Genomic DNA, 144,179 nt, shown 5'->3' with positions numbered 1-144,179 from the left:
GTGACTTTCCCTCGACGAGGAATCCCCACCTAGTGGTTGGGTCTCCTCCGCGAAATGATCTGATGATCTCATCCATCCTATGTGTGAGGAAGGCGAGAGAGAGAGAGAGAGAGAGAGAGAGAGAGAGAGAGAGAGAGAGAGAGAGAGAGAGAGCTCTTAAAGGCCTCACAGGCATATGAGACAAAGTATACTAAAAAATAGTCTCATATAGCCACCATGGGCTAATGCAAGGGAGAGAAAACAAGAGATTAGTCAACTATGATCCTTGTGCCTCAATAGTCCTTGGATGGGATATATCTCGTATCTGCCTCAATTGGGTCATCCCTTGCTGTAGTGCGAGGTGTGGCCTCTACAATCTCTGTATCTAGTGGGCCATATCAAAAGTGACACCTTGACTTTGGCAGTCCCCTCTGAGTAGAGCTAGGATAGGCTAGACTATGGTCTGTCTCTTCAATATGTGTTGTGTCTCTAGCAACACTATGTTTGCCCCCATGACCAACTCTTCTTATGTATATTTTCCTTTGCTAGAAGATTAAACATATTTTGTTTCTTGTTTGTCATCGCCGCCATGTCAATGCTTCGAGAATCTTTCATAATCTACTAGCTCTAATTCTTGCATGCAAGTGGCAGCCAAAATGAGTGCGCACATGCATGAAATATCATGGGTTTCATAAGGGAAGCCTCAGAACTAGAATGAACCAACTAGCTGACCCTATTGGCTATTCAACTAGATGTGAGCACTCATTGACACATTGTGGGAAACCGAGAGTGCACACACTCATTGACACATCGTGGAAGACCCAGAGTGAACCACTCGAGTAGCTCCAGCTCACCTTACCAACTCCTTACTGTCATGTGGACACCCACGGTCACCTTTATACCACGGGCCAAACATGACCCTGCCTACTTTTAAGGAAACATGTGCATTCATTAATATAGCATAAACTGTATAGCAGCAGAGCAAGATCGAACCAGCCAGACAAGCCACATCTTCTACTTCATTTAGTTTGAGCAAAAACGAGTTCACGATGCTTATTCAAGCAACAGTTTGTAATCCCAGTTAGCATTTTACACCCCTGATCCCTGCCTTCTAATTTCTTTGACCACCCCGATGATCGGTAGTCCTCAAGTTGTACAACCCCTTTCCTCTGTATTTTAATAATACATCCTACTTTGCAGCTTACACCCGTCCCATCTCCCTCTCTCCAAACTTTTAACTTCTGCAAGACTTTTGACAAATTGCAAAGGATTAATGACATGTAACAAATTTAGGGTGCTTTAAAGGCACCAAATAAAAAATAATGTGTTATATTACATTGCCCACAGCCTATTAATAATGTTTCAAGGGCTGAACCATAATACAAAACAAGGCCTGATAAATGTACTCATGTGGCTAGTTAAGAACTTCCACTTATCTTGGAAATTGAAGTTGCAACACTGTTAAAAAATTTCCCTTGGCATTGTTATGCTTGACTTTATGGAATGTACACACATGTTTACAGCACACATTGGTATTCTTTCCAACCCTTCGAGAACAATCATTTGTACCACTTGAAACACAGGTCATACAAAATTTCAATACATATCTCAAGCTTGACTGAGGTGTATTTACATTTGCAAGTAAAACACCTTGTTCACATGGTCTGTAAATTCTCCCTTGGAAATGTTCAGCCCATAGATTCACTTGCATTTGCAATACCAACCATATTGAGCATATGGCGGTCTTCTTTAAAGCGCTGCAATACTGTACCCTGAGAAGCAGGAATTGCCTTTGAGTCATCGTCTGTTTTTATAAGGGCTCCCCAGCATTCTATGACATCTGGCACAAACTCTGTGGTAGTAGACAGAAGTGGGCTATTATATGTCACAGAAGGAAATGTATATCCATGATCGAAACTGGCAGGGATGAATATCCCGAAATGGCCTATCTGCCCTCCAAAACCTATGCCATTGGGGATGCTCTCAGATGTGAAATTGATAGCACACTGAACACCCACAAGCAAGGATAATCAATTCAGGTGATCTGTGCAAAGATATGATAATGCCCATCAAATTGATAAAATTTCTCACTTCACCATTGCAAATTTCCATTGACTTCATGGTCGATCAACAGCAGGTAACATACAATGCGGCATGATGCAGTAAATCAAGAAATACACCATGCATGTAACTTACCCATTGCATGTTGCCATTTGCACCTGAAGGTCGATAGATAGCAGTTCGAGGTTGAAGAGTAAATAGGAAGGATTTCATATCTCCATAGAATTCATGATGTCTCTCCCATGGATGGCTTGCATATCCACCAAATATGTTTCCTCCTTGATCTTTTATGAGAACAACACTGGGCCCTCCTGCAGATCTGCCAGTTCTAAAATCAGCTAAAACTTGTCAAGCCCAATGTCAACCCAAACAAAAAAGATGAGTTACAATAAATATATAAACAAGTAAATATGATGACATACACTCAAGATTTAAATAGTAATACTAGAGTTTATACATTGGATGGCCGACCTGAAACAAACAACCAAAAAAAGAAACATAGAAAAAAACTGCGTAAGCCCATAAGCAGGCTCAAAACAGCACAGGTTTATATGAAGACTTTATGTAAATAATAAAAATTTCAATAGAACTGTTTAGCCCATCTTCTATCAAACAGCACCCCTGCTAGGAATAGCAGCAACGTTACTGAATGGTCAGCTTAAAACAGTTTATATCTGCTTAATCTTCAAGATTTTCCACATACATAGCAACATATATGATCACTGGCTTCATGTCTCTAATGCTGCTTCAATGTGAACTATTAACTCAAGTAATTCAATATACATGGCTAGACATGATCACTAGCCCCATCTCTAAAACCAAGCCCGGAGAAGAAAAGGCAAAGCAACTGAGATAATCAAAAGTTTCAGTGGTAATATAACCTAAGCCTTCTTCCGAGGTAAAATCTATGAATTGCTCTCGGAGAGAACTTACGATAGCTTATTAAGGAGTGTGTTGAAACTGAATCCATGAAGCGAGCTGTGGTATGAAAGAATCCACTCTTGTGCATCCTGCTGTTGGAGAACTCCAGCAATATGCCATGCAAACTCCTTCCTAAGAACTGGATTCAGGATTTCAGAACATCTGAGTTCAGGAACTTGCCTACCCATGATATCTGCTCTGCAAAGACCCCATTCAGAAGTTAAATTTGTAATGCTAAGACATCAAACCTATCGATCAAATTTGACCAACTTTTAGTTATAGCAACAAACAGAGAAGCTTCATATCCCTTGCATCACAGGATTCAAAGTTTACTTGTCAGTTTTGGGGGTACACAGCTGCACTGCTCCTTTCACGAATCCACAGTCAAAAGCATTTGATATTCTCAAGTGTTATGTCAATGATCAGTAGCATCAGTGGGAGGTTTATCTTCCCTTGGTCCAGGTCATCTTGAATGATTCCTTTCATCTAGTACTGGGCGAACATTACATGAAACAGCCTTTGGCAGGCAGTTCAAGTCTCTTCTCACACAGGCCACTGAGAAAGATTATGAATCAGATTGGGTTGTGGAATCTTATGCTGAGATTCTGGAGTCTGATGCCAAGACACGAATCCCAGGTGAACAAGCATCATCAAAATGTGCATCATGAAGAAGGTGATTGGGTGCAAGCCTATCTCATGTCTATATATTTGTAGTTAGCTATGCATTTCATGACTGTATTATATGGCCCAGCATTGTGAACCCTTGTTCATGGTTGGGGACTAAAGAGGCCAGTAGACTAGAGCTTTGATAGGATGCATCTGGAGCACTAATGGAGCTCTGGATCCGGGAGCCAGGAGATTTTTACATGGCCCATTTGGACCCTAACAGGGTGGAGCTCCCAATCACCACATGGCAGCTCCACAGGCTGCCACAACAGCAGCAAATTGGCTGGCTGGTCAGCCAGCCTGCTGGAGCCTCTTTGGTTCTATAAAAGGGCTGGGAAGGGAGCCTATTTGCTCATTAGTCCTCCCCACCTTTGAGATAGCATCAATACTCAGCAGTTCAGCCTGTAGCACCAGAGCAGCCTGCAGCCCTGGAATTCCCTTGGCCATCTGGCGGTACTCTACAGGTGTATGTACAGCAGCATTGTACTTCCAGCACATGTAATAAAGCAGCAGTTTAGGAAGGCTGTTCTCACTGTGCATTGTGGTGGGTTCTTTATCTTTGCAGTTTATGATCTATGTGCAAGTGTGTGACACGTAACCATAGGTCACAATGCTTGATAGAAGCTCCAAAGAGAAGGATGAAATGAACAGTGACCTGTAGGAGACTTTTCCCTAGTTTGGTGGTAGCTCAACGGGACATAAAAGCGTCTTTTTTAGGGGCCCAAAAATCCTTTTTTTTGGTGTGCTTTTAAGCTCTATTCAATGTAAGTATCCTCTAAGATGTATATTGTCGACTTGTTCAAGGACATGGGAAAAATACTCCTATAGACTAAATGCTGTGACAAAGTCTCCATTTTCTTCACAACAATTACATGGTTGCTACATGGACTCGTAGAAATGGTTGGTTGAACAAAATTCAATCATATATCTCTATTAAGAAATATACTTCTATTGGTAGCAATTTTTCCGAACCTTGTATTAGTACAGAAAATAAGATTGGGTGGAGCTTAAGATCTAATGTTCTTTAAATTGAACAAATATGCGTATGTGATCGTTGGATATAGTCTACTCAAAGTTGTATACCTAAAACATTTCACACGCGTAATTAAAGTCTAAACCTTAAACTTTTGTTTCACATGATATAATATAACATCAATACGTGAGTAATCATTTTTCGACCATTCAATGATGGGCCAAAAGATCGTCGTCTACTATAATAGGTTGCTTATGCTACCGAAACTTTCTCATCTAGTGCTCTTATATTAATATAATAGTGCCGGAAAAAATCTTATATATCCCATATTATCATGTATAATCATGCATGACTCAAAACTTCGAGGAATACCTTATCTTAGGTTTACACTAGACTACTCTATGGGCACACTACCCATAATTCATCATTTGGATAGACCTAGAAAAAGGTATTACGACTCCCACATTCAATTGATTTCAAGATTTGAAAAAATGAACATTATCTTTGAGATGCAAAGACCTTTGCATCCATATATAGAAATCTCCAAATAAGGACACTCATTTTGATAGAAAACTAGAAATAGAATTCAAAACCTACATACATTCCTAAATTTTGGACTTTTTTATTCAAAAAAGCTAGTTTTGACCATATACCAATGATTCTGATTTATAGATCCAAAAAATTGTGCCACTTTTATATATCTAGATGAATCCAGGAACGCGCCCAAACTCATCCTCTAAAACACACATAGTGCAGTTTCAATCTCATGATAGTCACTCATGAGGTTGAAACCATAAACTCCATCACACATAGCAGAGATTAGCTACTATGCCATCCCCACTAACATCATCAATGCCCAACATTGAGTGTAGACCATAGTATAAAGATATGCTCTCATACACACTCACACATACTTGAGCGTCCATTTAGCTTGAATGAAGAGAATGTGGACTACTTTTTGATTAGCCTTCTCCTTTAGTGCTAGTTTCCCTTCACCTCCAAGAGTGCCGACAAAAACTCAGTACGAAGACCTTTGTACACAACTGCTTGTGAAGACTATATAATTTCATTTTAGTTTCTCCCAAATGAGCATCCAAGCAAAAAAATGCTTAGACCATCTAGCTGATAAGGCAACACACCCTTAAGATGGAAAGAACTTATAGCAATATCAGCAGACCGCAACATGGACGAAGGCTTCACAAGGTGAAATTTGCTTGTAAGACCACTTTTAACCAAAACCTGAGGCTGCTATTTTTGGGTGCTGTTTTAAAAGAAAAAGTGATATATTCCATTCAAAACGAATCATACAATAGGTGGGAGAGAAAGTACTCTATCCCTAGCCTCAACAATGTGGCAAAAAAGCCATGGTGGTGGTCTAAAATGCCACGACATCCCAAAAGGGGTCAAATGAAAAAATAATGAGCAGTCCCATGTCCTCATGAAGGATAAAAGTCTCCCACGAGCTGCCAAAGAGGTGCATGTACACCGCTCCCACTGACTCCTGAGAGTGAAGATAATCTCTGCCCAAATGGAAGCGAGAGTGTCAGCCTCCGTGCATAAATGGCCCCCAAGGACAAAAGAACATCGCGAACACCATATCCGCCATAGGGTAATGCTGGAAATCACCTCCCAGGCTGACCCTGCAGGTGAAGTAGGCATGGAATCCTGAGCTGGTACAGGTACCAAAAAGTAAATCCTGCGGCTCCATGATGTTGACATTTGTGGGACCCCGTCTCTGGCGACGCTGCATGAAGAAACCGTGGTCTCCTGGCTCTAACTCAAAGAGAGCAAAGGCTCCAGATCCTCTCCCCCAAAGGGCAGCGCCCCATGTCATCAAAAAGGACTCGGATGTAACATATGAGAACAACCTAAAGATACCTGTCCATACCACTCTAGAGCTGGGGCAGTTTCATAAACAATGCTTACTAGATTCCTCTGCAATCTGACAACGCATACACAAGGAGGGTCTACCCATCTGCTGAAGCCAAGTACCCACAAGTATACCCCTATGTATAGTGAGCCAAAGAAAGTAGGAGACTTTCCTAGCTCTACTGATGCCCCAAAAGTGAGTCCAGTAGCTCAACAAGAGCTCTGCAGTAAGTCCCTGTGCGTGCCAATGCTGTGAGGCAGATGGTAGGTGATGAGAGTCTCTCTGCTGAAGCCTGTAACCTGCCCTCGTCGAGTACTGGAAAAAAGAAAGAGGATGAACGCCTGCCACCAGAGCAGGCCACGCCCACTCACCTGGGTCCCGGTCGAGCTCCGCAAGAGGTAGACCCTGAAAAATCCAAAGTCTCCATCTAGGATCCTCTGGAATGGTAAACCTGGAAGGATCTGTGGCCCATTCCTTACCCAGGCAACCAATGACCCTGACTCTCTGCCAAAGGAGCTCCCGTCGATCTAGGGGTTGAGTGGGATACAATCTGTCAGAGGAGTCCGTCTCAAAATAAGTAAACGATGCCGGTCCTAAACGAACTCCAATGCATAGCCCAGCCTCACTAAAACAACCTAACCAAGTAGAGATGGGATGAACATAGGCTGACTCTGTAAGCATATCCCTCCACTCCTGAGGAATAGCTCTCATGATCAGTAATCTGGTGGCAGCAATCTGTCCAAGTGGCCCGTGTCTATCTCTGATCTCCTCCTCTGACATCTCCACACCTCCTCTGAACCAATCTCTGACTGTCACAACCCCCTGAGCATGCCATCTGGCCAAGGGAGTCCTGAGTTCTGTACCAGGGGAAGATTCCTGATACCGAACCAGGGGGTTATGATAGAGTGGCTGTCGGGCAATTTCCTCTTTGGAGGAGGGAACTGCTCTGATGAGGTGTTGTCGAAAGTGATCCCTAGTTTCGAGCACTAGTTTATTAACATGTACAAAAAGTTACAAAATTTAATCGGAGGACTAATTTTTGAATGAAATTTAGACCATAAGAAAGGAACATGGTGAAGATAGCATATGAAAATTCGTTGTATGCAGCTTGTGAAAATTCCTCAAACATGGCCATTTAGTAGGACATTTTTATGTTTGAAGACATATTAATGTCATGTTACCAAACTAGTATTTAAAACAATTTCTAGAGATGAACATACAAAGTAATGAAGCTGCTAGAGCATTTGTTTGTAAACACTGTTTACCTCTTCTCAAGAGATAAGAAGGAATTATGAACATTCAGAATACCATTCCAAGCATGGGTAAACGATCTGAAGAATGATACCCACCAGCAGCTGGTTCTGCCATCAAGCCACATAAAAACTTCTTTAAGGATGGTACAAGAAGGCACCATTTGCGGAAATCTTCTAGAGACATGCATCTTTCACCATCAGTTTTTATAGAAAAGTCTGCAGCTTTTAAAAATCCCTGTATACTACTCTCAGGCAAACTAGCGCCAGGGATAGACTCTTCTGGACCCAGCACTGTCTCAAGTGTTGAAAGCACAATAGCCTCCACTTCACTCCTGATATCAAGCAACAAGAATACACCTTGTTCAGTAAGGAAACAAGCTGCTTCACTGGTATTTTCAACAAATAAAATTATAGACAGAACAACAAAAGCATCTGCTATATGTAAAAGAAAGCAAAAGAAACACTGATCATTGCATTTAGCAAAAGAATGTATGCCAAAAATAAAAGAACGCTACACAGTTTTAGATATACATTCAAATCCAGAGGATAGGTGGGAAGATACGCGCATTGGTGTTTCAACAAACAAAATTAGAAACTGGACAACAAAAGCATCTCAAAACAGAAGGAAATGAGCAAAAGAAAGCATGCCCAAAAAGTGAAGGACAGCTACACAGCTTTAGAATCCATAGGATAGGTGGGAAGATATAGGCCTGCCACACATTCCCCCCCAAAGACCCCCCCCCCACAAACCCCACCCAAGCTTGCTTTGGGAATGATGATGAGCCTTGGAAGCAATATGATTCTGTTCAGCTTGTGCGAGAAAAGCTTTAGATGTGCATCCGAATCCATAGGATAGGTGGGAAGATATATGCCCGCCATGTTGGGTAGAGTGAGCAACGGAAGCCACATAGATGGAAGAAAGAGCTGAAATCTGGCTGTAAGCTCTATCAGCCCCGCACGGGCAAGTGTTTTTGACAGTCCAGCAAAGGCATAGTGGTAGATTCATCAAACACAACATCCCGACTGACAAAACACTTGCCCGTGCAGGGCTGATAGAGCTTATAGCCCTTGCTTCCATCTGTGTGGCTTCCGTTGCTCACTCTACCCAACAGTGGTATCAGAGCTATACCCAATAAAAATGCACTTGACAACTTTATCATCCAACTTTTGGATGCTTGGCCTATGCTCATGTGCCTTCACAGACACGCACCAAGTTGGATTATAAAGCTGTCAAGTGCATTTTTATTGGGTATGGCTCCTGGGTATGGCTCCGATACCACTGTTGGGTAGAGTGAGCAACGGAAGCCACACAAATGGAAGCAAGGGCTATAAGCTCTATCAGCCCCGCACGGGCAAGTCTTTTGTCAGTCAGGATGTTGTGTTTGATGAATCTACCACTATGCTTTTGCTGGACATAAGCCTGGTTTTCACTTCTCTTCTGAGGATGGCAGCGGTACATGTGATGTCACTCTCTATCAGCAGGCAGTTGGTTGTTTGAATTACATATGCTATACGAAACCTGATCTACAGTATGCTATCTCACAGTTGAATAGATATATGCACAGCCCATCTATGCACCATTGGCATGCCGTGAAGCGTGTTTTCAGATATCTCAAAGGCACTAAGCATTTAGGCCTTCTTTATGGGGCTGATACTTCACTTGTCATGCATGGATTCACTGATAGTGATTGGGCTGGTTGTTCGGACACTCATGTATCACATAGTGGCAACTATTTTATGCTTGGTACTTCCTGTGTTTCTTGGTTCAGCAAGAAGCAGAGTACAGCTGCTACCTCTAGCTGTGAAGCTGCGTACAGAGCAGCTTTTACAACTATAGTGGAATGTGTTTGGCTTCGGAAGCTACTTGTAGATCTTTATGCATGTCCGACTTCTCCTACCGTCATCTTCACTGATAGTTAGAGTGCTGTAGCTGTTGCACGGAATCTTGTTTTCCATGCTCGCACAAAGCATATTGAGGTTCACTATCACTATGTCAGAGAGCGATTATCAACAGGTGATATTCAGTTGTCTTATGTTCCCACTGAAGACAACTTGGCAGATCTTTTTACCTCGAAGGCTCTACCTCGACCTAAGTTTGAGGCTTTTCGACAAGCTTTAAACTTGGTACCTTTTGTAACTTGTTCTATTGTACTCTGTACAGTCATAGGTTGCTATATCCCTACGGGACAAACATATGCAACCATGACATTAGATATTCAGGTATCTTGAGCCATGTCCATGATACTTCAGCCCATACCATGGAGGGTGTTTGTAGGCCATTCTATGGGCTATCCATAGGTGCCACTTATTCCTTGGTATGTGTATTGTAGGCCGAGTTATAGTCAGTTAGGACTATCGGTACAGTTAGTACATGTACCACCTAGGTCAATTGGGCAACGATCATGTTTGCAGGGCTTGCTTGGAGGGCCAGCAACACAGGGACAAGTGCCCACAAGAGGCCTCATCATGGGCCAAGAAGCCGCTCAAGTTGGTCCAAAGAATGTTCTGGCGACCGGAGGAATGAGTAGAACCCTACGAGAGGCTCACCCAGCCATTGCGGTAGATTAGGGAACTCCACCCGCACAGAACACTCATGAAGAGAAATGTATCCACACTAAACGTCGGGGTCTAGGGCATAACGAGCACAGCCGTGCCACTGAACCAAGAGGATCTCCCCACCAGTTCATTACGAACTATTTATGAAACACATTGCAACACGAAGAAGCCTTTTCCAAGGAATTTGGCCTCAAAACCACAACACACAAGCAGATGCACTCATAATCCAGAAACTCCTCTAGTTCCTTCGTTGTCGGCAACCTAGCCTGCCCGGAAGACGTGTATCGTTCAAGAATTGTTACGAAACCACAAGCTACAAGCTTTGTACTCAGCAATCTTTCAATGGGAAATAGATAAACCTTGGGGAGGGGCTAGCCAATTTGTGATTCTGTGCCCTGGCGTGAGTCGTGAGCATGAAATTTTCTTTGTGAATGCTTTGCTTTAGCCATAGCGTGAAATCTGCTCGTGAAACGTGGACATTAGCTGCATAGCTTCTGATTTCATGAGATTATCTGTAAAGGTTTTGATTAAGCAGGCTCACGCCCCTTTCTCAAGGGGCAACGATCTAGATAGAGGGGCACAACCCAGATCCTGGTGCAAGGGATGATCTACAATCCACGTTTGGGAGCAGTGGGAAGCGCAATGCCAAGCCTGCACGGTGGTTCATGTTTAAGCTTACACTGTGTAACAACACGTTGAGCTTGATCACGTGCGAGCCAACACCAACAACGATCGGTGCATCTACCTGATGGGAGCAATGACCTACATCAAATCTCTTAGTGCAACTATCCGCCACACTCGTACCTTGCACGGACTCCAATATGTGGTGCAAGAAATTGAAGTTGGGTTGTTCAAGTGTGTAGATGAGTCAACCTTTGATACCGGTGTATAGTGCATGGGATTGTCAGTCCATGGGTGCTCCAATCTCGTGTGACACTGTTCACTCTTTGACACCACAACACTCGAGGTACACGGTAGACAGATAACACTCGAGGTACACAGTAGATAGATACGCCGCCCTCTCCCGATCAAGTTTCTCCACATGGAGTGGGCAATGCTAACCAAGGCCAAGCAAGACATGCAGTCGAAAGCAGGAAATATTGAAATGAAGATTCATACTGAGTTGTACCAGCAGAGCTCACCAAGGCACGCAAAGATCCTTTCCTCTACAAGCTTGAGGGGGCTGCTCACATGGAGGAATTGGGTACACATATGGTTGTTCCCCATGGGAGGCAGAGATTCCACTCTATCTCTCCTTCCTCTGCAAAAGAATCCACTCAGAAACGTGGCCGATCTCTCCACAAAGATAAATCTAGGAAGCGACATAAGAAGACTCTAAGTTTTTCCCCTTCACATTCATCTTCCAGCCCCAGAACATTGTCTTCTTCATTTAAATCTTCCCGAAAACATATGAGAAAGGGAAAGAAACTTCTAGTACTTCCTCTTCCAATTCCTCTTCTTCAAGTCACCTATACCTAAGTCCACACGGAAGAGGTCATCCAAAGGAAAACATGCAGCAACCAAGGCAGTAGAGCCCTGGGAATTTAAAGAAGGTGGTAAGTCTCTGAAATTTGTCAAGTATAATGGCCAATATGGTCGAAAGAAAAGGCCTATGCAATTCATAAGGTAATTTGATACTGCCTTTGGCTAACAGATTGCGTATGGTCAGTCTGCATCTCACAAGAAAAACTATTGCATGGTGGAGTGCACAGACCACAGATGGCTCAACTCCAAAAGATTGGAAGGGCTTCAAGAAAGCCTTTTACAGGCAGTTTATGCCGAAGCAATTCAAAGACTATGTCCTCCTCAGCTGGGAGAGTTTGCATATAGATGCAAGAGATACAGTAGAGACCCGTAATCAAAAAAATTGGGATGCTTATTTGCACTTTGCACCTTTCAAGAAGGTATCTAAAAAGACCCAGCTCAGGAAGTACAGGGCTGGTCTGAGTCCCAAGATACAGGCTGTGTAATACCCAACATATCAAAGGCATACAAGATATTATGCATTCGGCCTCGATGGCTAGTCTTATGCACATGCAGGACCCTGCTACTGTGCCATCACTTCAAGTAGGCATAACAGAGGAAAAAAAGCCAGCCCCACCCAAGTTTGAGAAAAGAGGGTTTCCCGAGGTTGAGAAAAGGGAAGTTCGGCCTTAGAAGCCGAGGGGAAATCAGATGCCAACAGCTAATGAGGGAAGATCCACTTTCGCCCCGAACAGATTGCCATTCTCATAAAGAGGGAAAATGTTTCAGGTGTGGTAATGAATGGCATGTGGCTACCCAACGCCCTGAGAGACCTACAACCTCGAAGGAGCGAAAGAAGCCCCAAGTACTGCCCAGGCCAGTGGCAAGAAGAATCCCAAATATATTGGGACGAGTCAAAATCCCAAATATATTGGGACAAGTCAGTAATCTCGAAGAAAGGGAAGTATTCCTTGCATGTGGAAAAGCTAGAGACAAGCAAGCACTGATACCATTTGACCCAGCGGCTACAGATAATTTTATATAAGAAGATCTAGCTCTAAGACTAGGTATCAGAACTAAAGTGTTGGGCAGGGCTCTTGATAACGATAAAATGTTTCATGGGAACCCGGTGCTTATTACTCCCTTGATTGCAAAGCTCTGTTTGCATGTACAGAACTATGCAGACCAGGAAGACTTTTTCATTTCGCCTCTCAAGATCATGATGTTGTACTTGGTATGCCTTGTTTCGTCATAGGAGAGTGAAGTTATCCCTCCCAAAGAGGGTGTTGGATCTTGTATAAAAAGGAAAAGCCCATCGGATTGTTGCAAAGAACAGAGGGAAAACTATTCCCATTGGATCTGATACTTCTGCTAGAAAAATAATAAAGTCCGTCGTTTCGCATACAGAGTTTTTGTTAAAGAAAAAGACCTAGAAATGCATGCTGAGATAAATGTTTCTGATAAAGAAAAAATCCAGTTTCTTGTGAGCTTTAAAGATTGTTTCTCAAATGCCTACCTCTTGAGAGACTAGAAGATCATCAGAGGAACTTATGCCAGGCAGTGAGCCACTTAATAAACCACCCTGTAGGGTTAGTGCTACACAAAGAGAGGAGAGCATGGCCCAGGTGCAGTATTTGCCGTCCAAAGGGTTAATTCAGCCCAGCTCCTCTCCTCTCTATGCCCCTATACATCTAGTTCAGAAGAAGAATGGTTCCTTCTGCATCTACATTGATTACCACGCAATTAATAAAATGACTATCAAGAATAGATTCCCTGTTCCATGCATAGATGATGTGTTAGATGAGTTAAGTGGAGCTTCAATATTTAGCAAGATAGATCTAAAAAGTAGCAATCATCAAGTCCGCATACAACCACAAGATGTGCAAAAGATCGCATTCTGCACTCTTTGGTTTATATGAGTATTTGGTGATGTCATTTGGTTTGACATGCTCCTGCCACTTTCAACAGAACGATGGATCTTTTCTTCCACCTTTTAGGCACTTCACAAGTGTTTTCTTCGATGATAATATAATCTTTTCAAAGTTTGAAGAAGAGCACAGGAAACATCTTGCTTCTTGCCTTTCAAGAGCTGCGTAATAATATCAAAACGAGTGAAATTTTCCTGGAAGAGATTTATTATTTGGGGCATATCTTTTTCAAGAATGGGATACAGATGGATCCTGCTAAGAAACAAGCCATTCAAGAATGGCCTGAACTGAAAACTATACATGAAGTACACAGCTTCTTGGGCCTCTGTTCTTATTATAGGAGATTTATCAAGGACTTTGTTGACATTGCTGCTTCACTTCATAATCTAACAAAGAACAATGGACCACAAAAGACAGTATTTCATGCTCTCAAAGGAAGCTGACTACAAGATTAATTCTTGTTGTCCCTAACCTGTACAAGCCCTTTGATGTGGATTGTGATGCTTGTGGAGAGTGTGTTGGTGCTGCTCTTCATCAGGATAGAACCCTTGCATTCTGTGCACCAAAGACCACTTCGAGTCTGGGCCTCAAAGGACGACTGTCCATCCACCTTTATTCTATCCTTCAGGCCTACTCTTTCTTGAGTTGCGGCCATGCGGATGATCCCTCCTCTCTTGGGAGCTGGGTGGTCGTAGTCGATGCTGAGGTTGAGTTAAGTTTGTTAATGGTTCTCTGGCACGTAATAATACGAGTCATTGGCCACCACCTCATCTCGTCAAGTAGGGGCTTATGGAAGCCGAAGACTACGAGATGCTGAAAGGCATATGGGAATTTATGAGAAAGAGTTACTAGCTGCAAACACATGGAAGCATTATCTTTTGGGTGCTGATTTTACTGTTAAAACGGAGCATGAAAGTTTGAGATATTTCTTAACATAGACTAAGCTCTCAGAAAAGCACATGAAATCGGCAAATCTGTTGTCCATGTTTCACTTTCAGATTGTCCATATAGCAAGAGCTCAAAATAGGGTGGTAGAGGCTCTATCTCGAAGACCCCATGTCAATAATGTCACCATTGCTTACCACATGGATCTTGAAAAGATGAGAGAGCAGTCTACTAGCCAATATCCCATGAAATATGGGTATCTAATGAAGGATGACTACCTATGCATTAGCGAAAACATGAGACATAAAATTTTGGAGTAATGCCATGCACCCCCGTATGCTGGACATAGAGGTATTGCAGCTACTGCTCAACCCTTGGAGAGAGTTTTACTAGCCAGCCATGCGCAAGGATATACAAAAGATTGTTACAGAATGCCTTATTTGTGAGAAAGTTAAGTATGACAGACGGAAGGGACTTAGCCTTCTGATGCCTCTTCCTATGCCTCAGGCACCATGGGAAGGTATAGCAATGGAATTTATCTTTGATTTGCCATGATCAAAGACAAGGAATCATGGGATATGGACTATAATAGACAGATTCAACAAAAAAGCCCATTTAATTCCAATACAGAAGACTATTAAGGCAGACCATATGGTCAAAGCTTTCTTGGCTCAGATCTTCAAGCACCATAGTATGCCAAAGTCCATTGTCAATGACCAAGATTCCAGAATGACCAGTCTATTTTGGAGAAATTTAATTGACAATATGGGGACGAGCCTGATTTTTTCTTCTTCTTTCCAGGTCAAAGTGAGGCAGCAAATTCAACTGTGTTAGACCTTTTGAAATAACATTTTGTAGGAAGTGAAGGCTGTAATGAAGGTGGGAAACAGCAGGGAATTAGGTGGGAAATAGGTGGGAAAAAGAAGGGAAATTGGTGGCAAGATAGGAGAAAGAAGGGGGGGACTATATAAGTCAGCCCCTAATGATTTGTATGGTACCTTTTTGATGTGACATCTAATCCTATCTACCCTCCCTCCTCCTTCCTGCTTCCTACTGCCTACGCTCACACTCTCTCTCCTCCCTCTCGATCTCTCTATCCCCTCATCCTTCTCTCTCTTCCTCTCTCTTTCCCCCTCTCCTCTCTTCTCCTCCCTTCCTTCTGCTATTCACTCCCCATCTCCAAATCTGTCCATATGCACCCTTACATCAGGATATCCCAAACCTTTCAGCCCACGGGGAAGTTCTCCTCGTTGGGGACTTCAACGCCAGGACGAGCACGCGCCAGGCACCACTCTTGGACTTCCGAGACGACTCTATCATGCTACCAGACATGGACCTAGACGGAGCAGGTATGACCAGGACCTCATCGGACCGACACGGGCCTGTTACACCATATGGGCACGCGCTCCTTGATCTGGGCAGGATGCATGATCTCATCATCTACAACGGGCTCGACCTATGGCCCTCCTCAGGTGGTTTTACTTGCTTCCCACACGGGGGGGGCACTAGTATAGTAGATTACATCATGGGATCCCCTACCTTCACTTCATGTATCACCGACTTCACCATAGCACCACTCCCTCCAAGAGCTGATCACACATACCTATTCTTCACTATCGCCACCCCACGCTTAGCCACACCACACACACCACATAGGAAACACGACACCTACCACAACATACACTTTGATCACAGCCTCTCACCGGCCTACTCTGGACGCCTAAATAGACTCCTAACCTACATCGATCACATACCACTCATAGAGGACCGTGCTGCCCTGATTAGTCGCACACTCCACGAGGCTGCCCTCCAAATCTTTCCCCACACCACACGGTCCACTAGACCACCACCTCTTGGTTCTGTACCCTGCAACAATTGGTACGATGCGCAGTGCAAGGCTTATCACCGACAGCTCTGATTTGAAACCAGATGTCACCTCCCGAACACACCAGACACAGTACGCAAGTACCGACGTCTCGTACGTCGAAAGAAGCAAGCATTTCTTCGTCGAAATGAGGAGGAGCTGCTGCACATCTTGTATAGCAGCAACTCTAAGGATTTTTTACGGAGATTCCTTGAGCGTAGGTCCCCATCACCCCTCACCAACACGAGAGTCTGGCACACGTATGCACACCATCTTTATGATGTCCCACACCAGCCCACTCCAGATCTCATACACACACCTCGCCCCACCACTTGCACGTTGTTCACCAGAGGGGGAGTCAAGGACGCAACATTGAAACTGCACAACGGCTGAGCGAAGGATCACGAGGGTCTATGCACTGAGTTTATCGCATATGGGATCGACACGTTAGCCTTGATCCTAGCAAATCTATTCAATGACGCTGTTTGCCTTAGCTTCCCCCGCACCTGGACACTCAACACCATCACCCCCATCCACAAGGCAAGGGATCCCATGGACCCGAGTAACTACAGGACTATCATGATTGGACATGTGATGTCCAAGATCTATGCAGCTGTATTGGATGCATCGGTCAGCCTATTCGCAGAGATGAGAGGGCTCAGAGCAGAGGGTTAGGCCGGTTTCAGGCGAGACCATGGGACTATGTATCACATACTCACACTCAGGAGTGTCGTTAAGGAGGCCGGATCACGGAAGGAGAGGGTATATTGTTGCTTTGTGGATTTTCGCAAAGCCTTTGACACAGTACCTCAAGCTCGTCTCATCACACGCCTACAAACACTAGGATTTGATCAGGAGATCATCTGGGTAGTCATGGCACTGTATGAGAGAGTCTTAAGCCAAGTTCGGACAGGCACAGGTTGGACAGATGAGATCCTGAGTACCATAGGGGTCAAACAAGGTTGTCCCTTATCACCGACCCTGTTTGGCCTCTACATCGATGAGCTTGAGACTTTCATGGGGGCGTCCTGAGGGACCGGTTGCTCACTTGCCGGGATCATCATCAAGATTCTTCTTTATGCAGATGACGTGGCACTCTTGTCGTCCACACCCGAGGGGCTCCAGCGACACCTGGATGCACTGCAGGCTTTTCGTTTATCCCATGATTTGGAGGTCAACCTTGGCAAGACCAAGGTCATGATCTTTAACACCTCTCGAGCAAACATGCAACAGAAGCAGGTTACTTTTACTTTCAGTGGGTCACCAGTTGAGATCGTATCCTCATACACTTACCTAGGGGTCATCAGAAGCCTTAAAAGCCTTTGCTTTACTAAAGGAAGCAACTACCACCTAGCATAAGCACAGTGGGACCAGCAGTTTGGTGTGAGGACCGATGCCAGTGACTATGCAATCAGGGCATTATTGGATCAGCATGGTGACCCCATCACATTTGAAAGACGCAATCTGATTCCAGCCAAGACCCGGTACTCAGCCTACGACAAGGAGCTGTTGGCAGTCATCCATGGCTTGAAGACTTGGAAGCACTTTCTCTTTGGACTGGTGTTCACAATTCGCACGGATCACCAGGCATTGTGAGCAATCCAATGGTCTAATAGCCAGTTCATTTAGAATCAGAGCTTCCAACAGTTCGAGATGGCATGATGGAGTATGTCCTTGGAGCGGACCATGTGGTTTCAGATGCTCTTAGCAAGAAGGGCATGGTCACTTCCATTTCCCTTGTCCAAGAAGCCATGCTTGAGATGCAAAATCATTATCACGATGCACCTGAGTTTCAGAATCATTGATACAAAGTGGTGCTCCATTGTCACCCCAATGATTACTCCATACATGACGGGTGGTTTTTTTACAAAGGACGCTTATGTGTTCTTTCCCCATTCCGACCTACATTGTTGAATGTGGTAGATGACTCAACATTGGGCCGACATAGAGGGGTGCACGACACCCTTGAAAAGTTGGAAAGAAAGTTCTTTTGGAGGCAGTGACGTATACAACTACGTTTACGCAGTCCCAAGTATACCAAGGTTCCTTATGGGAAGTTTGTCCAGCCCGTACAGAATCCTTTTTCTTTTTTTAGGGGCAGAAAAAGTAATTTTATATTAGCTTGAGTAAACTTTGTACATCATCAGAGTTCATCCAAAACAAGTGAGCTGACCTCACATAAGCTTGCTCTCTTGTGATAACAACAAAAAACAGTAGATTCCTCAATAAATATTGAGAGATGCTTCATGAACATGGAAGGAGAAGCTGGTGGATTCCTCATTGGAGTCAGTAGTATGAGCTGTGACAGCAGGGACAACAGGAACAGCAGCCATTAGAGCAGATCAGCATGGATTTCATGACAGAACTTCCACTGGCCATTGGTTCCAGGACACGATGCGTTTGAACATTTCAATGCATAGGACATTGCCCATTTATTCCTCAGACAGTGATACCCAATGTGCAGCCTTTCCAGGTCCATTGTTTCAAACAAAGACTGCAAGTTCGCCAGTCAGTTATAGAGGGCCCTATTTGATAACTTTGGGGCAAACTCAGTTTTTCAGATGGCCACATGAATATATACAATCAGATCGCCTTCAATGTTCTGAAGTACTATGTCGCCAATTCCAAGAGCAGTTCCTTCCTTTAGTCGAATGACACCCATTCCACCAGTGTCATCAAGACACCCTATTAGGCAACCTTCTCACACGAACATCCAAGAAGCTATACAAAGCCCTATGAGCAAATCACGGAGCTTATCAAGGAGTGATGCCAATTGCAAGCCAAAGCTCAGGAGCAGTACCAATCACAAGCCAACAAACATAGAAGCAATGCAGGGTACAAGTAAGGGCATTGGGTATAACTTCGCATCACGAAGAAGCCCCTTAAACAGATTGGGAAGAAATGCCCTACCCAAGACATGGACCATGCACCCTGTTACAGTCCATCCCGATGTGGGGCAGCCAATAATCGTAGATGAGGCCGAGGTCATGGAACTTGAGCAGATCCTTTTCCATTGGCTTTAGAAGTGCATGGGCAACCGTCAACGTCACTATGAAGTCAAATTCAAGCATCACAACTCACATGGACTGACGAGGATTTCATCTCCAAATATCCTCACCTCGCTTCAGCTTAAAAGGAGGCAACACGTTTCCCTTGTTTAAGCTTCAACAGAAGGGGATGTCATGGGTATTTGTAAGCCTATTGCATGATTGCCTTGCTGACAGCAGCCCCAAACAGCAGATGCAGCAGACACAATGAGGCTGTACAGCCTGTACACGCTGCTGACACTATCTGCATGCTGCTGATGTCACTTGTAGGTACAGATGTAGGTACACGCAGGTTCCCAGACAGTGGTAGAGGCTGGTATAGGTCGGCAGGCAGGCCAGACCTGCCACGAAATGTGTAGAAGACAGTCCAGGTGCAGAAGCACCCGGCCTGCCATGTAGTAAGATGGGGTAGGTGGCTACAGCACCATCCCCAGTGATAGTAATTAGCCAACAGGAAGTGGCAATAACTAGTTTATGAATCTCATGCCAGCAGAACAGTCAAGTCCACCAGTAGGAGGCTGCAGGAGGGACCCAAACCTATACAACGGCTCCCCCTCCCCCTCATTCCAGGACCAGTTAGAGCAACCTAGACACCAGCTCCAGACGCAGTTCAGCACCAGGCCCCTGGAGGGGAGGACCAGTCTGCCTCATTTCCATTCTCCATCCTCACAGGAAGGGTGACCTCCAACAGTTGTTCTCGCCTACGAGTGACAGTTGTACTCAGCCTTCTGGCTTAGTGGTAGACAACAAATACTCTCTGCGAAGGAGGGAGCTATTGCAACCCAATCCCGCCTCATTCTCACACTCGCTGACAGCAAAGCACATGCTTCTTTACAGTTCATGCATTCCACACAGTAGAGAGATAATAGACTAGAGTGAGAGCAAGGTCGATATCTCGTCTATTACACATGTACACCTGATGGCCAGGAGTTATGGCTTAGTGGAAGGGACATGAGGCATAGAATGCATGCTTTGACTATCAAGTGGACTAGCTTCCCTTATGGTCTAGATATCAAGCTTGGAGGTGAATGGAAATCTTGAATCTAGGTCGTAGGAGCATGAGGGAGCTTCACACACATACGCTTGTATTTGTGTATTCATTTGCCTACTTTATATCCCTTGCATATCATAAATGAGAGGAGAGAGAAAGAGAGAGAGAGAGAGACCTCTGCACAAGACCATCCCCTAGTAAATCCATGAGCTGGTATATGAAATTTTCGACTTCACTTGGCGACCCCTTCTCGTAAACTGCCTGAAAATAATGCAAGAGTGAAAATAGAGGCGACAAGCAAGACCCAACAAAATTCTGCCCTTGCACAAGGCCTTAAAAGTAATGAAACACAAGCACTATTCTAAACACACTCAATCTCTTGATAAAAGTATTGCCAACCTTCGAAATAACTAGATCTTCATAAAGAATACGCTGATCTCTTCTCATCGAGGAGACTACATCAAACAGCCTAGACCCAAGAGATCCATGAATTCTGTAGTAAGCCTGCACATGCAGGAAAGAAAATAGCTTTATCAGATAAATGTAGATTTACAAATACGATACAAATTCAAGATAACGGTGATAGACTTAAACATAATAAAACAAAAAGATGAATACGCATCAATGTGCAAAGAATCTTCTGCAAGCAATTCAAGCTAAATTATATTGCATAGATTCAATTCAACAAGACAAAATTGAGATTGGCAGCACAGGAAGAGAAGAGGAGCTCAGATCTGCCCCCTATTTTGGCAAAAGTTAGCCCAGCCTTGGCTGGAGGCTTGTTGCTCACCTGCCTTGGAAAACGTGGCCGCATGCCACGTGTCACCATCGGGATGCACCACCGGGTACAGGGGTCCCAAACCCTGCCCCATAGCCATGCAGAGCCTCTCCCACATCCAACAAAAGGCCGGCGGGATAGTGGGAGAGGGGCTCATTATGTTTTTATATTCAAGGATACTTGTGTCCCCATATAGCTTATGGGATTTTTTTTCCTTCATCTTCCACGTGTCAACCACACATCAAGGGGCTCCAATACCCCTCCAGTACATTCATATTACCAAGGTACCACTAGGGGGGTTAGGACCACACACAAAGGCCCCACAATTTCCAACACCCCCCCATGGGCCTAACACCACGAGAGAGAACTAGCCGGCCAAATATTGCTGACCACCCACACAGGGCACGGTCAGACACACATGGCAACCACCCACACGGCACAGCTGCCCTAATCAAACGCCGCCCAGTTCACGAACCATTCAGCCGCCATCTATGAAATTCTGCTGCAGCAACTGTCCAACAGAGGAGACACACCATCCGCAATCATAGCGCACACGGGAGCGCCACTTCCCGCACACGCACAGTTGGACAGTCCACCAGGCCATAGAGCACACAGTACACACAGTGTGTGCCACCACAGACAAGCAGTTATCAAATCAGAGATATCGCTCGTAACCTGCTCTGATACCATCTTGGACAACGTGGCCGGATGCCTCGTGTCACCATCGGGATGCACCGGGTACAAGGGTCCCACACCCCGCCGCCCCATAGCCATACAGAGCCTCTCCCACATCCAACAAAAGGCCGGCGCGATAGTGGGAGAGGGGCTCATTATGTTTTTATATTCAAGGATACTTGTGTCCCCATATAGCTTATGGGATTTCTTTTTCTTCATCTTCCACGTGTCAACTGCACATCAAGGGGCTCCAATACCCCTCTAATATATTCATATTACCAAGGTACCACTAGGGGGTGAGGACCACACACAAAGGCCCCACAATTTCCAACAACCTGAGCATTGTTTTGATCACAATTGTGGATGGATATATCTGAGTCTACTTCCATACATTCCCAGCTGTACTTTGCTTAGTTTGTATGCATCTAATTTGGTTTTCATCATGAAGAGGTTTCTAGATCCATCCCGCTGATGTGAGGTTGAAGTTTCATAACTTCTGTTTCTAACATTGAGATCGTGTTCAAGCAGATGAAGCACAGTCTGGCAACGGGGGATTAAAATGAGCAGGAACCATAAAGGTTTACTTACAAATGCCGGTTAAATCATCATGACCAATGCTGTCTACTACTATGGATAAAACAGGTGCATAAGCCTAGCCCATATTGGAGCAACGGCTTTTTAAAAAGAAGCATATGAATGCAGGGGCCAATTGCTTGAACCTAAAAAAGAACTGTTCAGATCGTCAATCAAAAGCTATGACAAAACCTTCAACAGAAACCGACCTGAAAAACAGATGCACTGACATATTCTCCATTGCTCCTAGATTGCGAAGCTAGAGACACAAATAACGCCTTCAGATTCTGGAGCTCAGATTGAGAAAATCTTTTGGTGGCTGAAATGAATTCAGGACTGGAAGAGCGACCATGCTTGTTGCCCATACTCTCTCTCTCTCTCTTAACTGCAAGTCGCCCGCTCCCTCCTCCTCTCTCCTCTAACTGCCACCCACATGCCCACTGTCGCTCCGCCCCTTCTCGCTCCCTCTCTCTACTATTTGAATAGTTGGACAAATCAGACCCGTTGCGCGAAATCGCTTGTGGTGCAGAGCCTGCAATAGAGACTTCAGCGCCACTGTACACCTCATCCACGTTGTTATCGAAGACACGTCAGCTTTTCTGACGATTAATACAGTTTTTAGCACTCTCTTTTTTTAAAGGCACGAGTAGCTTGATTAGACACCCGCTCCTCGGGGTCTCGAGCTGGTAAAATGTCTTTAATTTCCAGAAATACAATTTCAACCCGAGGCATCGCTTGGCTTGGGTCACTCAATTTTGGTTATAGTAAAGGTTAAGTATAGACGGTCAAATTTCCAATTTAAAAAGATGGCCTTTCCATATTTATATGCAATCCCATGTGTCAATTAATGGGAATATGTATGACATGAATCTCCAATTTACCACCTAGGCCAAGAGGAGAAGGTGAACACACACACACACATAGTGTGAGAGAGAGAGAGACGTTTGTTATGCCCAATGGCAAGAGTTAAAATTGTACCAACATCACTAGATCTATCAAATGTGTCATGGTCAATGCTAGTGTTGTTGGCAAGGCTTGTATGCTAATCTCTCACACCACTAACACAACTCTTTTTAAACACAATAAAATAATATTTAAATGCAAGCAACATACTTTAACAAAAATCCACTCTATGAATGAGTGTATGTCAAAATGATACATTCGAGAACAATATCATATATGGGAGGATACAATATGTACAAAAGCTCCCTGGGTGAAAAACCACATAGCCCACACAGTCCTTGTATCCCAAAAGGAACATACAGGTGCTATCTGGTCTAGTGATCTCAACAACTCCCCGAGTAATCATACTACAAAATCCTAGGTGTATCAGTCCCTCAAAAAGCAGGTCAAGGATATGGAAAGATACATCAAAGAACATAGCATATACTCAACTTACATACATATAGAAGTAAGAAAAAGATGCATAAACACTATTTTGTCTTCACAATGAAGGGCACCAAGGTGCTTGATTTGTTGCATGGGTGGAAGTCCCCCTCTTTGCAACTCATTTCAATGCACAAAGATTTTGTTATTCATGGAAGGATGACATCACAGTATGTATCAATCCAATTTCTCAATTGCATGGCACATATTCATCCAATGATTAGTGATTTAAAAGTAGACTCCCTTGGTAAGCCTAGGAGAGATGGCTCAAGAGAGCAGATTTCCACTAGGGCAAAAGACCTAGAGTTTGGAGATGCGGGAGAGTTAGGGGGGGAGGGAGCCAAAGAGGAGGTTAGAGAAGAGGATTAGGGAGGACAGGGAAGAGGGTTTGAAGGAGGAGGGGGGGATCTAGGCCTAAAGAGTGAGTTATCAAAGAGGCTAAGGGAGGTGAGGGAGGTGAGGTTGGGGAACATCATAAAAAGAAACCAAAGTCTAAAACTATGTATTATACTTGACCCATCATGGGAATTTTGAACTCAAATCTCAACTATTGGAAAGCATACATCGTATATCTTTGAGTGTATCAAGCTCAGAATGGGACTTTATGAAACTTAGCAATCCATAGAGCTCCTATGTGTTCTTGTTATGGTAATGTTAAACTAATTGTTTGCCTTGCTTGTCCAAATATCTTACACACATATTCACTTCTCCATCTCATGATTCCAATCACCACATGTATTGAAACATACAAGAATTGAATTATATATGTATCAAACCATATGCAGAGAGGAGTTTAGAGAAGAGGATGAGGGAGGAGAGGGAATAGAGGTTGGAGAAGGAGGGAGAGATCTAGGCCTAGAGTATGAGTTAACAGAGAGGTTGAGAGAGGTGAGGTTGAAAAACATCACAAAAAGAAACTAAAGTCTGAAAAAATGGGTTATAGATGACCCACCATGGGAATTTTTAACTCAAATCTCAACTTATGGAAAGCATATGCTACATATCTCTTAGCTTATCAGGCTCACAATAGGACTTTATGGAAAGGAGCAACCCATACAACTCATGTGTATCCTTTTTATGATAATGTTCAACTAATTGTTTCCCTTGTTTGCATGCATGTCCACTTCTCCATCTCATGAGTCCAATCACCAAATGTATTGAAACATATATGCATTGAATTACATATGTGTTTAACCATATGCACAAAAACAAGAGTTTTTACAAATGCCATGAACATCACCTACCTGACAAATATCAATGGTGAAGTGGAATCCCAAGTAAAACAATCCAATACCAGAATATGTGATATTGCTTTTCAAAATTGTAGATTCTAATGACACCTTTCTATCTTCATAATGAGAATGCATATAAGAGAGCTAAAAAGTCCTCTATCCCATCTCCTCTATTCATTGAATCATCATATGTTGTTGAAACAAAAATGCATTGAATCATACGTGCATTGAACCATATTAAAAATTTCCAATTATCAATGGTGCAATGCAATCTCAAGTAGAACAAAATAATACCAAAATCTATGATATAACTTTTCTAAATTGACAACTTTCTATTTTTAAAATCAAAATGCATATAAGAGAGCTAAAAATTCCCTCCAAACCAACTCCTTTATTCATTGAGTCAGTCAATATGTGTTGAAACATACAAGCATTGAATCGTATATGTGAACCATATGCAAAAAAATGAAAGCATCTACAAATGGCAAGGAACAAAGATCACCTACCAACAACCTATTATCTTTTTTATTGGCAAAGAGGCTGTTGCATCAATTCAACTTCTCTTTTCCTATGCTCTTCGTCTTGCGATTCTTTTTCGAAGGATCCTCCTAGAGCGCATGCTCTTAGGGGAGATTTCCATGCATCAAATGCAACTATGGTGTGGATGAGTAGAATCTATTCCGTCTACTAGAAACTTTGGCGTGCAAAACGCTAATAAAGAAACTTTGTTCGAAGTGAAATGCAACGCTTTTAGCTTAGAGGCTGGAGGCTTGGTAAACACTGGCCACTCCAAAGGGCCTAATAGGGAGTAATTTTTGTTGAACGTTATCGAATGAAACACTTTTTGCTTGGGAGGCACTCCTACAGGCAACATGCAACTCCTACATGCAACTTCATGTAGAGAGAGAATGTCTTACAATTCCTACATGCAAAGAGAGAAGCTCTCCAACTTGTATGAATACCCCATAATGGAATGAAGCCCACACTCTTTGGGGCATTATATTGAGTTCTACTTTGGTATTCCAAGCAATTGTCTCAAGTGTCCATGCTTCCTTGCACTCCACGTCCAAAAGCATGTCCTAACCTTACAACTCCTCCTCCCCTCTCCTCCAACCTTGCAACCCATCCTCTCCCTCTGCTCCTCCCTTCTCCTTCTCCTCCTCCCTCCTCCTCCCTTCTCCTCCTCCATCCTCCCCCTCCTCCTCCCTGCTTCTCCTCCTCCTCCTCCCTTCTCCTCCTCCCTCCTCCTCCTCCTCTCCTCTCTCTTCTTTCCCCCATGCTCTTACACCTTCTTCCTCTCCCACTCCTATGCTCCCCCTAAACCCTTAGTTCCTCAACCCTTAACCTCCATGATCTACGAGGGAGACGAGTTCTCCACCATATACTCTGCCCTGAACCTTGGATCCTCCTTCTAACCCTTGAACCTCTTCTAAACTCTGAAACCTCCTTCTAAACTCTGAAACCTCCTTCTAAACCCTGAACTTCCCTCTAACCCTTGGACTCTTACTAAAGCCTGCAACCTCCAATGAAGGCAAAAGCCTTCATTACCTCAACCATGATGATACACGTTTCTTTTACACATGCATGCACTATGTTTGCTTACCACACTTAAGCCTACATCTCTCACCGGAATACGACTCGAGGTCCTAAGCTACACGTATACTACAAATGACAACCCCGATATATCTGTAGGTGACGAAAAGCCTCGGAACCCTGCATACGGAAAATACCCTGCTCTTCCTATGAAAGCCGTCGGAAAGAGCCAACATTGAGGAGAAGGGAGAAGGAGAAGGAGCAGGGAGGAGGAGGGAGGAGGAGGAGGAGAGGATGGATTGCAAGGTTGGAGGAGAGGGGAGGAGGAGTTGCAAGGTTAGGACATGCTTTTGGACGTGGAGTGCAAGGAAGCATGGACACTTGAGACAATTGCTTGGAATACCAAAGTAGAACTCAACACAATGCCCCAAAGAGTGTGGGCTTCATTCCATTATGGGATATTTATACAAGTTGGACAGCTTCTCTCTCTGTATGTAGGAATTGTAGGACATTCTCTCTCTACATGAAGAACTTGCATATAGAAGTTGCATGTTGAACTCGCATGTTGCATGTAGGAGTCGCATGTAGGACTTGCATGTAGGAGTTGCATGTAGAACTCGCATGTAGGACTTGCATGTAGAACTCACATGTAGGAGTTGTATGTAGGATGACTTGCATGTAGGAGTTGCAAGTAGGACTTGCATGTAGAACTCACATGTAGGAGTTGTATGTAGGAGTTGCATGTAGGAGTTGCAAGTAGAACTTGCATGTAGGATTCCTAAGAGAGATTATTCCTAGCCTTATGCAAGTACAAGTGGAGATTTGCTGCTACTCTACACACATATTCTATACTACCTAAGTCCATGTTGGCACAGAGACAATAGGCACAAAGGTAGCTCTTCAGTGGGCTGCAAAGACATCCCGATTTTGCATCTATCAGGTTGTCTCTTGGGTGTGGTCTCCTTGACCTTTGATCTAAAGAGAAATATCAAGAGTGACACCTGCTCCTTTCTAAGGAGGATAGAGACGGGTTGTGGACCTTGATAATGTGTGCTCTAGTTGCTCTCTATGTCAATGCATGGACTCTACATCCCTTGCTCGATTGTACTGTGTCACCCCTCTCTTATCCATGCTACTTGCATGTCTATTAACTCCTCATCCTCCACTCCTCTGGCCCAGAGTTGACTTGAATACATAGAAGTCCGTGACATATCACTGTGATTGGTCTCGCTCAACAGCCTTTGGTGATGTCAATGCATGCTATTGTTTGATCTCTCATAACAGCGTCTCTTTGTGTTGTTGCATCTCGATTAGATAGAGTCCAATACAGAGCTAATTATGGAAGTGGATCAGTCGGGGGAGTGGGACCAAAGCCATGCCCCTGCTAAAGAGGTAGTGATAGCATCCCCAAATCTCACAATAGCTTGGGCACACACATGCAAAATGCTCCTTTGTATCAACTATCTCCAATATGCATAATCTGTAGATCTGCTGCTCTCTAGGTATACTTGCATCTCTACTTACCTTGATGCCTAGCTGATGTGATGAGAACCACATTTGACCAATAGCAATCCTCAGTGCATGTGAGACTCCTCTATCCTCAAGCTACTGGGGTCTAATGTGATGAATCCATCCTCTGATACTCTCAAGAAATGATCGTGGTAGAACTAAATCTTGCTGGGGAACTCCTAGTCTCCTTTCAAAGTTTGAGATGTATAGATCTAGAGGAGATCTAACCGTATGATACAATTAATCTCATCATCAGGGAGTGACTCAGGTGATGCATCCATGTTGTACTCAAAGAGGGTAGCTGCTCCATTTAGATATGTGGTTGGCATAGCATGTGGAGAAGCGTGCATACAATGTATCAGCCATGCTCTTTGCTAGTCATATGGAAGACTCTAGTGCCAACCTCGATCGATAGTCGCTCATGAGGTAAGGCCCATACTCTGTGGCAGTAATTCATTGCTTGGAAGATGGAATTGACTTGGAGAGGTGTCATGGCAAAGCCTTCCTGTACTATCTGATGTGGGACTAAGGGCTTACTCCGAATCATGTTGAAATCCATAACCACTTGTCACCGCTTAAACCTCTTCCACTCTACTACTACTACTGAGAATTCACTCCCCTAGAAAGGTGTTGTGTACATGGCAATTGGCCTCACTAAGGTGTCAAAAAGCCAGCCCTTCGTTTGGCAGGTCTTGAAAGTGAGTGTGAAAGCACTGCCTCTCTGGTCGGCGGGCCAAGGCTCTCAACCACACATGTCATGCTTTGGCTGCATGTGTCTTCTTGAAAATTGGCCCTTTGAAGATTTCTACCACGTATTTGTAGAACTGCACTATCTCTACTATCTCATAATTTAGTCTATTTACATACATAGATTTGAAAATGATTGTTAAGTTGCACATTTGTTTGTAGGATTAAAAGAATTAGTGATCTATGTTCCATATATATAATTTAGTCTATTTACATAGATTTGAATTGATGGGCCATGGGCTCCAATGGTTGTACAAGCTCCCTTCATGGTTTGGAATTGGATGCAAATCACAGCATGGTCGCTCAAGCTATGCTGATGATTCTTTCTTTACCTGAAGAATGGTCTTTCTGCTTTGATGCAAGCTCTCTCTATTTATGGTTTGGCAGCTGGTCTTCATGTAAATTTTCAAAAGTCTAAGCTTTCCGATTACATTCTCAAAGATTGGCATAGTCTTTTGTGGCCCGGGGAAATCATTCTACCCACTCAGATTGTTTGTCATCCACTGTAGTGGTCCCTCCACCATGTGGGAAGCAAGTGAGCCCACTAGATAATGGCCATCTCTAGCGACCATTATATATAATCAATTTAGGAACAACTCCCAGCTCAAGTAGATGACACCCATACCCTATCACATGTGGTGCATTTGCCGAGTGTCTCACTATCCCAAGCTTAGCTAGGTCTAGCTCTGGTACCATAAGAATGTCATCATCCTCAAAATTCAGTAATCCCACCTACCAATCTCCTGTGCGTGCATTGTAGTCACCAAGAAGGAGGATATCTCCCTACCTAGAGAACTTGTGATGTCATCATATATCATCTCATGTGGGTTGGTCCCTCAGTGGTGACCTCATGTGCATAGGATGATGTATCTGGGGCGAAGTAGTACACTGCAATGAAGATCAAACATGCCTCTAGTGATCGGACTCGTATCCATATCTGTCATTCATGCTTATCTCTCCGTACTACAGATATGAATGGCATCACATGTGATCTGAAGAGAATAGCTACACCTCCAAAGCCCCATATTCTACTATCTCTCCTCTCTCTCTCCTATGAGCTAACTCCTAGGTGTACCCTGTCAATGTGGGTAGGCCTCTCTTTGGGCTGTCATGTGTTCTCAGTGTAAAAGATCATCTCTTTATCAATGTATGTCTCTAAGAACACTCTCAAATCGGACGAAAGGGTACCATTGCAATTCCACACTGCCATTTTTAGCTCAATTTGTGCACTCATCCTATGGGTCTGACACTGTCATAGCTCCTCGTCTTCCTTCTCTTCTCTATCCAATGATCACTTCACCATCCGTATGGGCAGCCCATTTCCCTACTTCCCTTGCTACCATTACATGCACTTTCCTTCCCTCCAGTGCTCTTGCTGTTGGAGAGTGAGGTCATCATCCAAATAAACATGGGTTGTTCTCAAGGTCACCCTCATACTCATGAGGGTAGTCCTATCCATAGCTATCCAGGGCTTCATCACTAGTGGCCTTATCGGCGCCTCGAAGCTGCCCACTCTCCAAGCTATTTTCCACGTGAGGTTCACACACATTTTGGTGAATAAGGCCTTGGCATTCACCATATGAGTGTGCCCACTGCAAGACCTTGGAACAAAACATTTACTGCCTTGCTTTTCCACCTTTTTTCCTCCTCCAAAGTGTCTAAAATGATATCTTTCTTGGGGGCACGTGTGGCTTTCTTGACCATATCCTTCCCTTCTAGAATGTGTGTGTGTGTAGATATGCTTTCTTTTGAAAATACTAACATCTCAAAGTTAATTTTTAATAGATTCGTTCATTAATTTTTTTAATTTCTTTTGGGCGAAAAAGTAATGTGTCTTTATTGCTTTATATCATGTGATACATCAAAAAGATAGAGCCAGCGCTGTATGTTGTGGCTAAAAGAGCCCTTACATCCTGAAGAACAACAAAGTTATAAACTCCTAAAAAGGTCCAGAGTGTCTTTTCAAAGATGAAATGAAAAGATAGAAGTTTCTTCCTTGGAATCTAAGGCAACAGTAGTAGAAGTGTCTGTGGAGTGTCCTTGAGCAACAGTGAGCCAAGGCCCTGGAGAGGGTCAATAGACATAAAGAACACGTGGGTGAGATCAGCAAGGAAAGGAGTGAGCTGAGTAGAAAATCCACAACCAGGGATCTGAGTGTTGGCTTCAGGAGAGGCATCTTGAGGCTGTTTTGATGGGTCCACAGCCACATAGGGGGAATTGATGGAGAGGCGACCAATAGTAGAGGTAGAGTGAATGGGACCAGCAACAACAAGGTAGATTGTACTGGCATACTTTGGAAGGACATTAAGAACTTGGTGTCTAAGGATGAGGTTTTATCTATCTAGACACTAGAAGTAGAGGAGCTATTTGACATAGAGGGAAGCAAGGAAGGCAAAGGCACTCAACCTTAAATTTGCAGCCAACACAAAGGCATTAGAGATGAAAGATCATCGTATTTTATCACCAACAGGTTTAAGCTCGAGCACAACATATGCATCGATTTATATGGCCAAAATCCCCACCATCAGTCATGGCCCTATACTTTGCAAAGATGTTGTTTTGACACTTTGTGAAGGGACTCTAGAGCCTCACACAAATGTTGACATAAGAAATGCTCTCAAATGCATTAGTGGGAGTATGAAAGACATTGGAAGAGCAGGTCAAGAATCAACAATATAAGAATGTAGCCCATTTTGAGGAGATTAGATTGTGGCACAGCATAATGATAAACAAAGATACATGAAACATTGTTATGGATCTACAAGAAGAGTTGAGAACCTTGGACAACATGAACTCACATTTAAGGCAAGAGTAAATTTTTTAAAGTAATTGTGTATGGAAGCAACCCATTGAAGAAAACCCATTTAAACAATCCATTCAAGAAGGCATGCAGACATTGGAGCAACCCATTAACACAAACATGCAAACATTAAGTCAATGCACACACAATGCATAGAAGCACACACCCATAATAATATAATATCTTGAGATATTACCAGGACCTTACACAAGAATATACATAATACCATAAAAAATTGTGCAAATTGAAAGAATTAATTTTTTGGGATTTTTTCTTAATCCCTAAAAATAAAGCCTAAGCCTAATAAACCATAACAAAAATTGATTAACCCTAAAGCCTAAGCCTAAGCCTAATAAACAATAACAAAAAGTGTGCAATTGCAAGAGTTAATTTTTTGGGAATTTTTCTTAATCCCTAAAAATAAAGCCTAAAGCCTAAGCCTAATAAACCATAACAAAAATTGATTAACCCTAACCCATAATTTTGACTCTAACATTGGTCTAGTGCACGTCATTGTTAGAGCAATGCTTATCCTTGAAAATATTAACATTTGGATTGTTGCTTACACATCAAAAGGTCAACTCTAGTGATAATGTGTAGAACTTCAAAGAATGTATAAGACAACATGCTACATTAAGACAACATGCTTACACATCAAAAGGTAAACTCTAGTGACAATGTGTAGAACTTCAAAGAATGTATAAGACAACATGCTACATTAAGAAAAGACTGACCCAAAGGAGCTAGGTCTAGTTGTAATGGGTGTTTTGATAAATTATTTGCAACTCTAAGATGACAAATTCTTGTGGACGATACTAGAGTACCCACCACTGGCATGCCTAAAATCACGAATCACACTTAATTAGCCAGGTGAATACACTACTTGAAGAGGAATGGCCCCTTGTTCTAGCCATGCTTGGCTCAATCACTCAAGCATCAACCTCATTCTAGCTATTCCTAGCCCAATTAGTCAAGCACTTACCTCAATTTGCTACATAATTCACCATGTATAAAGTCAACCAAATGGGCTATGCCCAATACCACATAGGAATGCTATTAAGAATAATGGGATTTAGTGACCAAGGCCAATGCCTAGATTTATTCTTTTTTGTGCTCTTCAAAGGGCAAAAGCTACAATTTTGAATTCACAATGATTCCCTCAACTCAAGAATGATTATGTCCAATGCCCAACTTCAATTCAAGAAGGCAAAGCAATGAAGGCTACTGAGGAGCTCAACCCAACTTAGAAGATGGCAATGTAGATTAAGCAAGAGTTAAGAAAGGTAATGAGGGGGGGGGGGGGGGGGGGAACACACAAGTAGGGATAAGCCTTTATGCCAAAATAGGTCAAACTCTTTCCCCTCCTCCTTACAATCAACAATATTTGAGCGGTGACAAGCCAATGAGTTTGAAGGAAAATGGAGATATTCCCCTAAAAAGCTAAGCCAAGTTCAAGATCTTTTTCTAGTCAAACTCTCAATTTTCAAGCCCATGACTTGAGCCACTATGGTATTGATGAGTTGGTCCATTCAAATCCCTACCCCAATACAGATATCCCAAAGGATGATATTCATGGGTTAGTCCATTCACATCCCTACCCCAGTACAATTCTCATAAAGGATGATACTCTAGAGAATCTACCTTATCCCATCAATTTTTTGAAAATGTGAGTTAAAATCATGGTATCAATAGCATGAAGCTGACACTTGGAGGTACATCAGGCCTCAAAAAAATGTAGAAGCAATAGCCACCAATGTGCACATGGGCCTTCAATCAAACTAGCATAAGCCATTTTTTGTATGATTGCAAGAATTTGATTATGTATGATGACTCACCACTAAAGAAAAGGATTAAACCTAGTTTCTTACCTTTCCCAAGGAGTTATACAATATTATAGATCGAGAAAAAATGCATACAATTCAATCGGCCACTATTTTAAATTCCCAACGTGTCCATAAGAAGGATTGATATTCATTGTAGGCATAGTTATTAGAAGCAATGGACTTAGACATGAGAAGGCCATTATTTCAAAATTCCCAAAGCTTTTCATCAAATGGATTGGTATTGGTTGTAGGCACAGTTAATGGAATCCATGGAATTAGGTCCCAGATACTATATTGATGCTCTTGACTTGACCTTAGTACAGTAACATGCCGACCTATATTGATGCTCTTGATTTGTTAGTGTAGACCTTAGTGTAACATATGCCCACCTACTTGTCACATTGCTCTTGACTTGATAGTGTCTTAGTGTAACATGCACACCTACTTCTCACATTGCTCTTGCTAATAGTGTAAACCTTTGTGGAACATGCCTTCCTACTTATCACATTCCTCAACTATCCCTCTTTTGTTGAAAAAATGATTTCCTAGCTCAATCTTGACCCCCACAACAAAGTGTTGGACCATTGTTGGGTAAGACCTTATTTTGAAGCTATAAACTTGTTAGAATTAATTTGTACATAGGGTAAGGCATGATTGAATTTTAAATGCACTTTTCATTGCTAAAACAACAACCAAATTCCTATGCTTCTCAACACATAAAGTACCCACACTTCAAGAATGCACTTGCACACCTAAGGGATGAGACTCAATCAAACAATGGGGGTTGTAACATTGCTAATGCTTCAAGCACATTCTATAGCCATGTTAACAAGATCAACTAAGGATAATTGTTCTATATTTGAAACCACTTATTTTATGAAACTGCATTCAAATGTTTCAAGGCTTGGAGGTATACCAAGGATGAGCCAATCATATTTGGATTAATTTTGCAAAAGGATAGAAGGGAAAAAAAGGACAAAATCAAGGTATGGTTGAACCCTAAAACCATTCTGTACATATGTTTGTCCTTTGATAGAGAACTACATTATTTTTCCCCCAATCTTGAATGTTTTGGATTGTCTTTACCACATTCGCATGTTTGTCAGAGAGAGAGAGAGAGAGAGAGAGAGAGAGAGAGAGAGAGAGAGAGTTGTATTTACTTCTTCAGAAGGCCTCATGGGTCTATGAGACAAAGTACAATCAACAAAGTAACTCATACAAGCCATTGTGTGTTGAACCAAAGGGTTCATTAAGGCCCTTATTGAGTGCTAAGCTAGTAATCTTAAAACTCAAACATGCAAAGCTAGTGCTCCAAATACATCTCGTGATCTCTATATGAAATGGGCTATATCAAGAGTGATACCTCGACTCAAACGGTTTCGTTTGAGAAGGGAAATGATGGGCTAGACCTCTATCGTGCATGCTCTGGTCATGTGTGGTTTTTGTGTCTCTGGATCCAATGCTTTGTGTCATCTCTTCCTACTAATCCATGCTGCCTTGATGTCAATTATCTCCATCTTCCTTGACCCCATTATGTCTTGGGGCTGTCCTGAAGCATAAAAGTCAGTAACATGTTGCTGTGCTTGATTTGTCTCCTGTGGCATTGTGACCTCCTAATGTCTGATCTACTGCAAGAAGGTCTCTCTATGTCACTGCATCTCCATCAAATAGAGGCCAACATGGATCGCATCATGGATGTGGATCAGGAGAGTGGTGTGAGCCCATGTCCCTCCGGAAAGAGACAATGGTACCATCCTTGGATCTCATAGTAGGTAGGGCAAGTACATAGGATATGCTCCTCTATCTCCACCTTTGCCAATGTACAAAACCTACAGATCCGCTACTCTCTAGGTGTACCTATGGCTCTCCCTACCTTGATCCTCATGTGATGGCATGAGAGTCACATCTATCTATTGGAATCTTTAATGCATGTGAAACCCATCTGTCCTCTTGATACTTGGGCCTCATAGTCACTCCATCCTCTGATACTCTTAAGAAGTGGTCATGGTAGAATGGTATCTTGGTGGAAAACACTTGTCCCCTCCCCAAGTTTGTGCTATATAGAGCTACAGTAGGTTTAACCGTGAGATACGATTGATCCCATCTCACGAGATCTGCAAGGATGGGGCATCCAAGCTATACTAAAAGGGGGGAGATGGTCCATCTGAATGGCCTAATTGTCAAACCATGTGGATATGTATGCATACTAGGCCATGCAAACCCCTCTCAATTAGTCTACTGGATGACTCTAGTGACAACCTTGGTATTCTTCAGCTAGGCAAGGCCCAAACCTATGAGATATGTCACTATCTGGAAGTGGCATTAATCTGGAGGGGTGTCATAGCAAAATCTGTGTGTATGATCTTATGGGTGATCAAGGGATTACTCCAAAGAGAGAGAGAGAGAGAGAGAGAGAGAGAGAGAGAGAGAGAGAGAGAGAGAGGGAGGGAGGGAGGGAGGGAGGGAGGGAGAAAGGGAGGGAGGGAGGGAGAGAGAGAGAGAGAGAGAGAGAGAGAGAGAGAGAGAGAGAGAGAGAGAGAAGGAGAGAGAAATAAATAAATAAATGAAGAAAGTGATTTTAAGAGGATAGAATGGCCTACGAGACCAAAGTGTTACGATGATAGCCATAGCATGTCTGCTCATGGAAAGAAGAGAGAGAGAGTGTGTGTGTGAGAGAGAGAGAGAGAGAGAGAGAGAGAGAGAGTTTCAATGCCTAAACTTTCTTGTGGTTCTTTTCATGCATCTTGTGTGTTCACATTGATAAAGCAATATTAGAGGTAGCTTCCAAAGCCATTAGCTTCCAAATCAAAGCCTAGGAATAGGCAGTTGAAACAAGAAGGGGTCTCCCATTTCTAACTTCTATTTCCAACCTATTTTATCAACCTCTATAAATTGGGACTCTCCAAGGAAAAAACTTGAGGTGCATCATGAGCACCTTGTGTTGTGGAAGCGTTCTTGTAGTGTGGATTTCCATAACTTCCTTTTGATGGTGAAAGCACTAGAGAGATGTGTGAATGAAGTAAGGGAGCCTCAATGGAGGTTATCTAGCCTATCAAGAAGTCCCTCAATTAAAGGATAACAAGAGCTTGTTGATTGGGACAACAAATACACTTCAAATTTTGCAAATAGTGGAGAATCTACAAAGACTTGGCTTAGTTGCTCCAATAGGTTGATGATAACAAGAGCTTGTTGATTCGGACAACAAGTACGCCTCAAATTTTGCACATAGTGGAGAATCCACAAAGAGTTGGCTTAGTTGCTCCAATAGGTTACCCATGAATGCTTTATGAGATATAGTTTTTGGGTTAGCAATGTATGTTCATGTGCCAAAGACAATTGGTCAATGAATGCCAAATTAAAAAGTGCATAATGCTTGGGTATGTAGAAGTGCATAATGGTTGGGTATGTAGAAGAGCACATGTCCTGGTTTCCATGGGGGAGGATGTAATACATCTTATTCATGGATGCAAGGATCCAGCAATATGATTGATTGTTGTAGCCTTCTTCAAAGGGCTTTGAACATGTAGATAGCCTAGATTCATAAGTACAACATTTAAGAGGCAGCAAGAGTATGTCCTTTACAAAAGCAGATAATAGCAATCTTTCAAACAAATACTTACTTTAAGATGACAAAGAACGATATGATACAGGGATGTGCACTAAAAAAAAAAGAGATAGTTACACTACCACATTGTAGAATTTCCTTAGTATTTAAAAGAAGAAATTGAAATGCAGAAGGGTGCAATATGTGGGATACAATTTTCTCATTGGCTTTATGTTGTGGCCCATGCTGCCTGCATGTCATCTATTTTTTGCATAAAGAATACATTCTTATTTGCAACCGAGGAACCCCTATAAGAGGAAAAATGATGCATATTTTCAATTATCCTTCATTAAAGTTTTTTATTGAAGCTATACATACATACATACAGATATACATAAGTATATATATAAATCTTACTCAATATGTCTTCCACAACTAACAGGGTAGGTTTTGAAACAACTTTGCTAATGCAAGGATGGAAGGAGGCCAGAGGGCTAATGATATCTTAAATGATACCAAAATAGGGGTCTAATGGATTGAAAGGGTTGTGTGACATATTAGCCATGCCTAAGATCGTATACTAGCATGAGGCCTTGAGCAATGGGAATTCAAGAATATTGGAATTCAATCAAGGATCATCTTATATAAACCATCCATGAGGTTATATACGAGCATGAGACCCTCAAGAGGCTTGGAAGGCTAGCAAGCTAATTTAGAGCATCCTTGGTGGAGAGGGCATTTGTGGTATGCAATGCTTTGTGCCTAATGGCTAGAGCTAGGCCATGGACCTTATTTGTAATCTCTATGTGACTAAGGGTGAGGTAGCGATCATGATAGGTTTTGCTCGTTCTTTCTTGTGTTGGCATCTTAGATTTTTACTGATGGAGTTGTACCTGTGTTAGACCCCAAGCTCAAAAGGTTGTCTCAATACTATGTAATGCTCAATCTAGGGTCCACAACCCAATCACAAATCCCTCAATCAAAGACCACCATAAGAACTTAAAAGAGCACCATTTAAAACTCATCATTATGAACTAACCGAGCACTATTTAATACTCTCCATGCAAAATCCATAGAAGTCTCCAAAGCTTAACCCTAAGGGCATAGAGGTCATGTTTAAGGGTCCATGGCATCATCCTAGCCTAGTCAATGAATGTGTCCCATGTCATAGATTCTCCTTGCACCAAGGAGGCTTCAAAATAGCTCTCTAGTCTTTATAAAGGGCCTATATCTAGCCAAGTAGGTTTCTTAAGGTAAGAGGGGCCAACACTATGGCACCCAAGGATTTTTCAGTGGGAGGCTGCCATGTCCAATTTTGCAAATTGTTGAAATTTCAGTGTCATGTGCATAGTGAGTTGATTCCAAGGAGTTTAAACCTCGTTCTTAAAGTTGATGCAATGTCTAAGTGGGTAGTCTTGTGTTGCCAAAAATGATTTGGGGGTAGACTTGAAGCTCAGTGCCTATGATGGTTTTCTAGCAAATCACAAAGCTCCACATCACAAACTTTGTCATAATACTAGACCTTGAGCATCAAAACATGGAAGACTTAATATCAAACAATCAAGGAGACTCGTGGAGGTGTTTAGGCACCCGTCCTACTACTTACCCCACTATCTTCTGAGCAAAAATCTATGATGCAATAATGGTTAATACCCTTGCTCTTGATCAAGAACTAATGAATATGGAAATTTTCAAACCTTTTTAAAAGGTGTGTACCTAACCAAATGGGCTTATTACAAATAAAAATCCACAATGCAATTACGAGACATGCTCATCCTTCATAGGTGAGGGGGCCATTTTGAGCAAATATTGATGATTCATAGGAACAAAAATACTAATGTTGCAAGTAATTTTGCAAAGAAGAAAATTCAAAGCATGTAATGTGATACTTTTATATATCCCAATGTTGTAATATTTGTTGAAAGCTAGAATGCATCAAAAGGACCGAAGGCCAAGGCAAGAGAAACAAAAGAAAATCCCACATCCTCTAACCTTCAAGGAGGACATCATGTCATTTAGAAAGAACTTCAACTAAATACATATGGCCTTCGCTCAAAAAAAGCTCTACATATTCTAAGCTACATTTATAATAAATTGACTTAATTAGTGTTCTATCCTCTAACTCAATGGGGCCTAAATGTGAAAGCACTTTAGTGCTATAGCAAAAGTTGTGATGATGTTCTAATACATTGGAAGCTCTTAGTTCTTTTTGAATCCAAAGGATCACACTTACAATAGTTGCATGTTTTGTGTACAATAATTAAATTGTTTATATATGAGTCAACTTCAGCATTGATACCCTTTCAAATGACTACGTAGAGACAATGTCCAAGAATGTAAAAATACATGTAAATTAGTATGACTTTGTTACCATCACGTAAATTAGTATTATACGATTCAATGTTAGCATTGATACCCTTCCTAAAATACAAATGAGTACATAGAGACAATGTCCAAATGTCCAAATGTAAAAATACATGTAAATTCGTATCAATTATACACATTGCATACGCAATGCTAAATAGCCACCATATATCGTCTCACTCCTAACTGATGGAACTCAAGTACGTATTTGACATATACTAAGGCACTCCTCCTCCACACTAAAAAGGTGAAAGCCATACAATAACATGATTGGATAATAACAAGTACGCAATCATGACGGCAATACTTTGAGCGGCGTGTGAGAACGTGTCCTTAATTTTCAACCATCTTTCATGTAAAACCTAGATTGAACAATTCACTTGTCCCAAGCATCAATCTCTCGTTTTGGCTTCTTTTATAGTTAGCCGAATAAAACAATATAAACTTCATATTCGTTTGAATATTCTATGAAAATTTTATCGACTAATATTCCATGCAACGTCACAATTACTTTCTTATAAAATGGTTATTCTAATGTTTGAAAATTGGCGTTGGTTCAATTTACACACAGACGCATGCACACACGCACACGTGCGCACGCAAACACATTCTAAGAGTCAAATCGGCCTTGTATCAATTTGACAATTGTTATCATGTGGTGTTGAACACACCCACCCACCCACTCACCCCTACCTTTTTTTTTGGGGTCACACAAACACACACACACACACACACACATTCTAAGAGTATGCAAATCGACCTTGGGTTGATTTGAAAACTGATGCTATAAAATTCGTCTTTCTAGATTCCATGCAAATTTACAAAAGCTGCTATATATCAACGCAAGCTATGCTATTCTTTTAAAAAATGTAGTATTACTAATTTGATTTTGAGACACACACACCACTCTCACATGCATATCCTTATAACACTTCAACTGATACTATTCAATAAACTGTTACGGTAGTGGCCAATGTTTCTTATAGATGTCTTTCATTTACAAAAAGCTTTTAAATGACTGCTTGCAGAAGCTTACAAATTTCTATTTAGTGGTCTCTTTACCACAATACTTGAATATAATAATTAACATCAAAATCAAGAGGCAGTCCGAAAAACAGCAGCAGTAACTAGAATAATCTCAACAAAGGATGAAGATTAAAAATCTTTATGGACTAGAGTGCTTGCACTAATCCTACTCAAACAATGACAATTTGAGGCAGTTGAGACGTCACGTATTCCAGGTATTTCAATCATATAGGCTCACTAGCCAAACCATGTAATATATGATTTTCACTAGCATTCTAGAAAGCACAGGGTCTTGGGTCTTTTAAAATTGGCTTCTTGTAAAACTTTGCAGCTTTTTCATTGATGGAACAGAAGCACAAAGATCTTGGAACCTTTTCAGGGGTCATCAATATGAAATGATAAATATTAAACATACCCCGTTAAGACCCTGTATTCATAGACGAGTTACGATCTTTATCCTCTTCTTTACTCAGGGGACGCAATATTTTATATGGCTTCATCAAACATCACACATTTTAACTTCCAGGTAAATATTTTGGTTTCAATCGCTACACAAAGTAAATCATCCCCACCTCAATAAGGCAAATATGAGGGATGCTAAGAGCGACAGCTGGTCCCCTGCAGTTTTTTCGGAGAAAGGAGTAGCCAACATCAATTGCCAGCCTTTTAAAGAAAGAAGATGTTCTTTTGGCCTTCACATAGGAATGCCCTAAAATATATGCGACACCAGCCTCTTTAGCCTCAATGAGTTCAATCATCTCATCCCTAACTGCAGGATTGATTTCTGGGTTCTTTGGCAGCTCAAATCTGACTCTTCTCCTTCTCAGCTGAGGAGATTCTATCTCCGATACAGCTTGGAAGCTCTGCAATGTAGCTGACTTGCTGCTTGCAATGCTTAGTGCCTGTAGCTCATCATTTTCTGTACCAGAAAGAACCAGCTTCATGGCAGTTAGACCAGAAGTGCCAACAACAGCCAGTCGACCATCCACAGAACCATCTGAATATGAGTTAACTGAATTCTGTTCCCCTTCCCGTTGTATAAACTCTCCTATGTTCAAAATCAATTGGTTTTCAAAATCATCATCATCTTTATGGATATCCTTGTATCCATACCTCACAATACATCTATACATGCGATACTCTTTTGGACCAATCCGTCCAATCAAATACCGCTCTTCTAACGGAATGTAAGGCACGTGAACTGATTTTATACAAACAAACACCAAGATTTGATGAAACGCTGGCAAATTTGTTACAAAGTGAGAAAAGATGGCAGGTACACCAGTCACCAGCTCAGTGTAAATAAGACCAATCCCAGGAACACGGACAATCCCTAGACTTGGACCCAACGTGAGTATCCATTTCATAGAGACCTTGTTCTGCAAATCAAATTCATACTTCTTTGATGTACCGTACTGCCAGACATACATGACCAGCATAAACAAAATTGCCAAGACCAAGGGAACCCAGCCACCCTCAGGCACTTTGATTATGGAGGCAGAAAAATATAGCCCTTCCATCGAACCAAAGAAGATGAAAAAACATGCTGCCAAAAATATACTCCTCTGCCACACGATCATGATAACAAGAGTCATGAGGCATGTTGTCACCAACATTACTGTGATTGCAGTAAACCCTGTAGGCAGATCAAAGCTTGTCTTCAGTATGATGCAGAGCAGTTAAGAAGTTAATGCATTGGAACTATGTAAGGAAGTCTCAAAGGTGATAATCTGCATATGTTTGAGCTACCTCTTTTTGTCCCATCTGGCTTCAGAAAACACATACAGAAAAGAATGGACACTGAACCTACCATATGCATTTCCAATGGCTGTTGTGTCCCTAAATCCGAGAGTCACTGCCAGGCAAAGGACCATAAGAATCCAATTAATCTCAGGGATATAGATCCGGCCCAAAATCTGTTTTGATGTGTGCACAATTTTCACTCGAGGGAAGCAATTGAGTGCATGACATTGTTTAATTATTGAGAAAGTTGCACTTATTACAGCCTGACTTCCAACTATCGAAGCTAACGTACCCACCACAAACACAGGCCAGTACACAGGACCTGCAATACAAAAGAGACCACTTGGTCAGCTCTCTCTCTCTCTCTCTCTCTCTCACACACACACACACACTTTTTTTTTTGTGAAACCAGTAACTATATTATTAACATGAGATCAATGTACATGACATTAGACTCCAAAAGAGAGCCTAATGGAAGAACTCAAAAACAGTCAGAAAACACTTCAAGGCTAGTAGCATCCAAGTCCCTCGCAGCATAACTATCATATAAAGATTGCTTGAGGGACATTCTGAAGAAAGCATATGCCTGAGGAAACTGTTGTCCCATCCGAGAATGCAATCTCTGTGTCCAAATAGTCCAGAGTACCCAAAAACGAGTCCAATGAAAGAAAAGGAGGAATGGAGACATCTGGGATGAGAAGCATCCAAACATCCAGAAGAGTTTCCCAAATCTGATAGAGGGAAACCGAAGCCGCAGCAAATGAGAAACATGAGTGATCAATAACCGAGAGTGCGGGCAAGACCATAACAAATGGGGAACTGTCTCACGGTGATGAGAGCAACGGGGGCAAGAAGGGGAAGCAATGCGACGTGCTGTCAATTTCACCCCAATGGAAAAAGCTCCCACTATACATCTCCAAAAGAAAAGCCTCTGTTTCAATGGCAATTTGGCTTTCCAAATTTTCTTGAGTCGTGATTGCCACCAAGATAAAGGCCTATCCAAATTCCAAAGAGTGTTGACATGCTTATCAATTTATGGCGGTGGAAGAAGAAATCTACAAACCATCGAGGAGGCCAGATTATGCATTGAAAGCGAACAGGTAGCAAGGGATAAGGAAGTCAGATTCCAGTCCAGCAATCTGTCCTGTACAAACAGTGGAGGAACATGAACAAATGGCTGCAACATAGTTGTAAGTATTCTCCAAATGGGCCGATGATGCAGACCCAAGGGGAATGTCCTGCAAGCTTGTGGGAATAAAAGCACATAACCATGTTGATCCACAACATCTCCGACAAATCTTATGCCCAGTTTCATAAGATTATATGCTTTAATAGGTGCATGTAAAGCGAGAGGCGATTCAAACACCTTGCTCCAATGGATGCTTTCCAAGCGAAAAGAATTACCATGATGGAAAGAAGCACCTGTCCATTTAGCATAAGAGAGAATTCTCTTCCAATCATGAATAAAAGCAATAGAGACAGGACAATCAGAAATTTCCCCCTGAAATGTGGTCATGACTGCTTCCCAGTGATCTGTAATCCAATGCCCATATGCATGGGACGTCATGTTTCCACACATAGCTGCTAACATAATAGCCCATGGCTGTTTTTGCTGAAAAAAATCAGCAATCATAGTGCTCTTTCTTGCCAGCATATGAAACTGAAGATTGAGAATATTCAGTCCCCCATGAGTCTTAGGACAACAAACAGCCTGCATGGGAAGAAGTCTCAATGCCTTTTTGTGAGATTTGCTTTTCCAAAATATCTCCATAGCCTGGGACATATAGGAAGCCAAATGCTTAAAAGACCAGGGAAGAAGAGGCAAATAAAATTGCACGTATGCCATAATGATAGACTGTACTATCCGAAGTCGAACATGTAGAGGCCAAGTGGACAAATGCCAATATTCCAGCTTCTTGTTGATCTTTTGAAGCACCCATTTGAGCTGTTGTTGAGGGGTAATATTCCAGCCAATGGGATATCCTAGATGCCTCACAAGAGTATGGGGAGGAAGGATGTGGCCTGGCCAGAGAAGTGCATGCCAATCAGCTTCTTTCAATGCTAAAAGATTCGATTTCTGAAAGTTAATATGCAGTCCAGCAGCTATGCCAAAATCATTCAAAGTATGCATCAAGTGAGAGAGGTCACTTTGAGAATTCCTGGGCATGAAATATGAATCATCAGCATATGCCTGTGCAAGAAACCTCTGTGCCCCTGGAATTTGCAAGCCATGAAGCTGCCCTGTAGCTGCAAGATGGTCCATATGCAACAATAACGGATGAGTAGCAATGGCATATAGTAGCGAGCTAAGAGGGCAACCCTGTCTCACTGAGCGGGCCATAGTCCATGCTCTTGACAACCCACCACCAAGCAAACACTGCGCAGTGGCATGAGAATAGAGCCAGTAAATAATATGGACCAGCCGAGGGCCAAATCCCAATTTATGCATAGTCTGAGAAATAAAATCCCAATGGACAGTATCAAATGCTTTGGCAATGTCCACTTGCAGAATGAGAACATCTTGTTTAGAATATTTGGCATACTCAAATGCAAGCAAAGCATTGGAGATATTGTTAGTTATCTGTCTTCTGGGAACAAACCCATACTGCCTAGGATAGAGTCCTGCTTGCAAGATAAATCGAGCCCTGAGGACAATCATTTTGGCAATGAGTTTGTAAATGACTGGCATAAGAGATATGGGCCGCCAATCAGCCATTGTCTCACACAACCTTTTTTTGGGGATCAATTTGACAAGGCCATGTTTCCAAGAAGGAGGAAGAGATTGTTCTGCCCAAGCATGATTGATCATAAGAAGCAGAGTGTTCTTGAGATCACCCCAAAATGCACGGAAGAATTCTACAGTCAATCCATCCCAACCAGGAGAGCTGCCTTTACGTAAATGACTCAGAGCAACATCCAGTTCATTAAGCATAAAGGGCTGCTCCAGTGCACGAGCCCGTTCCAGGGACAATATGGGCTGAACATGCATCAGAAAATGAGACCTAGCTGCATTCACTTGCATTGAATGATCAGGCTGAGGAGAAAAGAGATGCTGGAAATGACTAGAGCATTGCGATTCCAATTCTGATTTGGATGTGGTCCAGGTGCCATCATCTTGCCTGATTCTACAAATATCCTCCTTTCGCCTATCCGCATGCAGGCTTTTAAAGAAGGCTTTGGAGGAGCAGCCCTTATCCAAAAGGTTTTTCATGCGAGCTCGGATTTGCCACTTCTTTAATTTGCGAAGATCATTTTGATGGATGATGTGAACCGCATAAGCACAGGAATCCTGTTCAGAGGAAGTGAGCTGCCTATGAGAGCTGATTAAATCCATTTGTTGCTTATGAGATTGAGCCTATTTTAGCTTAAGCCTGAGGTTTCCCATGTAACTTCGTCCATAATCTTGAATGACAGCCTTCAAACGATGGGCAAGACTGATCCAAGCGAAATCCATGTCCTCCTGAGCATGTGAAAGGAGGGGGCGGACAGCCACTCTCACCATGTTCTGAAATTGTTGATGCAGCAAATAAGCACCATTAACATGGAGTAGGCGACGACCAAAAAAAGGCATATCATCTGTCAAACGTGCTATAGATAATGTCAAGCATACTGGAAAGTGATCAGATAGCAAGAGGGAATGATCAACCCATAGTGCACATGTGAAACTAGCATACTGCTGAGCATGCAACAAATACCATCTGTCAAGTCGAGCCCAGTAATGAGTAAAGGCATTGTGATGGTATGTGTAACCCATATCTCTAGAGCCATAAGTCTTCTGCATGCAAGAAAGAAAGCATATCTTCCCAATGTCGAAGCTCAGTCGGGATCATGTGAGAACGATGAGTGGTGTTGTCTTGGATGGCTGGCGAGTTATTAAAGTCTCCACACAAAAAGGCATTGGACAGCCATGGATATTGTTTAAGGGAGGCCCACATTCAAGCTCTTGTCGCAGAAGTTTGAGAGGCATAAACAGATGCTATTTCATAAAGATCAGCATGACAGATGCATCTGATCACCATCCATCGACCCTGGGGGTCATTGTAAGCCACCGTGGGCTGCATATCATGTTTCACCAGCATGCATACCCCCGAAAAGTGCATTGTACCAGCATAAAAGATGTCGTAACCAGCAAAATGGCCTTGCTGGCCAGCCAAGAAGTGTTGGTTGTGTTCTTGTAAAGAAATTACATCGGGGTGCATTCTATGTACATAGTGCCAAAAAAGTCTCCACTTGTTGACATTGCAAAGACCTTGAACGTTGTATGTAATGCAAGTAATTAAAGTAGACATAGAAGGTATGTACAGCCGAACCAAAAAGCATAGTGAAGGTGTAAGTTGTCAGGCCTCAGCCATGACATCAACATCCACTTGGCCTCCTGGATCAATAGCTCTATAATCCTCATCATTGTCACATATAGGGATGCCCCTTTTGAGCACATCAACCCACAATTGAGAAGTGAGGCTATCAGCAGGGGTAGAGGCCTGACCAGGGGTGGAAGTAGAGGCATCCCAATGGCGAGATTGTAACGGTTGTGGCTTGAGCGCAAATACCTTTTTGGATTGCTGCCAGGTACCCTGAGGAGCGGCATGAGATTCTGAAATTTTGCCCTTTCCCTTATCCTTTTGCTTGGCTGGAACCTGAACCACATTTTCTTTGGGTGGGGCAGATTTAGATGCCATATCCCTGGACTTGCTAGGCATAGCCTTAGGCCCCGGACCATAAGTTGTAGGGGAAATATTTTCTGGAGCAATAGCTGTAGATGGGAGCTGATGCAGGACTGCAGGACACTGTGAAGCTAGGTGGCCAAACTTATGACATGTGAAGCAAGCACCTGTAAATACTCCCCATTTCAAGTCAAAATATTTTTCGCCCAAGGGGACATCCTCCACCTCTACCGCAATAGAAGGAGGGGTTGGGTGATCTGTATCCCAAAGAACACAAAACCGATTTCGATTACCCGAAGGACGGGGTGGGCATACAACTTGCCCCAAAGTAGCTACCAGGCTTGGTAACTCAGCCCTCATATAGTCCGGAAAATCCACAACCTCAACCCATACAGGGCAGTGATGTCGAATGAGACCATGATAATCCTTATTTGGTGACCATGGCATGACATGGACCATTTGTCTGCCATAGGATAGAGGGGACATCTCCAATATCTGCTGACGATATGAGGCATCCAAAAAGTGCACTTCATAAAAACCTCGAGAAGCAAAATATACTCCTTCAACAAAGCAACCTCCCAACAAAGCCTGAACCCACTGAGCTACATCATTTGCTGAAGGTAGCTTCCCTGGAAAGAAAATGATGACTGCTTGCTGAGAAAACTTTCGGAGAGGAGCGACCAAAGAGGGCAGCTTCAGCTTATATTTAAGGGCCGGGGGAGGTTTGGCCCACTCCTTCCGGCTGTGATGAAATTCATCCTTGAGCATGTCGAAAACATAGTGAGCATCTACAGAGGCTGAAGTAGAAAAATCAACTTGCTGTCTTTTGGAGTTCCGGGACAGGTCCTTCCGGGAATAGCTTTTGAGGTGGTCCTCCATGGAGTTAAGCAGGGCAAGATTGATGAAAAGGCAGAAAGAACCAGAGCTGTACAGCAGGGTTTGAACAGAGCAAACAGCACGGGAGAAATAGGGAAAAAAGTACAGACAGGAGGAAACTGTACGGACAATACGGATAGACAGGACCGTACGGACTGTACGGAGTGCTGACAGGGCAGACAGAAGCTGTACGGAACAAAACGAATAGGACAGAGATGCTGACGGAGGGCCAGGGGGCTAGACTGTATGGAGAAGGCGGGGGTGTACAGACGCACGGAAGGGGCTTCAGAAGGGAACAGCGATGGCGATGCACACACACACAATTCGAACGGGATCGCATAGGATTGCGCAAGAAGGAGCGGGCCTGTTCGTACGGCCGTACGGCACCTGTACGGCGACCGTACACATGTACGGACAGATGGGGGAGCTGTACGGGACCTCCTCTGTCTCGTGACCTGCTCTCTCTCTCTCACACACACACACAGTTTATCCTAATCTTCCTACCTCCCAAGAGAGAAGGACCTCAACAAGAAGAAATTGCAAAGCAACGAACTTCCACAACAAGATGTTCATCACAGCATAGTTTGCAACAATCAACCTAGAGTAATAATGCAAGAAAAACATATACAAGACCTTGTGTCTCGAAGAAGACTCCATCCAAGAGTGATGCTCACTTATCCCTCTCAAGGCATGGATGGAGAAGTACCCTAGCAAAACCGGCAAAATTGAAGTGGAGGCCTTTTCAAGCTCCAAAACAAGGCCCTGTAAGCCATGCCCACTACACAAATACCTGCACGGAAGTGGGAAGCAGGAGTGGCACTAGATGGAAAGTATATATGAAGGGTCGCCCATGCAAAGGTAAACATGCCAGAAAGGCAGGCAAGTGGACAGTCAATCTAGATGGAAAAGCACTCATAAAGGATTTCAAAGCCAAATCCAGCAAACACTGTCTAGATAGGATAGGAGATGCTTAGGTTGTATTCGGCCTCCAGTTGACGCTAATAAGGATGATCCCTTTGTGTCGTGTATGTACAGTTTTTTTTTGGGGCAGGAAGGGGGGATCCATTTGTCACTATATTACATAGAACAGTCCCATGAAAGGGAACAGCCAGTTGCAAATCATCAAAAGATATCATCGTATGACAAGAAGGCAGGATATCTAAAATCATAAAATGATTGCCGTAAGGATGCCTGGAGAGGGATCACCAAAGACTCAATGGTTACGGTCTTTCCATAGAGTTCATAGTGCCCAATAAAAGAGAAGATCTTAGCCCTGCTTACTGGATGAAAACCAAACAGCCAGAAACCAACTGAAAAAACAAGCCTGAAGCCCTTTCCCTAGCAACAACAAGCAATCATGAGATTCAGGGCAATGCCAAAAGATATGGGGCACAGACTCCTGTTGACGCACACGTGCACACACACACACACACACATTTTATTTTTTTGGTGAAATATATGTGTGTTTATATTACATTCCCAGAGAGGAGACATGCAAATACAGCATCAAAAGATAGCATTATATGACAAATATGCAGGAAAATCCAGATCAGGGGCACAGAGTCAATCAAAGAACGATTGAAGCAGAGACGCCCTAGAAGAAGTGAAACTATGCGAGAGAGGGATCAGCAAAGACTCTATGATTCCATAGAGCCCAATCGGAGAGAGCCGTTGTTTAGCGTTTGAAAAATCTACAGGGGGCTACATTGAATGTAGCGATAGAACATCGTTCGCTGAAACATATATATAAACAGCTTGACCTTGAAGGCTACATGGATTGAATTCATGCAAGAGATTGACTTCAAATTGGTGATGGGAAGATAACCGGACTCTCAACTTCCGTCGTTCCATCGACACTGACCTTTTTCCGTTGAAAAAACAGCAAGCTTCACGGATTTTTTTGCAAGATAAAGTCTCCGTTTTGGCCTCTCTATTCTACTTTTTTTGGGGAGCACCTCCTTGGACTGCAGAAGTGTTAAAGGGGGGGAGGGGCCATAAAGGCATTGTTGGCTCTTCTACTGCAGTGCAGATCTGCCTCTTTGTGAGCTCCTGAAAGGTCCAAAACATAGCAGACGGAACTGCTGAATGCCCCTTCCCCCCCCCAAGGGGGCCCTTTTCTAGGGCATGGTGCCCCCTGATCTGGCCGCCCAGCATGCTGATCTAGACGACCAGACTGACAAGCTCAACTGAGCTGATCAAGACTGGACTAAACCAGTCTGTGCAGATCTGCTGGTGTTTGGCTCACTCTTTTCCCGCATGCCTAGACATCAGCATCTTCTTCCTCCGCAAGGGGGCGGAGGGTAAGGTGTCCATTCTGGCTCCGCACGATGGTCCTAGCTATTGCTTCACTATCTCCAGTGAAGGGAGTGAGCAATGGACAAATGAAAATGTTTGGGAGACGATACGTGACCAGACCCAGGAGCAGGTGCAGGACTGGATTGGTAGCAGAGCAGCGGAGCTTCTTCAGCAGTAGTGGCAGGAGGGTGATGTTCGTCTGCGTTGGCGCCACAGCGCCAAACGTTTCCGACTCCTGGTCATTATTAGGCCACCACTGGAGTGGGCCTACGCGGAAGGGCTTCGCCCCTGGAGGACCTCAGAGATTGCAAGCTTCTACGGCATTTCCTTGGCAGAGGCGTCGAACTGGTTAGAGAGAGCTTACCACCACGGGACGAAGGGCCTTTCCCCTCTGCTAAAGGTTTTAGAGGATGGGTCCGATGATCCGACCTCTCCTTCGAAACCTTCACAGAAGCGCCTTTGTCTCCACACAGGACATCCTCCGACCACTTCGACTTCGACCGCAAGCAGACAGCTGTTTGTGGCCCACCTTCCCTCCTCATGAGTCTACGCATTATCTCTTGGAATGTTAACGGGTTCCACTCATCAGGCACCCGTGGCCCCAGGAAGATGGTGCTCAGACAGGAGCTCCAGCCAGCTTTGGTGGGAAAGGTAGATGTGCTCCTACTACAGGAACACAAGCTTTCGGCGTCACAAATCAGTATTTGTGGGAAGGTCCTCACAGGACGCTCCCACACCTACTGGGAACCTCGATTGGTGAGCAGGGGAGAAGCGGGGGTGTCTGCACCTCCATCGACGCTTCTCTAGTTCAGCATGTGTTTGGTTTTGGCACTTTGATCCCAGGACGTGCACTTTGGGTGGGCCAGCATATTGAGGGATCCTGCATCGGTATCCTCAATATCTACGCACCGACTGATCTCAGACGTAGATCGATTTTTTGGAGATCCTTAACAGACCTGTTGCCAGAGATGGACTCTTGGATTGTAGGAGGGGACTTCAACAACCTTGAGACCTTAGAGGATCAGCAGGGAAGGGGCCCAGAGTTCCTCGGTATAGCTCAGGCAGAGCAGGCAGATTGGGACTCCTTCATCTTTGCAGTGGGAGGTCGGGATAGCTGGAGGGAGCCGTCCTTTCGTAGATGGCCTGGGAGTTTGGACTTCTCTTGGGGCTACAGGAGGGAGGGAGGCAGACTCCCGGAGCGGCTGGACCGTTTCTATGTTAGTGATTGGGCGCTTGGCAGAGGAGGAGAGTCAGGAGTGGTTCCAGGGACGACACTCTCAGACCATGCCCCATTCATCCTAGTCCTAGACTCGGCCTCTCAGTCCTCACCTCCACGTTCATGCCGGATCCCAGATTCCATCTACACCAGAGCAGCGGTTCACAGCAGGATAGTGGACCTTTGGGAGCAGGAGTGGGACCCCACCAGGGATATGGCAGCACAGGTAGCTCAGGCGCTTGTTGAGTCTAGCCGCATTTGCCAGCAGGAGGCGATTCAGGTCAGACAGTGGTGTTGGGCACGGGAGAGGGGTCTCAGACGTGATCTCGCCTCGATTCAGAGGATGCATCAGTCTTCTCCAGGCTCTGAGGAGCTCAGACAACAGGAGGTTCGGGCTCGAGCCATGCTAGAGGAGATCACCCAGCGTCGCTCAGAGTTTTCATTTCATGCTTCCAAGTCCTTCTGGGCTAGGAAAGGCGACAGGATGTGCAGAGAGTTCTTCAGGACTCATGGACAGAGGTCAGCAGGGGAGCAGCTCCGTTCTCTTAGGACGCAGGATGGTAGTGTCAGGACAGATCCAGATGAGGTCCGGGACTTGGCGACAGACTTCTACAGATCATTATTCCAGCAGGAGCCCCCAGACCCTCGTGGCCGCATTTGCAGGGAGGAGGTGTGGAGATCTACACCGAGACTCGTGCAGCCCAGCATGAGCGACACCCTTCTCGCACCTTCAACTGTTGCGGAGATGCAGGATGCGGTGAGTGCTATTGATGGGCAGAAATGCCCAGGTGACGATGGCCTCTCTAGAGCTTTCTTCACCACCTTTTGGGAGCAGATCCACTGACCCTTTCTCGCAGCCTTCCAGCACATCTTCTCCAGTGGGCAGATGCCAGAGAGCCTTGCGACAGGCCTGATTTGCCTCATCCCCAAAGGGGGGGACCGCCAGGAGATCAGACAGTGGTGCCCCATCACCCTCCTCTCGACCGCCTACAAAATCCTCGCCAAGATGATCAGCAGTCGCATCCGCCCCCTGCTACACGACTTGATTCATGACACCCAGACTGGTTTTGTCCAAGATCGCAGCATCTTGGACAACATCTTCACTTTCTCAGAGGCGACGGAATGGGCCCAGCACAGTGGTCAGCACCTTGCCATACTCCTTCTTGACTTTGAGAAGGCGTACGACAGGGTAGACTGGTCCTTCTTGGAAGGTACACTCGCTCGGTTCGGTTTCCCGGACGAGTGGATCAGAGGTATTGCTAGCCTTTACAGATCGGCCTCCAGTTGGGTTATCATTAGCGGCAGGATGGGGGAGAGATTCACACTCGAGCGCTCGGTGCGTCAGGGCTGTCCATTAGCGCCTTACCTCTTCCTATTTTTTGTGAAGGCCATGACACACTTCCTTCGATCTCGTACCACAGGTCTTCGCGGGATGCGTCTCCCTATTCGAGAGGATGCTGAGCTGCTGGACTCCGAGTATGCAGGCGACGTAGCCCTATATGTGCAGGATGATGTCGAGTCACTGGAGCGAGTGAGACTATCCCTAGAGATTTTTTACCTTGCGGCTGGGGCGAAAATTAACTGGCATAAGTCAGTTGGTTTTCTTACAGATCCGGGAGCCAGCCTCTTTGTAGCTAGTTTATCTCAGCTATGCACCCCTTTCACTTTCTATAGGCCATTTCTCAGGTTAGAGAGCATCGCCTCTTAGGCATGCATCTCCCGAGATGTTGGTAGGGTTGTTACTCTACAAACTTTAGGGTGCAAGCTAAAGCTTGTGAAGACTCAAGATTGATAATCACCAGAATGGCCTGATGTTGCTGCCTCGAGTGCTCCCACCAATCGTGACACACAGCTCGTGTTCTTCGCTCCGATGGCAATGATCAAATGCATGCATCTACAACCACTTCTTGTTGTTGCTCTACAAGGAGTCTTATTTCTTCTCTTTGTTTCTTCCTCTGCAGATGTTGCAAAAGTGTCTTTCGTTGCCGATTTGATACCATGCCAATGCTTTCCTCAACCCAGACTCTATTCCTTGTGCCTTGACCTGGCTTTTCAACTTACTGGGGTATTTTCTTGGGGTTTTGCTGGATCCCCAGAGGACAGACGACACGTTACCTGGGATTCCAGGTAGGCCTGGACATCACACCGGCTCAGCAGTTCTTGCCGGTCCTAGCCTCCATACGACGGAAGCTTGCTTTCTGGAGCACGGCTCGGCTTTCCTTAGCAGGCAGGGCCCTTGTGGTCAACCAGGTCCTTCTTGCCACTGCTTGGTATGTGGCCTTTTGTTGGTGTTTTTCGAGGTCTTGTGTAGCCCAGCTGAGGAGACTGGTGCAGAACTTCCTATGGTCTGGTTCAGACGGTTCCGGCACCACCAGAGCTAGGGTCGCCTGGCAGACGGTCATTCTCCCCCAGGCAGAGGGCAGCCTTGGCATCATAGATCCAGAGCTGCAGAGTCAGGCACTTCTTGGCAAGCTAGTCATCCGCGGTCTGACCCCAGGAGGATAGACGTGGAAGCTCTTGCTACAGCATGGTCTCAGTGGGTGTACTCCCCAGAGAGGGGGTGTTTGGCAGCCTTCTATTCGATGGATCTTCACTTCAGCTCCTTTGACTCAGCCCCGTTCCCCCTTCCTCCGTAGCCTCATTTCGGTCTGGAGGAAGTTGCGACACAGCCTTTCCCAGGTTCCCCCTAGCTGCCGAGAGGAGACATACAGACAGCCCTTGATCTGGAGCAGCGAGGTGACAGATGATACAGGTCGTTAGCTTGGAGAGAGATCCCATATCCCTTGGGCGCTCTGGGCGCATGGGCCCGCGCCGCTCATTCCGGGTTTGAAGGGACGTCTACAGTCGGATGAGCCCAAGCGAGCTGGCAGCAGCAGTAGGTACGGCACGTGGGATCCAGGCTCGGCGAGCGGAGATTGATGCTGCCATCCCTGCAGGTTGGAGGATTCCCGTAGGCACCGGACAGCTCTTCCCGGGAGATGAGAGGTGGCTAGGACAGTTCACTCCACGAGGCATTCCTTTGGTGGTGGCAGGCCTCTTCTCGGATTCTTCGGTACATTTCTTCTCCATCACTGATGACAGTTGCCTACAGAGCAGAGAGGCTGTGATCGACCCCCAGCTTCCCTGGCAGCGCCTTCGCATTGTAGGGTTGCAAGGGAAGACTTGGCATATAGACCCCCTTATTACGCAGGACCAGGATTGGAGACTCTGGATATGGGAGGGCCGTTCCTTGTTAGAGGTGGAGTGGGACCCAGGGGAGTGGCTTTGGCCACCGTTGGAAACCTCAGAGAACCCTACCCCCTTCTTTTCTTACAGTGCACGCACGGGTCGGCGTGCTCTTGGGGCTCTCGAGCGTGGGCTACCCACACAGGTACATAGGTGGTATGCCCAGGGGATATCCTTGGTCTTTCTTCGCACTTTCTGGAAGACTCTTTGGGCTAGTTGGCGTCCAAGGAAGAACTCCTACTTCCTTTGGATGGTGGCACACAAGGGGCTTCCAGTTGGTAGCTGGCTGAGACAGATGGGGCAGGAGGGGCATTGCCAGATGTGTCTTCTAGAGGAGGAGTCCCTGAAGCATTGCCTTCGGAGCTGCTCGTACGCGCAGACGGTTTGGAAGGGAATCATGGGGATCTTAGCTAGGGCTACACCCGAGCTAGGTCCGATCACTTGGGGAGCCGTTTGTTGGTGCAGCACTGAGCCGGGACATCACTTGGCCTATGAGTTCTCTAGACAGGATCCCGTCTTTTTCATCACGCAGGCCACTTGGGCATACATGGACAGCTTCCCATGGCATTTGACAGAGACAGATGCAGGAGCGATGCCTCGGCACCCAGTTTGGGAGATCATAGGGAGCATCACAGACTGGCATATCTGGACTTCCAGATGCACGCAGACTGTAGGAGCTCAGACTTCTTCTACCACCCAGACCCTCGCAGATATCTGGAGCACGATCATTCACACGCTCAAGGGTCAGTGGGATCAGATTCAGGGAGAGTCCCGGGCAGGGAAGGAAAAGAGACGATGTTTCCTTCGCGACTGGGACCACCGGGAGTTATTCTTCCAGCACTCCACTCAGAGTCTTCAGTGGCATTACGCCCCTCCACCGTGGCTGTTTGTCCACTCTCCGACAATTATGCCCTAGGAGGCTTGTATTTAGCATTTTGACTTCTCGGGCTGAATCCGTTTTGTGATTACAGCCCGCTGGCCTTCAGGCCTTCTTGTACTCTCGCTTTCAAGTAATATAACTAGCACTACTTTTTGCGCAAAAAAAAAAGAAATTGAGCTTAATGATCTGAAATTCACCACGGGGAGCATGAATATAGGTTCACACACAAAGGTGTTGACCTGAACCGGAGGGAGGGGTGCTGGCCACCTGTGGGGAAGGGCCTCTCCCCACCGTCGGGCCCGAAGGGATGGACGAGGGTGAGGTCTGTGCTGGCTTCGGGGCTGCAAGTGGTGCACGTGGAGGAGGGGGGGATTCCTTCTGTATCATGCGCGCGGAAACCACTGGTGCGGGGGGGAACCTGGAGGGGGTGGGGGTCGGAGAATCGAGGAGGAGGGGGGAGGGGGGGGAAGGCGAGATGAGGGCTGAGGGGGAGGCTGGCTGACCTTCTCCTTTCCCTTCCCCTTCCCCTTACCGGGCTGCTGATGAGTAGGGATCATCTGAGGGGGCTCTTGCTGTGGCTGGGAAGGTTTTTTGGGGCCTGCTTTGTTGCCCTTCCGTATTCGTTTGACTTCCGTCCAGCCTTCCCCTTCGGGAGGGGATGTCGTTGACTGGAGCGGAGTATCCTGAGCTGCCTGACTGGGGGTCTTCTGAGGTTCCGTACCCGTGAAGCGAGGACATGAGCGAGCCTGGTGCCCGAAGTCGTGGCATCTCAAACACTGGTTTGGACGACCAGTGACCAGAATGCGCTGCGTCACCACACCTGTGTCTGTCTCTATCTCGAACTCCAAGGGGATGCTCTGTGGATCAAGGACTGCCACTTTGATACAAGGCACCCCTTGGGCTGCCGCCGCATCAATGTAGGTGTCCTGCATAGGCCAACCAAAGTGCGCCCCTAGGTCCTTGATGATCGGGCGAAGCTCGGTTGCGAGACCTGGGAAGATAAGGATAACTGGGTGTCAAGGAATACGAAAGCGGGCGTCGAAGTCCGCTACACTGAAGCCCCAGTACCAAGGGACCATGAGAATGATCTTCCCACCCACAGAAGTAGGGGATCGTCTGACCATGTCACTCGCAGCCTGTGCTGAGGAGAGCTTAAGCCAAAAAATGCCACGTCCCATGAGTGCAACCTCCTCAATGTGACTGTCCTCGAGGTAGAGGGTAGACTGCAACCAGTCCCTGATGTCTGCTCGTGAAGGGGAGTAGCCAATGACCCTCCCATAAACTGATGTATGGGAGAAGTCCGTGGCGGCCTGCTTCACCAAGGAGACCTGGTGCTCTGTCAATGTGATGCGATAGGCTGATGGAGGGGGGGTCCGCCGTCTAGGCCATCGGTTCCGAGCATGTAGCCGCCATATCGCTTGACTAACTGTGAACTCCCAAGGTGGGGAAGGAAAAGGAAAGGAAGGGGGGAGGAATGGGAAGCGAAGCAGGGAAGGTGAGGTGAGCCAGTGATGAAATGGGCTTCACGGGCTTGCTCTTATATAGCCACCAGTCATAGTCGGTTGGGCTCAATTGGGTGACCGACCCAGTCCGCCCAAAACGGTCGACTAGGGGTCGGTCTCGAAATAGGCCACTGACCACACGATAGAACCGGTGCGCAAAATAGAGCAACCAACCTACGGTATCCGTTCCGCCCACAGCCATCCAGGATCATCTAGGACTCCAAACGGGCCCTGCAACCCGAGAGTGGGTTGCCCCGGGAAATGCTCCGTCTACCCTCAATGCGGTCAGTCATGGGATGCCTTCCCGCACTTGCATGTAGCCTAGTTGACAGTGTGCCAACTCCGTCCAGCCATCAGGCCACACATGGCTCCCATCTGGTGTCCAAACTAGAACCTACCGGATAACCGAGCTACTCAAATGCCTTCTCCTCATATGGGGGACTTACAAGTAGAGTTAGCTGGTTCCCGCGTAGTTACGTGAGAGTGGAGCATTGATATCTAGCACCCCCCCTCAATGTCCACCCGCAAGTGAACTTACTTTTTCGATCCAATGCCAAGTCGATGAAGATGCCTCTCCAGCAAGTCTCTTCCAAGAGCCTTTGTGAAGATGTCCGCAACATTTTCTGTAGTCGGACAGTACACCAAGTCGACCTCTCCATCCATGATGAGCTCGCGTACAAAGTGATATTGAATCTCAATGTGTTTTGTGCGAGCGTGGAAAACAGGGTTCTTTGCAATCGCCATGCAACTCTGATTGTCACATGATAACTGCATAGGCTTGTTCTGCACTGCACCCATGTCTCCCAGAATCCTCCTCAACCACACTGCCTCGCAAGAAGCAAAGCATGCTGATTTGTACTCTGTCTCGGTAGAAGAAAGAGCAATTGTGGGTTGCTTCTTGCTGACCCATGACACAGCTCCAGATCCAAGTGAGAAACAGTAACCTGTCACTGATCTCCTACTGTCCACATCTCCTGCCCAATCCGAGTCACAGAATCCGGTCAAGATGTTGCCCTTGGTATAGGTGATGCCATAATCAAGTGTGCCTTTGATGTATTTCAGCACCCGCATCCCTGCCCTCCAATGGTTCTCCCAGGGCTTATTGGAAAACCTGCTTAGTACACCAGTCGCAAAGCTGATGTCCGGCCATGTGTTGCACAAGTAAATCAAACTGCCCACAAGCCTTCTGTACTTCGCTTCGTCCACCAATGTTGATGAATCCTCGTTTGAGAGCTTCACGTCAACCTCCATAGGGGTCCCAACTATCTTGCACTCAGCCATGCCTAATGCCTTCAGTATCTCTCCAGCATACTTCAGCTGTGAAATGAAGATCTGTTTCGGCTCTTGCCAAACTTCAATCCCCAAACAGAAATGCATCAGTCCGAGGTCTGTCATTTCAAACTCTCTTCCTAGCAAATGCTTTGTCTGTGAGATCTTCTCTTCATGGTTCCCTGTTATGACAAGGTCGTTCACATAAAGCACCACGATCATACACATGTCTCCTTCTCTAAAGATATGCAAATTTGCATCTGATGGGCTCCTCCTGAACCCGTTTTGCAAAAAGTAGGCATCAATTCACTGGTACCACGCTCGTGGGGCCTGTTTCAGCCCGTAAAGTGCCTTCTTTAGTTTACAGACTTTACCTTCTGAACCGGGGATCACAAAACCTGGTGGTTGTTCCACGTATACCTCCGGAGTCCTTGAGATCCCCATTCAGAAAGGTGGATTTTACATCCATCTGAAACACGGGCCAACTTCCCTGGGCAGCTAAAGCCAAAACACTGCGAATTGTGGTTAGTCGAGCTGTGGGAGCAAAAGTATCCTGATAATCAAAATCATGTACCTGTGCAAATCCTTTTGCCACGAGCCGAGCCTTGTACTTATCCAACGTACTGTCGAACTTGTACTTGATCTTATACGCCCACTTGGTGTCGATTACCTTGCGTTTTGATGGACGATCCACAAGGTCCCAAGTGTTGTTCTTCATTATAAAGCCATACTCCGACTGCATAGCCTCCATCCACCTATCATCACCATGTGCCTCTTCAAGCCACTTGGGTTCATCAGCACAGATCACTTCTGTCATCAAAGCATAGTTGACCAAGTGTTCCTGCGCTCTTCTTTGCTCCTCTAATCTCTTGGACCGGCGGTGTTCGGATGGTTCCTCCTCAATGACTAGAGATTCTCTATCGTCCAAAAGCTGCTTTACCCACTTCGGGAATGGCTTTTGCCGTTGTGGTTCTACAGGCTCTTCTTCATCTTCTTTATCTTGAATCCTCCTAAGCACCGTTGGGTGAGTTCGGTCTGCTGTTGGTAGTGGTACTGAATGGATATCCTAGTCCTGGTTGTCTGGGAAGGAAGCATCCTCCTCCAATTGATGCGGCTGTTCTGAGAAGACCACATCGCGACTTACTATTACCTTCTTGGTAACAGGGTTATAGAGACGGTAACCCTTCGCCTCTTCACTGTAGCCCAAGAAAATACACTTCCGGCTCTTCGATTCCCATTTGATCCTGTTAGCATCAGGGACATGCACAAAACAGTCACATCCAAAAACTCTGAAATGTGCAGCTAAAGGTTTTTGGCCTGCAGTGGAGTCATCCCATTCATAGCTTTCGTGTAGCTACGATTCAAAATGTAAACTGCAGTGTTACATGCTTCAGCCCAGAAAGTCTTTGGCAAATCTTTCCCTTTCATCATACTCCTGCCCATTTCACAGATGACGCACATCTTGCGTTTTGCTACTCCATTTTGTTGTGATGTATGTGGTGGGGGTTTCTGCCTCTTGATCCCGTGACTTTTGCAATAACTCTCGAATTCAGTTGATGTAAACTCTCCACCTCTGTCTGATATCAATTTCTTCACCTTCTTCCCCGTTTCTTTCTCGACCATTACATGCCATTCCTTGAACTTACTAAAAGCCTCGTCTTTAGTCTTCAAGAAGTATATCCATATCCTTCTACTGTAGTCGTCAATCAGCGTCATGAAGTAGTAGGAACCACCCAAAGCTTCCGTCTCCATCTTTCCACAGAGGTCCATGTGAACGAGCTCTAGAGGAGCCTTTGCCATGCTGGCCTCTTAGGAAAGGGCTGCCGATGCTGGTTGCCCATCATGCAAGCTTCACATACATCGAGCAGATCTAAAATTTCTGATAGGTCTGCAATCATTTCACTTTTATGCATCTCCTTCAAAGAACTAAGGTTTAGATGAACAAACCTCTCATGCCACAACTTAGTGTTCTTCACATCGGCTCGAGCACTGAAAGCTGAGAGTTCGTAGATATTACGCCGTATAACTTTACCAACGACCTTTCCTTGAAGATCCACGATCTGTGCACAATTCTTATCGAATTGAACTTTAAGGTCCCTATCCGTAATCGCAGAAACGGACAACAAGTTCCTCTTGATATCTAGCACATAAAGAACATTGGACAACTGTTTTACGACTCCATCTGACTTGAGAGCAATCGTACCTTTTCCTTTTGCTGGACATTTTGCATCATTGCCGACTGCTACCAGGATGTCATTCCCTACCGGCTGTAAAGAGGTATACCAATCCTTCCGACTGGTCATGTGGCGCGATGCGCCATTGTCAATGATCCAAGGTTCATCCACAAGTACATAAACTGCATCCGTGCAAATCTCCTCAATCGCTACGAACAGCTCTACTAGTGCTGCCTGCGCGCTGTTGCTGGACTCTTTCTTTACTCCGTTCTTCTCATCTGCAATCTTCTTTCGGCACTCATTCTGCTTGTGCCCTGCCTTATTGCAATAAAAGCACTTAATCTTCTTCTTTCTTTTTTTATCATCAGAAGAATATGGGTTACCAGAGTCCTTATCCTTACCTTTCTTTGATCCAGCGTAGAAAGCCGAATCTTCTCCAGTCCTCGTCTTTTGACACATCTCCTCCTCCAGAAGCATCGCGCTGAAATCCTCAAAGTTGAGGGACGGATTTCTGTTCTGCGTATTCAGCGCCGTAACAAGACCGTCGTACTTTGATGGGAGAATCCGTATACACCTTCGTGCTAGATTCTCGCTGGTGATGGTGATGCCAATCGCAGTCATATGATCGCGCAGATTCTTCACCCTGGTGATGAACTTCTCTGCCGCTTCAGACTCAGACAATTTCTCGTTCGCGAGTTGAGTCTCCAGATTCTGAATCCGCATTTGATTCGTGGTCTCGTACTGATTTTTCAAGACCATCCATGCCTCCTCCGCTGTGGTGACATGTTGAATTAACGCCATGACGAAATCACTTACACTGCAGACAATAGAACACAGTGCATCTGCATTTCTTCTTGTCCACGCGAGAATCTCATCCGCAGTTGATACTATCTATTGTCCTGCATTGGTTGGATCCGGTCTCGCAACCGGCCTCACGTCCACCCCAATAGTAGTGTCCCAAAGCTCATATGCGCTTAGGATGGTCTTCATCTTCAACTTCCAGAGTGGATAGTTAGAGCCGTCCAACTTTCCGCTTTCGCCGAACGGTGGAATTCGCAGTCTTAAGGACTGGGCCATCTCTCACAATCTGCTCGCAAACAAAAATACACTACCAAATCTTCTTACTAGAGTCCAGGCTCTTATACCATGTAAGAAAACAATACAACGTCTGTGCTCAACAGATAACAGGATCTCGTACGCAAGAGAGAAAACAGATAGTATGGAGAATCAAAAATTTGATTACTGTAGAACTGATACAATAGATGACGCTGCCTCCCAACCGTGCGCTCCTGTGAAAGAAGCTTCGATGGCGAGCTGAAAACAGTAGAGGACGGAGGCTGGATGCTAAGGAATCAGGGTTGCTGTAGCCAGTGATGAAATGGGCTTCACGGGCTTGCTCTTATATAGCCACCAGTCGTAGTCGGTCGGTGCGCAAAATAGAGCAACCGACCTACGGTTTTCATTCGGCCCACAGCCATCCGGTATCATCTGGGACTCCAAACGGGCCCCACAACCCGAGAGTGGGCTGCTCCGAAAAATGCTCTCAATGCGGTCAGTCATGGGATGCCTTCCCGCACTTGCATGTAGCCTAGTTGACAGTGTGCCAACTCCGTCCAGCCATCAGGCCACACATGGCCCCCATCTGGTGTCCAAACCAAGACCTACCGGATAACCGAGCTACTCAAATGCCTTCTCCTCATATGGGGGGCTTACAAGTAAAGTTAGCTGGTTCCCGCGTAGTTACATGAGAGTGGAGCATTGATATCTAACAGGGGGGTGGTCTATGGATAGGTAGTAACACCACAAATTGTCTCACGTGTCTTGTGTCATTCAGAGATGGTCAAATAGTTGAGAGGTTCTTACACAATAGTAAAATGCTTGTGCAAGTAAAGATAACTAGGATATTATATCCCCCTTATCAAATCTTCATAGCAAATAAAAGCTTTAAAGACATTTGTTCTATCTCAACTTTGCTCTTCACGTCGTACAAGGTATTATTAGCGATATTGTGCCAGTGCTTACCTGGAATGGAATGGTAGAAGCTGGATTCGATCTGCTGCAAATTCTTTGACAGGTAAGCAGCATGGCCTGTATATGCAACAACCAAGCAAGGATAAACCACACACAAGAATGCAACCTGCATTGACAAAAACAAAGGTGCTAATCAGCTTTGTGTGGTATCCCAAAATCTCGCATGAGATAACTCCTGAGCCTTCAGAAAGCTCAGCTTATATAGAAGACACACCCGAATAGATGATTGAGTAAAATGTCCAAGGTCTGCAAACATTGCCTCAGTGCCTGCGTGCACAGGAAAAAATAATGACCTTTCACAATAAGGTAATTTATGAGATTGGAAGGAGGTGCATCGAAATTGTCATGAGAAGGTCACAATTTATTGCAATAACTTCAACAACTAATAGGATTCTACAAGGAGTATATAGTTTAATCAGGGTAGAGTCGTACCTGTGATGCAGAGAACAATGCCACCAAGGGAAATCCAGCCTTCTCTTCCAGTTATTTGAAAAAACTTGTACAAGTAATAAGGTGAAAGAGCTTGCAGCACACTTGGATTCCAGTGTGCTATGTTGTAAACACCAACAGCAGCTATACACAGAAGCCATGCAAGGACTACTGGAGCGAACAGGAAGGCAACTCTGTGTGTGCCAAAATGTTGCAGAGTGAACAGGCCCACCAAGATAACACATGCCAGGATGACAGTTACATCTGTGCACAAAAACCTATGATAAGGATGACAAGATACTTGCAAAGGTTCAACATCCAAACACTTACCTACTTGAGACAGGACTGTTCATTTTACTTTCCTCAATTGATTCAACTATCAGTAATGTGGTTGCAAGAAAACATGCCAAGGTCTTGTGTCTCGGGCCATTCCACTTAACATTGTCCCACCTTAAAACACAGGACTGTTGATTATATTTTACCATATCTAGTCAAGATGCAATAGATCTGATTCCAATTCATGCACTCCAATCAGGGCATGCTAAAAGCTTGCTTTTCAAGTCATTGGATTTATCAATATTCACAAAGGATGCTAATTAATGGCTGTTATGTTGCCTTTGCTTTCAAAAAATAAACATACAAGAAGACTTCATTATGCATCATTGCATCAGATATGTTAAGTTCTCTCTTGCATGAAAAGCAACATGGAAGGTACGTCATCAAGCGAGACTGTATATATCTCAAGCAGCACAACCCTGGGTAGAGCAGACAGATGAGTAGTCTATAAAGGCTCATGGTGGCAAGGAAAAAATGATCCATGTCCTACTACTACACTGGGGGCTGCAAAAAAGCAGGCATCCCCATTCTTAGACACGTTCTATACCAGCACATTAGCATAGCAAGGCCACAGCATTACCATCCTCTCTGTAAGTAAAGGAAAGGTCACAATCCCAAATCCTGAGATGGTTAAATATGTGTCCTACTACTACATTGGGTGCTGCAAAAAAGCAGGCATCCCCATTCTTAGACATGTTCTATACCAGCGCATTAGCATAGCAGGGCCACATCATTACCATCCTCTCTGTAAGTAAAGAAAAGGTCACAATCCCAAATCCTGAGATGGGTAAATACATCATAATAAGAGATAAAATGAGGTTCATGCCGCCCTAAGGGCTCTTCCCTTAACAGCATGCCTTCCAGAGCCTGCCATTTTTTTGCAAGCAGTGCAAACCCAGACATTCTTCATTCTCAAGGAAACATCCTTGATAAGTGTGGGAACTTCTCAATCTAACAAACTTCAACTCTCTCAATGAAATCCATTGATCAACATGAAGTTGCTCATGAGCTACTTGCACGGAACTAGCTGTCCTGTTGGTATTTGGACACAAATCAACTCTTAATGGAATCCACTCTTCACATATAGCATGAAATGATCTAAATCAACTCAAACAAATAGAGTTCAGAAGTCTTGGAAAATGGAAGAAGATAAGAGACATCCACTCTTCACATATAGCATGAAATGATCTAAATCAACTCAAACAAATAGAGTTCAGAAGTCTTGGAAAATGGAAGAAGATAAGAGACGAAATCTTCACACAAACAGTGTTTTATGAATCAGACTTGAACACACGACCTTTGCCTCACCTCTACCGAGTTTGTTGGCAATACAAGGACTGATAAAAGACAGAGGCTAACGACCCTACGACACCGACTCACAGCTGCCCTGCCAGAGAACTCTTCTACAAGCTATGGCTCATGGCTCTCTGGCTCGTGGCCTTGACAAAAGAACCGAGAAGAACGTCTCCATCGACTATATACTGACTCGTAGAATACGCCATGCATCACGTGAAAACACCGCCCACTCCTTCAGAGATCTCTAGAGCCATTTGCCACTTGTTCACACCACGTATCCATGCATGCGCTGCCCAACCAATCATTACAAGCCTTCTTTGCATGGTCCAATGAGAACCCTTCGTCCAGCCATGAATGACCAACCAGCTAAGCAAACCTCTAACGACACCGGTTATGCGAACCTGTGAGGATCATCACTCCAACATGTCCTGTCTTGATTAGTGTTTAACTCTAAATGGAAACCATTGTGAGTTGTACATTGATCAGTCTAGTAGCACTCTTTCTATACCCAAAAATATAGCCTTTATCGCCAATCTTCTATAGCGAAGGCCCAAGATCACATTCAACGTCTCCAAATAGGGACTGACCTGCCAAATTCATCAACTTAACTAACCCTCGGTCTCCTTGAGGAAGAGCACAAACCAAACAGAGGCAGTATTTTCTATGCCACAATCTGTCATGTATTTATTTCCTATAACTTGTGAAATTGTACGACCCTTCAAACAGGAACTTCCCAGACTACAACTCTTCCAAGAGACACACATTTCACGAAAGAACCCTCACAGCATCGTCATGTACCCTCTCATCGAGCTTGCATCCTTCACAAGAAAACAAACCTATTCATGCACACCCCCTTAAGAACACACACCTTTTCATGTGTGGCTCTCGACCCTTCATATAAGAGAGGTCCCATTGCATGGATCACACAATTTAGATGCTTATATGCAATACAAATTCTTGTTCTCTGTTATCATTAAAATCTCTTTTTTCTCCTTAGCTCAGTAATGATATTAGATTTCTAGGATTTTTGACAGTGGTATGCAAGCAAATTTTCACTCCTACCTGTAGGAGAGATCCCTTCCTAGCAGCATCCACCCAATACCAACCCTACCCTCAAAGCTTTCAACGCTACTGTGCACGGAAGAGATGGAGGCAGGCGTGAACTTTCCCAACATACACAGTTCCACATGATAACCACAGTCGTCTTTTTTGACAGTGGTATGCAAGCAAATTTTCACTCCTACCTGTAGGAGAGATCCCTTCCTAGCAGCATCCACCCCATACCAACCCTACCCTCAAAGCTTTCAATGCTACTGTGCACGGAAGAGATGGAGGGAAGGCGTGAACTTTCCCAACATACACAGTTCCACATGATAACCACAGTCGTCTTTACATCCTGATGTCACCAAATGATATGACTAGGCACGCCTAGATTCATGTCTGTCCCCTCTCTGAAAAATAAAGCTTTTGCTAGAAAATATATAGATGACATTCAGAAAAAAAAAAAAAAAACCTCAACCAAGAGATTATTCTAGTCAGGACGAACTCCTAGCAGGTTTTCACAAAACTTACTATTTCTAGAAATATGCTAAGTTTGGAAATCTTTCAACCATGCACAGATTGCAAAAACTATCAAGAAACATATTTACTGATGAGGCAGCCCACAACACGTGGAAAAACAGCCTCATAACATGGAAAAAGAGTGTTGCTATCACTGAAACCTGTTTCAGTGATACGCTTGAAATGGTTTCAGTTCATCCAACTGAAACCTCTATTTCAACCAACTGAAACATTTGAGAAAATTTCTCTCAGGATAAACCAAGTCGACCTTATAACTGGGAAGTTTCCATCCCCTACATTCCCCCTTGGGAAAGTCTCATCCCACTTTCTGGGGAGACCTAGCCCACCCTTGGGTGTATAAAAGAAGAAGCTCCTCCTGCTTGCACCAACACATGTGCTCTCTCCCCCCCATATGGAGCTACCTGGTACTCTTCTTCCCTGACCACATGTGGAGCTGCAGCAGACCATCGATCACTCACATGGAACTGCAGCAAGCCATTGATCCCTCTCTGGTGTCCCCTTTGCTGCATGTTCCTCCGCCATAGTGCTGCTACTTCTACCTCAGTTTGCAGCAGTCCAAAGCTCAGGTAATTCTCCAGTGCCTGCTAAGATCTACCTCAGTTCCGGCAACCTCTAAGCCCAGTTAGCCTCCAATGCATGCTCAGTTCTGCCTCACTTCTAAGCTCAGTTAGCCTTCAGTGCATGCCCAGTTCTACCTCCGTTTCAGCAGCTCCTAATCTCAGTTAGCTTCCCAATACATGCTCAGTTCTGCCTCAGTTTGCAGCAGTTCCAAGCTCAGCTAACACCTCAGCTCAGTTAACCTCTAGTGCATGCACAGTTCTGCCTCAGTTGCAGCAGCTCCTAAGCTCAGCTGCCTTACTTTGCAGGAGCTCCTCCGTTCCGTTAACATCTAGTTTATATTGCTTGGTTAGCATAAGCTTTATGCGCATTAAGTAAAGTTTGTGTGCTTTATCAGACTCAGTAATGTGCAGCATTAGTGTGTAAGCTTGGTTAACCTCGGTCAAGTGCACAGTTAGCATGATTTTGTAACCTTGGTTAACCTCAGCTAGGTGCACAGTTAGCATCAGTTTGTAAGCATGGTTGGACTCAGCTAGATTCACAGTTAGCATCAATTTGTGTGCTTGGTCAGTCTCAGCTATGTGCACAGTCCATATTAGAAATATGCTCAGTTAGCATTACTTAGTGCACAGTTGGCATTAGTTCGCATACTTGGTTATGAGCATCAGCTATATGCACCGTTGTTGTAACAATTGCAATGCTCAATTATGTGCGCAGATAGTGTAAGTACGAATCTCAGTTAGTAGCAGCCTATCTGCACAGTTGCCAACAGATAGCATGTTCTGCATTAGTTAGCATGCTCAGCTAGTATTCGTTAGGCATGCCAATAATATCAGTTAGTGTGCTCAATCAAATTAGTTAGCATGCCCAGTTGCATCAGTTAGCATGCTCAGTAAGCATCATTTTGTAGGCTAGTTTGCATCAATTAGCATGCCCAGCTTATAGAGCATGGTAAGCATCAGTTCATGCTTGGCTAGCATTAGCCCACATGCTATGTTTGCATACAGCTAGCTTGCAATGAATTCAGGTTTGTTATTGAATTAATATCAGGGAGTTGGCTTACTCTTGCGCACAGTTCTTCCCTAAGTTGAATTATTTGAGTCTGCTCTAGTAGAAAGTTAATGAATAGTGTATGGATTTACCATTACTAAGGCATTGCATCCATAAATGACATGCAGGTCTCTTCTTCTAAATAGGAGAGACTTTGTAGAGGTATGGCGTTGAGAGCTTACAATATCTACCTTTTAATTGTCTCTTTGTTAAAACTTAATAGTAGTAAAGGTTTTGCTAGAAGCACGCTAAGGTTTTCAGGTCTTAACTCATGTAAGCGTGCAGGTTTCTCCCCTCCAGTTTGGGAACCCTTGAAAGTTGGAGAGTCCTTGCAGGCTAGTCTTCTGGTTGACATTAATTGGAAGAGCTATGGGATTAGCTTTGAGTTTATGCCCATCTACAGCTGTTTGGAATATTCCAAGATATTTATCTTTTGTTCTAACTATGATCTTATCCTAAAAAAGTGTGCACGGACAACATTTGAAAGATGAAGAGCTCATACAGCGTTCAAGAGACTTGGAAAAGGCAATGGAGTCCAAATGCCTTGACAAAGATTAGTGACTTGTCAGACTTCCAACAAAGGCTTGAAGAATGTTTCAAAGTATGGTGAAAGAATGTTGATTCGGATTCTAGTTAATATAGTATAAGTGCAAGTGAGAGGCTACGGGGCCCCATATTGGCCCCTACATAAAGCATTCAACTACATTATTTAAATGCTTCGTCCCATTGCCATTTTCTACCTAACCTGTTGGTCCCTCGTTCAAAGCTCAGCCTCCACTCCTTCAGCCCTGCACGTCATACATCACAAAAACAATGTTGTGAAGGCAGCAATGGCACAAAGTATACAAGAGCATGGTGCTAAATTCCACTACACACGAGAACTGTTCATAATAAAATTTTGCTATTCAAATTTCCAGTTTTCTTATGTTCCTTTAATTAAATGAGAAACAATTTGAAAGCACGGTAGTGTCCATTCATGTGCCTGGGCTGACTCAGACCAATGGACATATCTTCAAATGGGCACACTCCTTTGTGAAGAGACTTCCTCTTCAACCAAGGGATATATCCCTTCACATCAACACACTCTTTTGTGAAAGTTCACACCCCTCCATTTTAGGGATGTACACATTGTGAAGGGGTTTATCAATTCTCTGAGATTGCAGCACCCGTGTCCAAACTCTTCAAAAGTTCAACAGCTTTTCGATGGCTATCCAAACCAAGTAAAGTTTTCACCAACTTAAGGCTTAAGCATGCACTTAATACGACACCAGTAATGGCTATTGTTGATCCAAATTAAGATTGATTCTTCTAACATTGCTACAGGAGCAATCTTGATGCAAGAAGGGAAAGATATTGGTTTTGATAGCCATAAACATTCTAACATTTAGTCCAGTTAGCCAATGTATGATAGAGTTTCTTGCTATTCTTCAAACATACCACACATGGAGACATTATCTCATGGGAGCCAACTCTAAAGTGCAAACAGATCACCACTCCCTGAAAGTATATCTTTACTCAAGCAGTTATGAACGCTTTGACAACCACATTCGGTAGAATTTGTGGCAAGCTTTCACACCATAATGATCCAATATGTTTGAAGCTACCCTTAGCCTCTTCAATGCTAATCACAACTCTTTTTGTTAACATCTCGGACTCTTTCAAAGGCAAGTATGCTCAAGACAAGGACTTCGGTGCAGTAGTATAAGTTTTTCTCAAATACTACCAAACTACACAAAAGGAACAAAACTCCTTTCCTCTATGCACGTGAGGTCCCTCAGCAATCATTAGGATTAAGACCCCCGCTAATCTCCTAGCCCCAACACTCTTCAACGTCAAGCAATCAATTGATTTGAGTCAAAGTCCCAAGATGAAAGATGTTCCTCACAACTGTATCAGAATCTATTCAGCTCTTTGGATTACTATGCCTTCCAAGACTTTCAGTAGTAAACTAACCTCAAGTCATTAGCATTCAAATCTGTCTTTCATCTCTCGCTTGTGCAATTCGAAGCTCAGCATCGAAGATAGAAAGCTGACCTGCTTTTGGTATCCTTATCTCCACATCGCTACAAAACAGTGAAATCTGTGTTTCCAAAACTAAGGCTGATACTATGGAACTATCCTAATCATAAAGATATAGTCAACACTAAGTTACAAGTTAGATTTACCACCATCCTGGGATAAATTCCACACAGAAAATAAAAGAGAAAATGAAAGAGAAGAAAAAGAGGTAAACAAAAACTTTTATGAAAACAAAAGGAAGACATACTTAGCAAGCAAAGAAACACTTATGTCGTCATCAATGCCCAGGCATAAGCAGCTATACTGGGTTTCTAAAGACCCGCGGAGTCTCTTGGGCAAACCTAGTGCTTACTAAAATACGTCAAATAAACAAAAGAGAAAGAAAACAAGAAATAAAGAAGAAACAAAGAAGTTCAGTAAGCAAAATAAACAAGCAAGTCAAGAAACAAAATCTTCCAAAAACTAGGAATAAAATCTCTCTCTCTCTCTAACAAAAGAGAAAGAAAACAAGAAATAAAGAAGAAACGAAGAAGGTGACTAAGAAAAAATAAACAAGCAAGTCAAGAAACAAAATCTTCTAAAAAATAGGAATAAAATCTCTCTCTCTCTCTCTCTCTCTCTCTCTCTCTCTCTCTCTATCTATCTATCTATTATTTAAAACATAAAAAGCTAAATGGACCCTTTACAATTATGTATCGCTTCCTACAAAGAGGCAAAATTACATTCCTAACTTAGAAAGCACAAGCATACTCAATCAAACTCTCTTTTGAAACTAAAAGAAAAACGGGCTATTCAACATAATGCCGAAATCAATGCTAGAATTCTGAATAGTTCTTGCTTTTCTTTCATTATAATTTGCATGTTTGATTGATTAATTATCCTTAATTATTTGCAACTGCATATTAAAGTATTTGATTGTATCAATGAATTCTAAGTTTCAACATGGAGGATCTCCGATTCATCAAACAACAGTGGAAGCAACTGAGGTATTCCTTGCGATTGAGAATGTCAATGGAAGGAACTTCCTAGAATGTTGTGATTATCTGCATGCATGCTGCTCTTGAATATACAAGCAATAGATTACCTCCAGAGCGGAAAGTTCAGCATAAGATTGAACTGATCCCAGGGGCAGAACCTGTAAATAGACCTCCCTATAGAATGAGTTTTACTGAAGAGGCGGAGGTGCGTAGACAACTGGAAGAATACCTCAAGTTGGGGCAGATTCAACCAAGTTTCTCACCTTTTGCTTTGCCAGTGATATTAAAGAAGAAAAAGGATGATACGTTTCGCCTCTGTATAGATTACAGAGCATTGAATAATATCACTGTTAAGCACAAGTATCCGATGGCTCGGATTGATGATTTGCTAGATGCATTACATGGAGCCGTGATTTTCAGCAAGATAGATCTTAAGTGCGGCTACCATCAGATCCGGATTAGAGCCGAGGATGTGCATAAAACCGCTTTCAGAAGCAGGTTTGGTCATTATGAGTTTTTGGTAATGCCCTTTGGACTTACCAATGCTCCAGCGATATTCGTCATGCTTATGAACGATTTACTACGTCCGTATATCGGAAAGTTTGTAGTACATTTTATTGACGATATTCTAGTGTTCAGTAAAAGTATTACTGAGCATCGTGAACACTTGAGAATAGTGTTCAGTACTTTGAGGAAAACCAGTCTTTATGTAAATAAAAAGAAAACTATACTGTGTATGGTTAGGCTTGAATATTTAGGGTTCATAATTACTCCACAGGGGATAGAAATGGATCCGAAGAAAGTGGCTGCGATACTGACTTGGCCAATCCCTCAGAGCCTGACCGCGTTGCGATCATTCTTGGGATTTGTCCAATTTTATAGAAGGCATATCAAAGGATATTCTGAAATAGTATCGCCATTGACTGATCTGACCTCAGATAAAGTACCTTTTATATGGGGACAAAATCAACAAGAAAGTTTTAACACCATAAAACAAGCTGTGGTCACAGGACCGGTGTTAAAAATAGTTGATCCCCAGAAACCGTTGTTCCTGGAAACCGATGCAAGTGGCATTGCGGTAGGAGCAGTCCTCCTTCAAGAGGGAAGGCCAGTAGCCTTTGAAAGCAAGAAGCTTTCTCCCTCTCAAAGGAATTGGCCAACTCATGAATTTGAGTTATATGCTGTTATCCATGCTTTGAAAACATGGAGGCATTATTTGTATGGTTCAGAGTTTTATGTGGATGTGGATCATGACACTCTGAAACATTTTTGTAAAGAGCTTGACTTGAGGGGCCGCCAAGCTAGGTGGGCAGAGCTCATGCAGGAGTTTAATTTAACGATTCGGTACCGAAGAGGAAAAGATAATAAGGTTGATGATGCGTTGTCTCGCATTATGCACAATATGAGTTTTACGGTATTAGAGAGTGCTCTAATGGCCGAGATAAGAGAAACTCAAAAGGTGGACGAGTTTGTCCAGAGCTTATGGCCTAAAGCTCATGTGTTTAGACCCGGGAAAAATGAAAAGGATGACCTGGCATCCAGAAAAGGCCAAACTTATGCAAGATATACCATAAGGGATGGTATGCTGAAAAGAAATGGCAAGGTTGTAGTACCTGGTCAGAATGATCTCAGGCAGAGAGTCATTCGACAGTGCCATGATAGCCCATGTGCGGAACATCCAGGGGTCGAGAAGACATATGATCTCGTGAAGCGAGATTTCTTTTGGCCAAAGATGAAAAAGCATATTCATGAATATGTGACACGGTGTTTCTCGTGTCAGGTAAGTAAGGCTGAGCGGGTGAAGCCACCCGGACTTTTACAGCCCTTGGAAGTACCACTAAGTAAGTGGGAGAGCATTTCCGTGGACTTCATTGTAGGGCTGCCTACAACACAAGGAGGGTATGATTCTATCCTTGTGGTGGTTGATCATCTAACCAAAATGGCTCACTTCATTCCGACTAGAGAGTCTGTTAGTGCCCCGCAAGTGGCGGATTTGTTCATTAGACATATATTTCGTTTGCATGGATTGCCTAGATCCATAGTGTCAGACAGAGATGTCAGATTTACCGGTCATTTTTGGACAGCGGTATTTGAGACACTAAGGACTGAGTTGGGAATGAGTAGTGGGGATCATCCTGAGACGGATGGTCAGACGGAGAGAGTCAACCAGACTTTAGAGGATATGCTCAGGGCATATGTGTCATTGAGGCAACATACATGGGACAAGTGGTTGCCATTGTTGGAGTTTGCCTACAATGATAGAAAACATTCCTCTACAGGGTTCAGTCCGTTTGAGCTGAACTATGGTCATAAACCAGCGAATCCAACTATAGTTGGAATACCTCAGAAAGTGCCTAGTGCCGCGAACTTTGTGGTTCAGATGCGGGAGATGCTAGCACTTGCGAGAGCTAATATCCGCCAGGCTATGGATAGAGCCAAGGTGTATGCGGATGAAAACCGGTCTATAAGAGTATTTAAGAAAGGAGAAAAAGTTTTTCTCAGAGTTCCTTCGCACTCGAAGTCGTTGACTTCAGGAGAGTGTGCTAAGTTATCACCTCGATACTGTGGGCCATGGTTAATTCTAAAGAGAATGCGCACTTGCATTGTTCCTCAGTCCAGGATTCTTGTTGGTTTGCGTCTTGCATTATCCTCTATCTCCTGAATTGCCACAGGGGTGTAAGGTGCACCCAGTGTTTCATGTTTCTCGTTTAAAGAAATTTTTACATACTGATGACTCACTAATCGAAGGTGTTGTTTTGTTTCAGGAGATAGAGGATAATGCAAGACGCAAACCAATAAGAATCCTGGACCGAGGAACAATGCAAGTGCGCAATCAGAAGATCCCCACGGTGTTGATTGCATGGCATGGTCTACCTCTATCGGAAGCTACCTGGGAATCCGTATACCAGTTACGGAGAGCGTTCCCAGATTTCATCATCGAGGACGCTGATGCTTGAGGAGGGAAGGAATGTTATGCTCTAGCCGAGATAGCATGAACTCGGAAAGATCGGTGGGCATTTTCTCTTAGATGACCGACTTCTGTAATATTTAATGAGCGTAAATAAAATGGTCAAGAGAAGTAACTGCCAAGGTCCTAGGTGAGGGTGTAATGGCATTGACTAGGTGGTTCTGAGTGCTAAGGCCTAGGTGCACCTAAATGTGTAATAATGCCAAGGGGCAAATGTTCTAAATTGTGCCCCAAGAGAGGGGTAATTGGTGTACCAAGTAAAAAGGTCTAAAAAGGCAGAGGGAACCATCTAGGGAGATGTGGGTTTGTGGATAGGCATGAGAGATAAAATTACGTATCATATGAAACATGTGATCCACGAAGTTGGCTGGGTGGACATACGTGATGCCATCGCCCGTGATTGAGAAAACCAAGAGAGAAGTAGAAAAGGTTCGTTTCAGAATCGTATTGCAAGGTTTATGGCTACCAGAAGTTAGAACCCACCAATCAAACACAAGAGGAGGTTTAGTACAACTTTACGACAACCAGCACCACGATCGGGGCATTGATTGCCTACCAACCCTGCTCATGCTGCCTGACAGGATCCAACAATTAATGCAAACTGTACCTGAACTAGCTGCAACTAACTAGTCGCCAAACTTCTTGACTTCCAATTGCCTATTGGTCAGCATAAACTAGGACCTGCAGGAGGCCCTTTTCAATCCACCTGGCTGCATCCAGACTCTACCCCACTACTGCCACACTCTGCTGCCGATGCCCTCGATATACTGATGCCATATTTTGGCAGCCCACCACCTACAATAACTGCCCTAGGTAAAATCTCCTATAATTACTGAGTACCTGAATGCTGCTACTCCAAGAGAAAATCATTGCCTTGCAGTCACCTCAGTCCTCCTACCTTCTACAATTGCAACAACTTACTTGCGGAGGTCTCAAAGGAGGAGACATCCCAAAGATCTTACAAGTGATCGAAGAAAAGATTTGTGTGATCTGAGTGATCATCACAAAATAGTACTCCACTTTTGTAGAGGGTTCTTGTGACCACGACTAGCAAGCGAAAGAAGTTCCCTTTCCAAGATGAGTCTTGCATCAGCTCTTCAAAGCCTACTCTCCTACATGATTTGTTTTGCTATTTCAATTATACAAAATGAAGCGCTTTAAAGTTTAAACTTTAAAGGATGAGTTCACATTCCATCTCATCAGAGTAGGCACGTTTTTCTCAATATAAGATCTGTTCAAGATTAATTGTGATTCAGTTAAAGACCGTTTCACCAGCTTCAAGGTCTTAATGATACTCCTGAAAACTTCATAAGTTTTCTCATGGTTACTGTAGGAATCATATGTAACCAAAGGCACCCCTGGTAGCCCACTCGTGTCATCAATCCCAGTTCAGTGAGCTAACAAGAGTAGAACTGGACCATATAGGACACTATCATAAAGGTCATGCAATTATCCTCAGACAGGTGTCTTGTAAAGGTGAGTAGCTAATAGGTGAATTCAAATTTCTCCTGAGGTATTAGTATGCCCTGGACAAAAAAGCACGGTGCGGTTTAGAGTCGATGAGACAAGATAGAAAAAAGGTAATAAGAGGGCGGTACACAGCAGCAAGGGAGAAGGAAAAAAAACCCAGGTAGAAGGATAAGGGATGATAAGGATGAGCACATGTGCAACAAAAAGTAACAAGCCCTGCACAATAGATTATAGGAAAAATGGGAGAGTGGTAGAGATCTGTGCACAGCAGGGCCGAAAAACATGGAGGACCATGAAAGGGAAAGTTAGATGAGACTTTGGGGCTGCTGTAGCGTCTTTTCTATTGGGAAGGGGGAGGCAGCAGATGAGGGGCAGACTAGAAGACCATGCAGAGGCCTCTCACCTGGAAAACAAACTTGTAATCATGGTCTAGCACAATCCCACCATCGTGTGATACCATTCAAGAGCTAAGTGCAGCTTATCACAGACTCAATCAACAGCAAAAAGGCTTTCCTATACTTACAGGAAGGCAATCCAGAAAAAGCGACCTGGAGTCCTTGAACTGAGGCAAGAACTGCACAAAAAGCAGATTAATTGATTAGTAACATACAGCTAGAAAAGAAGCAGCATCCATTCTTCTAAAGATTAAGAGAACAAGAAATAACAATCACACACACCTGCATAAAACCAGAATATATCCAATCTTAGAAATTAAATTTATTTATAAAACAAGTGAGAGAACAGAGTTTGTAAGTGACTTTAAAACAAAATTATCAGTAAATGAGAAAACTAAAAATAAAAATCATTTGTTAAGCAAAGCTACGCTTATGTTCTTTTCAGTACCCAAGTGCCATGTAAGTTTCAAAAGATTATGGAATCTCTTGCAGATTTAGAGGAAGTGAAAAGATGCAAAATTAAAGCAGTCACTCTCACATCTACCTTTATCCACCATTGATTCACTCAGTTGGGTGCCCCCAATTAGCGTACTCCATACCAGTTTAATGTCTGAAGATGTATGAAGTGCTGCTTTCAAGTATTAAATATAGATGATCTTAGAAAAGTTTCATCCTATTCTCTTTGTTTACACAGAGACATCATAGACGATGAGCACCATGCATTGCTCACTTGTTTGCATAACAACACATACGGAAAACCACAATACAAGCTCTAGATGCCAGATATTTGCATGACATTTTGAGAAGCCAGTCAAACAACTGGGCATTTACATAAAAGCAGTTCTGGAGTATCACAAAAAAGATCCTAGGTAGAGCTCACATTCTGACCAAATTCATCAAATAGACATCCATACTCCCTTCTCGTCTTGAAGTGGGAGGCTGCCTCTCAAGCTTCTTGGGATGGAGAGGATACACAGATCTCCACAAAGTCCACCACTGAGACAACCATCTCTCACCCAAATGTTTCATTGAACTAGGTAGACCTTGGTTATAGATGGTTTTGCGATGGAGAGCTATTTAGTCTATAGAAACTATAGACCTTCAATCTCTTTTTCCAACTCATCTATTTCAGCCCCTATTCATCCTATCAGACGCTCTACAAGGAGGAGAAAAATATTTATTCTCTGTCCATACTCTACAGTGAATATGCCTACTCTCTATTCAGTTCACACATCCATACACCAGTGTTGGCTGAATGGATAGCATTTATTGTTGGTTCTATGTTCACCGTAGAGTCTTGGGATGAGAAGGTAGAAGCCTCACCCCCCTGCTTGGATCTTTGCCTTTCCCTTTTACAGAATTCGTTTTGACAATTTTGGCTAATAAAGTAGGACATTTATGCCATGGATGCCCTCGCTTATGTTCCTTACTCCGAAACATTTACCCTCCTTAATTAGCTTTTTCTTCTCATCATCAGTCATGGAAGGAGATGGTATCCATCCAGGACGTGATTGGCTGTTTACATTTTGTACAATAGCTTTCTCCTTTCCCTTGTTGAAGGGTTTACGAGGATTCAATTTCCTCTCAGCAATCTCAGCCAATTTAGTAAGGTCTTTCAAGGTGGTTGGGTTGAACATTTCAACCTCATACCGCACTTTCGGGGTTAGGGCTGCTAAGTACTTCTTCCTTCTATCATCCTCGCTCTTCTCAGATAACTCTAAAGAGAGTTTCCAGAACCTAGCTGTAAATTCAGTGTTACTCTCGTTATCGAATTGCCTGAACCTTTCCTAGCGGAAGGTCAATTCTTCTTTATGTCTCAGAGGCATGAAAGTGGCCTTAAGCTGCTCTACAAAATTGGACCATTGAAGAATAGGCTCTTTTCCCGTTTGTGATAAAGACCACCACATCAAAGCATCCTTCTGTAGATGCAGTGTGGCAAGAGCAAGCTTCTTGTGATCGGTCTTATCTTGATGGGCAAAATATAGCTCAAAATGGCGAATCCAATTGAGGATTTTATCCGCCTCTCTTGCTCCATCATACTTTGGGAACTCTATTCTCTCTCGAGGTTGAAATTTGGCTCTCTTCGAGGGGATACCTAAATCTTCATCCCCAAAATTCAGCAATCTCTTGGTCCCAAATTTTGTCATAATGGACTGTTCAATCATACGGCTAAGCTGAGAAACCAGCTTATCAACGGGGGACTCTCTCTCCCTCTTGCACTTGGATTATGATCCACGTGTATGGGATTTTAAGTTAAAGGCATAAACTCAGCGCCTTGCTCTTGGATGGACTCGTTTCTTCTTTCATTTCTAAACGAAAACTCCCTATCAAGAGATTCTTGAAGGAGAGATGAAGGTAATTCTATACGCGGGTTATCATACTCAATATGTGTGTAAAACTCATCTACATTATTCTCTTCAGGAGGAGGTGATGGTGTTCTCTCCCTATCTCCTTCTGGTAGTGGAGGAAAAAGGACAAGTTCATTATTAAATATCCCTTCTCCTTTCATTCTTTCCTTTTAGTGATACAAGAGAGAAAATGACATGCTGTAATTTCAGAAAAGGGGGTTTATTTTACGGCAAAAGTCAAATGTGGTAGAGTTGGTGGTACTTATCCGACTCCCACTTTCCTTGTGTCGAAAAACCACTTCAATTGACCTCTTCTTCCTTCTCTTTTAGCCTTTCTTCCTTGTTTTTATGCTGTAAACTGATACACTCCGTTTGGGCTACTTGTTTTGAGCGGATTGGTGCTCTAGATACTGGTATCGGGGGTACTTGATGGGTGGATCACCCCCTTAAAACCTTGTTCCAATCCGACTTTCAATTGGGGAGAACGGGGGGGTCTCTTTTTCCCACGGTTAAGGGTTTTAAGGGTCTATTCGCACCGAGGGGGTGTCACCACATTAAGACACCCCGTTCCCCGTCCAAAGACCCCAAAAATCAAAGAAAGCCCTTACCTCAGAGACTCCATAATCCAAAGCTTGCGAGGTTCCGATAATAACATATGAGACCTTGCAGGCCGCCTCATCACGATTTGCAATCGACCAAAGTTTGCGCAGCCTTCTGTCGAAGTTTGCAGCAGCCCCGCCTCCAGATCTTGTGATTGCTTCCCCGGGCCTCATCGACCCGTGCGAATCTTCAACACTCTTTGTCGCTGCCCGTCCAGAAGTCTATCATGTGTACTCGCCTTCTCCCGTGCAGGCCTTCTCACACGCGGTTTGCCCATGCAGTTCCCTCGAGCAGTCCGGCCCTACGCTGCATTGGCTTCTCCTGCCTCTATCCCACACACTTGCGCCTTGCCTTGTGCTCGCTCCTTCTTCGTCCAGGTGGTGGATCGTCGAGGCTCTGATACCAAATGTGAAGAACCAGCCTTCTCAAGAATGCAAATGTGTGCAATGCATGCAAAATTTGAATGCTGATTGGCCCTCCAATGGGGAAGAGCGCCCTCGTGAGAGTACTTGTTTCTATTTTCGACCTACATGCTAGGTGGGAGAGAGATGGCGGATGAATGCAAGGTCAATTAAGAATGCTACGTGAGATTCACAATAAAAGGGTGATACCCTTTCATTAATGTCCCTTGAGATCACTCAAGTTCCATCTTCCCATTTACACCTAACCTTATCCTATGACCCATGCATCTACCATTCAATGCACCTTAATGCACCCTTCCCTTCCTATTGCCCCTAGGACCTAGACACGTGTGTGTACATTTTTATTAATAGAATAAGTATCACATGTCCAAATTCGATGCACTCTGAAGCAGTGGCTCCAACTCAACTAGTCCTATCTACTGAGATGATCCACTGCCATAACAAATCGGTCGGTATTTATCATAAATACATATACATGTTACACCATTGGCTTACAACATATATTAATGTTTTAATGTCTACTAATCACTAATTAGTGATTTCTCTTGTCATGACAAAGACAAGAAGTATACATATTCCATGCAACACATATATACATTGCCTTATGCCAGTTCCTTATGCTGGATGATAGGCTCCAAACACACTGAAACCAGCCTCAACAACGTAAAGGGTGGTAGGATCCACTTAAATACAGCATACACAGTAAATAGACAAGTAAATATGCACCATAGAACAAATCATAGGGGAGCTAGAGCGCTCCTACTCAGAAACAAGACACCGATTGGCCCCAAACGTTGGTGCCCCTTGCGGTATTTATTTAACATTCATTTAAAGCAAAGCATCTGATTACAAAGGTCTCCGGGAAGCTGCACCACAGGCAAACCAACGCCCACAGACTCCCCATCCAGCCCACCCTGTAATTCCTTGCTCAACTTCAAACGGTGAACAGCATCCAATCACTAGACAATCCTATATCCTCAACCAACCAAAGTATGCAACAGAGACCCCAATAGCAACCATTGTCTGAACCACTTTTGCAATCGCACATCCAAGTGCCCAACCACCCAAACACAGCTGGACAACGCCCTCAATAGCTGAACTCTGATGCAATCAAAAAACCAAACACTTCCCAGTGAGTTTCTTCAATCTATAGCCTCCCTGGCCACTGCCCAACAACATAAATCAATCCTTCTTCATGAGGAAAGAAACCCAAACGCAATAACTAGCCAACAACAAATCAGAAAACAGCAAAAACAGGCAAAGACAAGCCTTCTTCTACCCGGAATCCACAGAAAGGTCACCTTGGCTGGAAAACCCTAGATCCTACAAAGATAAGCTGATTCCGCCCTGGCACAGCCCAGAAGCAGCCTCGAATAGAGCACCCACGCCTGGAAAGATACCAAAACCAGCCACAACACCTAGAAAGCTCCAGAAAATCAGGTCTAAATCTCTTGCAGAGCCTGAAAGCCTGAAAAAAGCAAGTTGCAGTTCACCCGAAGCAGCTTGGTTAGGTCCAAAACTCCTGGAACAGCCCTAAAACCAATCACAAGCACCTAGAATAGCCTGGAAGAGCCCAAAAGCAAATCGCAAACTCGAACAGACACCCTGGCAGAAATCGCCACTTGCAACAGACTCCTAGATCAATTGCAATTTGCTCTGGCAGGCCCTGGATCACCTGAAACTGGCCCCTGGGTAAAAACGAATTTCCATGACAGGCTCTAGAACACCTGAAATTGGCCCCTGGGTAAAAACGAATTTCCCTGGCAGGCCCTGGATCACCTGAAACTGGCCTCTGGGTAAAAACGAATTTCCTTAGCAGGCTCTGGAACACCTGAAACTGATGATCTAGCTCCTCTGGAACTGATTTGGCCAACTGCATCCAAAAGAAGGGCTCCCTTCCCCTTTAAATTCCTAGGCTCCAAAAAGCAGTGTTTTTTAATTGCACCACTCTTTTGGCCCCCCTGTTGCACACTTTGGCCCTAGGAATTAATTACCTAGTAACTGGGCGCACATTCACTATTTACAAGGGCCCACTAGGAATTTTAATTCCCCAAGTCCCGCCCCATGGCCGGACCCTCGCGTCCCAGAGGCTCAAGGCAGTCACGCGCAAATTACGGGAGTCGCAAATCAAAAGTCCCAAAATGTTGGATGAGCATGCACCAAAGCAGACACAAAGAGCAAAGGCCTCCATTTGAACAAGTGCATGCCACTGAGATGTGAGACAAGACATTGACACCTAGTGGGAAAGGAGTGGATATATGCAACCTATACCACACAAATTCGCCACATCTTGGATTATCCTCCACATCCTGGATTATCCTCAAAGCATTATCCACCTCCTTCAAACAGCAAGGTCCTACCAATGCTCTGGGCATATACATTGCCCAGGCCATGGAGACCAAGAAGAAATTTCTCAAGCGATTTGATGAAGGCACACATACCATCAAGCATAATGAATGAGGCTTCTTTCACAAATACATTTTGCTACGATTGTTATGTTGTCTTTGGGCCGTCCATAGTCTGTGTTCAGCCTTCAATGGAAGGTGACTATGATGTATTGAACCTCTAGTGGAGTTAACACAATCACAGGTTGTATTCAGCCCCCTTTGTGGACACACTAGGAGATCGATGATCGAATCTGGCTAATTATGGCATACCCATCCTGCCAGATGCAAACTACATATGCATTTGACTTTGCAAGCTTTTTTTGTGAGAGTTGAGACATGAAGGTCAACTTAGGTTATGACCTTAACACTACTAAGTATCAGCTCCAAAGTGAGGCCTTCACACTTGTAGAGGAGCTGGTTGAGATAGTCGAATATTATGTATACTTGGGGTGCATTTTCATAGCCCCACATTTACCATGAAACCGGTAGCACCAACACGATTGACCAAAAGGCATGCTTCTTTATTGAGACTAGAGAGATTGTTTCCACACAATTCTAGCATGTGACCACAAAATCGCTCTTCGGGCTGTTTGTACAGTAGACCTCAGAGAGGATGAGGGAACTTGCTATGATCGATGGATATGCCCTATGATCATGAACCATTTGGAGACTTATGCGTACTGGCATTGTTCATCTCCCTCAACTAAGTTCTGCACAGAGGATAAAGTGGCCCCCCATGGAAGTCTTTGTTGCAAGACAAACTGTTTGAGTCCATCCAGATGTATAATGATGCATCTGTGTGGAGGGCATCGCTGCAAACTCTGCTAGAGCCTAGATAACGTCATGTGGTGCACATCTCTTCCCTCGGATCATGCGGGATAGCATCATGACATGAAGTCCTTAAAAGCCATACCAATACTGAATAAATTCCCTTTCCTACATCTGACACAGCAAGAGACTCATTAGATCACACATGAAAATCTATGGTAGGCATACATCCATAGGACATGGGTAACCCTACTGCAACCACATGCAACCAGAATGGCCTTCTACAGAGACATTCCTCCACTTGAGGGAGGATGGATTCATCTAGGTACCAGGATATCTACAGGTCCACCTTTCCAACATAGTATGGATCTCAATGGGCCAGCTCAGGATCTCTCTCACAGATTCCAGATTGAGGCAGGATATGAGATTGCAGCCACATAACACCGTAGAGATCTGACGCTCTGTACTCTATGTGACACATGGGAGGTGGAGACAAAGGGGCATGTCCTTATGTGATGCTCCAGATATACTGAGATCCAAGGGAGGCATCTCATAGATTCTAGATCAAGGCAAGACACGAGATTGCAGCCACACGACACTGCAGAGATTTAAGGATCTAAACTCTATGTGACACATAGAAGGTGGAGACAAAGGAGCATGTCCTCATGCGATGCCCCAGATACTATGAGATCCAAGTGAGGTATCAGTGATCACTGCCTTTCACCCATGGATACACGGATATGATCATAGTTATTGATTGCATAGACGAGAGATGTGCCACAATCTTCATACACAAGATCACTTGACTCAAGTCTAGACTTACCAGACCCGCCAGTGGTTATGGTCCCAAACAACAAGAGATCGCATACTTTTTCACACGAGAAGGAAAAGTTGAGACCGAGACTTTCCGGCATACCAATAAGCACCCACTCCATTCGAGGTACTATCATTGTGGCATCTTGGCGACAAGCTGCATAATGCTGCACTATGGGTACATCCCATTGAGAAAGAAAAGTCAAGAACGACAGCAACACATCTTAGACTTGTTCCAGAGACTAGACAAGACATGATAGGAGATACTCATGGGACATGGAATTTCTTTTTCTTTCATGTTCAATTCTCATTTCTGTTCATCAGTAGTTTCTTGGAGGAGCGATAGGCACCTCTAGTCCCCCCACAAGGGCTGTACTCTCTTATTGATTCCACTTTTCATTGGTCTCATAGGCTTTTATGTCCTTCAACAAAAGTTAATAAATCTATCTTTCTTTCAGGTGGAATGCAGTCAGATATCATGGCCAAAATGCAGCAGAAAGGCTCCTCACAATAGAAAGGCTCCTCGCAATCTCTTGCATCCTTGACTTCAGCTGATAAAATCCTATACTTTACAGTGGCTAACCTCGACACCTCTCCCTGTGCAAAGACATAAAAATGGGGGGCCCTTAACCGGCCCCCAAGAGCAGATTTTCTATCTACAGCACAAAGTACCAGAACTAAGGTTACAGAGATCTTGGATTCTATATAGTATCTGAACTGTACTATGTAGTCCCTCAGAATCCATCTGAATACCCGCAGGTATAATAGAAGAATTTAGTGCACCTGGCTGATGATGAAATCAGCTTACAGCACTATATATCTTTCTTGGTAGAAATTTTAATGAACCTCATCCCAGATTTCTTAAAAGGAAGAAACCTGCAAATATGTGTCCCAAAATCTCTTGTTGTAGGCCTCAATGGCCTCATCTTCATCCATGTGAAGACCCTCCCATGTGATGTGCACCTCGTCCATTCGAAGAAACTGCCAATATAATACTTTCTTAAATTCGACCAATGTCTCTAGAGCTTTTCCAACCACCAACTGAGCACTCCACCAGACACCGGCCGTGTCTGCGAAATGAAGACTCACCATCCGTAGCTTGGAGGATACTTGAAGACTCACCATCCGTACCAAAAGCCACATCAAATTGGCGTATGAGCTTCATAGCTTTCTATGCTTGTCCATAGGCTCGGTCATCAGTGACAAAGTGAACGGACTTGCCTCCTTTGAGCTTTTTCTCCTTCTTTGAACAAACTTGCCTCCTTTGAGCTTTTCTTTTGCACTTCTTGCTTGGGGAGTAGGTGATTCGTCATCTTCAACTGAAACTTGGGCTCCTTCATCATTCCCTTGAGCTATGACGCATTCGAGGTGGCGATGGGCTACGAGAACACCACCTCAAACTTTGGCACTTTCATGAGGATTCTTTGGAATTAATTGATAGAGGACTAGAAGAGCATCTTCAAGGGCTAGGAGAGCGTCTTCTACTAGAAACCGTCACTTGCTTGGACACACTCTCTTCAAAGAGAGGCTGAAATTCTTCAAGGTCTACATGTCTTGGATTCTAGCTCTTACAAATTCTTCGTCAAGGTCATCGTTTGGCCCAAACAGGTCCCCTCTGGCTGGGCCACCTGGTGGCAGATCTTCCGTGTTTTGAAACCATGATGCACTAAAAAGTGGAAGAAGATCAAGGCAGCACTGTTTCAAAACTTGGTCTGATCCAAAAAGAACTGAATCGTTGAGAAAAAGGCAACGAAATCTGGATCACACTTTGGACAGCTCAAGAACTTGATCAAAGATCAACTTTTCTTGCAGTAAATCACAGAACGATTTACTGTTATAGGACAGAAAACAGAGCTGAATCAAATCGTCAAGATTGGGGGTTGACAGAAACTTGTAATTCACGGTTTTACAACAGCAAAAGGGGATCAGTCGGTTCGTGAAGCTTTGAGACTCATTGCAGCGTGAAAATTGCTTGATCTCCAAGTTGAAATCGTGAACTGAAGCAACCTTTATGGGCTGAACAAGCTCGGCTGAATTTGCAATCAATTTGTCTGAATTATCTGTGCATTGTGCATTCCACATTCATAGTGATCATGTGCAAGATATTTTCACTCTACAATATGATCGGTGTGCCAATAATTATCCTTCATTGCTTCAGCTCATTACATTTCATAGCCTAGCCACTTTGCACTTCCAACTGGATTTCCATCATAATGATTAAATGTACAAACTATATGGAAAACAAACCACTTGCAGTCAAGTACACAGGCTGCAAAAACTGAGCACAGGCTGGAAATTTCACAGCTTGCACACAGACTGGAGCATTACAACTTGTATTGAACATGGGCATTGGACTCTAGGAAACAAAACAAGCTTTCCACCGTTTCTGGCAAAATTAGAGTTTTTTGAGACATTATTTATGTAAATAGGAGGCATCAAGTATATAGAATAGATACTTTCAAAACGCAAATCCAGAAGGGATGCTGATTTAAACAGTGGACACCAAAAACTAGATAAAAGTTCTGCAGGCAAATGCATACCAGAAATAGCAGGCGTCAGGATACCATCCCCTATGACCATACATGTTCCAAGTAGAACAAGAATCAGAAGTCCAGTCCGAGCTCGCTTATGTCTTTCAAAAAATGCTTTGAGAGCAGACATGTGTTGAGATTGATCTGGCCCTTCACGCTTGTAAGTTGATAGTTCCTCATCATATGTTTGTTGAGCAGGCAATAAGCTGAGCTTTGCATGTCTACAAAGCAGTGAATAGAGGGCAAAAGTTCCACCTGTTCCATTACAGTGCAAGAAACAATGTTTGACGTTATCGAACGACCAAAATCAGTCTTATTAGCCATTAGATTCGTGCAACAATCTCCAAAAGATGGATAAAAGAAGGCATAGGGAATTTCATAATGAACAAACAAAACACAGTAATTTCCAAAAATGAACAATCTAAAGCAGCCATGTAGATTCAAAACACCTAGTGTAAGCTTGATCACTGAGCTAAGGGTGCACTTTAGACAAAAACCGGTCCACTTTCCAGCAAAGAGTCACCATCAACCCCCCAGCTTCAGAAGAGAAGCACTTTCCAGCAAAGAGTCACCATCAATCCCCCCATCTTCAGGAAAGTTGGACCATCTTAACTGCCACCTATAAAGCATTAAACAATTCACACAGCAAGCCATTGACTATATTGTGGGGCAAATCTTCCTCGTATACTTAAGATGAACTTCCACACACTTTATGTCAAGTCACCAACAAAGCAACATGCAAGGATCTGAACACTTTGATGCAAGCCATTGTGAAACATCCTGAATCGTGCAGCAAAACAGACATTTTGAAAATCGCGCTTATAGGCTAGCCACTGGCCATGGTAGGTTACTTCTTCTGAATGGTTGCCCATGGGGGCCCATGGCTGAAGCAGATGCGCATTGATGGGAGGTGCCACCGCTGCAAGGATGGAGACCTTGAGACGATCCTGCACTGTCCGTGGAGCTGCCCCGCAGCACAGGGATTTGGCAAGGGGCCATTCGAATAGTGGCTCGAATGCAAAGGTCACAGCAGTAAAATATCCAATTAAGCATGTATTTAATACAGGCAAAACCACAGCAAAAACTCAAACACAAGTGGAGCTAGAATGCTCCTGCTCAATGCACAGTACACCGATTGGCCCCAAATCCGTTGGCACCCCTTGCGGTATTTATTTATTTCTTTTATAAATCTGAAAACAGATTATTGCTTATTGCTAGTGATTGGGACAATGGTGGCGACCTTTGGTCTGGCCAGAGGGGCTCTATGGCAGCACTTTCTACTCCCCCAGCTGTCAAAGTTCTTTTGTCACCAGCGGATAAGCAACAGGTTATTGCTTATTGCTAAAGACTGGGACATTGGTGGCGACCTTTGGTCTGGCCAGAGGGGCTCTATGGCAGCACCCTTGACTCCCCCATCTATCAAAGTTCTTGTGTCACCAGTGGATAAGCAACAGTTACAGCAGGCAGTGAATCTCTTACAGGACAGGGCCGTCATAGGCAGGATAGTAGGTCTCACTCCCTGGAAGAGGCAGATTCGGGACTGGATCCAGGCCAGCTTGGCACTAGACAGCGACCACATTTAGGAGGTCACTACATATGGATGCGGTGTTTTCCTCCTCTAGCTAAGCTCCCTGGATACAGCTCTGACTCTCGTGGAGTGTAGCCCTTTCCTCCTGGGACCCCCCATTCGGTTTACCTCATCCCTTGGTATCATGGATTCACGGTGGAGGACATGGACTCAACTCACCATGTTCCTTGCTTCCCAGTGATGCTCCGCTTCCCGGGACTTCCGAGGGAGTACAGATCCATCCATTCTTTCATTGGACGGGTGTTTGGCATAGTTTTGGAGTACCCAGCAGAGTCAGAGGCCGCAGTGGTGACAGATGATGGGGTTTCCTTGCTTCCCAGTGATGCTCCGCTTCCCGGGACTTCCGAGGGAGTACAGATCCATCCTTTCTTTCATTGGACGGGTGTTTGGCATAGTTTTGGAGTACCCAGCAGAGTCAGAGGCCGCAGTGGTGACAGATGATGGGGTTTCTCGACTCAGACTCGTGGTAGAGAGCCCAGATACCCTCCCAGACATGATTCTCTTGGAGACTTTGAAGGGGTACTCTTCGTCAGCGTCTGGAGGTTTCAGGCTTACCAAGCAAGTGTTTTACATTAGAGTTGCCATCTTAAATGCAACATGGAGGATTCAGGGGTTCTAAGACAAATGGAAGACTGATACAAATAGCAGTTGACCTTCCCTTCAGATAAGAAACTGGATCTTTAATGCAACAAGAAATAACCCTCCATCACAACTTTAGACTGGAAAACCACAGACCCTGTATTAAAACTATACTGGTAAAGACATACCTTCACCATTGTCTTCAGCACTCAGCACAATGATAATATACTTCAAGACAGGAATCAATGTCAAGGTCCAAAAGATGAAGGATAAAACTCCAAGAACCACTGCTTCCCTTTCATAATACTGCAGCTTCCGTACAAATGTGCTCTTAAAAACATAGAGTGGGGACGTGCTCAGATCCCCATAAACCACACCAAAAGTTTGATAAGCCAAAATCAAGACCGTCCGGAAACCTTTAACTTGTGATATCTGCATGGCAAAATCACAGACAAGATTTCAAAGGCCAAGTTGTTTTTCTTACCAGTAAAATTTGCAACTACAGAAAAAATGTTGATTTTACACTCATCTAAAGGCAGGCCATCAGACATTTATTCTTTCTGCAAAAGGCAACTGGTTAGAAGTCTTTCAATGTAGATAAGAATTGTCTATTACTATTGCAATATGTGATTGCTGATTCTCGGTAGCCTTTTCAAAACATGTCTTCAAATTACGTACAATAAGGCTTTGTTCGACTGCAAATTATCTAGCTTTTTCAATGCCAAGCATGGACTCCAATATGGTGATGCTCAATTGTCTTTAAACAACTGCTAAAGAAACAACACCTGTAAAATACTACCAAGTACTCTTCCTCAACTGCATGTGATGAACTAAAAGGGCTTGAATGGCAGAAAACAATGATCCAGTCCAATTTTCCAGTCTCACTAAAATATGGCATAATCAAGCCAGATGCCATGGCAGGGTGTGGATGAACTACAAGTCTTGATTATGTCTCAAGTTTCAACAGACTGCAAACAAACAAAATGGACAGTACTGAAGTCACCTCTATCTTGCAAATTTGTTGGTGTAGATCCTCTAAAGCTCTAATACCATGTTAGAGATTAACTGTGAAAGGGACTTGCTTTCTACGTGCAGCAGAAAATATATGAACCCACAAGATCATACGCTGATCTGGATCCTACTTAAACTATGTGCACAAGCATGTATAAACTCAACGCATGGATCTGGAAATAGACAGTGAGATATTGCAACCAAAACGGTCCACAAATAGTACCAAGCTGAATACAAAGAGAGCTCACACCCTACACCATGTGGCCACTAGTGCTAGATCTGAGACCTCCCAGTGTTGCCCAATTTCTTGCTCCCTCCTGCTGTAGTGTGCCTCTTGAAGACGACCTCAGTTGCTTAGAGAGAAGCCCTAAAATGCCTCCTCGGCTCCCTTTCTGTATCCCGTGTTCTGCTCCTTGAAGAGCTCTACCCATGTGTGCTACGGACTGCTGGAATGCTCTATTTGCAGGTGCCTGTGATGCACCCTGCTGTCACCAAATATATCTTCTCTAGTGCCTGGGAACACACACCTGAAGGCTGGAATGGGCGTGCTTCTGCCCTCCCGGTGGACGTTACGTCCCCCTAAAATCAACTGACCAGCTGCTGACTGGGACAACCCAGTGTGTGGGGGATATGACCTGATGACCCCCTAAAATCAACTGACAGGCTGCTGACTGGGACAACCCAGTGTGTGGGGGATATGACCGACCTGATGACCGATCCCCCGCCAGATCCACTGACCTGGCATTGCAGCCCTACTGGCTGACCTGGATAGGCCGACCAGAGGCCTGTCAATGGCCCAGCACCTTCTGCTCCATCAAAGGGGCCATCCCTGGCTGCTCCCTGCCCCCAAATCAAGCCCCGTGTGTGGCCCAGAGGATGGCCAACTCCATGGCTGTCCAAAGGACAGATTGGCCGTCAAGGATGGATCACAAGAATAATATTTTTGTCCTGCCCACACGGCAGCCAATGTGCTGCCCATGTGGCAACCTGTTCGTCCCTCATCTTTCCCGCTGATCTTCTACAGGTGTCACCCTCTGATGCTCTCCTCACTGGGGGGCTTACATGTGGGTAGTTAACCCAATTTCTGAACAATCCTTTCCCAGGAAAATGACTATTAGGGTAGTAAAAATCAAGAGTAGATGTGTACGAGAATTCCCAAGTAGAGAAGAGCTTACATTAACAAATACGAAAATTCAGAGGGCTCTAAGATGGAGACAATAACCTCATGGGCCCATTAGGGAAAGTGGTCATGCCCCTCCACAAAATGTTGCCAGCCAGGGGTTAGCTCAGCTTGCCATTGCAAATTGAGGAATGATATACATCTAGATGCATCCGAAACATTCCTTAACACTTCCTCTAGAAAACAAAAAGTGCCATTTCAACCTTGAAAACTGCAACCTCCATCGTATAGTAAGGTCTACGTATGGCATCTCCGCCAACATCATCAGCGCCTGACAGTGGGTGTAGACCCTAGTATAAACATATGCTCTCAAAGCCCACCGCCCCAATAACTCCCCCCCCAACACACAGAAACACATATATATGGATGAATCCAGGAACATGCCCAGACTCATCCTCTAGACACACAAATACACATATATATGGATGAATCCAGGAACGTGCCCACCTCTGAAAACACGACAAATCGTGCAGTTTCAATCTCAAATCCACACACACACGAGCATCCATGAAGACTGAGTTTCAGGGAGCACTCCCGAGGTAAAGGGCAGACTTGGCCTTGACAAAGGTAGCACTAAAGGAGGAGGCTAATAAAAAAATAGTCTACATCCTCTTCGTCCAAGCTGCAACTACCTAGTACCTGTGACTACATTAGAGAGAGAGAAAAAGAGAGAGACAGAGAGAGCACATTGAGGAATAAAAATCGGAAGTTTTCCAACTACCAAGTTATGCTAATGAAGTAAAGCTCCCAGTTCGTTTTGTATTCAAGTTATATCTGACGACTTTCTTCCGCACCATTAAAGCAAGGGACGTTCGAAACACTGGCTTCCTATCCAGCTTGCGCTTAAAAGGTTTAATGCGAGCCGCTTTAACCATCCTACAAATCTCCGACTGAGGGCGCCTCGATGATTGCAACGGTGAGTGTTGTGAAGAGCGCCAAATATTTGAGTTCCTTTGAAGACTTTTGGAAATTCAAGCTCTTGAAGCAAGGCCGCGCTCCCAAGGTAACCATGCACGGTGGGTATAATGCGTCGTTCGAATCAATGCAAAGTTCAAGAAGCAACTCAGTAAGGCTGTGTCCGTACCTTGGAATCATACACTGGAAGCTCCGGGTCCATTTTTGTGCAAACTACGACGATGTTCTCATTCCAAAGGGCAGCGAGGTGCGCTAAAAGACGGAGCTGAAACACTTGCTGGTCCGAAGATGGAAGCGAGCAGAGGATGCACAAACTTCACGCGAGCTCGAATGATGCAAGAGCGCAATCTACATAAGGAGGTGATCGATGACAGTGATGTCCACTTTCACAGCTGGTAAATCCGTTTCTGTAGCAGATGGAGACTGCAGAAGGCAAAGCAATCAGGCGATCTTTTCACAGGTTCTGGACTCTGGAGCCGCCCACGCGATCAATATGTCCAGCTGACAGCGAGGAATGACAGAGAGGGAAGGCAAAAAAGCTGAGCAGTGAGGAAGCAAGATTGCAACAGCAACTGTGCAACGAGAGGATCTATGGCAGTTAACTCGAAGTGCGGACTGAAAATTGCGTGCAAATCTAGCGAGCGATAGAGAGGATGATTGATGGAAATGCTCAAATCTGTGATTCGAATTGCGTCAAGACTGAAGCAGAGTGAAAGGGAAGGAGGAGAAGGGGACTGAAGGGGAGGAGAAATACTGGAGTCTTTTGGAGTCACTCATGAGATGGATGGAAAAGCAGGGTGATGAATCTAGTGCAGTGATATTGTCTGCGTCGGACCCAAAAGCCCAGAAAAAGCCTTCTTGTCGCCATAGCCACCTCTCTCTCTCTCTCTCTCTCTCTGACGCCATAGCCAGTAGCCACAGCTTGCCTTTCCACCTCCCCCTACCTCTAGTCACTTTAACCCTCCATCCCCAGTTTCCGCTCTTCCCCACGCCTATGTGCGCGTGTGTGTGTCTGCTTGCTAGGATACTGCCCGGCCACTGGCGAGCAACCACGTGAAAGGCCTTCGCGACGGTAACTCAACGTGAAATTCTTCTCTAAATGAACTAAGATGCTAATTGTGCGCGTGTGTATTTTTTTCCCTGGAAGGATGCCTAACCACCACTAGCCAGTAGTAGCCAACGCTCACCCCTTTACCCCACGTGACAGACCGTCAGTCGCCCCTCGTGAAAGGCCTCTAGGAGGGAAACTCAGCATAACATTGTTCTCCAAATGAACTCCGATGCTAATTGTGGGTGTGGGCTGGTCAGTCATTGGGATGGGCAATTCCCATTCCTCATTTGCCAAGATCTGACGGCGGCTGCTATCAAATCTTGGCCGACCGTGAACTTTTACAGGGGCGATGTTTACCAATACTATCAAGGGCAAGACAACAACACCGAATTTGTGAGTGAAAAGTATATTTTGGTATTTTGGCTTGTGCTTGTTGGCAACATTTGATAAGTTCTTGATCTTGATATTTGTAGAATTTGCAATTTTCTTTCTATTGTGGCATGTGTCCTATTTCTTGCAGGTTTATGGTGACCTAACATTCATATAGACCATGTGGTGGGCTAACATTCATATAGATCACTCATTCATTTTCGATTGCATGTTTGGTTTTCAAAACACTACCAAACTTGCAAAGAAGTGGCAAGAATCTCTACTCGAGTGTCCAGGGGGATCTAGTATGAGAGGGGATAGAAGTTGCAGGAAGAGTGCAAGGGAGAAAGAAACGGTCCAAAGGGGGGGAAGAAAACTTGTGTTGGGTGGTTAAAAATGATCATTTATGTTGCATTCACATGCACGGGTGTGTGAGTGGGGGAATTTCACTATTATAAAAAAAACATGAGCAGAAATGGCACTACCTCCCTTCAACCTTATGTGGTTCCATAGGAGGTGGGCAATACCATCTCACATAACTCCACAATATGTAAGGCTCCATTGCCTCTAGTTTCACATAGATCGTGTCAACTTTGTTCCATGTCTTGACTATGTTTTGCATTTGCTTTTCGATTGTTACATGAAGTGAAGAGAAGCGGCTCAAAAGCTTATCCTAGAGCCAAGGCACACAAGGCCTTCATAGTACAACCCTGGTCACTCTTAAGGGAATCTAGGGATGGTTAAATCATTTTTTTATGGCATTTTAGAGGGTAGGATCAGCATGGGTCTATTAAATGTGTGACAAGGGGCTCCACTTGCTATTTACTCCACCTCCCCCTCCTTGATCAATAGACTCCTCCATTATCTGTTTGAATAAATACATAAAAATCACTCCTAGCCTCGCCTTCCTCCCTTCTCTTTTGAACAATTGCTTTCATCTTCTTTCACACCTCTCTAACTTTAATTTCTCCCTCTCCTAGTCTCTCCTGTTGTTTTTCGTGCCCTCCCTTTTCACATTCTGTGCCTTTCCTCCCCTCTCCTCTCATTCCATTTCATCCCTCTTCTCTTCTATAATTATTATTTAATTTTTCCTTTGTGTTATCCCCTAACAAGGTATAGTGGCTTTGCGCCTTGTATTCTCATTGGTTTTGATGGCTTCTCGAACATGCTACAAGCTGCCTCTAAATAAAAAAGCCCTACAACAATGGGTCATTTAGCCAGTCATGTCCAACGATGCATTTGGACCCTCCCTAGGGTAGGGTGCTCCATAGAGCTATGGTATTGAGCTAACTTCCACACCTAAGGGTGGGTGTGGCTTGGCTCATAGCTACACAAGGCAAATAAGTCAACGGGTGTTTCATGGTTATCAAAACATGTCCCCATGCTACTCAATATTTGAATGCGTGCTATGTTTTTTTGTAAACATACTTATCTAAATATTTTTTCACATAATTGGTTGTTTCATTGCATCAGGTTCTGTATCATTCAAACAATAACCTGTGAAGGGATTAGTTTTTGTTTTGGAGGTCTAATGCTTTCATGTAAGTTGTATTAAATGGGAATATGCTATTGAATATTTCCATGAGATGTTGATTGAAAATTCTCATATTGAATATGTTCATGTAAGTGAGATTAATGAATGGGAACGTTCATGTGCTTGAATTATTCTGCCAGATGTTGATCTCTCTCTCTCTCTCTCTCTCTCTCTCTCTCTCTCTGTGTGGCAAACCATATCATAATCTCCTTTCATACCTTTTATATAGTGGGGTGAAATTTTGGCAGCTGCATCCTATGACATACATATTTCTTATAGAAGTCCATGTTGACAAGTATGAAGGCACTTGGGCACTAGATTGGATTGGAATTTCTTAATAGATGTGGAATTTGGGATTTTATTTAAGGTTCATACAAGTCTCTATCCTTCATACCCAAAATTCCATACAAGGCATGCGCATGCTCCTAGCCATATTATATATCTGAAGAGTCATGATTTCACTTTGAAGTAAAACTTAAAAAAAAAGAAAGCGCTCAATTTAAAAATGAGGAGCTAGAGTAGTCAAGTACTAATGGATATGCAAGGTTACTAGTCCTAAGGGAGGACCCCCATACACCTTGCAAGCACCAATAGGTACATCTAGGAAAAGATACGGTTTCACAATTAGTTGTAAACAATGAGAAACATGTGTACTTATACCCATTACACTCAATCTTGAATTCGAGACCTTTAGCTTGATTGAAAAGAAAGGGGAATCCCACCTAAAACTTGGAACAATCACATTCTTTTACAAGTGCAAGTGTAAGAATAATCTTGTTTACAGCATTCATTCACATCCACCTATGCAGAGCAATTAGCTTTTTTAAAGACATTCATTCACATGCATAAAGTTAGAGAATGTAAGATTCATTCATTCTCATTCACATGCACATGAAGTCGAAGAATGGTTATATTATAATCATTCTTTGATTTCATGCGCATACAATTGAAAGAGTTAACTACATTCTTTCAAATGTGAGACTCACTAATTCTTGGACCATGTAGAGCTATTAGACTTGGAGGGTGTGGGACATTTTACTTGGAACAAGAGAAATGTCAAGGATGGTAAAATTGAACAATCTTCTTAAGCATTCACATATTCTTTCATTTTATATTTTAATTTTATATCATTTATTCAAATAAGTCTTAGAAATAAATTAAAATTTATTCATAACAAATAACTTTATTTCACCAAATTCATTCACATAAACTTTTTCACATAAGAAATAAAACAAAATTTATTCACATAAGAAAATTACAATTACAACACAAATACTTGGCTTATTATATTTTTTCACAAAATCAAGAGCCTTTTTATTGTGTGTGTGTGCATGCGTGCGCGTGTGTGCATATGTGTGTGTGCGTGCGTGCATGTGTGTGTGTGTGTGCGCACAAACATACATACACACACACACACACATGTATGTATGTAATATACATACATACATACATACATACATACATACATACATACATACATACATATATACATACATACATACATACATATATACATACATACATACATACATATATATATATATATATATATATGTATGTATGTATATACATATGTATATATACACACACATATACATATATACATTATATATGTGTGTGTGTGTACATGTACATACATACATACATACATATTTTTTTAATTACTTAATTTATTTATTTATACACACACACACACACATATGTGTGTGTGTGTGTGAGTAAACACAATTGAAATTTACACAATAGTTGTTAAGAACTTAAAAAAGAGAACTCATAAAAATGAAATCAAAATTTCAATTTTATTGTAGACCTTATCGATTGCTTTAGCAATCTAAGAGTCCTTCCTTGTTTTATTTTCCTTCTTTGGTCTCTTTTGCTCAACCAGAGAACCAAGCAAACAGTGTAGTCAATTGCCAAGACATTTAGTAGAGGTTATTCTTATCAATAAGCATGTTAGTATGAACAAGTCATTTGTGCAAATATCTATTAGTATGGATAACAAGTATTCGTATGAATAACATCTGATGACACATTCAATCATGGAAAAAAACTTGACATGGAAGCATTTTTCCCTTCGAACATATTATTTTTGAATCCTACATTTGATTTTTTCCACTTAGATCTATTGCACATGATTGTCACTTAGTGCATAGACTTTGGATTTTCATTCCATCAAGATCACAACCCAACAATCTTCTCGTAGAGGTCTGCATGTTGTTTTTCCTCATGTGGTGACTATGATTGACAAGGATGGTCCATGTTTTGTGGGATGATCAGTGGAGTGAGCATGTGCATTTTCCATATTAGCCTTGGGAGGCAACTCCCAACCCCTGGAGTGTTATGTTCATAGCTAGTCAGGATTATGATTATTTGATAGATTTGTTAGCCATCAATGACAACATTGCTTTGATTACTCATAAGGAAAATGAGGAGCATGAGGAGTAATATTTGTTGAGATGCTCTATAACAAAGAGCATGCTCAACCAAGATGTTTTGGATGGCCATGGGCTACCATTTGAGCATGGTTGTGGGAGTACCTACTTCTAGTAGGTATAGAGATGTGGCAAGCTCATTGAGTTTTAACAATATTAGGATGATTGGAAGACATACATGTGTAACCATAACATGATCACAATAAATACATAGCCTCATCGATTGCATAGTCACAAAGGGAATTACCACTCAACATTGCTGACTTGCACTAGAGGACCATGAGAGCATCCTAACAAGATACTAGTGACTCGTGAGAGCAGATCCAAATTAGAAGATGACCGTTAATCATTCTATTGTGTAGATGATCATATTAGCATTGTATTGAGGATGATGGTCATTTGTATATGGAAGTTTAATTTGAGTTTCTATGATTGTATTACGGATTCATGGTAGTCACTTATATATTGTCATTGTATTGGGCTCCTCTCATTGTATCGATGGTCATTTGTATATGGAAGTTTAATTTGAGTTTCCATGATTGTATTAAGGATTCATGGTAGCCACTTATATATTGTCATTGTATTGGGCTCCTCTCATTGTATCGACGATGCGTCATCTAAAAGTTTTGTCAAATGTTGTATCATGTTTCTATCATTGCATTTATTTAATCATTTCATATCTTAATCTTCATTTAGAATATAGTATTAAAATTTATTAGTCATATATTCCACATTGAAATTTATTTGAGCATCTATAGCTTTATCTGTGTACTTTTATCTTTTAACATTTCTTTATATTTAAAATGTATATCTATAGCTTAGAATAGCATATGGGTATGTTATGGATGGGCATGATTCCTTGAAAAGGCCTTAATGTGACTAAAAATGATGCATTTGCAAGCTTTGATGTAGGTTAGATATCATTCGTGTGGTTTAGGGTGTGTAGTTTCTTGTGTTTTTATCATGCATCATGTGTGTATATATACACACATACATATACATATATACATTATATATATGTGTGTGTGTATGTATGTATGTACATGTAGATAGATACATACATACATACATATATATTTTTATTTATTTATACACACACACATATATGTGTGTGTGTAAACACAATTGCAATTTACACAATAGTTGTTAAGAACTTAAAAAAGAGATTCTAAGAACTCATAGAAATGAAAACAAAAATTCAATTTTATTGTAGAGCTTATGGATTGCTTTAGCAATCTAAGAGTCCTTCCTTGTTTTATTTTCCTTCTTTGGTCTCTTTTGCTCAACCAGAGAACCAAGCAAAAAGTGTAGTCAATTGCCACGACATTTAGTAGAGGTTATTTTTATTAATAAGTATATTAGTATGAACAAGTCATTTGTGTAAATATCTATTAGTATGAATAACAAGTATTCGTATGAATAACATTTGACGACACATTGAATCATGGAAAAAAATTTGGCATGGAAGCATTTTCCCCTCCTAACATATTATTTTTGAATCCTACATTTGATTTTTTCCACTTAGATCTATTGCACATGATTGTCACTTAGTGTATAGACTTTGGATTTTCATTCCATCAGGATCACAACCCAACAATCTTCTCATAGAGGTCTACATGTTGTTTTTCCCCACGTGGTGACTATGATTGACAAGGATGGTCCATGTTTTGTGGGATGATCAGTGGAGTGAGCATGTGCATTTTCCATATTAGTCTTGGGAGGCAACTCCCAACCCCCGGAATGTTATGTTCATAGCGTCGAAATTATGATTATTTGATAGATTTGTTAGCCATCGATGACAATATTGCTTTAATTGCTCATAAGGAAAATGAGGAGCATGTGGAGTAATATTTTTTGAGATGCTCTATGACAAAGAGCATGCTCAGGCAAGATGTTTTGGATGGCCATGGGCTACCATTTGATCTCCATAGCATGGTTGTGGGAGTACCTACTTCTAGTAAGTATAGAGATGTGGCAAGCTCATTGAGTTTTAACAACATTAGGCTGATTGCAAGGCATACAGGTGTAACAATAACATGATCACAGTAAATATATAGCCTCATCGATTGCATAGTCAGGGAATTACCACTCAACATTGTTGACTTGCACTAGAGGACCATGAGAGCATACTATCAAGATACTAGTGACTCGTGAGAGCAGATCTTGATCAGAAGATGAACGTCATTCATTGTATTGTGTAGATGATCATATTAGCATTGTACTAAGGATGATGGTCTTTTGTATATGGAAGTTTAATTTGAGTTTCTATGATTGTATTAAGGATTCATGGTAGTCACTTATATATTGTCATTGTATTGGGCTCCTCTCATTGTATTGAGGATGTGTTTTATAAAAGTTTTGTCAAATGTTGTATCGTGTTTCTATCATTGCATTTATTTAATCATTTCATATCTTAATCTTCATTTAGAATATATTATTAAAATTTATTAGTCATATATTCTACATTGAAATTTATTCGGGCATCTATAGCTTTATCTGTGTACTTTTATCTTTTAACATTTCTTTATATTTGAAATGTACATCTATAGCTTAGAATAGCATATGGGTATGTTATGGATGGGCATGATCCCTTGAAAAGTCCTTAATGTGACTAAGATCCATGCATTTGCAAGCTTTGATGTAGGTTAGATATCATTCGTGTGGTTTAGGGTGTGTATTTTCTTGTGTTTTTATCATGCATCATGTGTGTATATATACACACACATATACATATATACATTATATATATGTGTGTGTGTGTATGTACATGTACATGTACATACATACATACATATATATATATATTTATTTATTTATTCATTTATTTATACACACACACACACGTGTGTGTGTGTGTGTGCAAACACAACTGCAATTTACACAATAGTTGTTAAGAACTTAAAAAAGAGATCATAAGAACTCATAGAAATGAAAATGAAAATTCATTTTTATTGTAGACCTTATGGATTGCTTTAGCAATCTTAGAGTCCTTCCTTGTTTTATTTTCCCTCTTTGGTCTCTTTTGCTCAACCAGAGAACCAAGCAAAAAGTGTAGTCAATTGCCAAGACATTTAGTAGAGGTTATTCTTATTAATAATCATATTAGTATGAACAAGTTATTTGTGCAAATATCTGTTAGTATGGATAACAAGTATTCGTATGAATAACATCTGATGACACATTGAATCATGGAAAAAAACTTGACATGGAAGCATTTTTTCCTCCTAACATATTATTTTTGAATCCTACATTTGATTTTTTCCACTTAGATCTATTGCACATGATTGTCACTTAGTGCATAGACTTTGGATTTTCATTCCATTAGGATCACAACCCAACAATCTTCTCATAGAGGTCTACATGTTGTTTTTCCCCACGTGGTGACTATGATTGGCAAGGATGGTCCATGTTTTGTGGGATGATCAGTGGAGTGAGCATGTGCTTTTTCCATATTAGCCTTGGGAGGCAACTCCCAACCCCCAGAGTGTTATGTTCATAACTAGTTGGGATTATGATTATTTGATAGATTTGTTAGCCATCAATGACAACATTGCTTTGATTGCTCATAAGGAAAATGAGGAGCATGTGGAGTAATATTTGTTCAGATGCTCTATAACGAGTCTATAACAAAGAGCATGCTCAGCCAAGATGTTTTGGATGGCCACGGGCTACCATTTGAGCATGGTTGTGGGAGTACCTACTTCTAGTAGGTATAGAGATGTGGCAAGCTCATTGAGTTTTAGCAATATTAGGCTGATTGTTGGAAGGCATACATGTGTAACCATAACATGATCACAATAAATACATAGCCTCATCGATTGCATAGTCACAAAGGGAATTACCACTACCCAAATTTCAAGGTGTAAAGACATATTTGAAGCTCTTTCAGTGTAGAACACAACCATGTCAATATGAATAATTTCTACTCATGGCATATTGTTAAAATCATCTCATACTCAAGATTTTGATAGGTTTTCTTACTAACGGGAGTTGGCGCCCAAGGCTAACTGCAAAGACTTGCTCTAGCCCTATCACAAGTGAAGTAGCCATCCCTCTAGATTTCCATCAATGAAGCAACCACCATCCATGGCATTCTTGTAGTCTCTAAAATGTTGGACTGAGTCTAAAAGAAGAAATTTGAAATCAAAACTATTTATTTATATTTTTTGGATGGTTGAAATATATGCATATATTTGTTATATTAACTAGTTGTGGAGAAAAGAGGAGGGGTGAACTATACCCCCAACATTGAAAAGTGGGAAATTTCTATTATTAGTGGTGGAGAAAAGAAGAGGGGTGAAAAGAAAAGGGGGAGGGGAGGAGTCTAATTAAAAATAAATGGAGCACAAGGAGGGAGCTACGTGAGATTAGGGAGGGGGGACCACTTATGAATCTTGGGAAGAAGACAAACTATCTAGGAATGTTTATATCCCCCTCGACTTGCATGGCAATCATCACAGGAATCTTTTAGCTTTCTCAACACGTGTAATAAGTACTTTATATTGAGCTCCTAGATTCATCATCATGTAATTTCTAAAGCCACCATGCATACTATCATAAAGCGATGCACCTTATCCTCTCCTTTACTTGGAGAGGCTATCACTTCTTGTTCTCATATTAGAATTTTCAAAAGGCATGCTGTGGTAAATATTTCTCAAAGACCTTAGAGGGATTTTTCATTCTTTTAAAAATGTGGTTGTAAGACCTATTTGGATTCCCTTATTCGCATTTCCATTCATATCATATTATTTATATTTTGTTCCAATCATGACAACATGATTAGGACCCCTGTGTCGATTCTATAACTCTTGTATCACATTGTGATGATTTCAAGGCTTGTTATCAGATTTTTCTTATGCTCTTTTTCATTCTAATCATCACAACACAATTAGGGCCCCTCTGTTGCTTGTAAAACTCCCTTATCACATTATGATGATTTTGAGATTAGAGTCAATATTTTTAAATTTTATTTGTCTTTTAGATCATAACAACATAATTGGGGGCCCTCCCTTGATCATGAAACTCCCTTATTGTGTTGTGATGATTTTGAGACCTATTATGTTTTTCTTATTTGCTTCATTGTTCAAATCATCACAATCAGGGCCCTTGATTGATTCTAAAACTCTTTATCTCCATTTGTCTTTCATATCATCACAACATGATTAGAACCCCTCCATCAATGATGAGGGAGTTATGATGATTTTGAGATATGTTGTGTCTATCTTATTTGCTTTGTCATCCACATCATCACAATGCAATTAAGGCCCCTCTATCAATTCTAGAACTCCCATATGGCATTGCGATGATTTTGAGGCATGTCATCTTTTCATTATTCACTTTGTATTTTTTATCATCACAATGCAATTAGGGCGGCCCCTTGTCAATTCTGAAACTCCCTTATCATGTTGTGATGATTTTTTAAAACTATGGTTCTAAGACCTATTGCTAGGTGTTGAAATCTTCCTAAGACTACGTCCTTGTACAAATTCTTTATTTTCTTGGAACCTTTTAATATTTCAAATTTCAAAAGGCATGTTGTGGTTAATTTCCTCATGGACCTCAAAGGATAGATAAGACAAATTGCTATCGAGTCTTCAATTGCCTCCATATGGAATTTGGGAGCTCAAACAAGGTGCGAGTACAAGAATACCTTCAAATGGTCCTCAAGGAAGTAATGGTGGACAATGCAAAACTCCACACCTTCACAAATTGCTTGCCTTGGAATTGATAGAAAAATTATCCCCTACTCTAAGGCATCACTTAGGGCATCATATCCACCTTCATAGATTGGATCCAAATTAAAATCGAATACATCATTGTTGTCAATACATTTGGAAGGAACATGACTCACATGTTCCCACTTATTGATGTGAGATTTGTTGCTTCAGTATCTCCAATGTCCTTGCATACATGCATAACAATAACATAACAATCTCACTCTCAATTTAGTATGATCATCCTTTGTAAAGCTGCACACATGATGCATTGACCATGAGCCACAGACCTACCAACATCCCCATTGATTAGACCTATCCACATATCTTAGCCCAAATTTCCCAAAATATCTTGTTCACATCTCGATCTACTCATGAGTAGCTTGCATGTGCCTCATGACCCAACCTTTACCTTAGGAACTTTACCACATCACAAGCACACAACAATTTTTTCCCATCCATCTTTAATTGCTCATGTATTAAGCACCTCTTGTACCAACATGCTCCCCTTTCCCATGACCTGATTCAATGAAATTCCAAGTCATTTGCAGGCATGTACTATCGGGAAACAAAGTAGAAGGGCCTCACAGCAGCAACCTTGAAGCTAGATGTAGCAACATCTGACCAGACTCATGCGTTTTGATATTTGCACCTTGATCACTTAACCACCGGTGGTGGTTCAACATAAAAATAGTGATGTACAAAAAGTGTTTCATGGTCCTTGTTATTAGAGACATAGAAGTGGGTTTCTTTATGAATCTTGTCCTCCCCCTCAATCTCCATGTGTCAATATGTTATGTGGACAAGTATGGTGACTTGGTTAGAATTCGAATGCATTGATTGTATCTAATTAATCTCCTTGAAGCTATACTTTTGTGCAAAGTCAACCACTGAGATAACATCCTTGGGGAAATTTCTTTGAACTCCTTGAATTACTAATATTTCCATTTTGCCATGAGGTTATGTGGGATAAATTGCCCAAGATGCTTTGTCCACATTTTCAGCACACTGGACACTTCAACCTCCTTATATATCAATACCTTCCTAATATCCTTCTTCCCCTGATCATTCAAACCTGCATCTATATTTTGAAAAAACTTAATTTTAACTAGATGTTTTGTGGCATATTGCTCATAAGGACAAGTAGTCATTTTTTTGGTGCCACACTTTGTGAATCCCCTTTAAGACACTTTAAATCATGGAAAATTCCATTAACTAGTTTGGGTCATAGAATAGACTCCCACATGATAGTCACACCATTGTATGTGTGTTTATGGGCCCCACATACACTTGATTGATCTTGACGTCACATGTGCAAGACTTCCCATGAAATCTAAAGGATGATGAAATGGAAATAGAGCACATAGCAATTACCATATAGCAATGATATACTATCACTTAACACTGCTATGTCTAGCACATAGCAATTATAGTAGTTTTATACTATCACTTAGACTACCATGTATAGCACATGAAAATAAAACCTGGGACGCCTCAAAACATGGGCGTCGTTGCATAATCAGACTCAACAAGAATCTGCAAATATGTCTCTTTTGCGTTTTTCCTCCAAAACCACCTATTTGTTTGCAAAAAACCATTCAGAGTACTTTCCAAAAGTTTTTACAAGTCTCTGAACACCAAGATGCAGGTAAAGTCACCCAACAAAGCTTCTCCTTCCTCCCATAAAGCTATAGCAGTAGACTTCAGGCTCCAAGCTTACACCTGAGCTTAGCTAGAACACCCGTGCTTTGATCCCAGGTGAGAGATCTCAACAATGGAAGTGGAACGGAAGAAGACGAGAGAGACAGAGAGCCAGAAGAGAGAGCTATACAAGTTTTAGTGGGTGTAGAACACCCTAATCTTCTATGTCATCCATATATATGTGTGTTTAAATATATTAGAAGGTGGGTCTATATTTAATCATTTGAATCTGTTTAATATGAATACAAGCTAGCTAAGGTCTGTAGGAGTAAACTTTGATGATGAGGTTCAAGCTCTCCTAATTTTGTGCTCATTGCCAGAAAGTTGGATAGCTTGGTTATGGCTATGAGTAACTCTGTTTTTGGGTCAAACACTTTAAAGTTTGATGAATCTATTGTTGGTGTTCGTCGTAGTGAGGAAATGCAATGGAAAAGCACAAGTAAACATTAGGTAATGGTTCAAATCTTGAGAATAGGGGAAGACAAAGGGAGAGAGGAAAGAGCCCAGGATATCGTGACAAGTCAAGAAGAAGTAGATCCAAACCCAATCGAAACCTAGAGTATTGGCATTGTGGAAAGAAAGGACACCTGAAGAAAAACTATTGGCTCACGAAAGAAAGAAAGAAGAAGATGGACAACAAGAGAATACACAAGAAGCAAATGTAGCAAGTAGTGTGCTACAATATGCCTTAGTTCTTTCATTGGATACTATCACTAATGCATGTGTAGTGGACTCAGGGGATTTATTTCATACTACACCTCATAGGAAATATTTTCAAGACTATGTTCAAGGTCATTTTGGAGAAGTTCATTTAGGTGATGATTAAGCATTGAAGGTTGTTGGAAAGGGCAAGGTGTTGATAAAATTGTAGAATGAAAACCAATGGTTGTTGAAGGAGGTAAGGTATGTTCCTAATTTAAGAAGAAACTTAATTTCAACAGGACAATTGGATGATGAAGGCTGCACAATCACATTTGTAGGAAATTTGTGGAAGGTTAGTAAAGGGTCAATGGTAATAGCAAAAGGACCCAAGGTAGGTACATTTTATTTATGTAATGATAATGCTTACTCCTCTATTGCTTTAGCTTCTACATGAGCAAATACAACTCTATGGCATCATAGGCTTGGACACATGGGTGAGAAGGGCATGTAGATTCTTCACTCAAGAAAGTTGTTTCCAGGTTTGAAGCAGGTTAATTTGGACTTTTGTGAGAACTGTGTTTATGGAAAATAGAAGAGAGACATATTTCTCAAAGTTGGGAAAGAAAATAAGGGAGAAAAATTAGAGCTTGTGCATATAGATGTATGGGGTCCTGATGATGTATCATCTCTTGGTGGTTCTCACTATTGTGCTATTTTTATTGTTTGACAATGCAACTAGAAAAGCTTGGTTTATTGCATTCAAAGAAAATATGATGTCTTTGAAACTTTTAAGAAATGAAAAGCTTTGGCTGAGAATGAGGTAGGAAAAGGCCAAGCGTTGGATGCGTCGAGACCCACTTTCGGCCTCCTCTCAAAATCACCTTTTACTGAAATAATATTCAAGTCGAGCCAACTTGTGTACATGGCGCATCTGCACTAGGCCCTCCTCACACCTCCCTTACTGCAAGTTTAGACCGATGATCATGTTGAAGGCTCGCAGATCTGATAATCAAGGTGAATATTGTAGCAAAGAGTTTGATAGTTACTGTTCATACAATGGAAATTGTAGGGGAGAAGACAACTCCAAGAACGCCACAAGAAAATCATGTGTAAGAGAGGATGAGCAGAATAGTCATGGAGTATGCAAGGAGCATGAGACTACATGCAGGGAAGTGCATCAATCACAATGACCTACAATTTGATAGCACTGCCACACAGAACGAAGCTAACAAGACCTCTATCCAAATAGCTTCAAACTCCACATTAGCCTCTATATCATCCTCTACATCATCCTCAGCATCACTTTCATCATCATTGACATCCTGTACACCACCCTTGGAGGTGATAGCACGACTATCCTTGGAGGTGATAGCACGACTATCCTTGGATGTGATAGTACTAGGGGTAATGCTAGTTTTTGTAGCATGATCATCATTATTTCCTAGGCTATGGGTCAACTCCTCTTATTCTGACTCACTATGCCCCACCACAATTTGACTCTTTCTCCCACCATTACCCCTCATCCAATCACCTTTCCCTCCTTAGTTGATTGCACCATGCCCATGCCCCAAGTGTCCCCTCATCATTCTCCAACTATGATCCAATCCCCATTCACACCATATCCCTACCCACTTCATAGTCACACAATCCCATCGGACTCCTGGGACCACGTTCTCCTAGAGATAGATCGCCTTTGCACATGAGAGGTAGAGTAGTACCATCTCATCCATAACTTGAGGTAGGAGATATCATAGCTCAACAAGAAGATGTAAACCCTAGTGACAACCCCATGAAGTGGGCAATAGCTAAGGCACATATAGCCACCATGCAATCAGACTGATCGAGCAAGAAGGGTACCTACTAGAAACCACATGTCTTAGTGAAAAACAAGCAAGCAAGCCGCATCTAGGTACTTTTTTTTAAAAACAAAGCTTTAAGGAAAGCCAAGCATCAAGTGGAATGTTGTAAATAGAGTAATGCTAATATGGATAATAAACATCTCTTTACTGCCAAAATTTCATGAATTTTGCTGATTTGCCATCTACTACCATTGCAGAGACTTCTAGGTGGGTGGATGTGATGAAACGAAACTTGCAAAGGCCACCATTTTGGAGCAACACCAAAGGGCTGGTAAGACTCTCAACGTAAGAGTATGTCTTATCCTTGTACACCTGCCACTCTCATGGATGATGCAATCAGCTTTGTGACTTCCACCTTAAGAGTTCAAGAGCATGACTTACACCCCTACAAGTAGAGGAGAGGTGTAGCCTCATATAGCAAAGGGATGTTGCCAATAAGGAGGAGAAGTGGGAAGTAGGTCGAGAGGGGCGGCTCAGGTCCTTGATGGGCATTTGGTGGACCCACTACATAGGGGGTGGGCTCCATGAGATTCAGAACACCGAGAACCTATGTTGTAGTGTTTGGGACTGCAATGGTACTATATGGTCATATCTAGAGAATTTCTCAAACTCTTACATAGACTGAGACATAGCTTTTTACATAGAGACACTAGCATCCAAAGCACCCTTTGCTAATAATCAATGTATACACATGGGAGGCAGCATACCGGGAATGATAATTGGTGCATAGGTGGAGCTTGAGGATTAGGAGGAGTGGCAGTACTATATTGATCATCCCTTACCAAGATGATCTCCATCGGGAGATGAGATACACATGCTAGGATCTTATGAGTTCAGATCTGATAGAACCCTCGAGAGGAACTCTTTTATCGTAGTCTCCTATTTCCCCCCCGAGACCTCTCATATTTCAAGGGACCTACATGAGGACCATACACAACCCATTATCCGAACATCATGGCCTTTTTTAGCGCTCTCCTTGTTGGGGGCTTTAACGTAAGGATAGGTACACACCAAGTATCACTTCTGGATTTCCGTGATGATTCCATATTATTTACCAAATGTTGATATAGACAAGGTTGGGATGTCTCGAGTCTCTACTAAATCTAAAAGGGAGTGGGAGCGAGGCATGAAAGAGGAAATGGACTCTTTGCTACAAAACTAGACTGTGGATTTGGTTTGCTTGCCTATGGGAAAAACAACATTGCAAAATAAATGGGTTTATAGGGTGAAGGAAGAAGATTAAGGAAAATTGAGCAAAGAGAGCAGAGGTAGATACGTTACCCGCTTCCATCTCTATTGCCCAAGCTACTTTGAGTGCTAGGTAAAGAGAGAGTAGGTCTTGTAGATGCTTTGGCTTGGGAGGTGGAAGTGCCATGGCAAAAGTTGACCCCCAAAAATTGCACCACTCTCCCCTACGATGTTGATGACCAAAACCAAATCATGTTGGATTCATGATGTAAGTGAATCATAACCAAATGCATTAGCTTTGGAGCTTTGCCTTCAAGAAGGTAATGGAGGACTTTTGGAAATAACAAAAAATAATAAGGATTGGGTGTTGATCCAAATGAGGGAGGAATTCCTAGTGTGGTTGGAGTAGAAGTTTTACTCCCACTAGATGTTGCAAAAGATGACTATGCTACTCAAAGCAAGAAAGGACCAAATACATAGGGAGGTAAAGAATAAGGAAGGCAAAGATGCTTGGGCCCACAATGATGTTTGGAAAAAAGTTAAGGAGCTGAATGCGAGGAGCCCACGAAGTTTGATCAACAAAAGGAGCAATAGTTGCCAGAAGGCTAAAGTGGTCCAATCCACTTAGGCTTGGGAGGCAAGGCTCACTTTTTCCATGTCTTTGTAAGTTCTCTAGCTATTGTTTCTGTTCTTTTAGTATTATTCAAACTAACATGTATTATTGTAAATGTTAGTCCTAGAAAAATGGGTAGGGCATGTAGTAGATGAATACAGATACGCCTATAAAAATTATATGAAGGACCTCTTTGAGCTCTTCAAAGAGAGCATGGAATACATGCCCTTTGTTAATGTAAGCTCTTCAAACTACACACATTTATATTCAAATTCAAATTGAAAAGTAGAAGAATTTGTAGTAACCTCTAACATATGTGCTTGTTAAATAGCCCTAAGATGGAGACCAATTCTTGGCAGAGGCCCAACAAGATACCCTAGGAGGAGTAAGTGGAGGGGGAGATGAGGAGTTGGACAAAGGGAATGTTGACAAGGACAATGACAATGAGGGTGGGAGTCATGATTCCAATGATTAGGCCATTGTATATGGCATGCAAATGTGTAGTATTGATGGGTAGAAAGTAGGAATTGATGAATAGGCTATAGTACAAGCCTAGAATTTTTACTCAAACAATGTAAATACACAAATGAAATGGCCAAAAACAATGTAAAATAGACTTTCATCCAAAAGATTAGGGCTTGGCCTCCATAAAAAATTTCAAACTTGAAAAAAGCATCAATATTTTCATCAAAACAAATTTTAGGAATTTTACAAGAGTCAATATTTTCATTTATATAAGCATCAAAATGCTTGTCTATATCGCTTCTAGAAATCTACCAAATATTTGCATTATAATAAAAATCTAATTTATGGATGGAAATGTTGATGCAAATACGGACAAATATTTCATGCTTTTGTTTTGCCACAAATATTGCTTTCCAAACTCAAGGACAATTTTCTTAATGTAAATAAAAAAAAAAAAGCATTGAAAGCGAGTCAAATTCTTGTAGTGCCTCCAAGGTCTAATGTGAATACTTTTTCCTTGTCCTTCCACTAGCATTAGGTGCTTGCCTTATGACCACTCCTCCTTTAGAATTTTTTGCCCTCCATTCTTAGCATTTGATCTTACCCTTCCAATTTGTCTCACCACCCCCCTTCTCTTCCCTGCTACTCTCCCCTACCTCCATCTTCCTCTCCTCACCCATATCCCACCCTCTTCCCCCTCACCTCTTACTCCCTCTTCTCTCCTTTTCTCATTATTCTCTCCCTTCCACTCCTACTCCCTCACCTCTCTTTTTTTCATCCCTGCTTGCCCCCCATTCTCAATATTTTCACCCTCCTTGTCCATCCCTTGTGTCATTTACCACCCCTATTTAAGCCTCCTCCCCTGATGACAAAGGAGTACCCCTTTCAGAGCTCATAGAGTCCCTTGGTAGGGAGCTACCAGCTATCCATTCTTGAGATCTCGACATCCCATCTATCATCCATCTTGTTAGTGACTTAGCATCCATGTTGGCATCCTTTTGTCATTTAGGAAGCACAACTACCATGGAGGATTGGTTAGCTACCTAGCATCAGGTTCCTATATCTTGGATCCTTTCATATGAGGATGTGAGGAATTTTCCTAAGTCAGGCGTGCTATCTTAGACATGTTCATGGCAGACAAGAATGGCAATAGGCTAGTTAGGGGAAACCCTTGACAATATCAGGGTGTTCTCACCCATCGATAGCATCACATATCTATAGTTGATACATGCCTACTAACCATGTAAGAATGTCTTATAATTATTAGATCCCCTTATATTTTGGATGCAATTTTATTCAGATTTTATATTATGACTTTAGGTAAACTACAATAGCATGAAACCTAGTAGTAGTGAGAGGGTTGTAGGACCAACCTACAACTTGGAGTGCATGACCTACTACATGTGGTGCTACTGGGTCACACTTAAGAGGGAGGCATGCATATATATTGTCCTCTTTTGTATAGGCACTAGGGAGCCAGATCACAATGGGTGTTAGATTAATAATCGATCCCATTTATCATGTGTTAAGTGATACTTCAAGATTCAAGACTCCCATCAACAAGTTATATATCTCTTTTCGTATTTCTTTTCCTCTCTTTTTCCTTCTAGTTGAAAATTGAAGTTTTTGGTACTCATTTGTCTTCAAAATACATGTAATTGCCATCATCAACCTCCTTTTCTAGTGGAGGTGCAGGTTTTGTTTATGGATTGTCATCTTTAGCTTCCATTAGCACTTGAGAGCTATGTGCTTCTTTTTCTTGTTTGCAATAAGCTCAATTTAGATTTGAAATTTTAATGATGTGTGGTCATATTTGACTTTAGTACTTGTTTTAGAATTTATTAGGACCTACATGACATTATAAGGAACCTACATGATGTGTTATTTGATTTTAGTAATTATTCAATAATTTCTAGATTTTTTCATTTCTTGTTTCAGGACTTATTAGGACCTACATGGCATTATAAGGAACCTACATTGCTTGTACAAAAGTACACATTTTTTGCAAGGGCCCACATGGCCTTGTAAGGATATATAGGGAATTATGAGGAGTTTTAAGGACATATATGTCCCTTATAAGGACATATGAGGAGTTGTAAGGACATATAAGGATGTAGATGGCCCTGTAAGGACATAACCTAAACCTATGAGGAATTATGGGTCCTTATGAGGCCATTCAAATAAATATTTAATACATGAATTTGTTCTTGTACTTAATTGTTTATAATTTATTAAATACTATAGGTTTATTTAGAGCCAATGGTCCATATTTAGAGCACAAATCCATTATTTTTTTACATATTGCATGTAGGTCTTGCCATCCATCCTTTTTAGCATTGGAGACGTAGTATTAGGGGTTGTATAATCATCTTTGGCAGTAGCAATTGCCCCTGTTGAGGTATGCTGCTCTATTCTTGTATCCTTCTATCATTTCTTATGTGCAATTGGTTGAGTTTCTCATTAAGTTTGTTGATGGCTTACTTTTTTTCATAAGAGTGCCTAGACACTAAGTACTCGTATCGTCTTTGCATTGGCTTTTTTAAGTAGGGACCATCCTAGACTTATCCTCAACTTCTTTTATTGCTAGAGGGGTGGAGGCAAATGTTGGTTCATCACCCCATGCACCCATCATCCCAATGAGGTATTGATCAATAATTTATTGTTTTCTTTCTGCATTAAGTCATGTTTGAGTTTAGAATTATGGTTATAGACCATGCATATGTTTGTATAGGGACTTGTCGTAGTCCCAGATCTGAGTTGAGCTCATAGTGACAATTTAGATATTGTTGTTAGTGTTGAGGGAGACACAAGGTTACCTAGATTAGAAGAGAACTAGATTTATTGAGATACAGGGTCACCTAGACGATGAAGGTGTACAATTGCAAAGCATAGGTAGAACACTTTTGGATGTAGTATAGGCATGTTGTTTTCCATAGGGGGATAGGTGGATCTATACATAGCCCATGACCCATGATAGAGGTTATGGGATGTCTTGCCCTTCAATCTTCAATTGCTCATGAGTTAGCATATATGCTCTTTGCTAGCTAGGTTGTCTTCATGATGCAGATAGGAGCTTTGTTGGTTGGAGGCATGAATGATCCTACTTGCTTGAAATCTGAGCTTTGCGCAATCCTCAGGGCTGAACTCTTGGCAGCAGGCTCTAACTTCCCCTTTGTAAAGCTATACTCGACAACTTTCCCCTCGATTCTTTCTTTGTCTCTCAAACGACTCAAGGGATAGAATTCTATTAGTTCTCGACCTCGCTCTTAGAATAGGATGGGAGAACAAAAAATATAGATATATATATTTCTGAACAAGAAGAAGAACAAGGGTCTTCTCTCTCTCTCTCTCTCAAAGAGCAGAGTTAAACAGCTCTCAAGCTCTCTCAATGAACACTCAAAGAACTCTCTCTACCTAAGCAAAGGAATGACCAATAGCTCTCTCCTGAGAGTAGAATAATGAACACTCCATGAACTCAAACTATCTCATGGACATAATCTCACAAACTCTCCCTAACATCAAGATAAGAGAGTGTGCCACTCACTCTAAACTACCTAGGCTTGTGGGCAACCTATGCTCTGATACCATGTGAAAGATCCAATATATAATTGCCACTAAGCCTGGTGCACACAAGATCAGCGGAAGAACTAAGGAGGCTCAAAGCACACTAAATAAGACATGAGAGGGAGATAGCAAATCTATATCTCTTGCAATGTGAGTGTACTCAACAATACATGATAGGCATTATATATAGAGAGTGCCTTTGAATAGTCAACACATGTGGGATCCTCTGATCCACATCTCTCCTTGTGGATATCCTTGATCCATATCTCCACATCATGTAGTCCACATCCTAGGGTGGCTACTTTGATTCTTTCCTATACCATACCTTAGCCTCTAATTCATGTGTGCATGGCACCATATCTCAACAAGAACATGCATGCTATGTACTATAGGACTACAGGCTTCAATGCCAATGCATTGTTTTTATCCATGTTCATCCATTAAGAGTTGCAATATTCAAACCTTGGTATTCATAGTTCCCAAATACAAGAAAGGAGGTTTTTTAGGAAATTCCAAAGGGTAGAAAAGTATAATAAAAAAGTTCCAAAGGAAATTCCTTTCCCTTAACCTCCCTTTTATTGTTAGACCAAGACTAAGGAGATAGACATGAATTAGATAATCTTGAAATAGTTCAATTCTCTATATCGTAAATCTACTACACCATAAATCTTTAAGCCTTTTCCTTATACGTCCTATCACATCTATTTATAAGCAAATAAAGCCAAAATCAATTATAATACCCCCAAAAGTAACTGAAGTATCAGTCCTAATGGTCTAGAAACATATTTCCTTGTCCAACTAAGGACTAATCAATGACAATTACATGGTTATTTCATATTCTTTATTCTTCCTTCAGTACTCTATTAGAAAAATCTAAATTTGATTGCATCCTTTATGTTATAGGGTTAAGTTCATAACTATTGAAAAGAAGAACTATTTCATTATCATGAAAAAAAGTTCTTAACTATTGAAAAGAAGAAATATTTCAAATACTTATCATGTTGATGATAAAATCAAAAGGCTATATAATGTCAGACGTACATACTAGTAGCTTTTTGATCCACATTGAGAAAGCTCGGTAGATATTTTATGTAATGTTCTTGATCCCAAAAAAAGTCCTTCCAATATTAAAATTAGATCAATTCTAAGACTAAAGGGAAACCAATAAGTGATGAAAGATAATGGATCAAAAACTCCAACATTATAGTCCAAATAAGGAAAAAGTATGGATCGAAGACTCCTAACTTATTAAAGGATTTTCTTATTTAAGATTGAACCTCTCCTTGGTGAAAAAACAGACTCATAGTAGTCAATATCAATGAAAATGTTGGAATCAGCCCCATTTAAATGTTCTCCCAAGACCCCTATTTGCACTCGAATTTATTTCCATGACTCATTCATATACATCCATTTTCACCCTTCTTCTACAACTAGTTCTCTAAGAGTCACATTTCAAGCAAAAGCTTTTGATTCTTATGTAGGTAATACTTCATGGAATACAACAATTCAATCATATATTAACTTTGGTCACTATAATTATAGATATTCGTGGGTGTGTACAAAGAGCAAGAGAAATTGTTGAGTACTTATAAATGAAACCCTAAATTAATACAAGGCTCAATAATATAAACATGCCCATTTCTTGGTATTGTATGGTCCCCTAAACAAAATCATTGTCAACCCATATGCCATATATAACGTGGTAGGACCTCATATCCTCCCTAATCGATATTCTTGCAACTTAAAGGCCAAAACCACATTTTGGCCCATAATAGCTCATACGCAAGAGCTGGGCATGGGAACCCATTGGGACACCCGCATCACTACTAATCCAATACTGGGCAAGGAAATTTCAGCTCCAACTCCCTGCAAGGATGATTAAGGGGTCAGTATTGTGGGATCAACATGCCTCTTTCACCTAGATAATGATGGGAATTTGTTGGAACCCCTGCATGCACAAGGCCAATCTGCAAGGTCTTTGGAGACCTCTTCCATATTATACAATAGTCTACTGATGAATCTCTCTTTTCGTCACCACTTTGGTTGGCAACCAGCATTGATTGGCACTTGGCAGGTAGTTGGATTGATTATTTATGCAATTACCTTCTTAAGCGATGCTCTAAGTTTATCTTCATGATCTATAGGATGATGTAGTGTCATGAGAGGAAAGGTTTTAATACAATGGATAAGACATTAGTTTTCATAAAACTTGATTAGGTGACTCACGTTGGATAGCCATAAGAATAATGTAATGCTAGATTAAGCTACGTGCATATAACAAACCATAAGTAAATGGAATGGCTTTAAAACATGGGTAAAACATGCAACATACATAGTGCTAGATTGTGAGCTTTTGGTCCTTTGTTAATGTGCATATCTATTTTACATCAATTGGGTTTTTGTAATATATGAAATTCATAGAAACTTACACATTGTATTTTTTAATTTCAGGAAGTTGCGAAATGCTCATGTAAATACAATGACATGTTTTATAAATAAAATGATGTCATGATTTAATGAGAATATAATTTTGATTATTGTTGTCTTGTTAATGTATTAATACCTGCTCATTATTGCTATGCTTGCTATTGATGGAGAGGAGGTCTTATCGGAGAGCAACAAAGAAAGGGAGAACACCAAAATTGTGGGTGCTAACTCACCCAGATCAAGATAAGCTCTTATTATGTATGTATGGTACAAAGGGGTATATACTAGGCCATTGGCCTTTACCCCAACAACCTCCCACTTAAAGGCCAATGCACCTTTAAGGGAGAAGATGGGCATCCTAATGTCATCCGCAATACTCTGCAATGTGCAAACCACTCTGAGGAAAGGCTCTTTGTAAGAAGATCTACAAGGTTCTCATCTGTGTGAACCTTGACAAGTTGGATGCGCTTGTCCTCAATCACCTCTCTGATGAAGTGATACTTCACATCAATATGCTTTGTCTTCGCATGGAAGACAGGATTCCATGCCAACTGGATGGCACTCTGACTATCACAGTGCAAAATTGGAACCTCTCCTGTAATGCTCAAGTCTCCCACTAGATGAGTAAGCCATATAGCTTCCTTGCATGCCTCAATGGCTGCAACATACTCTGCCTCAGTGGTAGAATGGCTGCAAATGAGAGACCCATGAAATTGCACCTCCAATGAATGAGAAAACATATCCTGTAGTAGACCTCCTGGTGTCTACATTCCCTATAAAATTAGCATCTACATATCCAACAACAGATGTGTCCTTCCTCCCAAAGAAAATGCACATGTTCTTTGTACCATTCAAGTACCTCATGATACCTTTCACTGCCTCCCAATGCTTCTTGCCAGGATTTGCCATATACATGCTAATAGCTCTCACTGCAAAGGCAATATCTGGACGTGTAGCAACCATGGCATACATCAAGCTTCCTATTGTGGATGCATAAGGTATCTTTGCCATTTCAGCCCGCTCATCCTGACTTAGGGCTGTCCGCTTGGTTGAGTTTCACATATGGAGGAAACGGAGTACTTATGGACTTCCCCCTCTTCATATTGAAACGCTCAAGTACCTTGCTAATGTACTCTTTCTGTGACAAATGAAGGAGTTTCTTGTTCCTATCCCAAACAATCCTCATGCCAAGTATGTGACTAGCATCACCCAAATCCTTCATGTCAAAGGTCTCATGCAACCTTTTCTTCAAGGCATCCACATCCCATTTCCTAGCAATAAGCATGTCATCAACATATAAAATCAAAATAAGAAGGTCACCATCTGATGCCTTCTTTGTGTAGAGGCAATGATCTATCTCACTCCATGTGTACCCTTGGGATCGCATAAATGCATCAAACTTATGGTACCACTCCCTAGGAGCCTGCTTCAGCCCATAAAGACTTTTTTGAAGCTTGCATGCCATCCATTCTTTGCCTTGCACAACAAACCCCTCTGGTTGCTACATATAGATGTTATCATGAACATCTCCATGTAGTAAAGCTGTTTTTACATCCATTTGGACAAGCTCCATGTCCTCTCTGGCAACCAATGCAAGCACTATATGAAGGGTAGTCATCTTCACCACTAGGGAAAAGATCTCATCAAAGTCAATACCCTTCTCCTGCTTAAAACCCTTGGCTACCAACCTTGCCTTTTATACTTAGGCAATGCATCTGCTGGAGACGTCTTCAGCTTGTAAACCCATTTGCATGGCAATGCATGCTTTCCTTTGGGCAAATAAACCAAATCCTTAGTAGCATTCTTCATCCAAGAATCCATCTTTGACTGCATAGCCTTCTCCCACTTATGCTTGTCATTCCTAGATATAGCGTCCTCAAAGCATGAAGACTCACCACAATCTGTCAACTTGACATAATCTAGAGATGGAGCATATCTTTGTGGAGGTCGTGAGACTCTAGTGGAACATCTCAACACGCTCACCATGAGCATCTTGCTGTCCTAACTGATTTTTCTGCATAACCTGAGGTTGTCCACCTAGATGTGGCTCTCCCACCTCATGATCTATGGGCTGTCCATGCCTTGCATCATGTGGAATAGGTTGTGCATGTCTCTCATATGGTGGTTTCCATCCTCTTGAAACACCACTCTGCATATCTCAATAGTCTTTTCTGGCTTCTTGTGCATCTTGTCCTCATTAAAGATAATATCATGGCTGCGTACTATCTTCCTGGCCTCTGGATCCCACAATCAGTATCCCATATGAGAGTGCTCTCAACAGAAGCAAGAACGGAAGAAGGAGAGAGAGAGACAGAGAGCCACGCAAGTTTTGGTGGGTGCAGAACCACCCTAATCTTCTTTTTCATTCATTTATATATGTGTTTGAGTATTGTACATAACCGGGGTAAAGGCACAATGACCTTTAACCCCCACAACCTCCCACTTAAAGGACAATGTGCCTTTAAGGGAGAACAACCAGTGAGCATACTATCCAATGCCCATCAATACACGACAATACTCAAACCGCTGACTAGGTAGACTCTTCGTCAGCATATCTGCAGGGTTATCATCTATATGAACCTTGACAAGCTCTATGCGCTTGTCCTCAAAAACCTCCCTGATGAAATGGTACCTGACCTCAATGTGTTTGGTCTTTGCATGAAAGACCGGATTCCGTGCTAGCTGAATAGCACTCATGGAATCACTATGCAATGTCGGTACACCTGTATGAATCCCCAAATCTCCCACTAGCCGATCAAGCCATATAGCCTCCTTGCAACCCTCTGTGGCTGCAACATGCTCAGCCTTTGTGGTAGACAAAGCAACGCACTTCTGTGTGCGAGACATCCACGACACTGCACCACCTGCAAAGGTGAACACATAACCAGAAGTGGATCTCCTACTATCCACATGCCCTGCATAGTCTGAATCTGTGTACCCAAGTACATGCATGTCTCCTTTACCAAAGCAAATGCACATCTCCTTGGTACCCTTCATGTACCTCATGATGCACTTAACTACCTCCCAATGCCTCTTTCCTGGATTAACCATATACTGGCTAACAACTCCCACTGCAAATGCAATGTCTGGTCTAGTAGCTATCATAGCATACATAAGACTCCCAACTGCTGATGCATAAGGGACCTTGGCCATCATGGCCCTCTCCTCATCTGATTTGGGACTATCTGTATGACTCAGTTTCACATATGGAGGCAATGGAGTACTCACTGCCTTCCCCCCCTCCATATTGAAACGCTACAATACTTTTGTAACATACTCTTTTTGTGAAAGCCAAAGGAGTTTCCTACTCCGATCACGCGTGATGCGCATACCAAGAATATGACCTGCAAGTCCCAAATCCTTCATATCAAAGGCCTCATGCAACTTGGCCTTTAATGCATCTAGCTCATAAGTATTCTTGCTAGCCAATAGCATATCATCCACATATAGTACCAAGATTATCAGGCTATTATCCTTAGCCCTTTTAGTGTAGAGGCAGTGATCAATTTCACTCCTCCTAAAATCCTGGAACCGAATGAAAGCATCAAACTTCTGATACCATTCTCTAGGCGCTTGCTTAAGACCATAGAGACTCTTCTTTAGCTTGCAAACTAAATGCTCTTTGCCCTTTTCTTCAAAGCCTTCCGGCTGCACCATGTAAATTTCCTCATGCAAATCCCCATGCAAGAAAGCTGTCTTGACATCCATTTGCATAAGCTCCATATCCTCTACTGCCACTAGTCCAAGCATGCATCTAAGTGTGGTCATCTTCACAACCGGAGAGAATATCTCATCAAAGTCCACACCCTTCTCTTGCTTGAACCCTTTAGCAACCAAACGGGCCTTGTACCTAGGCACATCATCACCTGTGACCTTCATTTTGTAGACCCATTTACATGGCAATGCTTTCTTTCCATGTGGCAAAGAAACCAAGTCCCAAGTCTTATTTTTCATAAGTGAACTCATCTCTGATTGCATAGCATACTCCCACTTGCGTTGATCCTCACACATCATAGCCTCTCTATAGCAAGAAGGCTCCCTGCGATCAGTAAGCATCACATAGTCTACCCTTGGAACAAACCTATCAGGCGGTCTAGACACTCTAGATGATCTTCTCAATGGCATTTCAGCTTGCTATCCCACTGCATATCAGCCACATTTGGCTCATCATTTCCACCAATATATGATCCATCATCTACCCTTGATTGTATACCTGTGGGAGTACTTGGTGGTATCATTTCTTGTACATTTGGTGCATGGACAGCTTGCTGTCTATCAACATATGTAGGTGGATTCACATCCTGGAAAGTGATTCTCCTCATTTCCACATCCCTCATGGGTGCCTTATGCATCTTCTTCTCATTGAAGACCACATCATGGCTGCGTATGATCTTCTTTGCTTCTCGATCCCAGAGACGATAGCCCATCTCTCCACTTTCACCATAACCCAGAAAGATGCATTTCCTAGACTTAGGATCTAGCTTCTTTCGAAGCTCTTTTGGCACATGTGCATATGCCTCACACCCAAATATATGCAAGTGAGAGTAAGAGGGCTTCTTGCCACTCCATGCCTCTTCAGGAATACCACCATCCAAACTCTTACTAGGTGATCTATTGATCACATGCACTGCAGTCTTCATTGCCTCAGCCCAAAAACCACTAGAAAGACTTGCATTGGAAAGCATGCATTGCAACCTTTCTTGAATGGTACGGTTCATCTTTTCTGCAACTGGATTTTGCTCTGGAGTACGAGGGGATGTGAGCTCCCTCTTAATCCCACGTGTATCACAGAAATGCTGAAAGTCATGAGAGAGATACTCTCCACCATTTCCACATCCCTCATGGGTGCCTTATTTCCACATTTCCACATCCCTCATGGGTGCCTTATGGATCTTCTTCATTTCCACATCCCTCATGGGTGCCTTATGCATCTTCTTCTCATTTCCACATCCCTCATGGGTGGCTTATGCATTTCCACATCCCTCATGGGTGCCTTAGTGATTCTCCTCATTTCCACATCCCTCATGGGTGCCTTATGCATCTTCTTCTCATTGAAGACCACATCATGGCTGCGTATGATCTTCTTTGCTTCTGGATCCCAGAGACGATAGCCCATCTCTCCACTTTCACCATAACCCAGAAAGATGCATTTCCTAGACTTAGGATCTAGCTTCTTTCGAAGCTCTTTTGGCACATGTGCATATGCCTCACATCCAAATATACGCAAGTGAGAGTAAGAGGGCTTCTTGCCACTCCATGTTTCTTCAGGAATACCACCATCCAAACTCTTACTAGGTGATCTATTGATCACATGCACTGCAGTCTTCATTGCCTTAGCCCAAAAACCACCAGAAAGACTTGCATTGGAAAGCATGCATTGCAACCTTTCTTGAATGGTACGGTTCATCTTTTCTGCAACTGGATTTTGCTCTGGAGTACGAGGGGATGTGAGCTCCCTCTTAATCCCACGTGTATCACAGAAATGCTGAAAGTCATGAGAGAGATACTCTCCACCATTGTCAGTCCGTAGGCATTTAAGCATTCTACTTGATTGATTCTCAACCAAGGCCAGCCATTTCTGAAATACTTGGAACACATCACTCTTCCGAGCTATAGCATAAGCCCACACTTTCCTAGTTGCATCATCAATGAATGTCACATAGTATTCAGCCCCGCCTAATGACCATGTAGGCATGGGACCACATACGTCTGAATGCACCAAATCAAGCATTTCAAACTCTTTCTTTCCCCTTCTTTTATGGGCTGATTTAGTCTACTTCCCATAGAGACAATGCTCACAAAATTCAAAATCAGAGAAACTCAAATGCAGTACATAACCCAAACAGCATAAGAGTTTCATTCCATTCTGGCTCATGTGCCCCAACCCGCAATGCCACAAAGAAGTGCTTGGCTGCTCGGTTATTGCAACAACATGATCAAATACCCCTGATACATGTAAGGGATACAAAGTCCCACACTTGGCACCCCTGGCCAAAAGCATAGAGCCCTTCTGAATTTTCCAACTTTGAAAGCCAAAAGTGGTGTGAAAACCAGCATCATCTAGCTGACCCACTGAAATAAGACTCTTGGTCAGCTTAGGCACATGTCTCACATGTTTCAAAACAAATGCATACCCATTTGCAAAAGAAAACTTTATGTCACCTGCTCCCACTATGTCACATGCATAGTCATTTCCAAGATGCACACAACCTGCCTTTCCACTATCATAAGTGGAGAACCATTCCCTATGGGAAGTAACATGGAATGAGGCACCAGAATCCAAAATCCAATCCTGGGAATATGCATCATCTGAAGTGGTAAGCAACTCTACAGATAAAGTAGACATGAAGAGAACATCATTGTCACTATCATGTGTGACTGCATTGATCTCCTCGATCTTCACTTTTCCTTTGTCCTCCCTTGGACTCTCTTCCTTTTGATTTGCACCCCAATTTGCATTCTTTTTCTTATCCTTTTGCTCTCTTTTCAACTTGTAGCAATCCTTTTTCATATGGCCCTTCTTGCCACAGTGGTAACACTCAATGTTTCGTGCCCTGGATTTGCTACGAGACTTCCCTCTTTCTTGGGACTTCCCCCTGAACTGTGATCTACCCCTTTGCACATTTAAGGTTGCATCCTGCTTGTTGCCATCCATAGACTTCTGTCTAATCTCCTCGGCCAACAAGCTACCCACAACATCATCAAATTTCAGTACTCCACCAGGTGCAGAGTTACTGACAGCTGTACGGAAGGTATCCCATGAGGATGGCAATGAACATAAGAGAAATATTGCCTTAGTCTCCACATCAAAATTCATTTTCTGAGCCTGAAGCTGGCTGAAAATAATATTGAATTCATTCAAGTGAGAAGCAATGGAGACTCCTTCCTTCATCTGTAGCTCAAACAACCTCTTCATGAGGTAAACTTTATTAGAGGCAGTTTCCTTCTCATAAGTGGCACACAGTTTCTTCCACAAATCTTCTGTAGTCTGCTCATTTACTACTGTGAAATAAACTGACTCTGCAAGATGAAGTCTAATAGTAGACTTTGCTAATGCATCCAACTCATTCCAATCATCCTCAGACATATTTGCAGGCTTAGCTTCAATCCCTGCCAAGGGTTTAATCTGCTTCTTTTGAATAAGCACATCCTTTATTTGTTCTTTCCACAAAGAAAAGTTTGTCCCATCAAACTTTTTAATGTTGAAAAACTCCTTTTCAGACATGGAAGAGGATGCCATGATGCAAATAAAGCAAAATCCCAAATGCTAGTGCCTCAAGAGAGAATCACACCAAATACCAGGTGCACCCAAATGTGTATGCCACAATAAAGTGAAATATCACCAAAATTCAAAGCTCAAACCATCAAAAGATGCATCTGACTCATGTGCATATACTATGCATCCATATGAGCAAATCTGGCCCAAAAGAAAATGCCAATAAGTGCCAAATGACTCAAGCATAAACACTGTCCACTGGCATATGCATCAATAATATCTCATCCAAGAGAGCATAGCACTATCAATGCATCACCTACAATGTGTCAAAGCTGTCCCTCAGCATAAAATAGCATCCATGTGCAAAGCGTCCATAAAAAATAGCATCCCACAAGGCAATTTGGGCCTATCAGCGCATCCAATAAGGATCGCAATGGCCTATAAATCATCCACTGCAACCCAATGCATACCACGAATGAGCGCACACTGCTCAAACTGCAACCAGAGTGATCTGCATAAGGTATGCTCAAGAAATCATAGTCCCACGGTAATGACCGCTACTGAAAATAGAATCTAAGATGCCTCAAAAACATGGGCGCCATTGCATAATCAGACTCAGCAAGAAAATCTGCAAATATCTCTCTTTTGCCAGAACTCCAAAATCCCAACCGATGAGTGAGAAATGGGAGTCAACACTTATCCACTGCCATGTGGCATAAATCTAAGGTTTCAAAACCTTAGAATGAAAAATGCATAACAGAGAGATGAAATCGAATACACAGAGATCTATAACTCTGAAAATCCTCCACCGAATTGCACAAGAACTGACAGGTAGGGGTTTTTGGGTGTCCGGAACGCAATGGGATAGACGGTTTTAGAAACCGTGGTCTCAATCACTGGGTCCAACACATGGATTGAAAAAAGTTTTTGGAAACAGAGCTGTTTGTAAACTCCACCGGAGTGCGAATGATGAGCAACATAGAAGTTTTAGGACCTCCTAAGTCCACTGGAACTGATAGATCTGCAAATGGTTGCTCCAAACTTGAGTTCCAACACCTGGGCGAAAAAACGCAGGAACTGACACAGTGAGTCAAAAATCCAATGAAATGATCCCAGATTCAAGAATGAAGGTGTTTCCAAGCTCCTGAAGTGAAGTGGATACCAAAAGCAAGCAATAGTTGCCTCTACAAGTCAATATGGAGTCTCTATCATCGAACGGAACAGGGAAAAGCTCAAAAAACGACTTTTTCTTTGAAACCACTTAACAGGCTCTCAAAACCACTTCGCAAAGCCAAAGTGACTTTTCCAAAGGTTCCTCCAAGGTCTCTGCACACTCGAATGCAAGTAAAGTCACCCACAAAGCTTCCCATAAAGCTTCTCCTTCCTCCCACAGAGCTACTGAGCTTCCAAGCATTCACGCATGCTCAGCTAGATCACCCAGGCTCTAATACCAGTTGAGAGTGCTCTCAACGGAAGCAAGAACGGAAGAAGGAGAGAGAGAGAGAGAGAGCCACACAAGTTTTGGTGGGTACAGAACCACCCTAATCTTCTTTTTCATTCATTTATATATGTGTTTGAGTATTGTACATAACCGGGGTAAAGGCACAATGACCTTTAACCCCCACACCATCTCGCCTGAATCACCATATCCAAGAAAAATGCACTTCCTTGTCTTTGGATCAAGCTTGGTGCATTTTTCTTTAGGGATATGAACATAAGCTTCATAGCCAAATACACGAAGATGCCCATACGATGGTGGCTTTCCTGACCAAACCTCTTCTGGCACTTTCCCATCTAGTGCCTTGCTAGGTGATCTATTGATAAGATGTACTGCTGTCTTGATAGACACCCCAAAAGCCATGAGGTAGACTGGCATTAGAAAGCATGTTTATATTTCTTTCTTGAATAGTTCTATTCATCTTCTCAGCAACCCCATTCTGAGAAGGATTCTCAAGAGTAGTCAACTCCCGCTTGATGCTACGTAGCTCATAAAAATTCTTAAATGCATGAGAGGTATACTCTCCTCCATTATCAGTGCGCAAGCATTTGAGCTTCTTGCCCCACTGATTTTTAGCAAATGCTAAGAACTTTTGAAATGCATCAAAGACATCACTCTTCTTTCGGAGAGGATAGACCGACACTTTTCGTGTAGCATCATCAATGAAAGTAGCAAAGTAAGAAGCACCACCCAATGAGATAGTATGCATAGGTCCACACACATCATTGTGAACCAACTCCAATGGTTCAAGCCTCTTCTTGCCCAAATATTTTTTATGTGAAGATCGTGTTTGCCTCCCATACATGCAATGCTCACACATGCTAAAATCTGAAAAATTAAACACGGGAACATATTGCAAACCAGAAAGTATCTTCATTCCTGTCATGCTCATGTGTCCCAACCAACGATGCCACAAAGACGAATGGTTGCTCGGTCACATTGATTACATTATCTCTTATGCCTGACACATGAATCAAGTACAACATTCCATGCTTGGAACCTCTAGCAATCACAAGTGACCCTTTGCTAATTTTCCATGTATTGTTGCCAAAAAACACATGATAGCCATCATCATCAAGCTGTCCCATACTTATCAAGCTCTTTTTTCAGATTTGGAACATGCCTAACATTCTTGAGTACAAATGTAGAACCATTAGGAAGAGACAAGTGGATATCTCCCACTCCAACAATGTCACATGGATAATCATTTCCAAGTCTCACGGCTCCTTTCCTTCCTACATCATAAATGGTAAACCACTCCCTATGTGGAGTGACATGGAAAGATGCTCCTGAGTCTAGTATCCAATTTTGTGATAATGCATCATCACTAGTCATAAGAAAAGTATGCTCAAACATAGAGGCATAAATAATGTCACCCTCATCACTATTGTTACTTATGGCATTCACTTCCTCTATATTGACCGTGGATTTCTCTTCCTTCTTGGGCTACACATTAGCTTTGCCTTTGCCTTTATCGTTCTTCCATTTGTAGTAATCCTTTTTGAAATGGCCTTTCTTCCCACAATAGAAGCATTCCAAATCCTTTTTGGCATGGGATTTTCCTCTAGATTTGCTTCTAGACTTGCTTGTATTTCTGTCGTGGTATTTTCCCCTGGAATATGACCTCCCTCTCACATTGAGAGCACTTGAACTTTTAGTTCTAGCATTGTTCTTTCTATTTACCTCCTCAGTGAGAAGGCTGCTCTCGACATCACTACTTGTTAGGCCTCCTGCACGGGCTAAATTGCTTATAGCAGTCCTAAAAGTGTCCCAACTTTTAGGAAGGTTGACCAATAAGAACATTGCCTTAACTGAGTCATCAAAGGCAATTTTTTGAGCTGAAAGTTGACTGAAAATTGTGTTAAACTCATTTAAATGGCTAGACATTGAAGACCCTTCTTCCATGCGAAGATCTATGAGTTTTTTCAGCCAATACACTTGACAAGCGGCACTCTGCTTCTCATAAAGATCATGCAACTTTGTCCACACACCATAGGCACCACCTGCAGTATCTTTCACATTGAAATACACCGATTTTGAAAGTGTGAGCATGATCGTGGAGCATGCAAGCTCATCTAATTCTTTTCACTCTTCATCATCTTCCCAATCCTCTGGCTTTATGCCTTTGCGTTTTATAGGCTTTACTTGCTTCTTCTGCACCAGAACATTGTAGATTTGCTCCTTCCAATAGGAGAAGTTTGTGCCATCCAACTTCTCAATGTTAAACAATGCATTCTCTGATGCTGAAGCCATCACAATAGATGATAGAACAATTAGGATACACTGCACCAATGTACCAAACTCAAGCCCAAAAAATATCAACTGCAATCACAACAGCCACACTGCCACTGTCACAAATACATGTTCTGCTATAAGTGACCTCAGGGCATCCCAAAACTAGCCAATAGCTTTTGCACGGTAGCTCCGATGCAAAAAGTATAAACAGATGAAATGTACCTTGTAGAAGACTCTACAACTTCCCAGTTTATAGCAATCCAAAATCCTTATAGATTTCCCTATATCTGCTATTGCAAGCCACCACTTGCAAACTTTTACTGCTGTAATAATAGTCTACAACAGTTTTGGCCTCTTTTGAACTGTCAATATCTTCCCAACTGTAACTTGGTTGCCTTTGTTGTAAACACCAAAGTTGTAGACAACTAATAGATCTACAAACTTTTATTTTACTGCAAGTCCAAAAATTATGGATTTTTTGATATTCACTGCTGAATGCAGGCCCCTGCTCACTTTTTCTAGCTGTTGTCATAAACCATCAAAACTATAAATCATGGGCATACCGGGCATCATAACTTTTTCTCTAAATCTCAAATTGAAATGCTTTTAAAAACAAGATTGTAGATTGTCCAAAAAACTAAAACTTCTTAGTTTAACTCAGAAGACAATTCCTCATGGATTCTCTGATATTCACTTCTGAAGACAACCACCTACTCACTTTTTACTGCTGTCACAAGACTGCAAACTGCCAATCACCAACTTTTCCTGAAGCATTTGAGGCATAAACTCCAATGAAATAGCCCAACAATTCTGAAAATTGTTGTTCAAAAAATTCCCTTAGTGGGAAGAGTATTGCACTCACAAAAAATAATCCCTTCCTGAGATACAAGACAGCTTCAGAAAAACAATGCTCACTTATGCTCACTTTCTCAACTAAACAAAGACTCAAAATGCATCAATTGTAAGTAATCACTTTCAGCCAACCTTTGGCTTGATATGTTGGAGGTGCAAATCTCTCATGGACAAAGGGGATAAGAAGAAGGAGAAAGGGTTGAATTATCCCACATACAAAGGTGTGTGGAAGATGAAGGGACATAAATAGTCCAAGTTGCCCCTCCTATCTTCAATTCCCCCAAGCTTGCCTTTTGTGGAGGTTGGAGGGCTGGCTAGGCAAGGGTGCCTTATGACAGGGGTGGGGACCTGCCATACACACATGCCAGAGCCTCCGTAGTGGCCATGAAGGTTGTGCACTTCCGTGAGGTGCTAGCGGTCTTGGCGGGGGGCACGCTAGGCACTTGCTCTTGGATTCTAACATGGTATCAGAGCCCGGGTCTGATCCCCGGCCACCTCTCTCCATGATCGATTGGAGGGGGGTGTTGGAGGTGCAAATCTCTCATGGACAAAGGGGATAAGAAGAAGGAGAAAGGGTTGAATTATCCCACATACAAAGGTGTGTGGAAGATGAAGGGACATAAATAGTCCAAGTTGCCCCTCCTATCTTCAATTCCCCCAAGCTTGCCTTTTGTGGAGGTTGGAGGGCTGGCTAGGCAAGGGTGCCTTATGACAGGGGTGGGGACCTGCCATACACACATGCCAGAGCCTCCGTAGTGGCCATGAAGGTTGTGCACTTCCGTGAGGTGCTAGCGGTCTTGGCGGGGGGCACGCTAGGCACTTGCTCTTGGATTCTAACATGATATGCATCAACTTGAAGGCATAAACCCAATTGAAATCTAAATGTATTAGCTGCCTTTGATCAACTAGAGTCCTTCTCAAGCAAAAGACGTTTTTGCTTTCGGGCCCCAAAAAAGCAACTTTCAGTGGATGGAATTGCAGAGCAGTAGGTCGTTTTTTGACCGTAGATGGATAATATTCATTCTCCCCTACTTAAGCAAGGCAATAGATTTCTAAAACAGTCGAGGCAACCTGATATATATGGCTGAAACAGTAAAAACGAGCTAGTATATGTCAAAATACATCTACCAGGGCTCTTGGCAGAACAACACCACAATGCTACAGTCTCCTTGTTGGCTTTGCTCAACCAAGCTCTCATACCAATTGATGGAGAGGAGGTCTTATCGGAGAGCAACAAAGAAAGGGAGAACACCGAAATTGTGGGTGCTAACTCATGCAGATCAAGGTAAGCTCTTATTATGTATGTATAGTACAAAGGGGTATATACATTGGCCTTTACCCCAACAGCTTTTTTCGATGACAACATGTACTAATTCTTATATGGGTTTAATGGTTATAATCAAGTCTGTATGGTACATGGACATAAAGAGAAGACAATCCTTAAATCACAAAGTGAGGAGCATTTGCTTCCAATGCTATGAGTTTTGATCTTAAAAATGCTATGGTAACCTTTCAGAGTACTAAGATTTTTCAGACTCTTGTTGTGCTATACTATCGATAATCCACCATGATATTTTTGCATGAGTGATGCCTTGTAGAGTGATAGAAGCTCTCTTAGCTCCTTGTCTCTACTACACTTTTTAATGAGATTTTTCTTATCACCCATTAAGTTCTTCCTCATTCTTAGAACTATGGGTTTTAGTCCTAAGAATGAGAAAGAACTTAATGGGCAATGAGAAAATTCTCATAAGAAAGTGTATAGGACTAGGATCTTTATTGCAAACCATCTCTTTGAAGCCATGATTAGTGTTGATGGGAAAAAAACACAAATAAATTGTATAATTAACATTGATTGATACGGTATAGCTTATGGCACTTCAAACAACTAGCTTTAGTTTTCCATGTAAGCAAGCTAGACCTTGAGAGAGAGAAATTATCCAATCACCTTCTCTCCTCTTGACATAATTGGATGATTAAAGATGTGATAATCTACCTAACTAAGATAAATGTGGGACTTTAGGTTGCCTTTTCTCATGTCCTAGTTTTTCTTGAGTAAGCATCTATCTATACTATGATCACATGTCAATATTCACACACACTAGTGCACACTTTTTTTAAATTTCTATATTTAATTATCTTAAATCCATCTAAGGATCTGCATCTCCAATATACATAACATTTCTCTTCGTACACTCCATGTAAGGCGACTAGATGCAGAGAGAGAGAGAGAGAGAGAGAGAGAGAGAGAGAGAGAGAGAGAGAGAGAAGGGGGGGGAGAAACCATCCAATTGTCTTGTCCCCTCCCAACATAACTAGGTAACTAAAGATGTGGTAATCTACTTATTTAAAATAGGCATGGGATGGCGGGTCTCCATTTCCCACATCTCACTCTTTCTAGAGTAAGCATCTACTTCCACTATGATTATTTCATTAACATGTATCTTATTTCTTGTTTTCTCTATTTTTTTAATGTGGGCCACCTAAAGAAAAACCTATACATACTTATTTTCTTTTCATACTTTGTATAAAGAGACTTTTTGAGTCACACTTCACTTTTTTGGAGCAAAGGATACAACACTCATAACTTTGATTACTCTAAGAAATTGTGTATTACTCTACTACCATTAGAGATTGAACAAAGGTATCATTTGCTAGACATAGCGTCTGATTTTGGCTTTCAAGAATCATTTGCTTTCTTGTCAGAATATGTTTACAAGACATTAGAGATCCCTCATAACTCTCTCCTACATTTTTAAAATAGATCTAGCCACAACATAGTATTTTATTTCTTTCACACACATTGTGCAATGCTGGGATGATCATATAATTTGTGAGTTTATTAAGTTCATCATACGTGAGCCACACAATCAGCTAGACCATGAATAAGCTATAGGCTAGAAAAAACAAGCCGTACAACCTATCCAAGTTGAATATAATATAATATCTCTTACATTATAATAATATAGTAGAACATCATTTGTAGTACTATGAGTATTGTAAATATATAATTCATATCATTTGTACTACTATGAGTATTGCAAATATATAATTCATAACATTTGTAACATTATGAAATTGGATACTATATAATAAAGTAGATTTTTATAATTTTATAATATCATATACTAAACATCAAAAGGTCAAATAAAAACTTATAACATATTATAATAATTATTGCTATATCTATATAGATTTTTTCATTGTAGCTACCATCAGAAAAAAAAATCTACTACTAAAAATTCAAACTTTATACTTTTACTAGCTACATATTAATTAGTTAAAATATCAAAATTTATGCTTTTTACTAACTACTTATTCACTAGAAAAAAGTCAATTATCAACTAGTAAAAAAGCAAACTTTCACTATTACACACTTATTTTATGATGCTTTGTAGGCCTTATAATATTTTTGACACCACAACTAGCAAGTCATTACTAGGATTTTTGGGCACAAAGTTTGTAGGTATAGCTATCGGTATTGCATTAGTATTGGCATTGGGCACATTTTTGATACCGATGCACATATCGATACTGATACCAACAGGGAAAAATCTTTTGGCGAGCTTTTTAATGTGAGCTTTTTTACCATTTCCTTTGTTTTTGCGAGCTTTTTTTAGAAATCCATACATGTTCTTGTTATAAGAAAGCTTGGGAGGTTAGAAAGAGGGGGAGAGGATATAAGATATGTTCATTTTCATAGCATGTGGAAGGGGTGGAAGAGTGTATCCTATGCACAAGGGGGGGCAGATATGAGTGGCAGTAGGAGGCAAAAAATTATGGAAGATATGTCCATATTCAAAGTAGAAGGGAGGAACTATGGGAGATATGTTCATTTTAAAAGTGTATAATTTGAAACTTTTGACCTCATATTTGGATTCCTCGTCGAATTCCGGTCATTTTGAGTACCAACATGACCATATTCCGATAAAAATTGGAAAAATGGTGTTTTTGGCATTTTGGCCTGTTTTGGGCCTATTTTGAGTCTAGCGCAGACTCAAAATAGGCCCAAAACAGGCCAAAATGACAAAAACACCATTTTTCCAATTTTTATCGGAATATGGTCATGTTGGTACTCAAAATGACTGGAATTCGACGAGGAATCCAAATATGAGGTCAAATCTATCAAATTATACACTTTGAAAATGAACAAATTTCCCTTATGCTCTCCCTTCCCCTTTACATTTAGGAGATGAACATAAGTTTCACATTCCTCATCCTTTCTCTCCTCCTTGCACTCCTCTTTGCATACCTTATAAGTTCCCCCTCTAACGATGATAATGAATATATGTTCCAACTCCCCTCCCCTCACTTCTCCATGCCACTTTACCCATGCTACCATCCCTCCCCTTTTCCTTTATCTCCCCTCTCCCCCCTCTCTCCTCTTAACTACAACCATAACCCAAACTTTCCACCCACCCCACTCCATGAAACCCCCCCTCCCCCTCTCTCTCTCTGAGGTGAATGAAAAGCTCACAATATTCATGAAAATTGAAAAAAAGCTCATGACAAAAAGCTCACCAAAAAATCACACCCATACCAACACTGGCACTTAAGTACCAACACAAATACCGATACCAACACTAGTATATGGAATATTTTGCAATAGGACCCAAAATCAATTCAACCTGCAAATTTGATCAATTTAAAGATACAAATTTTAAGAACATGTCTTGAACATGTACACCAAGTTTCAGACAAAGTACTCATATGTTCATGGTGAAATAATGTACATGAATGTCCATAATTCAAGTATACAAGTGAATGGGCCAAGGATAAGAAGCCCTCTCAACAACAAACAAATCAATTAGTAGCATTCATATCGAAGGTTGCATCTTTAATTGAGTCCATCGTTCCAATAAGTCTATCTCAAGTTTGTATTCCCAGCTCATCTTTATCTTCAAGGTCTATACTACCTAAGATTTGATCTTGTAATTCACCCTCTTCAATGATATTAGGTGATACATGATCCCCATCTTCTTCTCCAAGGTCATGGCCTCCACCTTCCTCTGTTGCAATGTTGCTATTTTCATCTTCTTCTTTAGATCCATTGGCATCAACTGAATCCATTGGTATTTCCATATCCACATCCCTATCTTTGAAAGTTGGTCTAGTTCAAGGAGAAACTTGGACCACATACCACCGATGAAGGCCATTTATGTTCAAAATGAAAATGTCATTAATTATATTAATTTACACTAAAGTATGAAAATGTTAAGATTTTTTAAAAACAATGGTGTTAGATTAATTCATTAGCACGTACATGTTCACATTGTTCAAGAAGAACAAAAGCATTACTTTTATTGGTTCAAAGTTTAAATAGAGTCTATGGAAAAAAGGCTGCTACTACCATCTTTTTTTATTATAGCATTGGGAACATTGTAGATAGTTTACCATTTTACATCAAGAATAAATGGCATCAAGTTGTCTAAATCCAACTTTAAGATATCATATTAATCCTACAATAATCTAACTCTATAAGGAAAGAAGATTGGTATCATATGTGCACGGATTTGAGAGCGATTTAAAGCGGACGTTTTGAACCAGTGAATTAAAATGTTTTAAATGTTTTTTTGGGCCCCTTGGAGCAATTCAAACCGATCTAGTCATGTTTTTTTTTTACTAGCGTTAGCTACAACAAGCTACCACGTGGTGCAAGGACACACTATGTGGTAAGAATCTAACAATACCACCCGCTATTTCTCCATACTATGCAGTGCTACATCTACCCCTGGGACGCCAACTCCCCTTAGTAAGAAAACCTATTAAAATCTTGAGTATGAGATGAATTTAACAATATGCCATGAGTAGAAATAATTCAAATTAACATGGTTGTGTTCTACACTAAAAGTGCTACAAATATATCCTTACATCGTGAAATTTGGGTAACACATGAAAAAGTTACAGTTATTTAAAAGGAGATGGGTTTTCATATTTTAGTGTATTTTTTGTTTTACCCCCCCCTCTTATTTATAAACTTGTAAAAAAATCACATATTATTAGTCATTAGATATACAGTTTACAAAAAAACAATAAAAAAGTTAGATGGTTTTGAAATCAAGTATCTACTATGAGTGGGGAGTCTGTGTATGCCAACTCATAACTACTCGCATGTGGGTACAAGATGTCTATGTCACCTATGCCAGTGGGATGCCCACATATGCCAACCGGTAACTACTCACACATAGATGTGAAATATTAAATAATACATTATATTTTATAAAAACTTATTAGGAAAGGAGAAATACTTGGCTTTGGCCATTTGTGGCTCGCATTCATCAACTGATAACAACCCCCATTGAAAGTCTAGCCAATTGTGTAGCTCGCAATTTCCAACTTGTATTAACCCACAAATTACACACTAGAGAATTTTACGGACCACACTTGTTTAGTTACTAGTAAGATGGAATTTGTGGCATACTATACCATGCATTTATGTGTAGTTTGTAATACTTCCTTTTATAATAATTAGTTGAACTTATGTAGGTATGTTATGTACTTCTAAACTTATGTTAGGTATGTCTAACCTAGCTAGGTGTCCTTTGCTCCATAGATCCGAACAAAGAATCATGATAAGTGCACATGTAGCCATTGATGGCTACTACACTAGTTTGTGTGAAATACTGACATTTGCATACAGAGCATGATATCATGAATGATCATAGTGTAGATAGATGCTTACTCGAGAGAGCAGGACGTGGGAAATGGCAACTTGCCATCCCACGCCTATTTCCATAGGTAGATTACCACGTGTATAACCATGCAATTATGTTGAGAGCGGGAAACACGATTGGATGGTTGCTCTGTCTCAAGGTCTACCACACTTACATTGTCTTTTGATGACATTAATGACATGGTCTTGAATTGTTGAAAACACATTAATGATCTGAGATAGTTTATCTCTTCTACATGGTGGACAACAATCATGGTGGATGGAGAAGACGACATCAACCACAGAACAAGGCTCATGGACGAGGGAAAAATGTTGTGAAACCATAGGATTTTGTTAGAATGTTAGGTCATCAAACGTGGATGTGTAACTTTTGCAACCAAGTCTTCATAGGATCTGCCTTGATGATAAGAAAACATTTGATAGGCGATGAAGAAAAACGAATAAATAGATGTGAGGGACCAAGTGTTGTTATGGATAAATTTGACCAAGGTCAAAGGCATAAATATATGTGTGTGCTTGTATGTGTGGCAAAAGTATAATAAAATATGGTGTGCATAAGGGCTAGGGTTCAGGTGGCAGGGCATGACCATGTGCCACCCTTCCACGTAAGAGGACCCATAAGGTGTGTTGTACATAATCCATGGTAGTTATATTATAAAATGTTAAGGTGGCAAGGTTTCTCCATGTGACACCCCTCCACCTAGGCAATCCCATGCCTGCATTTAGTGAGACATGGACCAAGGACGGACCAAGGACCATGGGAGAAGTAATATAAAATAGGTGGAGATGGATATTATATTGGATTATTCCCTCCATGTAGGATAGGCCCATGTGGGGGGGGGTGTAGATAGTCCAAGAATGCAAGTTAAATAATGGGAAAAGTAGGATGAGGTGGCAAGATTCCTTATGCCAACCCTCCACTTGTCCTCCTAGATGATTGAACGTATTGGGAAGAGACCAGCAGGGGAGTATCTTAGACTTGGGATATGGGGGTTGAAATATGTGTAAAAATGAGGCCAAGGGTTGTCGCACACAATTGAGAGTGCGTAACCGCCTAGCCCACATGGGAGACTTTTCGACACACACCATGCATGTGTGACGATGCATTTATTGGGAGAGACCCCCTCTCTTAGCTATAAAAGGAGGGGGCTATTCCTTGATGGAACATGCTCATTCTTGTAAAGCCACCTAGCTAGTACTTTGATTTCTTCCCCCCATCTTTCCTTTCAAATAAAGCATGACCCTCCTCCCTTCATGTCTCCATCTCTACATTCCTCGTCCCATCATGTACATGCTCCTCTTCCCCCTCTCCCCTCCCCCTTGTGGAATAGTCCCTCTCTTCATTCCCACCCCTCTTAATCCTTTTTTCCCACCTATGTTAATGCTTCTTCCCTCATGTTCCCTTTTCCTCTATGGCCCTCAAGCCTCGCCATGCCTTGCATCTAGCATCATGCCTCGAATTCTTTTCTAGATAATAGAACTGGTGTGGCTGCTGGGATCAAAATCTCCATGGCTAGTGGCATAAAAGTCGTTACTCCTACGGCTGGGTATAGTTCTGCAGCACCTTCAGTGTGCAGTTCTTTGCTTCTGTGCCTCCAATCTGGGTGTCTGCTCGCAGTTCTCCATCTTTACGGCTGCATAACTTCTCAATTTCAGCACCTTTTGCCTGTGGTTCCCATTTTCTTGCATGTCTTCTGTGCAGCGCCATGCATCTTCTAGTCGACCGCATCTACAAAATCACTTCTGCGCATCTCCCGTGCGATGCCATGCAAAATTGTTCCTACGCATCTGCAACAGACCTCGTGCCCCCCCTTCTATCTTCTTCTTCTCTTTCTCTTCTCTTCTCCTCTCCTCTCCTCTCCTCTCCTCTCTTTTTATTAAGGAGTGGGAATTGAACCCAAGACCTCCCCATTCACAAAAGGAAGACTTACCAATGGGCCAGCAAATAGGAAGTGATGAAAGTGTAATGATATTGCTTATATGGTGAAATCTCATGAACTGTAACTCTCTAACCATAGGGAGTTTCCTCTTGTTGTAAAAAGAAAAAGTACTTCATTTCATGTGCTCTATTCATATCTGATACTAGATCATAGATTTTGAACTTTTTTTAGTCACTCCTTGGATGCACGCCACACGAGGAGGGTGGATATTTATGTCACTTCTCGATGAGTTCAAAGATTTGGTGCTTGGTCCTTTGCTCATCACGACTACCAATTGGCGAGATCTCTTTCTTGATCCTCATGTCAATCTTCAATAATTGATTGTACAATGCATGGTTCAAGGAGACGACGGGTGGGATGATACACCATGGATGATTCAAGGTGAAGAACTAATGATACACAAGAAGGACTTTGATTTCAATTCTACTCATTGTGCGGTGATCGAGCTACTTGCTACATCAGAGGTAATTAAAAGGGTGACATTCTTCGAAGGGTGCGATGCCCCCAAACTTGGGGGGAGTTTTGGCGCATCTGCTTATTAATTCCTGTGGATAAGCTCATCTTGAATGATTTCTTCTCGATCTCACTACAAAGGTTTCTAGGGCTCGGCTATGGTTGGTAATGTTTTGACCAAGGAATCCCTTTGTACCTAATCAACCTTTTATGCCTCATTTTGAGCTTCAAGTTGTAATTCTTTTTGGTCTAAAGATAAACTATCAACAAAGGATTGCAAGTTTATTTAGTGCTGAACGAGAAACTTGGGATGTCCAGATTTTAGTCTTGGTGTGATGACATCTTGGCTCCTCCAATTTGACAATGCATACAAACCTTCGACCAAGGCTGCTAGTGTGGGTGTGAAGCTCACTTCACCAGGGGGTGAGGTGTATTGTTATAGCAAGTCTGCACCAGTAAGTACTTGCAACCAAGCTGAGTACTCGGCACTCATTTTTGGGCTACAAAAGGCGCAAGAACATCGCATCAAGCAACTTGAGGTGCAAGGAGATTCTCAACTCGTGTGTGAACAAGTTAGTGGAAGGTGGAAGGTGCAGAGCAAAGGCTTGGTTCCATGACATCAACAAGCATTGGAACTTTGCCAACAATTTGAAGAGGTAAAAATTCAGCATATCCTTCGAGCTCAAAATATAGTTGCTGATTTCTTAGCACGTGAAGCTTGTACTTCAATCACACATGAAGTGAATGGAAGCACCGCCCCAACAAAGCCGCAAGCCACAAATGAGTGTGATCATTTGTAAGGAATGCAAAGGTTGTGGTCATCATGAAACTAAGTGTTGGGTATATTTGATACGAGTTTACCGACTTCGAAAGATCATCAGGCCCTTAAGGACATTGTACAAAAGAAGGATGCCAAACCGCACACCCCTTGAAGAAATAGCATGGTGACTACAAGAACTGGAAGAAGCTAAAGGTGATGTGCAAGTTCTCCAACTGTTGACATTTGTCATGGCATTCTTGTTTGCCTTGATGAACAACCTCATGCAGTGCCGCATCTCTAATCCTCGCTTGTAAACATGGATGCAATATCATGAGGGTGGTTGGTCCTTTTAAGATTGTCTATGAGCTATTCTATGCTGAAGATTCTTCCCATATAATATTTCACAATACACCAGTCACATCCTACCCTGCCTATATGTGCTTTGTGGATGTATCTTCACCTGATTTTTAGCTTAAGCTACCTCTTTCCATTGTTTGCTAATAGATAAGCCTCATTTTGTCTCTCTCTTTTCCATTTTCCAAGCATGGCTGACATTCCCATGTTCTGTGGATGGGTTTAAGAAAATCCAAATGAGTATCTTGTGGCCTTCAAGCACCGTTGTGTTTCTCTCAACTTTCTTACTGAAGATAGATGGTTGTTGGTTCTTCTCACATTTCTAGAGGGTTTGGCTCAAGTGTGGTATGAGAAGCAGGATGAAGACGTTCTCCAAAGCTGGCCAAGGTTGACAGCAGCAATGGTTGAGTATTTCGGCAAAGAAGAGGAGTCGGAGAATGTGTACCTACAGGTGGCAAACTTGAAGCAGTCACAAGGTGAGACGGTGTGTCGATATGTGGATCGAGCGGCCGTGCTCCTGGACCATTTAATTGCCATGTAGGAGGACAATGTCGGATTTCGAGCTAGAATGAATCAACATATGCTGGGCTACCTTGTAACAGGAGCCAGTGACGAATTTCGCCTCAAGCTTTAATGGGAGAATCTAGAAGCTATGGTGATAGCACATGAGATTGCTCAAAAGTTTGATCTGACCCCGCTTCAAAGAAGACTATTGTCCCTCTGCAATCCCCTCAATTCTTGCAACAACAACCTGGGGGGTCCAACTCAGGGGCATACCCCCACCCCTCATCAGGGATGTATCCACCGCCTCCACCTCAAATGTATGGTCCTCCCTTAGATGCTTACCCTCAACAAGGAGTATATCCTCAACCTCTGCCTGGAAGATTTCCCCAGCCTCGCCCACGAGCCCCTCACCTTCTACTCCCCCACCCCCTCCTGCTAAAGAACCTGGAGTCAATGACCTAGCCAAGGCACTGAATGATGATCTTCGGCTTGAGATGGTGGGCATCAAAAATCAAGCCAATCGCCCTCCAAGAGAACGTGCCAATGTTGTGTGCTACAAGTGCCACCAGAAGGGACATTATTGCATGGAATGTCCCAATATTCCAAGGGTGAATCTTCTAAGTGGATCAGGCATCGAGGATTCTAACATGGAGATCCTTGACCTTGGGAAAAGAAGTTGTACCACCTCGGACCCCTCTCTAAACCATGGCTCAGGCTGCCTTAGGAAGAAGGTGTCCTTCTCAGAGCCCTCAGATGCTGAGATGGCAGACCCACCAACAAAGAAGACTAAAAGATCTCGTAGGAGTAAGTGGTCGCCCTCGGATTTTCTCATCGGCTCGGGGCAAGAGGACTATTCAGTCGTTCAAGACCTTGCTCATCGGTCTTTGAGCATCACGCTCCCTCAACTAATAGCATTAAGCCTTAAGGTGAGACGTGAGCTGTAGCAAGGGCTCTCAACAAGGAGGAGCAAGAAAAAGGGAAAGGTACGAGAGGTCTCTTCTATCTCTGAAGAAATTGATAGGCACCCACATACAGTAGATGTCATCATATATAATTGTCGTGTCAAAAGTGTGTGTGCCGATGGGGGAGCTACATGTAGTATCATGGTGCCCCGCATCATGAAGAAATTGAATTTGAAATGCACAAGGCATTCCTCCACTCGAATCAAGGTAGCAGATGGTCGACGACTCGCCACCCTAGGAGTCATTGAGGATTTGCCCATCAGTGTCAATGGGTTAACCACCACCATCAATTTCTATGTAGTGGACATCGAAGATACAAGCAGGAGTTACCTAGCCATACTCGAGAGACCATGGTTGAGAAAGAGTGATGCAGTCAGCTATTGGAAGACAGGACATGTGTCTTTTGGTGCTTCTAAGGAGAAGATCCCGGTGCAACCAGGTGCCACTGAACCAGAAGAAGAAGAGGAACACGACAGTGATACTCTCTCATCCTCGGTGTCTGAATCAATGGAAGAATCAGACAGGGGGGAGGACTTCTCAGAAAAGGAAGTTTATATGATGGGGGTGTCTTCGACCCCGGTACCTACAGAAAAGGTAACAGCTAGTCCTCAACAGCTTGAATATATGCTTTCCCTAGACCTCACGCCAAGTGAGAAAGATGAGTTCCTAGAAATGTTCAAAGATTTCCCTGACCTCTTCGCAATTAGCTACTGCCACCTTCGCCATGTGACTGCCATAGAGCACAAGATAGAGCTGACTGATGCGAAGCTTGTGGCTTAGAAGTATCGGAGATTAGGGCCCCTACAGACCGATGCTTTGTGCTCAGAGTTGCAGAAATTTATAGAATCTGGGTTTATTATTCCGGTTCACAATACTGAATGGGTTTCACTAGTGATAGTCACCCCAAAGAAAAACAACAAGTGGTGGGTCTGCATCGACTATAAGAAACTCAATGCGGCCACCAAGAGGGACCATCATCCTCTTCTCTTTCAAGACCTCATTCTTGAGAAGGTAAGTGGTCATGAGATGTATACTTTCTATGATGGTTACTCCGGGTTTTATCAAATCAAAATTGCTGAGGAGGATGTGCTTAAAACCACATTTGCCACACCTTGGGGGATGTTTGCATTCAAAGTAATGCCATTCGGCCTCACCAATTCTCTTGCTACCTTTCAAAGATTTATGCAGATGGTGTTTGCTCCATATTTGGGGGTTTTTTTGGAGGTGTTTTTAGATGATTTCTGTATATTCTCGGCACGTAAGGAGCACATCATGAAGGTTAGGTTGGCCTTCCAAAGGGTCAATGATGCGAATGGTAGCCTCAACCCTGATAAATGCACCATTGGAGCCACTCAAGTGAGGTTACTGGGACATATTGTCTCATCCGAGGGCGTCAAGCCTGACCTCGAGAAGGTAGAAACTATCCTCAAGCTCTCCCCACCAACAACCAAACGTCAGATACACTCATTTGTCGATCTAGTAGGATACTATCGCCGCTTCATTGATCAATATGCTGCTTTGATGCGACCCATGACTATGCTATTAAAAGATGGAGTTGATTTTTCTTGGGATGAGGATTGTGATCATGGGTTTGTACAAATCAAGAGTGCTCTGGCTTCAGAACCCATTCTACGCAATCCTGATTTGTTGGTCAAAGACTTTCTATATCAATCTTGGGTTTGGTGAGCATACTTTAGCAGGTATTCTTCTCTAGCAAGGGGAGGATCGGTTCATGTATCCCATTCGATTTGCTTCTCGACAATTGCTTGAAACTGAATGACACTACTCTGAGGCTAACAAGCATGCTTTGTCTTTGGTATTCTGCATTAAGAAATTTAAGCATTATGTGGCTAGAAAGTCCATCATAATCTGTAGTAATGGTCTTGTAAAGCAGGTTCTTCAACCACCAAATCCCATGGGCCGGTTGGCCAAATGGTTGGTATTTTTACAAGAATATGATTTTTCTTTCAAAATTGTAAAAGGGGGTTGTTCCAACTTGAAGAATGTTTTGATTGATTTAGAGGAGTGCCTTGATGTAACCCTTATAGCAGCCATAGAAGTTGGGGATCCATGGTATGGTGGTATTTATAGATTTCTGACCGCTTTCTCCTTTCCTCCAGAAAGTACTAGCTATGAGAGAAAGAAGATCTGCAGAGATAGTAGGCACTACACTCTCTTTGATGGGGTGTTATACTGTTAAGGCCTGGATGGGGTACTAAGACGGACCATTGATGCAGATGAAGTACCTAAGGTATTGAAGCATTATCATGATGGATTTTGTGGAGGCCATTATGCTGGTGACTATATAGCTAAGAAGATTTTACATGTTGGGTACTACTGGCCAACCTTGTTCAAGGATGTCACTATGTATTACAAAGCTTCTGAACCATGCCAATTCTTTGGTAGGAAGGATTTGCGTCCTGGGCAACATTACCCAATGATGTCCATCCATCTGTTTCAGAAGTGGGGAATAGATTTTGTTGGACCCCTAGCCATGACTACCCGCAAAAAGAAGTATCTTCTAGTAGCCGCTTAGTATGTCACTAAGTGGGCTGAAGCTATCGCCCTCCCCACTACAAATGGTAAGGCAGTTTCAAATTTCATATTTGAACGTATTTGCACAAGGTTTAGGACACCCATGGAAATAGTATCTGACCATGGGAGTCCATTCTTAAATGAAGTAGTGGAGTTGCTCATGGATCGCATGGGTAGTGATCATTGCACTTCTACCATCTATCATCTAGCATCCATGGGACAAACGGAGCAGACCAATGGCCTCCTTTGTAAAACCATGGGGAAAATGGCCATAGGGAACAGGAGCCAGTGGGATCAGAAGGTCATCGAAGCCATGTGGGCTTACAATATCACCCATAAAACATGTACAAGTCACACTCCTTTTGAGTTGGTGTACGATACTAAGGCAGTTTTACCACTAGAGATAGAGATTCTGGCCTTGAGATTGGCACAAGAACATAGGATGATAGAAGATGAACATGTAGAGGCCAAGTTGGTACAACTTGAGAAGCTAGATGAAACCCAACGCCTTGCACTCCATCAAACAGAGATCCAAAAGAACTGACAAAAGGCCCACATGAATGCTAAGATTCGCAAGGGATGGGAAAGACACTTTGCTAAGGGGGATGTTGTGCTATGCTTTGATAATAGATTGGACCACCAGATGGATAAAAAGTTCCTTCCACTGTGGACCGCCGGTCCATACACAGTCATTAAGGAACATAGCAATGGGTCTGTACAAGTACAGGAGCTGCATGAGCCATATGGCAAGAAGGCAATCAACAAGCGATACCTGAAGCCCTTCTTTGTGCATGATGGTCCCAGGCATGGAAATGTTGTGCATTCCCTGCGTGGGGGGGGAACTGTTATGGATAAATTTGACCAAGGTAAAAGGCATAAATATATGTGTGTGCTTGTATGTGTGGCAAAAGTATAATAAAATATGGTGTGCATAGGACCCAGGGTTGAGGTGGCAGGGCATGACCATGTGCCACCCTTCCACGTAAGAGGACCCATAAGGTGTGTTGTACATAATCCATGGTAGTTATATTATAAAATGTTAAGGTGGCATGGTTCCTCCATGTGCCACCCCTCCACCTAGGCGGTCCCATGCCTGCATTTAGTGAGACATGGACCAAGGACCATGGGAGAAGTAATATAAAATAGGTGGAGAAGGATATTATATTGGATTATTCCCTCTGTGTAGGAAAGGCCCATGTGGGGGGGGGGGTGTAGATAGTCCAAGAATGCAAGTTAAATAATGGGGAAAGTAGGATGAGGTGGTAAGATTCCTTGTGCCAACCCTCCACTTGTCCTCCTAGATGATTGAATGTATTGGGAAGAGACCAGGGGAGTATCTTAGACTTGGGATATGGGGGTTGATATATGTGGAAAAATGAGGCCAAGGGTTATCGCACACAATTGAGAGTGTGTAACCGCCTAGCCCACATGGGAGACTTTTCCACACACACCATGCATGTGTGAGGATGCATTTATTGGGAGAGACCCCCTCTCTTGGCTGTAAAAGGAGGGGGCTATTCCTTGATGGAACACGCTCATTCTTGTAAAGCCACCTAGCTAGTACTTTGATTTCTTCCCCCCATCTTTCCTTTCAAATAAAGCATGACCCTCCTCCCTTGATGTCTCCATCTCTACATTCCTCATCCCATCATGTACATGCTCCTCTTCCCCCTCTCCCTTCCCCCTTGTGGCATAGTCCCTCTCTTCATTCCCACCCCTCTTAATCTTTTTTCCCCACCTATGTTAATGCTTCTTCCCTCATGTTCCCTTTTCCTCTATGGCCCTCGAGCGTCGCCATTCCTTGCATCTAGCATCATGCCTCGAATTCTTTTCTAGTTAATAGTGTCAAATCTATTGCCATCCTATGAGGCATTAACCATGTAGAAAGTAGAGTACCCCATCCAAAGCCTAAAGATATAAATGAGTGAATGCTTAACATATACAACTATGCCATGGTAATGTGACATTGATTTGGACCATGGGAACTACAAATCAGTTAATTGCTCATTTCATATGTACCTTGTTTGATGATACGTGAGCTGAGTGTAGATATTTAAGACTATTTAAAATGTGATCAAATGCTTTTAAATCTTTAAAATAGTTGTGTCATATGGTTGGAAAGTAGTCATTGTGAGTGAGAGAACTGTCATGTAGATGTAAGCATTGCTAGCTACTACTGCACTAGCATGTGTGAAATGCCAACATTTGCATATAGAGCATGATGTCAGAAATGATCATAGTGCAGATATTGAGATAGAGAGAGATGTGGAAAAAGGCATTCCATCACAAGGAACCGCTTGACATCAAAGAGATCAGAGAAGCTAGTATACCTCTATGCAAATGGTAGAGTGTTGATGATGTAAAAGGGGTGTGCAGTGATCGGTGATATGCCAAAGTGGGTACACATAGATCTTCCAAGTCCCTTGCATGATGCTCTTGTATGTACACATCTTGAATTGAATTCTAGTTACTCGAAAGAAGAGGTGTTGTCCTGATGTACATCAGTGTGTTTAATTAATTTTGCAATGAGATATTGCAATTTACACTTCTTTTTTATCATCAATGAAATGTTGCAATTCTTCTAAAATAGAATTCATTTAAAATATAATTCTTCTATATCATTATTTGCAAATATTGTATGTAATATGCAATTCATTCCAATTTCCTTAACATTCACGTCATGATGTTGCAAATAGCAGGTGATAGAGCATTGCATGCTAGCCATTGATGAAGTTATAAATCTTTCCCAACACACTTTACTCAGGGAGCTTATACATCATGAAATTGTGTGGGATAGATTTATAATTTCATGAAAGGCCAATTTGTAAAGGTAAACTTGCAGCTTCTCAAACAATTTGTAAAACAAAATTAGAGTGTAATTTTAAAGTGTAGGTTAAGTAACCATGCCAATTTACATTAACCACCATTTCACCAGACATGGAAATATCTTGTCACTATATTATTTAAGCTCAAAGTATACATGGTTAGCCACATAGAATTTGGGCTAAGTATACATTGTTCACAACGTTCGATATGGGCAAAGTACAGGAAGTGCTCATTTTACAATAAATTTAGGTAAATTGGATGTGGCCAAAAAAATACAAGTGATGCCATTTTGCAAAAATAACTTTTACATAGGATGTGGCCAAGTATCATAAAGTAAGACAAAAAATTAAACATTTCATGATTGCTCACAATAGAGTCAGCTCGGTGGTTCACAAGAATAGTTGCATCGGTGGTAATTGTTCAACATAACAATCATAGCAACGCCCTTAGTACGAGGGTAGTTAGGATGGAGAGCAGGATGCCCAGCATGCTTGTGAGACATGTGAGTGTCTGAAGAATACCAATTTGTAAAATCTCAATGATTAGAATCCCTCAACCTTTAAAATACAACACTCAAAACTCTTGTAAAAAAATTAATGCAAAAAATATAGTAATTTGCAAATACAAAATATAGCATGGGTGTTAGATATCAATGCTCCACTCTCATGTAACTATGCGGGAACTAGCTAACTCTACTTGTAAGCCCCCCATATGAGGAGAAGGCATTTGAGTAGCTCGGTTATCCAGTAGGTCCTGGTTTTGGACACCAGATGGGGGCCATGTGTGGCCTGATGGCTGGACGGCTTCAGATTGAGTTGGCACATCACCAACTAAGCTACATGCAAGTGTGGGAAGGCATCCCTTGATTGACCGCATTGAGGGTAGATGGAGCATTTCCCGAGGAAGCCCACTCTCGGGTTGTGGGGCCCGTTTGGAGCCTCAAATGATCCCCGATGGCTGTGGGCCAAACGGAGACTATAGGTTAGTTGCTCTGTTTTGTGCATCGATTCTATGGTATGGTCGGTGGCCTATTTTGAGACCGACCCCCAGTCGACCGTTTTGGGCAGACTGGGTCGGCCACCCAATTGAGCCTAACTGACTACGACTGGTGGCTATATAAGAGCAAGCCCATGAAGCCCATTTCATCACTGGCTACAGCAACCCTGATTCCTTAGCATCCAGCCTCCGTCTTCTACTATTTTTGGCATGCCATCGAAGCTTCTTTCACAGGAGCGCACAATTGGGAGGTCGCACCATCTATTGTATCAGTT

The 144,179-nt window shown here is 42.5% G+C and overlaps 2 protein-coding genes across 3 annotated transcripts; both read right to left on the bottom strand.

Moving 5' to 3' along the window:
- Positions 1–1,309: 1,309 nt before the first annotated feature.
- LOC147891334 (TLD-domain containing nucleolar protein) lies at positions 1,310–23,040 on the bottom strand. 2 transcript variants are annotated; one of them, XM_087389448.1, is made up of 7 exons: positions 22,694–23,039; positions 20,858–20,962; positions 20,634–20,719; positions 7,820–8,055; positions 2,974–3,154; positions 2,176–2,359; positions 1,310–1,985 (listed from the first exon to the last, which is right to left on the bottom strand). In XM_087389448.1, the coding sequence occupies exons 1-7, from the start codon at positions 22,847–22,849 to the stop codon at positions 1,668–1,670; spliced, it is 1,266 nt and encodes a 421-aa protein (XP_087245574.1). In that variant the 5' UTR covers positions 22,850–23,039; the 3' UTR covers positions 1,310–1,667. The 2 variants fall into 2 exon arrangements, with proteins under 2 accessions (XP_087245574.1, XP_087245575.1); XM_087389449.1 differs by lacking the exon at positions 2,974–3,154 and having other exon boundaries at positions 2,176–2,351; positions 22,694–23,040.
- Positions 23,041–40,743: 17,703 nt separating this feature from the next.
- Positions 40,744–91,407, bottom strand: LOC147891333 (putative potassium transporter 2). Its single transcript, XM_087389673.1, has 9 exons — positions 90,714–91,407; positions 87,627–87,870; positions 85,281–85,526; positions 75,531–75,581; positions 62,756–63,016; positions 62,538–62,590; positions 62,315–62,429; positions 42,259–42,513; positions 40,744–42,084 (listed from the first exon to the last, which is right to left on the bottom strand). The coding sequence occupies exons 1-9, from the start codon at positions 90,744–90,746 to the stop codon at positions 40,997–40,999; spliced, it is 2,346 nt and encodes a 781-aa protein (XP_087245799.1). The 5' UTR covers positions 90,747–91,407; the 3' UTR covers positions 40,744–40,996.
- Positions 91,408–144,179: the final 52,772 nt, after the last annotated feature.

This window comes from Dipteris shenzhenensis, chromosome 18 (assembly GCF_047967505.1).
Source record: "Dipteris shenzhenensis isolate YYH24624 ecotype China chromosome 18, Dip_SZ_1.0, whole genome shotgun sequence".
In the NCBI taxonomy this organism is placed as follows: Eukaryota; Viridiplantae; Streptophyta; class Polypodiopsida; order Gleicheniales; family Dipteridaceae; genus Dipteris; species Dipteris shenzhenensis.
This window is presented reverse-complemented; position numbering and strand designations above follow the sequence as displayed.

Bases quoted from the DNA above. Each gene is read 5' to 3' on its own strand.
- LOC147891333 (XM_087389673.1), bottom strand. From the start codon at position 90,746: ATGGACCCGGAGCTTCCAGTGTATGATTCCAAG. The intron at 75,582-85,280 runs GTATGCATTTGC...CTTTTTGTGCAG, and splicing joins CCTGACGCCTGCTATTTCTG to TTCTTGCCTCAGTTCAAGGA. The intron at 42,085-42,258 runs GTAGGTTCAGTG...ATCTGCCTACAG, and splicing joins AGCCATTGGAAATGCATATG to GGTTTACTGCAATCACAGTA.
- LOC147891334 (XM_087389448.1), bottom strand. From the start codon at position 22,849: ATGGGCAACAAGCATGGTCGCTCTTCCAGTCCTGAATTCATTTCAGCC. The intron at 3,155-7,819 runs GTGGGTATCATT...TTTGCAGAGCAG, and splicing joins GATGGCAGAACCAGCTGCTG to ATATCATGGGTAGGCAAGTT. The intron at 1,986-2,175 runs GTAAGTTACATG...GTGGGTGTTCAG, and splicing joins CAAATGGCAACATGCAATGG to TGTGCTATCAATTTCACATC.